General features: G+C 40.8%; 2 protein-coding genes and 9 non-coding genes across 11 annotated transcripts; 7 read left to right on the top strand and 4 right to left on the bottom strand.

The window, feature by feature from the left end:
- The first annotated feature begins 11,250 nt into the window (after positions 1-11,250).
- trnaw-cca (transfer RNA tryptophan (anticodon CCA)) lies at positions 11,251-11,322 on the top strand. The gene has a single exon. It is a non-coding gene; the product is annotated as a tRNA-Trp (tRNA).
- A 15,276-nt stretch (positions 11,323-26,598) lies between these two features.
- On the bottom strand, positions 26,599-40,915 carry LOC148805602 (uncharacterized). The gene is made up of 2 exons (XM_088909729.1): positions 40,320-40,915; positions 26,599-31,762 (listed from the first exon to the last, which is right to left on the bottom strand). The coding sequence occupies exons 1-2, from the start codon at positions 40,612-40,614 to the stop codon at positions 29,652-29,654; spliced, it is 2,406 nt and encodes an 801-aa protein (XP_088765855.1). The 5' UTR covers positions 40,615-40,915; the 3' UTR covers positions 26,599-29,651.
- A 13,939-nt stretch (positions 40,916-54,854) lies between these two features.
- Positions 54,855-54,948, bottom strand: trnai-uau (transfer RNA isoleucine (anticodon UAU)). The gene is made up of 2 exons: positions 54,911-54,948; positions 54,855-54,890 (listed from the first exon to the last, which is right to left on the bottom strand). It is a non-coding gene; the product is annotated as a tRNA-Ile (tRNA).
- A 7,661-nt stretch (positions 54,949-62,609) lies between these two features.
- On the bottom strand, positions 62,610-62,667 carry LOC148805600 (U7 small nuclear RNA). Its single transcript, XR_016090168.1, has one exon. It is a non-coding gene; the product is annotated as a U7 small nuclear RNA (small nuclear RNA).
- A 9,166-nt stretch (positions 62,668-71,833) lies between these two features.
- Positions 71,834-72,511, top strand: LOC148805599 (uncharacterized). Its single transcript, XM_088909728.1, has one exon. It carries the CDS (start codon positions 71,834-71,836, stop codon positions 72,509-72,511), a length of 678 nt encoding a protein of 225 aa, XP_088765854.1.
- Positions 72,512-75,710: 3,199 nt separating this feature from the next.
- Positions 75,711-75,804, bottom strand: trnai-uau (transfer RNA isoleucine (anticodon UAU)). Its single transcript has 2 exons — positions 75,767-75,804; positions 75,711-75,746 (listed from the first exon to the last, which is right to left on the bottom strand). It is a non-coding gene; the product is annotated as a tRNA-Ile (tRNA).
- Positions 75,805-76,598: 794 nt separating this feature from the next.
- Positions 76,599-76,670, top strand: trnat-cgu (transfer RNA threonine (anticodon CGU)). Its single transcript has one exon. It is a non-coding gene; the product is annotated as a tRNA-Thr (tRNA).
- A 20,267-nt stretch (positions 76,671-96,937) lies between these two features.
- On the top strand, positions 96,938-97,009 carry trnag-acc (transfer RNA glycine (anticodon ACC)). Its single transcript has one exon. It is a non-coding gene; the product is annotated as a tRNA-Gly (tRNA).
- A 20,635-nt stretch (positions 97,010-117,644) lies between these two features.
- trnay-gua (transfer RNA tyrosine (anticodon GUA)) lies at positions 117,645-117,732 on the top strand. Its single transcript is given in 2 exon segments — positions 117,645-117,681; positions 117,697-117,732. It is a non-coding gene; the product is annotated as a tRNA-Tyr (tRNA).
- Positions 117,733-121,077: 3,345 nt separating this feature from the next.
- On the top strand, positions 121,078-121,159 carry trnal-uag (transfer RNA leucine (anticodon UAG)). Its single transcript has one exon. It is a non-coding gene; the product is annotated as a tRNA-Leu (tRNA).
- Positions 121,160-124,744: 3,585 nt separating this feature from the next.
- Positions 124,745-124,816, top strand: trnaw-cca (transfer RNA tryptophan (anticodon CCA)). Its single transcript has one exon. It is a non-coding gene; the product is annotated as a tRNA-Trp (tRNA).
- Positions 124,817-144,179: the final 19,363 nt, after the last annotated feature.

Here is a 144,179-nt window from a genome sequence, read left to right as displayed (position 1 = left end):
CATGAAGTGAAATCTGTGAGCTGATTGACACAAAACAATGTCACTTCACATTATCTGCAAAGTTGTTTTGCTTGTCTGACCACCTCTTCCTACTTTACAGTGAGCACATATATTTCAGTTTCTTTCCCCCATGTGGAGATGTGTCCACTGCCAAAACTGGTGTCTGATTATTTAAATAATCTGTAAAACTGTTACATGACTTCATCTAATTGTAAATGTATAAGACGGTCTATGAGACATTTGTGAGAGTAGCTGAATCCCAGAGCTGGTATGGAATCACACACAGACAGGTCTTCTGTGTGATCTGAGTCCCACTGCTCAGAGCTACAGACTGGTCAAATGGTCACTATTGTAGACACGACCATCGGACCATCGGCTACAAATAATCAATATACTGATCATAGAGTCACTATTGGTGTTTATTACATAAATACTATATATAAATAATAAGATAATTCCACACTCATATGTGTTATAAAACATTTATAAACATTTTGGGTGGCTGACATACAGTAAAGAAAGTAATACTGAAGGGCTGGAAGTCCTGAAAAGCGTTAATAGAACCTTCTTGCTTTCGACCTGGATCAGAGCCCACAACTGCCAGATCAGTGACCCCTGAGCCCAGTTCACAGAGAGGAGAACCAGGAGCTCTTTTATGTCTCTAAGAGGGCTGGGAGGAAGGATAAAAGGGGGAAAAGTGACATGAGTCCAGGCTGTTCTGTCTGATATTGTTCATGTAGCAGCACTGATTGTCTGAATATCTTCTGGTTCTGGATTGTGAGGATAGAGAGCAGTACAGAGTTGAGATCCTGTCTGAGTGTGAGTCTGAGCTGTGAATCTGACTGAGAAGAGAATAATGATTTTTTATTCTGCCTGAGAATTTTCCTGAGAATTTTTCCTGAGAATTTTTCTTCTTTTCCAAGTGGTGTTACACCTCCTTCAGAAACTCTGCACAGACTGCCAGAGTGACAGAAGAGGAGAGAGAGATGGACAGATAAGAGCACATACAGCAAGAGACACATACATCTTGATTTACTTTGAAGCAAGTGTTCATTTCTTTTCTGGAACAAGTTGTTTCTGAACTTCAAGAAATTCATACAACTTCTGAAAGATAAAATACAAATCTTGCTTCTCAGGACAGAAGAAATGCTGCAAAAAAATGCCAGTGATTTGTGAAAAGCAACCGGAATGTGTCCTTGTGCAGCTGTTAAACAAAGGGCTGGTGGGTCAAACGCACTCAGGGATGCGCTTCAGATTGTGATGATTTAAACAAAATCTCCACTTAAAATTGAAGGGATTTCTTCGCAAACCCTCTTGAATGTTGCAGGAAATCTTTGTGTTTTACTCGTGTGCAACTACAACAAGTAAACAATTAAGTACCTAAGTCAATGTCCAAGAAAACCATCTTCACGTGTGGAATTTTTCTTTAACTGGCTGTTGGGAGAATTCATCTATACACCCGTTGTATCCTTAGCAAAAATATTTTAAAATTAGTACACAGATTTGTTGGAGAACTTGACAATCCTTGACAATCATTATTAAATGAGCATTGTACAAATGTGCGTTGATATTTTTAATATGTACCTTAATTGTAATATATATATACATAATTGCTTTGATATGGATGTTCATTTGAAGGAATTGAGGAAACTATGAAGGATCGCAGAACAACCAAAGATACACTTGGGCATCTGCTATTGGTAAAGATGAAAGAGTACCTTAAGTGTAAAGCTTGCATACACACGAGAGAAAAAAAAACAGTGTTAATGCACTTCATTAAATTGATGGTGTGCTTATCAATCGTGCATAAAGTGTACATAGCAGAGGATGGTTTCGATCCATCGACCTCTGGGTTATGGGCCCAGCACGCTTCCGCTGCGCCACTCTGCTGACACCTGTCATGTGGCGATTCAACACAACTGCTCTATCTTTGCTTTCTAAAAGTGCGCCCGAGATGAAAAGTCTAAACGGTAAACGCAGACGTCATTTTGAGGACTTGGTCTTTTATAGTACAAAACATCACCCGCTGCTCTACATGGGCGTGTCTTCAATATCGTTGAGAACCAAACCTTCTGCTTTCCGAGGCAACTGATTCTTTCGTCGTTAATTCCCAAATCTTCAATGAGAATCAGTGAAACGAAAATCAAACACATGTACACACTCGCGTCCTAACTTGAAAGAAAAATCTACACCCAGTTTATAATACTGAAAATGATTCAGGAAGTACAGCAAAGTTCTAAAACCAGCGAATGCATCTGCATACATAAAATGTCAATTTTTCAAAAGTAACATCTTCAGCTTTGAAAGATTGTCATCCATATATTTTCGTTTTTCTCTTTTTTTACATAACACGCTTTCGAGAAACAAACTGTCTTTTAATTAACGCTTCATTAGAAAATGTGTATCTTGGTTTGCTAAGTTAAAATCGGCACATCCCAGTGGGCAAAAGATGTAGAATATACGACTATTAAACGCATACCTTAGACGTGTAAATGTGCTCCGTAACTGGTCTTGAATGAAATTCTAATATACGTATATCGTTATACGTCAATTAGACATCTATGATTATATGTTTATTATACATAAATGGTTGGAGTTCTATTATACGGATAAATTTGGAAGACTATAATACATATATAGTTAAAGGTCTATTATACATCAAAGAAAGATTTTTATAGGTGTAGAAACTAGTAAATAAAGCCAATGATTTGTTTTAGAAATGTATTCTTAAAATATACAATTATTCACACCTGAAAAATATGTAGTTCAAATTATAGATTATATACAATATTGTAATCAACAAATGTCTAATCATCATAAAAAACACAACTAGTAAACTTCAGTTACAAATTCTAGTAACATGGCAATATATATATAGTAATGACAAACACAAACTAATTACATGAACACGCTAATATTTAACTCAAAACCACATTTCGATTCAAATATAAATTTTAAAATTTACAACTTCTTTATTTCCACGAAAATATTATTAATGTAGCACAAACGCTACTTTCTAATAGACAGAAAGAAACTGTTTGTTTTGTGTCTCATGGTGATCCTCCTCTCGATACTAATGAAATGTTTAATATGATCTCTCGAGAATAAAAAAGGAGTCAATTTCCGACTGGAATGATTGATGCCCCATCAAACATTTTGTAATATCCCTGGAAGTTTATACAGTAGAATCCTGGTTCATGGCTTAAATTCAAGGTAAACAAGACTAAGGAAACGAGTTGGAAACTTGATGTTGAAGTGGGATTTAAATCACCCGGAACATTTCACTACATTGGGCAGTATGTGCCAGAAAGTAATAGTCGACATTACTTCGATAGCTCAGTTGGTAGAGCGGAGGACTGTAGAAAAATCAGCGGCGTATTCTTGGGTCGCTGGTTCGTTTCCGGCTCGCAGGAAGGTGCTTTCTGTGTACTTTGATCAAAGAGTTAAAAAAGCGAATCTGTTTCAATCAGACATTGATCAAAAGCTCTATAAACGACGAAGTAGAGGTTCCTGTTCCGAATTCAGCCCACGTCTTATTGTCTTGTTTTGGCCAAGATCTGATCTTTGAATTAAGGGACTACACTGTCTGCTTTGTAATCCAAAAATGCATACCAATGTCAAGTTTTTTTTGTAGATATAAAGGTGTTCTCTGTTTTCAAAGGATAGGTACTTAATTGGCATAATGATTTGGTATTGATTTTGTATCGTTGTATTATAAAGTTTGTGCTTTCTGTGTTTTTATCGTATTGTGAACTTATTTTTTAAACAAATGCTAACAAAGGCAAACACGGCACACATCTGTTTATACCAGTGGTGAATTGTACATTTTTATTAAGTATAAGCTACTGTGCCCTTCTGGGAGTATATCAGGTTCGATATAAAGTGGCAAAAATATAAAAGGGGAAAATACCCCACACTGCGTGTAAAGCCCATTTTAGATTAAAATGGCGTACTGTGCACGAAATGTTGCAGAAACACAGTCTGATATTTTGATAATTATTATTTTAATAATTTGATCAAATTGAGGCCCAGGATCCAAATCTTCAGTTCTGATTTTTTTAAGTGATACTTTTCCTTCCTTTCGTGGAAGTCACACGATGTGAGCAGTTGTTTTTTTTTTACGTTACGATCCAAAGAGCCTCAGACGCACTGTAACCAAACCAGGATGGATTGTGCTGGGAGCCGGACTGAGCTCATTCTCACTCCCTGTGCTAAAAACAGAATTAGCTCTTCCCTGAACATCGTCTACAGCTGCTGGATGGTGCTTTGCGTCTTACTGCTCCGGCAATTACTTTGACGAAAGACAGCTCAATTGTGCGCTTTTAACCTTCTCGCAGCTACGGGCGAGACTGACGCTCGCGATATGAAGGCACCCGCTGGTACACCTTCTCTAACTTTCACAATCGCGACAGACTTCGCTTTTTTAAAAAAAAGTAGATATAGCCCTGAAAAAAACATAAGCTTTATCAGTTTTTACATTAATCTATTTTGAATCAAAGTTTGATATTTTTTTCATTTTTTATTGCATTTTACATCATAATAATAATATTAATCATCATCATCATTTACACTTATATAGCGCTGTTCTGGATACTCCACTCAATGCGCTTTACAGGTAATGGGGACTCCCCTCCACCACCACCATTCTCTTGAATGATCACAGAGAGTCAAGACCTCGGTTTTACGTCTCAGCCGAAGGACGGCACCTGTTTACAGTTTAGTGTTCCCGTCATTGTACTGGCGTATCAGGACCCGCATGGACCACAGGGTGTACGCCCAGCGACAGGAACCAGACGTGTGTTGGGCTCGGCTGCGAGCAGAACAATGACGTCACGGGGACAAAGTAGAGGAAATCAAAACGGTTCTGTAAAAGACCAGTGTCAGCTGTTGGTTTGCAGTCTGGACTCTAAAAAGTATAGTATGTAGGATGTGACAAATTTATGATTTCTTGGAATAAAACGGTTTTTATTTGCATTCAAAATGAAGCGGAATTTTAGCGCGACACACAAACCCTTTGTCTTTTTTAGAGAGTGATTTTTAAACAGACATAAATGTAGAAAACGTGTTTTTTTTTAGCACTACAATAGCAGGGTCAGCGGCGTAATGAATAACGCGTCAGGCCTCGCATCAGAAAATTATAGGTTCGACTGCCGTCTGACTCCTTGCGTTTATACCACTTACATTCTTTAATATAAATGAACTGCACCTGAAAGCTATAGAAAACACCTTGGGTAAGTTGTCTGCACCCTCATGCGAATTTCGACAAATTACCCAAAACACTGTATTGTCTGGAGATCAGCTCCAGCTCTGAACTCATTTGCAATGAAAAACCATGTGTAACAAAACTGGAGAACAGCTGAACTTGTGCTCAGTTCGGTGATGAGGGTTAAGAACTGTCGTTGTTGTAATTAGCACGAACTGCACAGGCTCTGAATCAGACCATGTCAATTAGTCTGATCAGTGTAGGACACGTTAATGTAGAATTATTAATAGGTTTGTTAGTTCAGGTGTACCCACCTGAACTAATGTAGAATTATTACTTGGTCTGTCTCTTGTTTGTATATAAATGAATGTCTCTGACAACTTAATGTTAGTTTTACGATGTAGTTCAGGCGTTGACATATGCACGAGTATACAAAATGTCTCACTCCTGATTCATCTCACGTTCTACAGGAGACTGGCGATTCCTCCTGTTTCTTGTACAACCATATCAGAACAGAAGCCCGTGTCACCGAGCTCAGATTCAAGATTGACTTGCATCTTTATCCCTTTTTTGTTCGTGATCATTATTTTCTTTAGTTATGATCAATATTGAACTTTTTTTAAATGAAGTGACAATAATCAAATATGCAGGCAGATTTTTGAAAAGTATTCAGAATTGTCAGGGTTCCCCTTTGGAACAGTCGTCAGAAAATGTGAGAAAATGAAAGTTATGTAAGCTCTCACACAAAGCATTGAAGATTGGAATCTGAGTGTAAAAAAGCTACCCGTCTCCCAATGATAGGCAGGGATACACACCATGACTCAAATAGACTCAGCGAACTTTAACGCCTATGATATTACGAGTGCTTTGCACGTGTCGAACTTCAAGAAGGAACTACTACAATAGTTGTGGACATAATTCAATACCACCGGCAAAGTCCAATGCCGGCAACGTCTGAGAAAATAATATTCACTCATGGAATTTGGTCTTTGAATGGCTGGCGAGAAAATTCATTTATACTCCTGTTGCACCCTCAGCTGAAACATGTTAAAATAACAATGCAGATTTGTTGGAGAACTTATCATCAATATCCTTCAAAATCTACGTTCAAATGAAGGATTTGAAGAAACTATGAAAAAAGCAATAGTAGTAGCAGAGGATTTTGAATTTTGCTTTTCAAGTCAGTAGATCACCATAGAGTTGCGCCCCTACAAACAGCACAAAGGATGAATCCCACCTCCTTCGTTATTGCTGTTTGTGCAGGTGAAAGTAGCGTTTGTGCTATTGAAAGTATCTCGGAAGATGAAGGTGCAGTCACTTCCACATATCATGATATCATTAGATCCGACGACAAGAGCTGAAGCCCCCGACATTTTCCAAGCCAGCAATGTGAGGAAGATGGGTGTGGAGGAAGGTAGTGTGGCCGAGCAGTCTAAGTTGCTGGATTTTAGGCTTCAGTTTCTCTGGGGGTGTGGGTTCGAATCCCACGGCTGCAAAATGTTAATGTTTGAAGACCTGCAATACGATCAGTAAAAGCACCTTTTGTTAGGCTGCGGGAGGTGTTTATACATAGACTTTCTAAAATACAGGCTTAACATCAAGGCAGAAAAAATATTTTGTTTTCTTAACATAAATTCTCTTTGGCATGTTCAGCTTTATGTAGGGAACAACATCTGCCGAGATCACTTTTGAGGCAGTGCACATGATAGTGTACTGGCAAGTACATTTAATATTGGCTGTGGTGGTGAGCTTCTTTTGTCTGTGAAACTTTTAATTCTTCACGCCGAATCATTGGCAGGGGTAAAGCTTATTAAATCTTTGAACATAGCGCTCCATCGGAAATACTTTGTTCATGGTCAAAAGATTTCAGAGGATTAACTTCATGAATTCACATAGCATAACTTACAGGAAAGATTTAAAAGGGGAATTGATTGTGCTTCCTGATGTTGTTCCTGTGGTTTCTTTGGATACAAAGGTGAATGTTCTTTGACGTTCTACTAGAGTATCCACTGGGTGGGCTTTATCAATCAGCTCGGATAGGTCATCAGTGCTCCGTCTCTGGAAAATAATCAGCACTGTCGTTTTCTCCTGTACTGTCTTTTAAAACATATAAGATCACGAGTTTACAGATTTCTCCAAATAACAACTATACATTTTAACCCAGCGCTTAGCATTCCTTCAATCTAATAGTTTTACTCTGGGTAAAAAGCAGCGCAATATACAAAGAGATGATATTCAAATATTTCAACGTTCTTATTGGATTACCTGTATGGAGATATCGCTCAGAATTCCTAATATGATTTTGAGTTCAGTTTTGCTTTACTACTTTCAGAGTCTTTTATTGACCTTGCTGAAGCAGAGAAGTGACATAATCACAAATGCGACCTACCTGTGCTGCTACCTGTTTCTGGTTAATAATGATTATTGCGAGGAAAAAAAAAACAGCTCCTTGCATTAAGAGCAAGAGCAACAAACGCGCTCGCTTGTTGAGTTGGTTTTTTTCCGTGGTGCTCTTCCTCAGATGCAAAGTTATTTGGCGAGCAAGGACCTCTGAGAAGGAGCCTGAATCCGTCAAAAACTCAGAAATTCTAATATCGCACTACCGTCTTGTGTACAGAGACCTGCTTCTTCCTTTTTGAGTGTTTTGGTGTTTAAGAGCATGCTTCTTACCTCGAATGTTAGTTTCAGGAGATGTGTTACCGGATCACAGATCATCTTAAAAAGAATGGGGGATGCACTGGCTCAGTTATTTGAAGGAACCTATACCACCAACACACTTCTGAGAAGCACCTGCACATTTTCGCAATCCTCTCTCTCACCTACAAAGTTATGAAGACACAGACGACCAACAAAAACTGATTTGATTCACTCAAGGCTTCACTCTTCTGTTGTGATGTCGTTTTAATTAGTGTTAGCTGTGATGAGGTGTTGTTTCTGTCTCTTAAAGTTTAAGAGTCTGCTCCTTTCTTCCTGGTATAGAAATAACATGTTCCATCTTTGTTTACAAACACCACTGTAAATTATTTGTCCATCTCTAAAGCCTGCGTGTATTGACAAGGCAATTCAAAAGCACATATTAAATAAGAACACGATCCTTCTTGTTACCATTCACGTGGTTGGAGCGTTGTTTCGCCCTTTAACGTTCTTCTACAATATTTACAGACAGGGCTTTATCACTGGAGTTGTGTGCATCGGTCCATGAACATCAATTGTACTGCTGTTTTTCTATGCGTAATTTAATCGCAAGCACTTAAAAGATGAAAAAAGGTTTCAAAGAAAACATAATTGAAAGACAGTGAGGAGGTAGAAAAACGCACTCCCCCGTTGAAGAATCAACCACCGTCGCCCATGTGACTGGATATAAAAATAAATTATTCATTTTGCCCAGTCTCTGGAAGCTTCAATGCGATTATTTTCCCTTCCTTATTTCTTCATTCCCATTGATTTACTTTGTAGTAGAAGAAACTCGAAAGTGGGAAACTGCAGGCATTCTTCATGAAGGGTGGATTGTGGTCAGTGAACATATGCACATCTTTAAGTCAGTTTCACTATCTGTGCCATAGGGGATGTAGCTCGGTGCTAGAGTGCATGCTTTTCGTGTATGAAGTCCCGAGATCAATCGCTGGCATCACCAGGTGCTTTATATTATTGTGCTCACATCGCAATCTTCTGTTGAGTGAGAACTCTTTGCTCGTGTTCATAGAGAGCCAGGTTTACACAATTAAATTCAGTCACACACGAAGTGCTACAGTGCTGCTCTGCTGTTTTAAATGTACCTTCAAAGCATTTCGTTCTGTTAACTACCAAATGATTTGAACTAATTTGACGTCATATTCAGGAAATCCAGAGAAGGTCATCAGACTTTTAGTGGCTGTTGAAGAAAACACCTGTTGAATCTCACCGGGGATTTCTTGAGAGATCATTCAGCGAGCGAGTCCTCCCTCTGGACTCCAAACATTTTGGGTTAAACTGTTATTCACATACTCCAACGAAGAGAAACGTTAGTGTCTTCCGGTGTGTGAGCCCATTTCTCAAAAAAAAGTTATATAAATTGAATTGTTCTACTTTTTAGGCTTGCATAGTCTTATTAATATTTCAGTTAAATCTTTTTTTTCTGTAGTAACACCAGTTGATATTAATATTAGTCCTGATTTATAATTTTTTGTCATGGTTGATCTTAAGTAATTTTGTAATTAGTTTCAGTTTTAAAAAATCGCGCAGAGAAGCTACCAAAACAGGTAATGTTCATATAATGTGTAATGCAATAGCAGCATTTTGGGTTGAAAACAAAAAGTATATCTTGGTATGAATCCTAACACTTCATAAGCGGCGTTCTAGGACTTCTCGCTTCAGATAAAGTTGTCAATACATCATCGATTTCTACTCAATCAATATCAGCAGTGTTATCGCTACCGAGCGGTAATATAGATCCTGGCAATACTTCGTGAGATCTTCGTAAGAAAATCCAAAATACTATGGAAGCAATCAAATTTATACGTTTCTTATACAAATTGTGGTTTTCTGTTAATTGCCAATTTGACTGTAATTACATCTTAGTTTACAGATGTCTTGCATGTATCACAAGGTATAATAGTCGTGTGCGTCATCAGTTAAAATGTTTTAAAAAGTACGAGAAAAGTACAACATGCTTAAGAATATTTATGGTTACATCCATATTACAATGAAGGTAAATATACCAAGATATTAAAATACAATTGTACAGTCCTAACTTAATAATGCCTGTGAAGTTTTCCAACAAATCCGAACTGTAATTTTGAAATATTATTGCTGAGACTGATAAGAGAGTACAAAGATCAAATTCAATGAGTGAAAATGCACCCGTAGTTCTCTAAACTGAGTTTCTTCCCTGAAATGACTTGCTTGCGAAGCACCAAGCAGCCTTGAACGGATCGCGGAAATCAAATATACAGTACAGATGGATTCAGAGTGTGCTTTCCAACTTTTGTGCAACATTTTCCTTTGATAGGGCAGAGTTGTCTTCACAATCTGGGTTAAATAAAAAGGAGTGACGTCAGTGTTAAACAGCTTTCCTTTTTGGGGAACAACGGTTGTGTTCCATATTTCTAATTATTTTGGTTTCAAGATCGCAATTTAGTGTGAAACATAAAAGCCAGCTGGATAAGCTTTATTAATTTCCCTCACGGGATCAATAAAGTATCTATCTATAAATCTCTTACACGTCATTTACAATGGCCTTTCAACTAATAGCCCGTGCAGGGACCAAACTCTAGCTGTTGGTACAGTACGAGTTGCGTAAGGCTCTGTAACGCGCAGATGAGAAACCAACCTCTGCTTTTTCATTATATACACAGTGAGCTATATATGCGAGCTTACTGCCTCCTACGGGCTCTGTATTTGATTGCGGTACAAGACCGGCCGTGGAGATAAAGTGAGACTGCTTTGTACCTTAAAAGGCTCATAGCGTCCCTGGGAGGGCTCAAACCACCACCCTTTCGGTTAACAACCGAGCCACAAAGACTCATGTACAGCTTAACACTTCTCGGTCTCGGTGAAAGTGATACACTCCGTAAAATTTCCAGAGATTCATTTATTTTTAAAGGAAAATCACCAACAGCGGCCGAGAGCTACTGGAGTTTTTTCATTCTATACTGCGATTTCTGAAGGGTACCCTGTGAAAATACGAGTTTTGACGAGAAGGGATGGACATATAAGGTCAGAAGGCTTGGGGAACTGAACTTTAAGGTGAAGACTGCGGGTTCAGTAGCAGCAGAACCTGATCAGTATCAGTTGACTCCGATATACCTTGAAAATGAACTTGGGGATTTAGAGTCAGACGTGCTACCGTTGCACTATGGGGTACTTAATTTAAAAAAAAAATAGGAAAACAAATCAGTGTTCCTGGATCTGTAATTGAGAACAACACCTGCACAAGAGCTGCGCAGGAAGAATAAAATGTTGTCTGGGAAGAAGAGACTCTCTTCGGAAGAGCAGCGCTCTTCACAGGAGATTTTTTTTTGTGAGGCTGATTTGTCTCCTTTGAGGAATTCAAAGACGCTGATGACCGCGACCTCGTGGCGCAACGGTAGCGCGTCTGACTCCAGTTCAGAAGGCTGCGTGTTCAAATCACATCGAAGTCAGCTGTTAGTTTTTCAGGTTCTGCTAGTCCTGAACACCATGCAGTTGAGTTCTATCTGAACACCACATAGATGATCTAAACAAAATAGAGCAGTACAGGACACGCAGTGTGGAGCTCACACAGCGAACAGCCTTGAACACGAGAAAAGGCACCGTTCACATCTGCTAAACATCACGTCCAACTTTAGAGACAGCTACATCATAGAATGGAATCCCGGAAGTTTCAGGTAACTTTCTTTTTAAAAAATACAGGTTCAAGCAAACCTGAAAGTTAGGGAGTTTCGGACACTTTTCTTTTATTAAATAGTGTCTGAAGCCTGAAAATGTAATTTGAAAAAAAAAACGCTATTGGACATTAGCAGGTGCTTTTTGTAACGATTTGCTATTTCATGCTGGAAAACAAAGGAAACAGACCCAACGTTTGCTTTCAGGTGCGGTTCATTACATAATAGACATCTATTACTGAGGAGCTTGAATAAAATGTACACGAGCCAGGTAGAAGTCGAACCTATAATCTTATGATCCGAAATCAGCTGCGTTATTTATTAAACCGCTGGTATTTCACATAACCTGAATTCCCCCATAGTGTGCTCAGCGCCGCTGCTAGTAATACACCGCCACGTCTAAAATTTCAAAGTGAGAAACGTGTTTTCTGATTTTTTATGTTTTAAAATATCATCTCATTAAATCAGACAAAGGGTTTATGTTTCGCACTGAAATTCCGATTGATTGAGAATTCAAAGAAAGACTTTCTTCCACAACACCGTATAATTATCACATCCACCAGACTCTCCAACCTCTCCAGACCTTGCTGGGTGAGCATTTGCTCCGATAAATTAGGTCACGTATCATGTTAAATCACTTCTTCTCAACACAACATTTCCTGGTGCACGTTTTCTCTATGAAAAAAAAAATACATTTTTCCCTTGCACGATTTCTCGTTTTTATCAAAGCGTACAGAAAGAAAAAAGAGGAAGAAATAGTGTTGCAAAAGAACTCTGTCGCCCTTGGGAGATGTCAAACCCATTGGACATGAAAAATGCCAGATAAAAGCCAGTTCTCTTCGTTTCTCAGTGTCGGGGCTGCTACTGTATGTAAAAGAGGCAATTTGCTCTGAGAGCAGGTTCAGCGCTTACTGAACGCAGATGTCTCAGAGCGGTGTGTCCAAGTGGCTGTAAAAGGAAACAGCTGTCCTGTCACCATAGCTTAGTTGGTTAAAGCGCCTTTTTATTAAACAAAAGAACCTAGGTTCAAATCCCAGCTGTGTATTTTTTCCTATCTTGTAGTACAGAACGTACCATTTTGGTCACTCACAAAGGGCTTGATTTCGTTAAATGCATGTGTTCATTTCCTTTCTGGAAAACTTGTTTTTGATGAAATTCACACAGCTTGCGAAAAATGAAATTCAATTCTTGGTTATCAGTGCAGAAGAAATATTACCGGCTGGCAAAAAGAATGGTAAGAGATTTTTTTTAACCGGAAACTTGTGATTCGAGAAAAAATATCCAGCAGTTAGTCTCTGTGGCGCAATCGGTTAGCGCGTTCGGCTATTAATCAAAAGGTTGGTGGTTCGACGCCACCCGGGGAAGGGCTTCTTTGGCGATGTAAATATTGTCTTCGCATAGGTCAATTGGATTTCTCAGCGAAACCATAGCCATTTTAATATTTGCAGGAAATGCGAGTGTTCAACACGTGTCAAAAATGTCCAATAATGCCCAACATCGCAACTCCCCAGAAAACCATATTCTCACAAGAAAAATGATCGTCGAATCATTTATACTCCCGTCACATCCTCTGCTGAAATATTTTAAAAATACAATGCAGATTTGTTTGAGAACTTGACTAGCATTGTTACGTTAGCACTGTGCAGTTGGATTTTGATATTTTGACATATTTACCTTAATTTTAAACATAAATACAATCTATTGTAATTGTGTTGTAATATTAAAATATGTTAGCTGAGGATGCAAAGGGGTGAAAGGGAAAGGTCAGAGGGTATAGTAACAACAAGGTTAGGATTGGTGGAGGTGGCAGGGGTGTTGATGGTTTTTCTCTGTAGAGGATGATTGAGTTTTTTATCCTTCTCTGAAGTGAGAAACTGGAAGAGTTGGGAGTTGAGAGATCTGATGAGGTTAGATATAAAAGGAAGATGATGTTGAGCTGTTAGCGGTAAAAAATACTTAATGTCTTTGATGTTGTCATCAAAGATAAACTGCAGTAAGCAAAGATAAAAAGAAAATTATCTTTGCTTACTGCCCTGTCTTTCTCACACCTGAAGAAGGCTCCACGGCCAACAAGTTGTGTTTCCTTTCTTCTCTTTTCAGCATGGAATAACCCTTTACTTGTTCCTTTGCAGCATACGCATGCTGACGCAGCTACTCACCTGATATTTAAATTTCCTATAATCACAAATATGAATGTCCACTGTGGGTATTTTTTCCATGATTATTTATTCTGTCATTGAAGCATATTTTATGTCATACCGAAGTGTCATAATCACTGAATTTTTTTTTTTTCATTTAGAAAGTAAGAAAGTGATAAATCACTATGAATTGCATTTAGCCTGTTCTGATCTAGATTGTCTATATACTTTAACATGCCATGTTCACAATGTCACAACTCAGAAATGCAACAGTGAAGTGTTGTAATTACCAATGTACATAGTGTCGGAACATTGAGATGTTTTGGTAATGAGGAAGGAGGGACATGCCAGGTTCACAGGGTCATATTTAAAAAAATAGCACAGTAAAATTTCCTAAAGTTCAGGATTTTGATAGTCTGTTCCATTGTCTCTCACACCTCAGTGTCAGAATTTTTAGATGTTTTTATAACCAGGGGGTAGGTTTATAGCAAGAAGCAGAAAGTGCCATCACCCGTTGCTCATCCTCGGTTAACCATATATTCTCATATGCCATGTTCTAGACGTCCCATTTATATTAAAAAGTTCTTGTAAAATGCAAGATTTTAAGACTTTTTATGGTCAGAAGGCAAGGTCGTGGTAAATATGCAGAAAGTGCCTGTGAACTTCTGTTTTGTCTTATTTACTTATTGTGTTTGTGTTACTGTGAGTTTTGAAAATTGGTTTACAATTTTCTGAAATGTGTTTCACACAAAAATGTTATTTGGATAGTCACTACTTACATATTCCCATTTACTGAGGATAAATACAGTAATCCATCCCGATTAGTACTTTTAAAAATTACTGTAAAGAGCCATCTACAGGCGAAAGGCGGCATAACATCACAGCAGCAGCATTTAAGGCAGAAGAAGAAGCTGGCGAATAAGAAGCCAGCTTCAGCCTCGTTAATGCAATACCATTGGGTGAAGTGGAAAAATATTTCTTGCTCTGAATCCTAACATTTTTATAGGAGGTGTTCTAGTACTTCTTGCCTCAGATAAAATTGCCAATACACTTATTTCTACTCCATCAATAGTAGCAGCGTTATCGGTACTGAGTCCTAAATGTACGTCCTGTCATCATATAAAATGTCAAAAGTTTCAACTGCATTCAACTGATCAAAGTTCTCTTCGATGACAGTTATAATTTTATCCAAAATACATCCGAAACAAATTCGCACTGTTTTTTTTTATCCAGAAGAGCATCATCATGAGACTCAAAACATACCTGTTTTTTCTTCTTTCCAGGAGGAAGGATTGTTCAGATGCAAACACTGGTCCAAAATCAATGTACTCTCCTATCGCTGTTGCTTCTTTAAATCCTTCATTTGAACGTCGATATTGAGGGATGATATCGTACAAATTGTGGTTTTCTTTTAAAGCAAATTATATTAAAGTATGAGCCTCTGTTATACTGTAGTTGTCTTGGAAGTTTCGAAAGGTATAATATACCCCCTTGTGCCCTCAGCTAAAATATGATAAAATACAACAAAATTTATTTACATAGAACAGCACTTATGGTTACATGTATATTAAAATTAAGATAAATATACAAAAGTATTGAAATACAAATGTACAGTCCTAACATAATCATGCTGTCCAACTATCTTTTTTGCTTGTCAAGTTCTCCAACAAATCTGTGTTGTAATTTAATTTTAAATATTCTAACTAAGGATGCATCAAGAGCATAAATGAATTCTTCTGCCAGCCGTTCAGTCCTTGGCTGAATATGATGTCCTTGAATGTTGGTCATTATTGGCCATTCCCAGTGATATTGACTTACGTACTTAATTGTTTAACAAAAACATTCACATGTCTTGCAAATATCAAGTGGGTTAAGGTTTTGCTAAGAAATCCGAATAAGTAGAGATGAGGTTTACATTGCAATAATGAGAAGTGCATTTCTGGGTGGGCTCAAACCACTAACCTTTCAATTAACAGAGACTCACATGTGTCCCTTTTCTCCATTTGCAAGCTTAAAAAAAGAAAATAATGCTTTTTTCTTACCAGCCTGCGATATACAAGGCAAGATTTGTATTTCATCTTTCACAAGCTGTATGAATTTCATGAAAAGCAAGTTGTTCCAGAAAGAAAATGAAAACTTGCGTTAAACAAAATCAAGCTGTACGTAATCATCCATAGTGATTCATTTTGTAAGACAAGCACTGCTGGGATTTGAACTCAGCATCTCCTGTTTTAAGAGGAAAGCATGTTAACCAAATCAGCCAAAGTGCCATCAATGGATCAACACCATGTCTGAGTCAGTGATTGCAGCTGACAGTCACTGGAGGACAGTTCATCGTTCAACAAGTCAGCCTGCATAATGAGGGGGAAGAGACTGACTTCTGTGATGCAGTATCGACAAATACTAACCTTCTGTCCAACTGTTCTCTGCTGCATTCTGGATTAGCAGGTAAATATTGGTTTCCATGAATGTGTAGGGGTTTTGTGTATTTACTGGGACAATTATTAATTGTAGCAGTAAGTCACAAAATGATTCTTTGATGGCTATTAGAAAACCGACCTTGTGAGTTAACTCATTAACGCACACACACAGATACTAATACACTTATTAATACATAAAATGTGCATATAAACATAACAGATCTTAAGAGTGTGGGTTAGCAGAATACAAAAGGTATATATTAAATCATGAAGAGTTCCAAACCAAGAGGGACATACATTCCGTATACCATTCATTTAGACTGTTTCGTAAATGAACTGGGATTACAACTTCTACACTAGATACTCAAAAGCAAGTACATCACTCATAGGTATTAGATTGATATCAATTGTGGTTGAGGTAACAATTGAATTCTCGAGCTGTAATGCAGAATGTTGAATACTCATCCGATCTGTGTGGATTCAGATCTCCCGCGGACAAAAGAAGTAGTGGCAGGCTGTTGCTGTGTGCAATCGGCACTCTCTGGCTCGGTGCCAGGCAGTGGCCGGTGCGGCTGGCGAGAAGGAGAGGAGGGAGAGATTCCTGTTGCGATGCGCTGCTGATGCTCTTTGAAGACCGGCTAGTTAGTGTTGGCTGAAACTAGCAGAGCTTGTGCACATGGAAAGTGACTGCGGGTCCAAGCCAGTCACACTCTTTAGATGGGAAGAAGACCAGTTCGTTCCCGATGTAGCGCTAGCCCTGAATCCTGAGATTCAGCTGTCGACAGTTCCGACCGTAGTTCACTCGTTGATCAGGCAAGCTTTGGCGGTGGAGTACCGGTGGTTCACGAGGCTGTCAGCTGGGCTAACCTACGGTAGTTCAGTGGCTAAAAGTTCCGCGGGCATTCGAGACCCATGTGGGGTTACCCTGCCCTACCAGTTCCTGATTGGCTGATTGAGGTGGAGGATGAGTAACAATGACCTCTGTCCTTAGGGTTGTAAACCTTGGGATGAGACTCTCCCATGGAATCTCCCAGACAGTAAGGTGCCAGAGATGACCATTTATTAGGGTGGCTGGTGAATCTCAGCCCTGGGAGCTGTTCCTTATCAGGAAACTCTATCAGCTAGAAAAACACCTTAAATGTGAACCAGATGGAATGGCCTCTCTGTATCCAGCTGCACTGAGATGAGGGAGAGAGGGACTGGCAAGGGAGCAGCAAACTTAATTCCTGTATTTTAAATACGCCTTGCTGCTACAGAAGTGTCCATAGACAGAGAGATCGCTGAACCTCACTGTTCTGGCATGTCCGTTAGCCTCCATCCTGCTTCAGCAATGAATGCAGCGGGGCACATTCTGAGAGAGATGCGGTCAATCAGGTTGCAGGAAAACCACGCTATGCTTTTTTTTGAGATCCTGAAAAGGCCAGAGAGGCCATGTATATGTGTGCAGCTGGATGTGTATTTGCAGGTGGCGTAGCAAATTCTGCTGAAGCCCCACTGCCTGGTGTGGACGGTAGCTGTGCATGTTGCAGCAGAATTGTGCATGTGAGATCAAGGGGGCATGTCATGTGTTTCAGCACTTCACTCCCTTCAGTAGCACGTGATTCCCTGAGTCCAAAACAATTGTGAGTTCTTTAGATGACCTGTGGACCAATCTTTCACGATGAAGAATTCCTTAAGAAGAATAGATCTCGGCCCACCATCCCAATGCCCCCGTCTCAAAACAGCAACCTCCCACTGCCCTTAGTCTGCAAGGCAGTCCTTTCAAGTGCGATGACAACGCCGGGACCTTCATTGCCTATTGTACAAGCTGAACTTTTGTGCTCATCAATACAATGCTCTTTCCATCAACTCATCTTGTCTTTTGACGCTTCGTGTTTTGCGCTCCTTTGACCATCGGCATATCGGGTGACTGCAAACACTGAAGTTCTTGCTTACGGAGTGTGGAACATTGTTTTGAAAGGATCGCTGTTCTGTCATGTTGACGCCGAGTGAATCTTTCTTTGGGCAACATGGGCAGCCTGACAGCAGCGCGAAAGAAAGTAATGGCAAATTTCTTGACTTATTTCTGAATGTGAATGTTCTTCAGGAAAGGGATGCGGCGTTGCTTCTCCCCCATGTAAAGGTCACACGTTCCAGACGTGGTTATGAGAGAACAGTTGCCGCAAGTGTCTGAAAAGAGCAAGAGAGGAAGTGGCCCTGCCCCGAAACTCACAACTTTCTGATGATGAGGTTATGAGGATGCGAGAGGTCCCTCATTTGTAAGGAATCCACTGTAACAGCTGCTGCCCTGTAGTCGTTGGTGCAGTAGGTGACTAAGCAGAACACCAGATGATATTAGAACGTTCCTGAATATAGTGGAAATAATATCCTCAGTCAGAAATGAACTTGCATCAGTCGCTTGAATTTTATTGTAATATTTCCCTAAAATTGCTATAAAGACACACCAGAAATATACACAGTGAAGTTTAATTAATTCTTGTTTATTAATCAGTGCAATTTAACAATGTATTTTAATGTCTATAAGATTCGATATTTCAGCTAATAGATGTAGAGCCTTAATATGCAATAGTGAATTTTCAGAATTCCTGGGGAGCAACAAGAACAAAAATTAAATACATATTTAAATTCAGTGTATGTCTTAAATGCGATCTGGCCCCTCTGGCTGTTAATTTAATAGATTTGTTGAAATTTTCATTAGGATGGTACTCTACACTTTTGAGAGTGAAAAGGGATAGGATTTGGGGATTCCGAGTATAACGTTTGTAGGCCAGTGTAAGGACATGTCCTCTTTTTAAAAGTCATTATTTAAGACAGTTCTGAACACTCTCACTTCTCTCACTCACTCACAAAGTCAGAGGAGCAGATTGTTTCAGGTCATTTTAGTTCACTGTAGTTACAGAGGTCTCTCCTCTGTAGCATTTTTGACTTATAAGTAAAACAGAAATTATATTTGCAAATTAATTGTATTTGCAGCTCTAAAAAGATAAACTTCAGAGACTTCTGTAACAGATCTTTTCAGGTCATTTCAGCTCAGTGCTGCTCCTCTGACCTTGGGAATGAGTCTTAGGAAATTCAGAACAGCGTGTTGCTCGCCTCTGACTTGCTCTGCGGACCAGTCCAGTAGGAGCTGCACAGTCACTATGACGTGTGCAGTCCTACACCGCCTTGATATCAACAGGATGAACCTCCTCTTCCATCTGCAAGACTATCAGCACTCTGGCTGTATATTACTGGACCACAGCCACAGGACAGAGAAGGGGCAGTGTTCCTACGAACTATCATGAATAATCACTTTTAAAAAGACGTAGAAGGTTCTTTCCTTGAACGTACCCTTACATTTGCCACCACAACTTAATTCTCTGTACCCCCAAATCCCCAATATCCCTGCTTTCCCCAGAGAGTCCTGGGACCCTCTCAAACTGCTAGGCGGTGCGGTCAGTTACAAAATAAAAGAAATTCCTTTATTTAGGCATCGTCATTCCCCGACATTTCCTTGGCCCAGTGTACAACATTGGACACACACCTTCGGAAATGTCTAAGAGGACACATTTTGTGGATATCAGAGATGAACCGCTGTTAATAAAGACCCTGCCCTTCACAAGCACTTGAATATTCATTCAACCTCTGGGTGAAGCCATTTCCAATTGGGGCTCCTTCTCACCAGTTACTTCCCACAAGTAACTCCAGTCGTTGGGATGTTGGAATGACAGATGACCCAACTGGTGATGTGCTTGTGTGAGCCTCAGTTAACTGGTGTCATGGGATACCAGATTACAGCGAACAACAGTCCCTCGGTAACAACAACATAGTGAGAGCTATTACAGCAATCTACAGCTAGTCCATATTAGGAGAGCAGGACGAATGACCGGAGACAGTTCATCACATCCTTTTACAGAATACATTTGGTTACAAAACAGATCATGACCCTTTTGCCCTTTCTATTTCCACATAAGATACAAGAACAGTGTTAGATTGCAAGGCTTAAGGAGTTGTTTCAGACCTTGCACAGGGAAATGTAAATATAATTAATATGAATATATTTAGAGGTCTCAGGTTTTGCAGTCTTATTTTCCAATAATAGAAAAACACAGTGACAGCAGTTAATTAGTACAAGTACACATCTCATTTCATTTCAAGTACACCTGTACTTCACCGGGTGCCAACAGCGTCCGAAAGCGATGGTCGAACGGGGATTGATTTCTGTTGTTTAAGTTGTGGTACGTGTTGCCAACTAAAGTTCAAACGCTTTCTACAATCTTTGGCTGAACGTGGATCTTGTAGGTCAAACAAATGTGTCGTGACTGAGGATGCCTCTTCTTCGTGTCTTCGAACAGCTTCCAGTCCATTTCGTCCAGCAATTTCCCTCACGGGATCAATAAAGTATCTATCTATCTAGCCAGCCCGGCAGAAGAACATGCTGGATTCTAGGGAGATGCGCGATGGCCCTTACACAGGCGACGACCAGGCAGGAAGAAGGTTTCAGCAGATGAGACACGGGTCTGGAGATGTCCACCTTCACCAGGTTACTCAGGCGCCCCAGACAGTGGAATAATTCCTGCCAACCTCTTTCTGTGGTGTTGATGCTGTGATCTATAATGAGTTTATGAAGTCCAAGGAAATGGCCATTTTGAGTTGCCTTTGCTAAAAAAAATATTTATATTTATTTATTACATGGAATAAGATAACATAAGATCACTTTATTAGCCATATACAATTTCTTGCATTAGGAATTTGTCTTTTCGCATACCACAGCTTGCCTTCCATGAGACAGACAGACAGAGAGAATCTTGGGGTCAGAGCCCAGGGTCAGCCATTGTACAGCGCCTCTGGAGCAGTTGGGGTCAAGGGCCTTGCTCAGGGCCCCAACAGAGTAGGATTCCTCTGCCGGCCGCGGGATTTGGACCAGCAACCTTCCAGCCAGAGGCAAAGTCCCTTAGCCACAGAGCCACCGCTCCTCCCATAGGCTGAATACAGTTGTGGTATCACAGCTGTAGGTAAGGACAGCTAATCAAGCATTTTAATTCATTTGGATGTCATTTCCAGGAACGTTTCAAAACAGTAGTATCAACCAAGATAATGTTTTCCTGATAGATAGGTTTAAACAATATTATTTTTTGAGAATACTAATGCTACTAAGTTTATATATATATCTAATAAAAAAAACTTCAATTGCATTGAAAAATGAAATGCACTATTGTTAGAAATAGAACTACTGTTTTCTTACAACACAGTCCTAACTTAATAGGATAACAATTCTGGCATGCAGCTTATCAAAAATTAGAAAAAGCTCTATTTTATTTTAACCAGGATATCCCACACGGGGTCGGAGGGGAGCTGGAGCCTATCCCAGCAAGTAACAGGCATAGGGCAGGATACACCCTGGATGGCACACCAGTCCATTACAGGGCAGACGAACACACACTCACAAACAGCAGGGTTAATTAACCTACCAGCATGTGGGTGGAAGCCCACATCAACACAGAGAGAACATACAAACGCCACACAGATAGCATCTTAGGAACTGAACCCAGGGCCCCAGCACTGACAGGTTTGATTTAGTTCTTATTTTTACACCATTTGAAAATCATACAGTAGACTTGTCATAACAAGCACTTATTCTGTTCTAGATCTATTCTAAACATAAAGGATCTCTGTACAACTTACCAAATGTGACAAGACTGTCATCTTTCAAACAGGAGTGCATTCGAAGGGACCTCAAGCACGGCAGTTTGACAAACTTTAATAATCATCTCAGCTGCCTTTTTAATGCCTTTTCCAAACGGCAGATGCAAGACTTCAAGGTTTTTAAGTTTCTGCAGTGCACAAGGTGAGAACACAGATAATTAGCAGCACTTATTTACTCAGCTCTATCCTATCCTCCTCAGCCTATCCCTTCAGGACATTCAGTCTCTTTACTATACATACTGTACAAATATGTGCAAGAGGGGAGTGAGTCAAGACAAACTTGAGGTTCTTGTCTGGACCGCATTTCCCAGAATGCTGTGGGGTGTGAGCTGCTGCCCGCTGTCACAAGACCTGCTGGTGGAAGATTATTGGTCAGGTGTCAGATCACAAAGAAGGAAGCTCAAGCTACCAAAAGTCACATGTTTTTTGTGAAGAGTCACAGAGAGAGAGAGACTGGAGTTAAGAGTTGTTCAGTTAAGGCTGGCAATTAGCTTAGCTGCCCACTCCTGATAGTGAGAGACTGAAAAGGAGCTAGATTATTCCTTTGGAGTTTGTTTTTTATTTCCCTGCACTATAAATAAACAGTCCTGTTTCTGAGCCTTATGCCTGTATTTGTGCATGTCTGTTTCTCTGCATTAGCCTGTGTTTAAAGACTGTTACAGCAAGTCCAATGGACAGTCAAATGTTTTCATCATTTGGTTTTCCATCACAGGGCACATATAGATGCCAGCTGTAGATATTTTAATGTTTTATAGACACACATACAATACAATATCTATGCAATGTATTTGAAAAAACTGATAATTCTGTCAACCAAATTCATCCATCCATTTTCTAGCCATGTTATCCAGTACAGAGCTGCATGGCAGCTGGCGTCTATCCCAGCAAGAAACACGTGCCTGGCAGATACATCCTGGATGTATCTAGATGTGCACATACCTATATAACCTACCACTGTGGGAGGACTGTGGGAGGAGACCAGAGCATCTGAAAGAAACCCACACTAAATCGGAGAGAACATGCAAACTCCCCACAGACAGAACCCAGGACCGGAATTAAACCCAGGGCTCCAGAACTGCTAATGCAATGACAGGCAATGCCAATGTCCCAGCAATACACCCCAGGGAGCCACCGTGCCACCCATGGACAGAGCAAGCTAATTGGTTTTAGGTCAACACAATCATGCCCAACATCCCAAAGAAATTGGAGCTGAATTGCAGAGCAAACAATCATTTCGCCTATATTAAAAAACTCAAAGAACTTTTGATCAAATCATAAATATGTTACAGTCACATTGTCAATAAGACGAGTCGTTCACATGAAAGCTTCAATAACTCAGTGAGAAGTGCCTGGCTTTTTAGAAGTTAGTTTCCACCTACCGAAAGCTGGCGTTACTTCCACAGTTTCAAACACTTCATTACACAGCTTCAGCACTTTCAGATTTGTGAATCTTCCAAGCTGTGCAACTGAGAAAAAAAACAAAACATTACAATTAGCAGAGATCACAACTACAACTGTTAGAGTGATTGTTTACTTGATAAAAGACCTCTTACATTTTCTCTTCTATTATGTCCAGAAATAGAATACCTTCTGTACAGTTTGATCTGTGAAAAGGTTGTGCAAGGGAAATAAACCTAGAATCACAATTTATTTTACTTTTATTCACACACTGTAAAATACGTCCTCCAAGTGAAAAACAAATGGTCAGACACTCTAAACAGTAATTTCAAATGAAAATGAGATAGAAACACTGGCTGGACATCTTCAGAATGAACAGTGAAATGTGAACCAAAGAGGACAGAAGGAAACTATGAGAGTGCAGAACAAGATACCCAGGCATGTTGTTGAGGGTAATGCCCTGGATTCAAGTGTTTCATAGCAAAAGCAGTGAACTACTCATGCAAGTTACATTCTGTCTTAGATTTCTAATTGATTTGGGATGAGCTGTAGACTTTTGTTATTTTGACATTATTTTGTCAGTAATATGTGAAAAAGTCTAGGCCAGGGTTACTAGTTTTGATAAACTCTTTAAAACCTGTTGGTGTGGATAAGAACTGCTAGAACAACAATCTGGAATATGATCCATCAGAACATGGCACAGACTCATTGGCAGAAGGAAACGGCTCACCAAAAGAGCTCAGCTGAGAACCGGTGAACGCTATGCAGCCCAGTCTGAGCTCCTGCAGGCTAGCGCAAGGCAGGGGGCTGATGATGCCTTCCAATGCAGGACAGGAGTCACTTTCCAATACAAAGCTGGACAAGAGTGGGAAATGTGTGAAAAGCCACGCTGAAACAGAAACAAAAAAACAAAAACCACCCATCAGCAGCTTCATACTGTTACTGGTGCAGACGATGACTGGTCACTCCTCCTGAAAACCACAGCCTCTGGTTCTTTCACCAAGAAGGGCAGTGCAATCACATTGCAATAATACAGTAGGAGTTTTCCCAATAATAATTACTGTATATTGATTTGACCTCAGCATTGTCCTTACCTTGATTCATTTTGGTATTGGTATTCTTAATTTATCTGCTTGTGCCTTTTCAAACAATGCTGTGACAACTCCCAAAGTGCGCTCTATTCCTTCGTCCTTTAACTTTCCATCAGTACTTTTGTAAGACTTACATTTTGGTTATTTGTAAGCATTAATGTAGCTTCTACTTGTCACACACTATCGCATTTATAAAGGGAAATTTGTAGTTGATTACATAAATAAGTTTGGAAATTTAAGATGGAATGCAGTTAAGGCAGATATTTAGATTCATGCAGCAATATTTTTTGCATTCGTATTGCTCCAAGGAACACATCTGTTCGGTCATGTTAAGTGTTTTTAAAGATAAAATGGTTTGATGTTTTAGAAGAAAATGCAGTCCAAACACCCATATTTGTTTGCTCTGGCACAATATTTCTGGAATCATGTTTTGATCACCTAAAAACTGCTTCCCAGTCTTGGTCAGGAGTAGCCATTCATTCCAATAGATCTTTGTTAGTCTGACTCATCCATCCACCCTTTTTCTAACCACTTATTCCAGTTCAGGGTTAGGGTTAGCCTTGTAGCGCAGTGGCCCTGGGTTCAATTTCAGTGCTGTCTGCATGGAGTTTGCATGTTTTCCCTGTGCTCATGTGGGTTTCCTCCCACATTCCACTGGCAGTGCTGGTAGGTGAACAGACCCTGATCTGAGTGTGCATGTATGTTTGTATCTGTCTGCTCTGCAGTGGGCTGGCATCCCATCCAGGGTGTATCCTGACTTACCCCTGTTACTTGCTAGATAGGCTCTGGCTTCCTCATGACCCTGTACTGTATAAAGCACTTTAGAAAATGGATGGATGGATTAATCTGATATTACCTAATATAGCGTCTTCCTCTTGTATGGTAATATTCAAGTACAGTTTCCTTAGAGTAACCACCTTACTGAATCCAACTGGTAGGGCACACACAATTCCTGGAGATGGACCCAGTACTAATTTCAGTTCCTGGCAGAAAATTAAAATTCAGAAAATTAGAAAAGGCGGTTTATTCATTAAACTCTAAGCTACTAACAGCCAACTTTCTGTAGTAAAACCGTGTTCAATATTCATGATTTCGCTTCTTTGCACAAAAGTGTTATAAGGTTTTACAATGTTATAAGGCACAACTGCATTAACATGACTTAACATGATTCTGGAGCAGTGCATCCTGGGTAATGCTTCAGTTGTTCAGTTTCCTTCAGGAAAGCGTAAGAAGTGGCTTGTATGTGGACCTGTTACCAGAGCAGTGCCTGTGCGCGACTCAGTGTTGTGTTGCCAGATAAAAGAAATATTATTAAAACAAATATCTTCCATGAATCCCTAAACTATCAATTTCAATTTACTTTCCTGTCAGTTATTCCTGTGAGGTAATAAACGTCATTACAAGACGATAGTGCTGCATTTTTTAACAATAATAAAAATAAGATCTAAAAGGAAAGAAAATGCACACAACAATGAAAAGAAAAACTTAGTCCAGTACATGGTAATCTGTTATATAGCAGTGATCTTATTAGTTTGCACATACAATAATTAGAATTATAGGGAGGACGGAATGCTTTTCTGAAGTTTTCAGTACTAATTTTCTTTAAAAATACTAATAACTAATATCACTTATTTCTGATATAGTTATAACAAAAATAATTATGGTTTTGTGAACTGTGGAACCACACATATTTTCCCGCAAGGCATTAAGTTCCATGTTTGAAAATTCACCATCTGAGGAGACCTCAAGGCACCTAACCCTCATAAATACCAAAGTGTTACTGTACACTGTACTAGTACACTAGAGGGCACAAGTGAATTTCAAATTGGCTTCTTTACGAAAGCAGCTGTAGGTGTGTGGAACATGCTGCCCAGTGATAGTGTTGAAGCCGATACCCTGACTTCATTCAAGACAGCTAGATGAGGTCCTCCAGTCAGGAAGGGAGGCACTCCTTTACACAAAGGGATGTGGGAGCATGGAACAAGCTAAATATCCAAGTTGTTTCACAAATGGAAACCACAGGGAAGTACATTTAAAAATGAGCATGGGAGACAGTAGCTCACACAAAGGGTGGTGGGATAGTTTTCTTTCAGGAAACAAATGGATGACATCCTGGGATCAATTCAGTACTAGCTACCAAATAAAAAAAAGGTCAGAATGCTGTTGTAGTGTGCTCTCATGAGGCACCAGTTCTGTAGGGGTTTGGGCATTTACTGGGACAATAATTAATTGTGGCAGTAAATCGCAAAATGATTCTTTTAATGGCCTTAGAATCCAACCATGCGGTATAACTCAAACAACGCACACACACAGGTACTAATACACTAAAATACATTTATTAATACATAGAAGGTGCATGTAAATCTAACAGATCTTATCGTGAGGGTAAGCAGAAAACAAAAGGTATATATTCATTCAGTTACAAAGAGTTACACATATCAAGAGGACATACATTCAGTATATCATTCATTTAGACCGTTTCTTGAATGAACTTGGTTACAACTTCTACATTAGATACTCAAAACAAGTACATAACTCTTAGGAATTAAATTGATATCAACTGGTTGGGATAACAATTGAATTCTCGAGCAGTAATGCAGTGAAGTTGAATACTCATCCAATCTCTGGGGATTCAGATCTCCCCCGGACAAAGAAACAGTTGCAGGCTTGTTGCTGTCCAATCCGTGCTCTCTGGCTAGGTGCCAAGCGGTGCTCGGTGCGGCTGGAGAGATTCCTGCTGCGCTGCTCTCTGAAGACCGGCTAGTTAGTGTTGGCTTTAACTAGCAAAGTTTGTGCACAGGAGAAAACTGACTGTGGGTCCCAGCTGGTCAGGAAGAAGAACGGTTCGTTCCTGATGAAACGCTAGTTCTGAATACTGATTCAGCTGTCCACAGTTCCGACCTGTTCACGAGGCCTGCTGCTGGTGCTAACCTCGGGTGGATCCTCTGGTTACGCGCTGGCAACCTCCGCTCTAGACTCTTAGAACAAGGAAAGTTCTGGCACTCGGACACACTGGCCGTTACATGGTGGTCCTGGCTGAGTCTCAGGATGGTCAGGAGGCGTGCTGCGAGAATGTCCTGCACTTCCCAACTGTTCTGGCCTGCGGGCCGTCCTGTCCTGGAATCATTCACACCCCTGGAATTGTTCTTTTTGGAATTCTTCTTCAGGCCCTCTGTGTTGCCTGTTTTTACCTGGAGGAACTTCAGGTCGTTCATTGGCTGAAAGTTTAATGGGCATCAGAGACCCACGTGGGTTACTCGGCCCTACCAGTTCCTGATTGGTTGATCAAGGTGAGATGTGAGTAACTCACCCCTGACACTTAGGAATGCAGTCCAGATGTCCATCTGGCACTCCCTAGACAGATAGGCGCCAATGGATGACCATTGATCATGATAGCCAGGCTTAGCTAAGTGCATCCCCATTTGGGAGCTGTCCCTTATCAAAGAAACCTTAAATCAGCCTGCATGAATAGCTTATCTGTGGCTGCACCACAGAGATGAAGAGAGAGATGGGGCCTCACTGGCAAGAGAGCGCAAAACTTAATTCCTGTATTTTAATAAGCCTTGCCGCTACAGGTGTAACAGTAATAGTATCATGAAATCTTTATTCCTCCCTGCAGTCTCACTCTCTAACAATGTAAAATAAATGCATTATGACATTATCCATAAACAAATATTTCTGGTAGTAGCTGATACATTAATGCTGCACACTGGTATCTTTCCGGGAGTGAATAGGATGTGCATATAAACTGTGCATCATGTGATACCTGTCAGTTACACCTTCAACAGGCTGACAGGGTTAGCTTGAGAATACCAGCAGAGTTAGAAGATGAGTGTTAGTTGTTGTGAAGCAGGGTTATGGAGTGGTGTAGCTTCTTCTACACTCTGTTGTGTTAAATCCTGCTTGACCTTAAAATGCCTTTTGTCTTGTGTTTTTGTGTGTGTGAATTACCTGAGTCAGGGTAGTGTCAGCAGGGTCTTGTCACAGTAGATGAGTGTATATACAGTGCCTTCAGAAAGTATTCACCCAGTGGAATTTTGTTGCATTTTGTTCCCATTACACCTCCACATTTTAACATTTTTTCCTCGTTTTAAGAACACTAAATTCAACACATTTATGAATCAAAAATATTTTTTATTCAAGAACATTTGTTTTTCAAAATGAAAGATTTACATTTCTCATTTACAAAAGTATTGTATTACAAGAGATTGTTTGTGTCTGCAGTTTCTCCCATTTCAGCCAAAAAGCTCTGCAACTCTGTCAGTGTTGGAGCTGGCCACTTTTGGTCACTTTTCTGACAATCACCATTCTTGTCCGGTTGCTCAATTTGGTAGGAGGGCCTGATCTTAGTAGTGTCTGGGTTTTGCCATGTTTTTTCTATTTAGTTACAATGGGATTTAACGGTGCTCCTAGGAAGGTTCAAAACTTTGCCAATCTTTTTATAACCTTCTCCAGTTTTTTTTCCTCCTAACAACTTCATCTCAAAGTTCCAAAGGTAGCTCCTTGGTCTTCATGACAGCAGGACTGATCTGATCTGCTGTTTCAGTGAGACCTCACAGTCAGTGATATCTATTGTGCAATCAAGCAATTGAACACCGGTGAATTTGAAATGAACACAGGTGTACCTTGTTAATGTATTTAGTGTGATCTCTCAAGATAATTGACCCAAATTAGGTTGTTGAAACAAAGGGAGTGAATACTTATCAATTAAGTAATTTTCCATTTTTATTTTTAATAGATGTCTTCAGAATTATAAATACTTAATTTCATTTGAACATTATAAAGAATTGCTTCTACAGGAGTGGAGAAAAACATTTAAATATGATTTAATTTGACTTTGCAACACAGCAGAATGAGAAATAAACAATGGGGTGTGAGTACTTTCTGAAGGCACTGTATATATAGCTTGTCCTGTCTGCAGTTGCATTGAAAAAAAAATTGAAGTATTACTAACGGTGCCAAAATAGATTTTCTTATTAAAAGAGATTCATACAGTATCTTATTCTTTATTATTTACCCTTTATTGCATAAATATTTCTTGTATTTGATATATATGCTCTCTTATCCACATAAATTAAACTCTGTGACAAGAACTATTTCTGTTTTAGTCAACTGTAAATAAGAGTATAGTCAAAATTTAACTGACCAGACGAACTCAAAATTGGGTGACTACAAAGTGACTATGACTAATAGACATTTTGGGAACAAGTAAAGGTTTGTTCCATGCTGAAAAGAGAAGAAAATAAATGTCTCGGCTGTGGAGCCTTCTTCGGATGTCACATGCTGACGCACCTACCCACTTGAACTAAAGACATTTTAGTTGACTTGACTTAGACTATGATTAAATAAAAAACCTGGTGACTAAATTGGTTTTTTTAAGTCACCTGACTGGAACTCTTCCCACACTGACTGTAGCTGAATGGTCTGTCTCCTGTGTGAATGCGCTGGTGCTTTTTTAAGTCATGCGATTGAATAAAACTCTTCCCACACTGACTGCAGATAAACGGTCTCTCTCCTGTGTGAATGCGCTGGTGGGCTTTTAAGCTACGTGACTGACTAAAACTCTTCCCACACTGACTGCAGCTGAATGGTCTCTCTCCTGTGTGAATGCGCTGGTGCTTTTTTAAGTCATGCGATTGAATAAAACTCTTCCCACACTGACTGCAGCTGAACAGTCTCTCTTCTGTGTGAATGCGCTGGTGGGCTATTAAGCTACTTGACTGACTAAAACTCTTCCCACACTGACCACAGCTGAATGGTCTCTCTCCTGTGTGAATGCGCTGGTGGGTTATTAAGCTACTTGACCGACTAAAACTCTTTCCACACTGACTGCAGCTGAACGGTCTCTCTCCTGTGTGAATGCGCTGGTGTGATTGTAAGTGGCTTTTCTGACTAAAACTCTTCCCACACTGACTGCAACTGAATGCTCTCTCTCCTGTGTGAATGCGCCGGTGGGCTATTAAGCTACTTGACTGACTAAAACTCTTCCCACACTGACTGCAGCTGAATGGTCTCTCTCCTGTGTGAATGCGCTGGTGGGTTATTAAATTACTTGACTGACTAAAAGTCTTCCCACACTGACTACAGGTGAACAGTCTCTCTCCTGTGTGAATGCGCTGGTGGGTTATTAAGTTACATGACCAACTAAAACTCTTCCCACACTGACTGCAGCAGAATGGTCTCTCTCCTGTGTGAATGTGCTGGTGGGATTTTAAGGCATGTGACTGACTAAAACTCTTCCCACACTGACTGCAGCTGAATGGTGCCTCTCCTGTGTGAATGCGCTGGTGGGTTATTAAATTACTTGACTGTCTAAAAGTCTTCCCACACTGACTGCAGCTGAACGGTCTCTCTCCTGTGTGAATGTGCTGATGTTGTTTTAAGAGCTGCAAGTGACTAAAACTCTTCCCACAATGACTACATCTGAAAGGTCTCTCTCCCGTGTGAATACGCTGGTGTCTTTTAAAGTCACTTGACTGAATAAAACTCTTCCCACACTGACTGCAGCTGAATGGTCTCTCTCCCGTTTGAAGGTGCTGGTCGGGTTTTGATTTGCTAGACTGACAGAAACGCTGCTCCTCTCTGTGCCATAATGGCAGTTTGTCCACTCCATCTGAGCAAGGCCTTGAGTGATTCTTCCTCATTCTCTGATTGTACTGGGGTCTCTTATTCTGCCAATGCTCCATGGAATGGTCTTGCTCCGTGTGCTGAGATTTGTTTTCTCCACCATGTCCTTCAGTGTGCTGCTCAGCAGTGTGAATCATCCGGGGCTCCTTCTCCAGCTCTCTGAGACTAAAACTGTCTAGTTCATTCAGTTGTTCTCCTCTTTGCCCAAGAACAGACCTACTCTCCAGTTCATTAAAACTTTTAACAATTTTCTCAGTAACCAGATTAGTAAACCTGTGTGTAAAGCCATCAGATACTAAGGGATCATATGATTGTTTGAGTCTCTGCAATGACAGTCTCTCCACTTGAACAGAACAAGGCCTAATTATCAAGCCCTGTAGGAGCTGCTGTTGCTCCTCCCTGTACTGACTCCTCTCTGTGTGCTGTGACTCAGTACTGTTCTCTTCACCAGGTACATCAGTCTGCTGCTCTGCAGCGTCAATCAACTTGGACTTCATGTCCTGTTCTGTAAGATTTAAAACATCCAGTTCTTCACTGTGCTCTCGTACAGAGACACAGCCCAGTTCATTACAACCTTGTGTAATATTGTTCGAGTCCAGATTATTAATCTTATCTATAAAATCATCACATACTAAGAGCCCAGGTGTCTCACTCTCAGGCTCTGTCTTCATCATGGTCACAGAGTCCAGATCCTCGACACTCTGTCTGCTCTCTGTGTGCTGCTCACTGAGTGTCTCTTTCCCTTCTGCGACAGTGAGCTCTCTCTCCTGCACCAAACTGGAGCCCCACTCCTCCTCACTGTGCTGCTGTTCAAGAGGAGCCATGTCCCCAGCATCAGAGAGAGCACTGGTCTCTGTGCCTGTAAATACAGGAAAAGAAAACAATAACTTTATAATAATAATAAACTTTATTTTATATAGCACCTTTAAAGGTGGCTTCTCAAAGCACTTTACAGAAGGCCAACAACAAAAAAGACACAATATAAGCATGATGAGAATATAGTTAGACGAGTCAGTAGATGGTGGTACTAAGTCCAGTAGGAGCAGAGGGGTAAAGAACAGATAAATAAAGGCTCTTCTGAAGAAGAAGGTTTTGAGTCTGGATTTGAAGAAGCTTAGAGAAAGTGACTCTGATATCCTTGGGGAGAAAGTTCTAGAGCTTGGGGCAAAACAGGAGAAGGCCATGTCACCCATAGAGTGTAGAAGGACTGGGGGACAAATAGTTGAACACAATTAGAAGAGTGAAGGTTGTGAGGTGGGGAGTAGGGCGATAACTCAGACAGGTACTGAGGTGCCAAGCCATAGAGAGCCTTATAGGTAAGCAGGAGGATTGTTAAGCATCACAAAACTTGACAGGAAGCCAGTGCAAGGACTCCAGGATAGGAGTAATGTGAATACTTGCACTAGACAAACTGGAAATTACAGCATATTAACACTGCACTGACAGAGATGGGTAAATACAGACACACTGACTGGACACTGCAGCATATTAGCACTGCACTGAAAGGGGTTAATATAGACATGCTGACTGGACACTACAGTACATTAACACTGCACTAAGAGAGGGGTTCATACAGACACACTGACTGGACACTACAGTACTTTAACACTGCACTGAGACGGAGGCATTTATACAGCCATGGACTGCTCAGAGAAGGGGGGTAAATACAGACAGACTGACAGACAGGACACTACAGTACATTAGCACTGCACTGAGAGAGAGCGGTTAATACAGACACACTGACTGGACACTACAGAACATTAACACTGCACTGAGTGACAGGTTAATACAGACATGCTGACTGGACACTACAGTACATTAACACTGCATTGAGAAAGAGAGGGATTAATACAGACACACTGACTGCATATTATAGTACTTTAAAACTGCACGGAGAGAGGTAGGTTAATACATAGACACTGACTGGACACTACAGTACATTAACACTACACTGAGACAGAGAGGGGTTAATACAAACACACTGACTGGACACTCCAGTATATTAACACTGCACTGAGAGAGAGAGGGGTTGATTCACACACACTGACTGCACACTACAATATATTAACACTGCACTGAGAGAGAGGGGTTAATACAGACACACTGACTGGACACTACAGTACATTAACACTGCACTGAGAGAGAGGGGTTAATACAGACACACTGACTGGACACTACAGTACATTAACACTGCACTGAGAGAGAGGGGGGTTAATACATACATACTGACTGGACACTACAGCACATTAACACTACACTGAGAGACAGTGTTCAATCAATCTTTATTGACAGAAAAAATAAAGAAAGTATGAATCTTGATTCTTAGGACCCCACCTTAAAAATTATTAAAATAAAATCATAATTGGAATATTAATTTTTTATTCACAATCCTGCACGTTTCCAAAACACCAATGCTTTTCAAATGTTCCACAGTCATTATGAGATAATATAAAACATATATTTTAACGACATCCTGCTCTTCACCAACCCTTCAAACATCCTCACCAAGTCTACAGACCCGGAACCAGAGATCTTATTTTTCAGAGTCTTGTAGATGGTGAGTTTGGCCTGGCCCAGTAGAAAGTTGGCGAGGAGGGTCTGAGTTTTTTGTTTTTTCGTATGACCCACCCCGAACATGAAAATAATGTAATTGAAGGCCAGGCCAAGGTTGATGAAGAGCCAAATCAACACGGCAAACATGGGCGACAGGTGGGGGCAGGCACTGTAGTAGTGGAACACCGTCTCCCTCTGAGCGCAGAAGGGACAGGCCCCTTTTGTTGAGGGGAAATCTGTAGAGGCTACCCCAGGCAGGCCGGACACCATCTGGCACCCCCAGACGAGCCCTCCAGGGAGTGTCAGGGAGTGCAGACAGCTGGGCTTGGTGTCTAGATGTTACAACTAGTCTATATAGACACTTCCCCCCAACACCAGCCAGAGACCTCTCCTCTGAAGCAAGGGACTCAAGGAGAGATCCTGTCGGCCCGGGACTGAGTGCAGGAGACACTAGCAGACCAGGGAAAGGAGGCTGTGTGGTTGGAAGGTGGCGTTCCTCAAACAGATCCTGGACTAGCAGCATCTCCTCAAGAGGCAGAGCAGAGCAGAGCAAAGCTGAGTAAGAAACCCGTCCACACACCGCCGCGAGTGTAGTCCCAGAGCGTCACATGCCCACTCCATGCTGCGCCAGCAGTCCTGATCCACGTCAAGCAGGTGGTGGAGTTGTGTGACATTGGCGCGGACCAGTCTGCTGGTAAAGTCCAAGGAGCGGCCCAGTTCTGTGTCCATTCACGGATTGTGTACTAGTGGCTCTCAGAGTGTCCAGTATAGACTGGGCCGCTCCTCCTCTCTCCGCACGTGCAGATGCCGCCAGGCTTTCAGGAGACTACGCTGGAAAGGCTGCAGTGGAGACAGGTCAACCCTGCTGGTGTCCATCAGGAAGAGAACAGAGTCGATCCCGAAGTGTCCTGCTAGACGCAACAGGGTGAAGGTCAGCTCCTTCCAGGACAGCGAGGCCGGGCCATACAGCAGCTTCTGTACTGCCTGCATACGAAAGGCGTCCACCCGGCTCCGGATGTCAACGAGTCCTTGTCCTCCGTCCTCTCTGGGCAAATAGAGGACACCCCTCCACAGCCAGTGCAGTCCATCCCAGAAGAAGTCGAGAAGCGTGGCCTGCAGCTCCTCGATCAGTCCAGCTGCTGGCTCCAGGCACAGCAGGCAATGCCACAACATTGAAGCCACCAGGGTGTTGACAATCAGAACCCGGCCTTTGTAGGAGATCTGGGAGAGCAGCCAGCGCCAGCGGTCCAGCCGACCTTTCACTTTTTCGAGGAGCCCCTCCCAGTTCTTCCTCACACTGGCCTTGTCCCCCAGGTACAACCCCAGGTATTTGAGTCCTCCTCTGGTCCAGCTGAACCTCTCTGGCAAGACTGGGGGACCCGTCTCGCTCCACTCTCCCAGGAGTAGGGCGCTACTCTTGGCCCAGTTTACTTTGGCTGATGATAGCCACTGGAAATCATTCAAAGTTGTCTGTAGCGCCCTGACATCCTGTTCTCCTCCGACCACGACCATGATGTCATCAGCGTATGCCAACATCTTGACAGTAGAATTGGGGCAGCCCGGGATGGACAGCCCCTTGATGACCCGGCGCAGCTGATGTAGCAGAGGTTCAATGGCAAGGGAGTAGAGCATTCCTGAGAGTGCACAGCCCTGCCTGACTCCCCTCTGCACTGGAAACGGAGCACTCAGCCCTCTGTTGACCTTTAGCACACTGAAGATGTCACTGTACAGCACCTGAATCATGGCAACAAAGACAGAGCTGAATCCGAAAAACCTCATGGTTCTCCACAAATACTGATGTTCAACCCTATCAAAGGCCTTTTCCTGGTCTAACGAAATGAGACCAGTATCTAAACCCAATAGTCTGGAGGTGGCCACAACATCTCAAATCAGAAATATATTATCAAAGATTGTCCTTCTGGGTACACAGTACGATTGTTCGGACTGCACCACTGATCCCAGCACCACCCTCAGCCTGTTGGCCAGAGCTTTGGACAGGATTTTATAATCCACACACAGCAGGGCAACAGGTCTCCAGTTCTTAATGTCACACAGGTCCCCTTTCTTAGGCAGCAGGGTGACAACAGCTCTCCTGCAGCTCAGTGGCAGGTCCCCGTGCTCCAGACTTTCCGAGAACACATCCAGCAGGTCAGGTCCCAGCACGGCCCAGAAGGCACAGTAGAATTTGGCCGGCAAGCCATCAAGGCCAGGGGTCATACCATTACTCAAGACACTGAGTGCAGTGGAGAGCTCCTCCAGGGATAGAGGCCTCTCCGGCCATGCCCCCTCCTCTTCGGGGACCTGTGGAAGGTCTTCAAGGAACCTGCGTGTGCAGACCAAGTCCTCACTTGCCTCGCTGGAGAAGAGTGTCTTGTAGAACTGCATGGTCCTCTCCTGGATCTGCCCAGCCTCGTGCAGCTCCTGCCCTGTCTCCGAGCGCAGGCAGAGGTTCTGCCTGCTCTGGCCCGGTTTCTTCTCTAGGCCAAAGAAGTAGCGAGTCGGGGCGTCTACCTGTGATGCACTCTGAACCCTAGATTTTATTAGAGCTCCCTGTACTTTTGTGTCCAGAAGGCCAATGAGTGATTCTTTTTGAGTGTGGAGGTTATCAATTAGCCTCCTGTCTGCACAACACTCCAGAGCCTGGTGGAGCTCCAGAATGTCTCTCTCCAGAGCCTTCATGGACTCACGGATACCTCTCGTGACAATTCCAGTGTACTGCTGGTGGAACTGGCGAATCTGCACCTTCCCAGTATCCCACTACTGCCTCAGGGAGACAAAGTGGGCTTTCTGACTCCTCCACTGCTACCAGAAGAACACGAGGCAGTCACAGAAGTGAGCATCGTCAAGCAGTTGGGTATTAAAGTGCCAGTAGGCACTGCGGGACCTCACTGATGGGACGACGACTGTGCAGATGGTGAGACAGTTGTCCGACAGGCCCACTGGACAGATGGGAGTACTGCTTGACGATGCTGTAATGATGTTTACGGCAGTAGATGCGGTCAAGCCTGGCCAGAGAGAGGGTGTTCCCTCAGACCTGGGCCCAGGTGTACTGCCTCGTGTCCCCATGACATCTCCTCCAGATGTCAGTGAGGTCAGATTTGACAAGGATCCTGCGCAGCTCCCTGGCCGACAGGCCATGTGGCTCTCCGTGATTCCTGCATAATTCCTGTCCAGTGTGCTGCTCTCTGTGCAGTTAAAATCATCCCCCAGGAAGACCAGCTCTTCAGGCTGGCAGGTCACCAGCGCATTTTCAAGCTCCCTGAAGAAGGTGACCCTCTCTCCGCCGTCTGTGGATGCGTAAATGTTAATAAAAACAAAGGTTTTCTTCCTGTAAACTACTCGCATGAGTCAAAGGCGACCTTTCACAACCTCATGGACGGCGATAGAGAGGGGCTTGAACCCCACAGAGAACAGCACCGTGATCCCCGCGCTCACAGGGGACCCATGATTGTACACAATGTCCCCCTGCCACTCCCGCTGCCAGGCAATGATGTTGGAGCTGTCGGTGTGGGTCTCCTGCAGGAACGTCACCTGCAGGCTGTTTTCTTTGATGACCTCCAACACCGCAGCTCGCTTCAAAGCCCTCCGGCACCCATTGGTGTTCAAACTCCCTATTCTAATGCCGCCCATGTTTGCGGAAAAGAAAAAAAGAAACAACATAAAACACAAACAGACACATAGCACGCAGACGGATAGTGATGTGATGTAAGAGACGGGACTCATTCGTGCTGAGGTGCATTCCGCGGTCCTGCCCTGATCTTACCCAATAAGCTCTTCAGGCACCATCTCTCTTGATCGCTGAAGTCATTCGCACCTGAGCCTTTTCAGATGGTGGGTCGCGGAGAGGACAAAGAGCTCAGTGTCGGGAAAAAAGTCCTCGACCACAGTTCCCCTCTTACCTTTAGTCTTCTCTAAGAACTCCCTGATGCTCTGGAAACTGTAGCCTACTCTGCAGCTCTGCCGGGCCGAGGAGCCCGAGGCGAGAGAGGAGTCTGGGAAGCCGCCCTCGTCATCGTTGCTCCCGGACTCCGAGGAGCTCCGGGCGGCGGCGGCGAGGACACTCCAGCGCGTCCTTACTCTCCCAGTGTCGGAGTCACTCGCGGCCCCTGGGCCGGCGACAGAGCCGCCCTCCACCGAGCTCTCTGTGCTGTGCTTTTTCTGCACCGCACTCTGCATAGATTTTTTCGTGCGCTTTCTCCACGGTGTCTTAAAACCATTGTCTATTTTTCTGGATGTTAATTAATTTCCTCCCCACACTGTGTCTACAGTTTTCGCTGCCACTTGTGACGAGTTTTCCTCCGTCGGTGTCACTGCCTGCTCTCTCTCCCTGACTCTCCTGAGCAGCGGGGCTCTGCAGCTCCCCTGCTCCGCCAGCGCTCGTATCTTGCTCCCCGGTGTGGGGAGCTCCCATCTGAGGGCTGAGGTGGTCCACTCTTTGCTATCTGTTCTCCTGCATGGGACACCACCAGCTCGGGCTCACCTGCCCCCTCCAGCGATCTCCTCTCCTGCACCCCGGCCGTGGGCTCTGCCTCCCTGCTGCCTCCCTGCACTGCTCCACTCCCCGCTGCCTGACACTGTCTCCTGGCCTCCTGGCAATTCTTCACCACATGCCCCTCGCTCCCGCACCTGAAGCACTTCGTCAATTCCAAAGTCACGAATACAACATAATCACAGGTGTCAATCCGAAATTTAAGATCCACATTGATCTCTTCCATGGGGTTTTTTTAAGATCACGTAGACTTGTCTTCGGAAAGAGATGACATGCTTCAGTTGAAGTCCCCTGCAGCCCAGAGGGACCCTCCTGATCGGAGAGACCACCTGTCCGTAACAGGACAGCTCCCTCTACAGCAGCTCGTTTCTCATGAACGGAGGCACATTGGAGAGGGTGATCTTCCGAGCTGGGGCTGTGAACGGCAGCACCGGGGTGAAGGTGCCGTCCAGGACAACCCACTTTACCACCAGGGCATTTGCCAGATCAATAGATTGCAGGAAAATAACTATCCCTCCACTCATGCGGGAAGCGGACTTGATGTTCCTGCAGCCCACAACCTTCCCAACCGCAAGAACGCACCTCTCCAGCGGTTCATACAGACACACTGACTGGACGCTACAGTACATTAACACTGCACTGAGAGAGGTTCATACAGGCACACTGACTGGAAACTCCAGTACATTAACACTACACTGCAATCAGAGAAAGGGGTTAATACAGACACACTGACTGACTGGACACTACAGTGCATTAACACTGCACTGAGAGAGAGGGGGGTTAATACAGACACACTGACTGGACACTACAGTACATTAACACTGCACTGAGAGAGAGGGGTGAATACAGACACACTGACTGGACACTACAGTACTTTAACACTGCACTGAAAAAGGGGTTAATACAGACATGCTGACTGGACACTACAGTACATCAACACTGCACTGAGGGGGGGGGGGTTAATACAGACACACTGACTGGACACTACAGTACATCAACACTGCACTGAGAGGGGGGGGGTTAATACAGACACAGTGACTGGACACTACAGTACATTAACAATGCACTGAGAGGGGAGGGGGGGTTAATACAGACACACTGACTGGACACTACAGTACATTAACACTACACTGAGACAGAGAGGGTTTAATATAGACACACTGACTGGACACTACAGTACATTAACACTGCACTGAGAGAGAGAGGGGTTGATTCACACACACTGACTGGACACTACAGTACATTAACACTACACTGAGACAGAGAGGGTTTAATATAGACACACTGACTGGATACTACAGTACATTAACACTGTACTGAGAGAGAGAGGGGTTGATTCACACACACTGACTGGACACTACAGTACATGAACACTGCACTGAGAGAGAGAGGGCTTGATACAGACACACTGACTAGACACTACAGTACATTAACACTGCACAGAGAGAGAGGGGGGTTAATACAGACACACTGACTGGACACTCCAGTACATTAACACTGCACTGAGAGAGAGAGGGGTTAATACAGACACACTGACTGGACACTACAGTACATTAACACTACACTGAGACAGAGAGGGTTTAATAAAGACACACTGACTGGACACTACAGTACATTAACACTGCACTGAGAGAGAGAGGGGGGTTAATACAGACACACTGACTGGACACTACAGTACATGAACACTGCACTGAGGGGGGGGGGGGGTTAATACAGACACACTGTCTGGACACTACAGTACATGAACACTGCACTGAGAGAGAGGGGGCTTGATACAGACACACTGACTAGACACTACAGTACATTACCACTGCACTGAGGGGGGGGGGGGGGGGTTAATACAGACACACTGACTGGACACTACAGTACATTAACACTGCAGAGAGAGAGGGGGGTTAATACAGACACACTGACTGGACACTCCAGTACATTAACACTGCACTGAGAGAGAGAGGGGTGAATACAGACACACTGACTGGACACTACAGTACATTAACACTACACTGAGACAGAGAGGGTTTAATAAAGACATACTGACTAGACACTACAGTACATTAACACTTTATACAAACAAGGACAAACTGGAAATTACAGCATATTAACACTGCACTGACAGAGAGGGGTAAATACAGCCATACTGACTGGACACTCCAGTACATTAACACTGCACTGAGAGAGGGGTTAATACAGACATACTTACTTCACAGTACGGTACATAAACAATGCACTAAGAGAGAGAGGGATTAATACAGATATAGTGGATTAATATTCCAGAGGAGTTAATACAGACACAGACCTCACCAGTGAGGAAGTTATAGACACTGGTTTTAAACACACACACATACTCTGACTTCATACACGTCACCACACTGACCTGACAACAGTTTCATGTCCATTTCTTCTTTTATTTCTGCAGTGACTTCACAGGGAAGCGTCTGGGTACCCTGATCTCCTCTTGCTCCCGAATCCTCCTCCCACAGCTGCAATCTCCACTTCAAGCTCTCGTTTTCCTTCTTCAGCTGCGCCATTTCACTCCCGACAATGTCCTGCACACACTGTGTGATTTTAAACACGGCCCGTCTCACCAGGACCTGGGAGACGCTGCGGAGTTTGTTTTCAAACTCGTTCTGAGTCAGACATCCTGTTTCCAAAAACTTCTGACACTTCATACACGATCGATTTGAGCAAAACGTGCATGAACGAGTCAAGCTGGATTTCCAGATTTAACAAGTACTCCGCCATCCTTCTTCAGAGTCGATCAGAAACAAAGGCTGACTTGCGATGTTTAAACAGAACAGCTTCTTTATTTTTATTCTTCACAGATTCTGTTGTCAGGGCTGTGCTCTGTTCAAGCATAAACACAGCTGACAAGATGCTACGTTTTCAGAAACTGAAGTTATTAAAAAAAACAACTTTCTTCTTTATAGAAAGAAAATCATTCAAGCACCCACAGCTATGTTGTGTAGCGCCGTGTGATGACGTCATTCGTTAGCGCGGCCGCGACTTCAAAACAATCGAGAAGCGGAGCTGAGAAAGAGGAGTTTCTGCAGCCTGATATAAACTTAACTGCACCTCCTAGCGCCACCTAGTCAAGAGGAGTGAATCACCTGCGACTTGCGCCGTTCGTAAGTGTGAATTTTGTGAAACGGAACATATTTACTGTTTTGCCCTTCCACAACGAAAACGTCTCCCTTTGCAGGTTTTTGGTTAAAGAAAAAAAATGCTGTCATATTCTTCCCAGCTGGCAGTATTTATTCTGCAACATAAGCAAGATTTGTATTTCATATTTCGCAAATTGTATGAATTTCTCGAAAAACACGTTGTTCCAAGAAAGGAAATAAATACTTCTAGTAACAAAATCAAGCCATATGTGATTGTCCTTAATGATACATTCTGTATGACAAGACAGGAAGAAAGGCACCTCAGGATTTCAGACACAGGATCTCCTGTATATTGAGAGAAGTTTATACCATCTGTCAGTTTTCATGTCCAAGGAGCTCAATTTGCATTCCATGTACAACAGCGTGTCCTCTACACCCGCCACTGAAGCACAGCACAGGCTCAGCATCTTGACATCTTCCTAACAGAGACACGTAGAGACCTTTTGGTGGGCAGTGGCTCAAAAGGGGAGAAGAGACCATTTCTGGAGCAGGATTTGTTACGTTGGAGTATTCTGGACACAAATCAGTGCCCGCTTTTATTTCTGTTTTTTTTTTAATTTTACAGAAAGTTTAAATGTGACTTTGAAGGCATTATAATTCACAACCATGGCAAAAAATGGTTGTCCATAATTGTTGATTATGTTTGATTAACAGACAAAATATGACAACCCCTCTACTGAGCATATACTTTATTTTCCTGATGTAACACATCTTAACAAGAGGGCAAAGTAAATAAAATAATTAGCATCTAATTGCATGCAATACCAAATGCAATCTCTTTCCATCTTAAGAGCAAGGGTTCACATGATACATCAATTCAATTTTTTTTTCCCAAAAAAGTGTCTATTGTGGGACGAATACTGCTTGAGCAGCCTCTGTTCCTCAACCACCTGGCTCAGGTCTCGATGGAGTACATGTTTCTATGAGGCTGAATTGTCTTAGTTCAGGGATCTTCTTTACGAAATAAAGGATGGCTTTCTACCTGCTCAAGCTATTGTCGACACTGTGCGGGAGGTTGACGATGAGCTGTCTGGCAGTTAGATCCTGCAGGACTTTGAGCAACTCAAACTCAGCCTCCTGGACAGCTGGCTGGAGAAGCTGTGACAGGTGCATGGCTCAGGGAGATGACAGTGAAGACGGGGGACCATGGGGTGAGCCTTCTGGGGTGCACCACCATCGTGTTCCACAGGCTGGTTGTGGCAAAGCAGTTCAGGGCACCGGTCTTGGATGTGGTTTGGGGAAAAATCTTTCCCCACTTCGAGCCGGCATGGCTGTGGGTATGTCTGAGGCTGCCTTTCCTGCCCCAGAGGTTGAAGCAGCTCGACAATTTCATCCAACATAATTGCATTTTATGAAAATGGTGCTGCAGCAAATTCTGTATGTCTGTTGTGTCCCACAGCTTGTGAGAAGAAGAGAGAGACCCCTATCTCTTTTGCCTTCCGTTACTCCCACTCAGGGGTCTTTCCACTGACTCTGTGAGGGGCAGGTGTGTCCAGTAGATTATCGAGTGGAAGTTAGGGATGTTGGAGATGCAGCTCCTTGCATTCACAACAAGAGTCACCAGCAGCAGCAGCAGTAGTGCCTGCAGCTTTCCATTCTGTAGTGGTTTCGCCTAAACGAAAGGTTTCCCAAGCGGAAACAAACCACCTTTATTCGCATGCTTCTCAACTGCATAAAGGTCCCTAGCGACAGGCCATCTTTTCTCAATGTATTTCTGGTGTTTCATGGCATCTCGTACCAAATGCACTTTCCTTCTGTACACGGAGCTGATCACTTGAAATTTGGCTGTGCAGAGAGACCAAGATGAGCTTTGTCGACTCCAAAGCAGCTCCTTTGTAAAATGCTGTTTGTTCACATCACTTATGTGGGGCTTATACACGGCGGTCTCTAAAGGTCTTTGCTACCTGATAGTGGGGCATTGCAGTAGTCTAACCTGCTGTATGCAAGAGCATGCATTAATTTCTCTGTGTCTTGAGTGGAGAGAAACTGCCTTAGTTTTGCAATTTTTCTCAACTGTAGGAAGTATGTTTTGATACTCTTTTAACATGAGAGTTAAACGAGAGCCTTGCGTCTAATATGGTTATGTGCTGAGTCTTTGAGGCAAATTTTTGAATGCTCTGAGTAAAGTGCTGAAGTTATAGTAGTCCTATCAGTATTGTAGCCACCAAACAACAGAACCTGTTTTATCAGAGTTGAGGAACAAAATGTTTTCACACATCCAAGTCTTTACTTCATTAATGCAATTAGATACTTTATTGATCCCTCACGGGATCAATAAAGTATCTATTAAATAAAGTGATAATAGACGAGTTGTTGTTAGGTGTAAACAAAATGTTTATTTGAGTGTCATCAGCATATGAATGAAAGTTAATATTATGTTTTCGTATTATCCTACCTAGCAGCAGCATGTACAGAGAGAACAATATTGGCCCCAGCACTGATCCCTGTGGTACCCCAAATTGACATTGAGGAACCAGTTCAATTATTAGATATTGGAACATTTAAAAAGCATCAGATATTTTTTTCTTGATATTGCATTTATACTTTATGTTACTCTTTTCTATATATTAACTGTAGAAGTCCTTCCCAATTTTTTTCAAATATCACAATTTGTAGGCATGGAACTAAGGCATGTTATATCAGAATTTATTTTACCTTCATTTACACATTATAACACTCAACCTCTAAGTAAATAACAAATGCTCAAACATTTCGAACAGTAATTATAAATCCTCTCAGTCAATAACTTTGGAAAATCAAGTTAGAAACATTTAATCTCTGTCTGTAATAGATTCTTGTAAATCTTGGATTTTAAATAAGTCTACTGTAGCTGAATATATTTCATGTAAAAGCAGAAATGTTGCACATCCTTAATCGCTTTAATTACCTCTCTGCTACATAAAGCATCTCAGAGAAAAGTATTAAGGGGGTGGTATAAAGAATCTCCACTTAATCTCAATCTCATCTCTACTTAATTGGATTTCTTAGCAAAATCTTAACCCACTTGATATTTGCAAGAAATGTGATTGTTTTTGTTAAACAATTGAGTACGTACTGTACAGCCTTTAATATGCAATAGTGAATTTTCCCGTATTCTGGGGAGGGAAGAGAACTGAAATTAAGGAAATACATATTTAAAGGGGGTGAAAGTCTTAAATGTGTTCTTTCATATCTGGGCGTTTGAATAGATTTGTTGTATAATTTATTGTGATTCCACTCCATACTTGTGTTTCTCAGGAGAAAGTAGTAACATTGGGGATTTGAGGGTACAGAAAATACATTGTACTGTACGGGAAAATGTAAGGTTATGTTAAAAAAGAAACTTTTCAGCACCCTTTTGAACGTGATTATTAGACACCTGTTGAATCTCAACCGGGGTTTCTTGAGACATCATTCAGCGAGCGAAGCCTCCCTCTGGACTCCGCACTGAGTTGAAAGCTATGCGAGCTGCTCACTGCTTGTTCTGTACTGTTACCAGAAATCAAGATAAATCATGTCAGACATTTTTCCATCTTTAATGTGACCTTGCAACCAACAAAATTCAAGAGAAAACAGATAATTATTAGGAAAAATAATTGAAATTAAAAAACCTACTGTCATGGACATCCAAAAGGACTAACCGTGGAGAGCAGGAGAGCGGAAAAAGACCCATATGCGTAGCGGCGGAATGGGGAGCTAGCCCGGGCTCGTTCGTGCAAAGAGTTCAGGAGTGCCGTATAGAAACCAATGCCCTCAGGTAGCGGACGTGGGGCGACCTGGTGCTAGGCGGGTCTCAGGACATCTGAACGTCAATGCTGAGCCAGGGCAGAGTGCAAGACCCGGAAATATATAGCCCCAGAGAGAGAGAAATACCGGAAGGACAGCAAATAACCGGAAATGAGAGACAGAACAGAGAAGGAGCACCCTCTGGCTGCAGAGGGCATGACACCTACAACACTCTGGTTGCATAAGTGTGCACACCCTTTTATTATGGGGGCTGTAGCTGTGTTCAGAGTTAACCAATCACATTCAAAATCATGTCTAAAGTTAAGTAGCATACACCTGCCATTAATGAAAGTGATTCTACTGGGATAGCCATGGTCCTCAAGGAGGTGATTAAAAATATAAGGGATCTTATTGTTGAAAGGTACTGATCAGGAGAGGGGTATAAAAGAATATCAAAGGCATTGGATGTACCATGGAGCCCTCTGAAGATTATCATCAAATGTGGCACCACAGGGACATTGACAAGATCAGGACAACCTTCCAAAGTTAATGACGGGACAAGGAGAAAACTTATGAGGGAAGCTACCAAGAGGCCTACAGAAAGCTACAGAGGCCTACAGAGCTGCAGCAATTTTTGGTGGGTATTGGTCACTCCTTGCATGTGACAACAATCTCCCGTATTCTGCACGTCTGGGCTATAGGGTAGGAGGCAAGACAGAAGCCATTTTTCACAAAAAAATAAATCTAAATTTTGCAATAAAATGCATTCAGTCACCCTAAAAAATGTCTTATGGTCTTATAAGACAAAGGGTAAGCCTTTTGGCCTTAAGTTTAAAAGATATGTTTGGTGCAACACAGCCCATCATCACACACCACTTGGTGGTGGAAGCATCATGCTTTGGGGATGCTTTTCTTCAGCTGAGACAGGGGCTCTAGTTAAAATAGATAGGATAATGACTAGCTCCAAATATCAAGATATTTTGGCACAAAACCTGCTGGCCTCTGTCAGAAACCTGTCATCTAGACACTATTCCCAGAGCTGGATAAGTGACTCCAGATTCTACAGATCTCTAGCAATAGAGAAAGTCAGGCTACAGAAGTGGAGAAATGGAGAAAATCTGCTCTTCACAATGTGGAAAAATATTACCGAGACGAGTAAATTTCTTGAAGTTCAATACTCTATACAAGTTACCCCTACCCACCTGGCAAAATTTAAGGGCTTCAGTACAAAAGCTGGCTGAAACAAGCGATCGCTATTATTACACATTTTTGCAGACCTCACGGTGCTCTACACTGCTCTTTTCTAAACTGAGCTGCTCATTTGGAAACCAAAAGGCAACAGAGAGGCGTTCTTATACTGGGAGCCGAACCCAGGCCACCTGGGTGAAAACCAGGAATCCTAACTGCTAGACCAACATAGTCATTCTGTGCATAATGCAGGCAAATTGTAGTTCCTGTCTCTATGCCGTGCTTCCTTGAGAGCTAGCTGACAACCAGAGCGCTGCAGAGTCTAAACAGAAGGCCACACCTGCATTCAACATATTCACACCAGGACTTGAACACAGATACACCTGATGAAAATCTTCCCACATTATAAACTTGCAGCCCTGGGTCTCAGTTCGTTTTTGGTAGCCTTAGCCAATCAAAGCCTGTATGGCTCCCAATTATTTACAAAGAATTGTCCAATCACAGTCTCAGCTCTCATTCTTGGTAGTTTTCACCGAATCACAGCCCTCCCTGCTTTCAATCAACTGGGGAGTTTATCCATTTGTGTGCTGGTTAATCAATCCGGTTTTTCAAACTAGAAGTACGAGAAACTGTGGGCTCCTTTGTTTCTTTGTCCTTTTTAAAATATGTTTCTGGTTTGTAAAATAACTGTTTTTGACATTATTGACTCAGCTTTCTCCGGTGCTGTTAGAAATAAATATAAATAGGTATGTGGTATTTTAACTAATCTGGTGTTTGAATCAATTAAGGGGTGGCTCCATCTGCTTTGTAGTTATAAAAAAATAATAAAAAATGTAAGTGAAGCTTGATATGAGGGTATTCTGTGTTTTTACAAGTTCGGTACTTAATAGACTTTTGGGTTTGGATTTTGAATCATTATTGTCATGCTCAGGGTGGGACCAGCTTCTTTCTTCACAGTAATGTTCACACACAAGTAAACCATGTACACTCAGGAAAAAATCTCAATTTCAATTTCTTATCTAGTCTATTTTGATCTTACAGATTGATATTATTGATATATTATCTTATCTGTATTATTGATAGAGCTCATGTATTTGTTGTAGAGTATTTATATTATTGAGAGAACAACTGTATAACTGTAGTATTAACAGGGACTCTGCATTAAATACTATCTCCATTGTTGTAACTGCTTCAATCAATTCAGAGTAGCGGGGTAGGCAGAGCCTATCCCAGCATTAAATGGGCACAAGACAGGATACACCCTGAATGGGACACTACAGACACACACTTACACCAGGGCTGGTTTTCCCAGAAGCTAATTAACTAAACCCAAGCGAACAAGGGTACATGCACATACCCAGGGAGCAGATTGAATGCACGAAATGAACCCAGCAATGCTAACCACTGCACTGCCTCGTCACCCTGACAGAGATTTAATATAGAATAATCCACAACATAAGTCATTGATCTCCCTTCTTCCTTTATTTCTTATCTACACTCTGGTTTATCGATTCTCTCTTCCTAGTGTAGTGACTCCTTTCCGCTTGATTCTCAACTTTATTTCAGAATTTTTTTCAGATCCCTTCTTCTCTTCATTCTAGTCTGGTGAGAAGTCAGGCTCCAAACAATACCTTGAGCAGTTTCTGCAATTTTAAAATAATAATAATAATTAATTCTGCTTCTTCTACTAATGCTAACTGCTGCTGCTTACAACAGTAAATTCCCCCCTTATGTTTATAGTACTGATGACACTACTAGTGCTCTGAATAATATCACAGCTGTATCTACTGCTGTTCCTGCTAAACCTACAGTCTGGACATACCTAGAGGCTGCTCTTCTCTTCCTTCACTCTCTTCTTCTGAGCTTTCATTTCTCTCTTCTTTTTCTCCACTTCCCATCTCCTCTTCTCGACCTCCTGCTTCATCTGTTCCATCTCCTTCTTTTTCAAGATTTCCCCCCTCTTCTCCTCCTCTTTTTCAAAAAACTCTCCTCCTCTTCATCTCCTCCTTTTCCATGATTTTACCCCTCTTCTCCTCCTGCTTCATCTGTTTCTTTTCCTCCTTTTTCCTCCTAGAGTCTCTACAGTTTGTACAGATGAGACTATACAGTGTGTCCAATAAGAGTCTGTCCAGGTGAGACTATACAGTGTATCTAGTAAGAGTCTGTCCAGATGAGTTTATACAGTGTGTCCAATAAGAGCCTGTACAGGTGACTCCACACAAGGACAGAGGTTCTGTTCACTTCTCACCTGTCTCTGAATCTCAGGAACTCTGAAGTTCCTAAAAGGAGGGGGCTCCTCCAGGGGTTGATGGGGGCGGCATGGCACAGTCACCAGGGGTTTCTCTGAGCTCAGATGATTGAGGAGGGAGGGCCCAGGGGCTCCGAGGTCCAGGAGAGGGAGGGATGAACATCTTGTTTTCTTTAGCAGCCTCGCCCATCTGGATCGTGCGTCTCCTTGGCTGTGGAGACTGAAGACACACAGAAGACCTTTCTGTTCCTGCTGAGTCCCACAACAAGTCAGACTGTCCTAAGACTACTACAAAGAGAAAAAATTAACCTGCTATTCACAGACCTCAGCTACAGGGACTCCCAGGTAGTTCTGCAGGATGAGGTAGAGCTATGCTGCACACTGGCGGAAGCACTTGTCCACCTCAGAGAAGTCACACCTGACCTTCATGTTTTCTAAGTAGGACTTCAGTGTCTCCTTCGCCTCCTCCTAGTCATCCTGCTTCATGATTCCTGTGCCCTGGAAGGGAAAATCCTAGGAAAAAGGGGAGAGAGAATCAGGCAAGATGTCCTGACCATGTCTGCTGCTGTCAAACCAAACCTCCATTATCAGAGCTCCCGTTGTGTTGCCCGTTGTCTTCACTGTTTTAATTTTGGGATTTGGTAAAATTTCTTATCATATCCTCTGTGAAACTTCACTAACTCAGTACCAACTCCTGTACCAGAGAGAGAGAACAAAGACAGTGAATCATCATCATACCTCCACAGCGCCAGACAGGAGATGCAACCTAGGGGTGGAACTGTGGTATCTCTAAAGCCAAAAGAGAGAGGGAGGGGGGTCACCCCCCTGTTAATAGAGCCAATAGAGAGACAGAGACACCCCACTGTTAATAGAGCCATTAGAGAGAGGGGGAGTAACCCCACTGTTGCCATCAATGACCAAGAGTCTCACCACCCACTCTATGATGCCTGCTAGTGGTGATCTATAAGCAGTGTGTCTTTCAGCCAACCACTTGAAATAACAGCAGGCTGGTGTCCCAGCCCAGCTCCTGTCTCTCTCCCCTTGGATCTGGGAGATTTCCAGGTTGAGTGGGGTGACGCAGGTATCTTGGAAAGCTGAGGGGGTCAGGAGAGTCGCCCCAGCCCCTGTACCGCCCTGATACCACAGTGTAAGCTGGACAAGGGGAGGGGTTTCAGGGACTCACCAATCCCACATATGCTGCCTCTGATCCAAACTTGGCCAGGACCTCATCGTACAACTCCAGGCAGTCCAGCTGGATGGAAGACATCGCATTCTGAGCCCAGGTCCGCACCCGGCTCTCCTCAACCTAGAGAAGCCCCTCCAGTTTGACCCGCAGGCCCTCCCCGAGCCACCACAGGGCAGCCGGGGCCTTACCTACACTCTTACCTACAGTTACACTATAACTAACACTTACACAAATACTGCCAATATTACAACAGTAACACTGCAATTAAGGCTTACAGTATCATTATTACTAACAATAACACAAACTTAGTAGTACACTAATAATACCAATAATAACAGTAATACTATCAAAACAACTAACATGACAATGAATATTAATATTCTGACACTAACACTATGATTATCACTAATATTAACATGAATACTAGCATTAAAACTAAAATTCAAAGTAGCTCTATCATCACTAATTCTCACATGAATATTAGTTTTCAGTAGTGCTATCATCATTAATACTCACATAGACAGACAGACACTACACATACTCATGGACACACACCCACACACATCAAACACTCACAAACACCCACACACCCACAGACACCACATACGCTAATAGTGATAAAAACACAGCACTCACAGATTTCTGTTCGTTGGTCTGGACTCTAGAAAGTTCTAAAGTGCTCTAGAAATTTGCAAGCGACTCTGGACCTCGACACCTGTTGATGGGTCACTTCTGTCAGACACAGCATTGGAGCCCAAGCCCACCTACACACACATTCACACACACTGACAGATATACACCCACACAATCACACACATTATGACATACTGACAGCCACACACTCACAAACACACACACAGATAGAAACTCACAGACACACATTCACAGACACACACATAGACACAACACACACTCACAAGCACCACACACATTTATACACACAATCAGACACTCACACACATACTTGCACACATTCACAGACACACACATAGACACTACTAATACTTACAGACACACACCCACACACTGATACACACCACACACTTGCAGACACACACCCACACAGTAACAGAAACACACCTGCACAATAACAGACATATCACACTGACAGACACACATTCAAACACACACACACCACACACTCACAAACACCACAAACTCACAGACACACTCTACAAACACTTATACTTATAATAACAGTAATGCTATCACTAAAACTAACACTACTGCTACTGTTAATACTGTAACAGTAACTCTATAATTAAATGTAATATTAACATTAATATGACCATTAAAACTAAAATTATCAGTAGTGCTATCATCATTAATACTCACATGAACACTAGCATTAGTATTAAAACTACCAGTTGTACTCTCACTAATATTAACATAAATACACTAGCATTCGTATTAGTTGCTGTCCGTGACGTCACACCACTCTTTGTGACGAAGGCGAGACACCTAGCCAGGCATAGTGACGTGCCGCGTGTCGCCATGGTTACCATACTTATGATTTGTAAACAAATGGAAAATGCATTTAAACTGTTACTTACACAAATTTATTAACTTTGAATGTAATTTTCTAGCTCTAGGATACAAGTCCTAAATAATAATTTGAATAAATCATTCTTTAATTTCAGATTGAACATTATTAACACTAAACGCATGTTAATTAATCGATATTGACTCTTTTCTAGATTTTAAAATGGGTCAAGAACGGGAAAAGAATCAGTGCTCACCAATCGGTGAAGTTAATCGATTATTCTACGTTTTTTTAGTTGAATTAATTGCTTGTCGATAGATAAGTGATCAATAACTCTCCTCCGTGCGCTCTGCGCGTCTCCCGCGGTCTCACTCTCTGATCCCGGCCCTCTGCCTGGTGTCTGTGACATCACAGCGCTCTTTCTGACAGAGCAGAGCACATCTCCGCTGGAGGAGACTCCTGTCCGGAGCCTGGGGGGCTTTTCTTACAGATATAACATCTCCAGAAACAAAACACACTGGGCTGTTAAGAGAAGCGATTCATAACAGCAGGAGGAGGAGAATGACAAACCGAGAAATGAAATACATTAAACACCAACAGAAAAAATTGTTTACTTCACAGAATAGTGCGTTATAAAGCATACTCCTGTGGAGCAGAAGAGAAAGAGAAAGAGCACACGTCTCTATAATAAGCGCTTTTAAGCGTTTTACACGAATCTCCATAGAATAGAAGCCAGGAGGATCAGACTCCTGATCCTGGAGGTTGAAGAGCAGCTCTTGGTTTTATTTCTACCCGAGCTCTCAGTTCCTCAGCCAGTTTGATTATTTAATTAACTGTATAACTGTTATCAGACTCTGTTTAACTGTATATTTATAAGACTCCCCATGAGAGACGTGTGGGAGACGCTGAATCCCAGGGCTGGTGTGGAATCACACACAGACAGGTCTTCTGTCTGATCTGAGTCCCACTGCTCAGAGCTACAAACTTGTCAACTAGTCACTATTGTAGACACGACCATCAGTCTGCTGCTGCTGATAATCATATTACACTTATAAGAGTGGCAATACTGCTGTTCATTAAATAAGTAAAAATAATAATAAGAGATAATCACATTTTGCTCAATTGTCAGTCAAACACTTCTGACAGATAGGTTTATTCCATGCTGAAAAAAAGAAGAAAGAGAACACAATGTTTCGGCCGTGGAGCCTTCTTCAGGTGTGAGAGAGACAGGGCAGTAGGCAAAGGTAAAGTAGTGGGAGAACAAAGGCTGGGAGGGAGGAGGAGTGAGAGGTGGGAGCAGGGGACAGAAAGAGAGGCCAATCAAGAGGTGTGAAGTCAGAATAGATGTAGAGAGGTGTGACAGAAAGAGGGTCTTGGAACAGCTGTGAAGAGACGGAATGGTGGTTTAGTGAGAGAAGCGGGCAAGTGGCCCAGGGAGGAAGAGATTTAATCTGTTTCTCTACTGTGCATGTTTAAATCCACTTAATGTTGAATATTAATATGGAATTTTACAACTAAGGCTAAATTTTGGTAGCTGAAACAGAAGTACTGTATAGTACAATTTTGTTTTGATTTGAACCGATGTTTGCACCTCAATAATCCATTCGTCGTCGAAAGAAGCAAAGGCAGATGTGTATTGAATCTCACGACGATCCTGTTCTCAATCCAAAAGAAAGGTTTAATGTGATCCCACTAGAAAAAGAGTCAATTTCTATATCTAATGATGTCCCTCAAACATTTTGTAATATCTCTGGGAGTGTATACTGTAGAAGCCTGGTTATCTGCTTAAATTCAAACTAAACAGGACTATGGGAATGAGATTTGATTTTGAACTGGGATTTAAATAAATAGGAACGCTGCACTACATTGTGCTTTATGTAAGACAAAAGGTGGGCTTCCTGTGTTTTCGATTACTCAGTTGTAAGAGCGGAGGAATATAGTGGAAACAGCTGGGAACTCTTTGTTCTCTGGTTTGAATCTGGCTGGAAGAAAGGTGTTTTTTATGTTCTTTAATCAGAAAGTGAAAATTTGTCATTCACTTAGTTGTCCAACGAAAGCTGAGTAAACGGTGAAGCAGAGCCTCTTGTTCTGAATTCTTCTAACATTTTCTAGGCTTGTAGACTCCTCACTCTTCCTAAAACAAAGTGCCGCAGATAAAGATACAGTAGTTGTCGGGAGTTTAGTTCAGTGGTAGAGCACATACAGTACAGTACCTCGCATGTATATGGCTGTTTTCAATCGCCGGCGTCTCCACTCTGGATTTCTTCCTAAACGCGATATCTTTCCTTACTTGTGTGTGAATTTCACAGCCTTTGTCTGTTTTATAAAGATTCTATTTTAAATCAATTAAAACAAAAGAAATACTAATTAAATACACATAGAAAACACATGTATCTAATTAGAACATTTGGGCAATGTATTACTAGCAGTGGAGCTGAGCTCAAAGTAGAGCAGTTGATATTGTTAAACCACGTATTGTTTTTGAATGACGCTACTAAGCACTGGCACGGTGTTTGTGCAGTCCTTCCCAACCTTTCTATCGACTGGATGAGTCTCCTGTTCCATCTCCAATTCTTTCCGCACATTTCGCCTGTTTCACCATTATCATTAGACTATAGCCACTAATACGAGAATACTGTTCTGAAAGACTGTCTTAAATAATAATGTTGAAAAGGGTAATGATAAGAGTTTTTTTTCATTAAGGTAACCGTACATTTGCCTGTATAGTACAACTTATTATCTGTATCTGCAAATCCCCAATATTAATGCTGTCTCCTGAGAAACACAAGTGTAGAGTCAAATCATATTAAATCATACAACAAATCTATTCAATTAACACTCCTATGTGACAGAACACATTTAAGACTTACACCCCTTTAAATATGTATTTCCTTCATTTCAGTTCTCTCCCCGGGATACCTGAAAATTCATTATAGCATAATAAACTCTGTGCATGCATTACCTGTAATACAGCTACTAATAAAGATAACATTAAACTTCATTATTAAGATATCACGCTTTTATTAATAAGATATGTATTGATAAAATTCCTTGTGAATAATTGTAGTGTCTGGAAAGCAATTGTTCATTACTTAATGACGATATTATTTCCACTACATTCAGGACAGTTCCAATGTGATCTATTGTTCCGCTTAGTCTGCTTAGTTTCCTACTTTAGTAACGTCTAATGGGCAGCAGCTGTTATTTTAGGTTTGTTGCAATTGAGAACAGGTTTGGTACAGAGCTGCTGACAAATTTCAGCAGCCAGTTTGTTTCAACTGACCCGTTGTAGCTACCAATCAGAAGCAAGGAGAAACAAACATTAGTTTTGCCTTTTTTTAAAAAAAAAGGAAAACAGAGTAGTAGTTTATGTGGTAATTTCAGGTACAATTTATGAACTAAAGTTAACTAGTCCCACAGTAATGCGTGGGGTCCTATCAAGAAAAAAAATAGTTGTAACCCGAAAACACAACAAACACAAAACGAGAAGTCTTCCGGGAACCTAGGTAAATCCCTGTAGTAGTCTAGCAACTATAAAAAAACAACCAAACGCAACAACTTCAAAAGAAAAAGAACATTAAAAACAAATCTGGGGAACAACATAAACACAGAGTCTAATGCGAGAGCTTTATCAAATCTTCAGTGCTCCTCTCGTCTCAGTAGACCTCTCTCATATATTTGTGTACAGGTCAACTGGAGGTACACAGCTGATAGTAATTTAAGTAGGGAGCTGCATAAGCATGTGTGGGCTGCAAAGGTTTATTCTATGCTGGTTTATTCCATGCTGAAAAGAGAAGGAAACACAATGTTTCAGCTGTGGAGCCTTCTTTGATTGTGACTAGAAATAAACCTTTACTTGTTCGTTTGATGTTAATTTATCTCCATCAAATACCTAAGAGTATCTAAACTCGACAGTTGCTTTCAGTAGCTGAAAACACTGCTCCAGGTGAGGCTTGAACTCACAACCTCGGCATGACTCCGCTGTGTACTGCTGTATAAGTACCACGCGCTGACCGATTGCGCCACTGGAGCTGAGCAAGTTGTGCTCCTCATACAGACTGACGCTGCAGAAACACAGGGTGAAAACGGTTTCGGTTGTGGATCCATCTCCAGATGAGGAAAAGGAACAGTAAAATAGCAAGGAAAATACAAGAAAAGAAACTGAAAGAATTGTGCTAACAGGAAAGGGGGACGGAGGGAGGTGGTCGGACAAGAAAATCAACCCGGCGGATTATTTGTAGCGACATTTTTGAGTCAATCAGCACACGGATTTCTCTTCATGTGCCTTAAGCTGTGCAGTTTGTATTTTCTATGTCGACAGGTTTCTTCAGAAGTCCAGTAAATTGACAATAATGGAGAACTAGCTGACGCACCCCGTCGTGAAGACCCTCTGTAAGGTGATTACACGTTTCATTTTCATGTCGCCTCCTTTACACGCAATTGCAGCCCCGACACTGAGAGAAAGCATGAGAAACGGCTTCAATTTCAATGTGAATCGCAGTACAGGCTCGATGGCTTCACATCTCCCATCAATCAAATAAAATTGCATTAAAGCGATCTAAATATGACTCTGAAGTACTGGGAAAGATGATTATTTTGAGCGTGCCTCTCAGGGCCTGCTACGAGGCTGAAGTTGGCTTCTTATTCGCCAGCTTCTTATTCGCGTTTATCGTTCCACCTTAAATGCTGCTGCTGTGATGTTATGTCGCCTTTCGCCTGTAGATGGCTCTCTTCGATCAGTACTAATTTGGCTGGAATACTGTAGACATCCTCAGTGAAAGGGAATATCCAAATAAATAGCGACTGTCCAAATTATATTTTTGTATGGAGTATATTTTAGAAAATCGCAAACCAATTTTAAAAACTCACCATAACATGGACTTGCACTGGGAAAAAGGTGATTGTGCTTTCTGCTTATTGCTACGGCCCTCCCCCCTGATTATAAAAACGTCTCACAATTCTGACACCGAGGTGTGAGAGACAATGTAATAGACTATCAAAATCCTGAAGTACAAGACATTTTAATGCACCATTTTCCAAATATGACCCTCTGATCTTGGCTTGTCAGAATACATTGCGAAAAAGTATGGCACGAATTGCACTGGCACAAATTGTTGAGAATATCGTTGACCTTGCCGATATTTGCAGGGGATATGAGTGTTTTGCGCACGTTGAACTACAGCACGTAAGAATTGAGCTTCTTAGTCAATATCACCGGGGAATGTCCAATAATGACGAACATCTGTAGCTTCAAGGAAACTTCGACTCACACATGGAGTTTTATCTTCGAATGGAGGGTGGGAGAATTCATTTATACTCTCGTTGCTCATTAGCTAAACTATTTTAAAAATATGACGCAGATTTGTTCGAGAAACTTGTAATCGCCTTAAAGAGAGTCTTCTTGAAGACGTGCACCAGGTAGCTCTCCACTGTTAATTGACAGGACTTTAGAATAAACTGTTCTCATACAACCAACATACAAATTACACATCTTAAGGAACATGAAGAGAAATCTGTGTACTAAATAACATAAAACTGTCGCTGCAAATTATTGCCAAGCTGTTTTACGTGTCCTAACACCTCTTTCTTTCCTACTTTGCAGCGAGCACAATTCTTTCTGTTTCTTCGTCGCTTTTTTACTGTCTCTTCCCCCATGTGCAGATGGATCCACAGCCGAAACTTTAGGTCGGTTCCTATTACTCTGTCCGATTGAAAGAGCTGTATTAAAGGCACTCCCATCTCTGCAGGAAAGTTGTTGCTGCTCCCAAAACAATATACTGCAGACAAATGTGATAGCGATACTGTCACTGCGTGTGGGCCACGTGTTCCTGCTGTCAGCCTATTATGTCATGTTCATCCACACCCAGAAACATTACTGCTGTAGCACAAGAGTTATATAGGCGCAGTCGAGAGCGCATGAATCTCTTAATCTCAGAACTGTGGGTTCAGCCCCCACGTTGGGTCCCTCTGTGTCAATTTGATCCCTCCAATCCTCCTAGCATGACCCGATGGCGTAACAGTGATACCCAGTGCCTTGTGACCTTTGCGTAATTCAGCTTTCTTTCCACTTGATTCAGATTTTGATCTGAAATCATCGGCCTAACAAGAGTTTGTCTAAATCGAGGGAGATTCGCTCACAAGCAAGTATTAAACACTTCAGCATTTACTGTTCGAATACCACACTTTGTCAAAACACTGCCGCTTCTTAAGCTACCAAGTAACGGTTTTTGAGCACGCGTTGTATTGTAAATACTTATATTAAAAAAGCATAAATTCACATAATGGAATTTGGACGGAACAAAGTAGTCCAGCCCCTATACAACATTACATACCCACTGATTAAGTTTAAAACTACAGCAACAGGAGTAACAATAATGGCAACAACATGTTTGGAGTTCGGCATTTCATTTATTCTGCAGAAACATCGTATCGGAATGAACTGCCCGGATAAAAGAGTAATTGCGGCTTCAGATCGTTTTTACAGAGCATTGCGTTGTTCTGTTCATGCTGACTACACGCTTTAAATTTATGTCATTTATTGCAAGCATTGCTTTTCCAGGTTTTTCTGAAATTCCTCGCATTTGAGCCAGCACTAAAATATTTCATTCGCGTCGCTGAATACATCGTGGAAACGGTATTTGCCATTTTGTTATTCGGTTCTGAAGTTTGAAAATGAAAATGAAACGGGAGTCACTTCGTAGGCTTGAAAGAAGTCCAAGCAGCATAAAAACCCGCGAATTCTCACAAATTGCACCTTTCTTCTGCTGTTTTTATAATTCGGACTTCAACATTTGAATGCATACGTTACTGCTGCTAATCACATTCACGTGTTCACGAAGCTTTTTTCTGTCCATTATGTTGTTGCTAAGCAGTTTCTCCGTTTTCCTCGTATTGTGATTGTCAGCGAGCACAAGACTGAAACAGTGTAAAGACAGGGTAAAACGCCTGACTGTCGGGAGTGGGATTTGAACCCTCGCCTCTATCTGGAGAGCGGAACACAAAGCTTAAAAGACACGAATCTATGAATCCGCTGTTCTAAACCACGCGACTATCCTGAAGAAATGTACACCGAATGCACCAGTTGCATCCGATTTTCCGTAACTTTAGGACGATTGACACGACTGGACGAACACAATTTGTGGCGTTTAGCATGACATAGTCTTGCAGGCAGACAATGTTTTGTCCCACTAATTATATAATTTTATCGTTTACTCGTTTTAAAAAAACACGGTCTTCTCGTTCCTAATCAGATTTTTAGTGCTTTCGGACGTTACTTCCAACCTAGACTGACAGCTCACTCGATCTGTTTGTGATCAGACCATGGAGTGGGGGGGCTGTACCAAATGCCCGTTCCTTCCCAATGCTGAGACGATCATTCGGAAGATGGGTGTGAAGAGAGACAGGCTTTGTCGACTAAAGAACAAGGCAGGATATGCAAGAACACTCATCACTGGCGACAGTTACATTCTTTTACTATAGAGACTCCTACTTTGCGTGTTTTTTAAAGACACTGAAACTCAAGGAAAGTGGTGACAAACGAAACAGGTGGGGTTTGAACCCATGATCCTCAGTTGACGAAACCGACACCTTACCACTTAGCCGCCGCGCCTTCAAACAAGCAGGCGACTAATGTTGTTCAAATTATTTGTTTCTGAATCTTTTTTACATCGCCTGGAGGCAGCAACAACAACAAAAAAGGGATTCTTAACAAGGAGATACGCGGCAGCGGTGTGATTCCAACAGATGCCCCCGAAGAGACTGGAGCTTTAATCCAGCTCCTTAGAGCGCTCGGCCGCGTTACTCTCGACAGCGGCTCTTCAGCTCTTGTGGTCTGACCTAGTGGTGTTATGACACGTGGAAGCGACTGCAACTTCATTTTCTGAGATGCTTTCTCTCACGTGGTGAAATCTCGACTTTGGCACCTCTGGATATAGTTCTTCTGTGGAGCGGGCTTTCAAACCTGTGCTTATAGCGCCCTTGAAGTCATTTTATTTTTACAGGAAGACGTATTCCAAAAGATGCATTCGTACTGGATTTGACTGGGATTCTGAAATACTTCTTGCAAATGTATTCAGACGTTCTTGAACCTATAATAAAAAACAGACCTGAAACTCCATAGCTTCCAATCTCTGATGTTACTGTCCTTAAACTCGGACGTGATGTTCTGCAGACGTGCAGTGTCCCTTTACTCTCGTGTTTTCAAAACGAGCGCAGAAGAAGTGGAACTGGCCTGACTGCACAGGAAAGTACGGAATAATAAAATGTTTCTACGGCTCAAAAATGTCCCTTTAGACCCTCGTCACGTCTCTGTGAAGAACGGGCAGGTAGAGAGATTTTACAGATGCTCATGATGTTTCGCACGGGGTGTTACCTGTTGAAGTGTCTCCCCAGTGGGCAAAAGATGTAGAATATAAGTCTATTAAATGCATACCTTAGAATTATAAATGTGGTCGTAATTTGTCTAGAATGAAATTCTAATATACGTATGTTGTTATACGTCAATTATACATCTATGATTATATGTTCATTATACATAAATGGTTGGAGTTCTTATGTACGGATCAATTAAGCAGACTATTATACATATATGGTTGGAGTTCTATTATACAATATATAGTTCTATTATACAATTAACTGTAGAGGACTATTATACACATATGGATAGAGATCTATTATACATCAAAGATTTTAGTTTTAGTTTTAGTTTTAAAAGTTTTATAGGCAGAGAAACAAGTAAATCAAGCCAATGATTTGGTTTAGAAATTTATTCTGTAAATATACAATCATTCACACCTGAAAAATATCTAGTTCAAATTATAGTACATTATATACAATATTGTAATCAACATATGGCTAATCATCAACTGCTACTAGATCTTCACTAATCAACCAATCAGACATACCCATTACACATTTTCAAACATTAACTGCACTTTTCTGCAGTCTTTGCTCAGTCCTAGAATACAAAGTGACCATATTTCAAAGTTCAAAAGTTGTAGTAACTTTTTAGAACATGGAGCTTTTTGTAAAACACTTTATTTTGGCATTAAAAGATCAGCAAGATTATACATTATAAACTAAAAATAAGAAAGTATGCCAGAGACGGATCCTATTAATCAGATGTAAGCTGTCATATAATGACCTATCTGTAAACTGGAATACTAGTAGTGGATATTTTCCACACCACAGAGAGAATATAATATCATACAAGTAGGTTTTGATTGTCCATATTGTCAAGGACTCGCTTGTGTGTACAGAACTCTTCCATTGTGCTCAGCCTCTTGATGTGGAATTGGGAGTCCACCTGTTCTGTACACTTTCCCACACAACTCAGTTCATCCTCTGATCTCTATCAGGAGACCCAATACCCAAAACTCTGAAATCATTCACATTTTGTATCAGCATTTGAAAGGAATTAGGTCAGGATTTTCTTACACTATTGTTACATTAGCATAACTGTAGTGTTGCTAATGTGCTACATGGAATTTATAATCCTAAAAATGTTAAATTTCCACATTTGTAGTTGATTTTGTATGCTCTGCACCTTCACACTATTTTTATGTGCCATTTATTGCTTATTAACATACTATTTTTAATCAAAATAATATTAAGTAAGACCTGTATGTATTCAAATAGTATTATTATTATTTATACTTACTCATCAAAAGAGGATTGCTCAGAAAAACGTATTTAACCAAAATGGCAAACAACGAATATCAGCAATGCATTGTGGTATATAACCAGAAAAGATGCTGTGTTAGATATGTTTTCAATTTCAATTATATATGCATTTATTAATGTTTTTGATATTACGGTTGCAATTTAACCATGGTGAGAATCCCTCCCTATCATACAGGAGAGTGGGGTTTGATTCCTGACAGGGAGCTAAGGAGCTTTTTCTACAACCTGTTTACAATTTAAACTGTAGTGTGAGACACCTTTCTTCCTACTGAAATCATTTTTTTTAAATGAGATGAATTTGTTATAACAACACAAAACATCAAAGTGAAGCTGCTTTTCAGCAACCCCTTGGCTACATGGGAATTTTGTTTTTTTGACAACAGGGTCATTTGCAAAATTAAACAAGGAATTGATTCACTCCTGTGAAATACTGTATAAAATGGAAGATGGGTTTGACATGGAAACAACTACACACATTTTAGTTTTTTTTTTTTCCAATTGTACTCCCATCAAAGTGACATAAGAAAAGTCATTGTCAGAAGTGGGATATGAAAACAGGCCACCAGGGGAGACTGATGTAATAAGTGCACCAGAAATATATTGAAAACAAATGGGCTGTCACTAAGAGAAATACAGGTCCCACCATAAAACACCATAAGGAGTGCAAAACATGTTAAGTTATTTCTGTACTTCATCAGCGTCGGTAAAAGAGGGACTCAAGGACACAAAGACTCTAGTTTGGGATTCAGGCTGAGAAAGGGAAGTGTGACTTTGGATACAGGGCATGGTAGAGAGGAACAAATGGCGCAATGAAATAAAATGCCAAAACCCCAGATTGAACCAGGGACCTTTAGAGCGTCAGTCTAAGGCTTTCTCAGCCGAGCTATTTCAACCTCCGTGTATGATCCAACCTCTGCTGTCTACAGTAGCCTCCTAAAGTTCCAGCATGAATGCATGAAGAGGAGTGGTAGAGTGTTACTGCAACGTCATTCAGAAGGGAAGTGATCCGGCTCAGCTCTCTGAGGTCTGGTAGATACATCTTCCTCATGAGTAATGTAGGATCAACTTCTTCAGGCTGGAGGAAGAGCTTGCATTTCGGCAGCAGTGACTGACTGAGTAGTGACTTCTAGGACCTGGTCTTATCAAGTTGCTTTGCCAAGTTTGTCAGTTCTGCTGAAATGACCTGTCTCTTGGAAATTTAGGAAGCAGAAGAATGACTATCTGAAAGGTGACATGATCTGCTGGCTGTTTGACGTGATCATGAATGACACAGGAAATGCGAGTTCTTGCAATAAGACAAAACAAGATCCATAAAACACTGGCAGAAGTGCAAAATGTGAGAGGATAAAAGACACCTGTTTCTGCCCGATTTCAAACAGGGGATCTTGCGCATGTGTGATGAACATGATAATCACAATATTACAGAAATGACAGCAGCATTGAACGTGTCAAGACGTAAAAGATTGTTAATTCTCTTCAAATACTCACAGTGTCTTTATTCTGCTGTATTAATTTACTGTGCTCATCAGGCAGTAACAAACCTGTTACCTACACTGTTCCCAGAACTGGATAGGTGACTCCACATTCTATAGCTCTCTAGCATAGAGGAAGTCAGACTACAGAAATGGAGAAAATCTCCTCTTCAGAAAGTGGAAATATATTCCTTAGAAAAGTCCTTTTCTCAAAGTTCAACACTCTCTGCAAGTCACTCATTCCCACCTTGCGCAGTGTAGTGGTTATCACCTTCTCTTAACACATCAAAGGGTTTCTTTTTGAAAGCAAGCTAAAACAAGTGATCACTTTTCTCACATTTTTCATTGCTGACGTTGCTTTATGGGTCTATTTTCTATACTGTGCTGATCAATTGAAAACGAGAAGGCGAAAAAGACATGTTCCCACACCTAAGGTTGAACCCAGGGAATCACAGTCAAATACCAGGAACCATAACTACTAGATTGTATGGAATACAGCTTTATCATGATATCAAAGTGCAATATCTTTTTTCACCAAAAATGGGCTTCCTGACTTCAGAAAGCCTTCGAGACAAATACTAAAAGAGCAAAAATTCCACTTGGTAAAGGAAATGAAAACACATGTACCTTACCAAACTTTGAGTACAGGCAGTCAGGGTGATAATACAAGACGATTTAAAATTCAACAAATAAAACCTGTCAACCGGTAATCCCAACTACTCATAAAAAACTGAAGTGGCAATACACAGTAGGTGACTCTTGGGTGTACATTAAATCCATGTAAGAAGAGGGTTTAGTGTTATATTTCCAAATCCAATATGCAAATGAGAGACCTGGCCCAGCCAATCACAAGTCTCCCGTGGTCTGGAATGGAGCTGATCTCCTCTTCTAGTTATTCATGCTGGAGTTAGGTTACATATTAGCATAATTAATATGACAGCTACTCCAGAAACAAAAAATGTAAACAAATACACTGGATTGTGACTGCAACTGTTAGATTGTAGCTCTGGAGATGACCTTGTAATTCTCCTTCTAAGGTAAGGAAGAGGAGGAGCTTCACCAATCTGTTTTTCCACCAAATAAATTGGCTTTCTGACTTCAGAAAACCTTCCATTTTTTTATTTTTTTTATTTTTAAGAACTTTATTTTAATTTCACAAACAAATACAAATATTCACAAAATAGGAAACTGTAATAAATACAGTGGTGTGAAAAAGTATTTGCCCCCTTCCTGATTTCTTATTTTTTTGCATGTTTGTCACACTGAAATGTTTCAGATCATCAAACAAATTGAAATATTAGACAAAGATAACACAAGTAAACACAAAATGCAGTTTTTAAATGAAGGTTTTTATTATTAAGGGAAAACAAAAATCCAAACGTACATGGCCCTGTGTGAAAAAGTGATTGCCCCCTAAACCTAATAACTGGTTGGGCCACCCTTAGCAGCAACAACTGCAATCAAGCGTTTGTGATAACTGGCAATGAGTCTTTTACAGCACTGTGGAGGAATTTTGGCCCACTCATCTTTGCAGAATTGTTGTAATTCAGCACCATTGGAGGGTTTTCGAGCCTTAACTCCTTTTTTAAGGTCATGCCACAACATCTCAATCGGATTCAGGTCAGGACTTTGACTAGATAGATAGATAATACTTTATTAATCCCATAGGGAAATTGATGTGTTACAGCAGTCCAGCCCAAGACAAGCAAAACAGACATCAGAATAGTTATAAAACAAAAGACAAACAAAATAAATAAAAATAAATAAATACATAGGTGTGTGCAAAATGTGCTGATCATAGTCGCTGTAAAAACAATAAAATATGTGCAAAATGTGCATAGGTTTATACAGACTGATTGTCCAAAAAGTACAATGGAGTAAACATGCTGTCCATAGAGGAGCAAATGAAGGGCTAACAGTCCTAGCCTAGGGCAGCGTTATACACCCTGACAGCCGCCGGGAGGAAAGACCTGCGTAAACGTTCCCTTGAACACCGTAGCTGGAGCAGTCTATTGCTAAATGTGCTCCGCTGCCCAGTAACAGTCCCATGAAGCGGATGAGAGGTGTTGTTCATGATGGCTGTGCGCTTGTTCAGCATTCTCCTCTCAGCCACCACCTCCATGGGGTCAAGGCTCATCCCCAGCACAGTGCCAGCCTTCTTGATGAGTTTATTGAGCCTATTTGCATCTTTTGTCATGATGCTGCTGCCCCAGCACACCACAGCGTAGAAGATGGCCGCCGCCACCACTGATTCATAAAAAATGTGTAGCAATGTTCCACACACACCAAAGGACCTGAGTCTCCTAAGAAAATAGAGTTGGTTCTGACCTTTCTTGTACAGGGCATCAGTGTTACCAGACCACTCCAGCTTATCATCCAGGTGTACCCCTAAGTACTTGTAGGAATGTACGCCCTCTATGTCCTCACCCTGGATGGAAACAGGGTTCAGTGGAGACTTATTCCTTCGAAAGTTTAAAAAATCATTTCTTTGGTCTTGCTGGTGTTAAGCTGGAGATGGTTAAGATGACGCCACTCCACAAAATTGGTAATCAAGCTCCTATATTCCTCCTCCCTCCCCTCTCTAATACACCCCACAATTGCAGAGTCATCCGAAAACTTCTGCAGATGACATGTCTCAGAGTTGTACCTGAAGTCAGAGGTGTAAAAGGTGAACAGGAATGGAGCAAGGACAGTCCCCTGTGGAGCCCCAGTACTGCTAAAAATCTGTTCGGACACACAGCTCTGTAGCCGTACATACTGTGGCCTGCAGGTCAGATAGTCTATAATCCAGGACAGCAGGGGAGTGTCCACCTGCGCCGCCCTTAGCTTATCTCTCAGTAAAGGTGGATGGATGGTGTTAAAGGCACTGGAGAAGTCAAAGAACATAACTCTCACAATGCTCCCCGTCTTCTCCAGGTGAGAGTTAGCTCTGTGTAGCAGATAGATGACTGCATCCTCCACTCCCAGGTGTGACCGATAGGCGAACTGCAGGGGGTCCAGTGCTGTACTCACCAGGGTTCTGAGGTGGTCCAGTACAAGCCTTTCCAAAGTTTTCATTAGGTGTGATGTAAGTGCCACTGGTCTGTAGTCATTCAAGACTTTAGGGTGCCCCTTTTTGGGTACTGGCACCAGGCAAGATGTCTTCCAGAGCATCGGAACCTTTTCTAATCTCAGGCTGAGGTTGAAGATGTACTGCAGCACTGAACCCAGTTGGTCCGCACAGATCTTTAGCACCCTGGAGCTGACACCGTCAGGACCCGCTGCCTTCCCTGCATGGAGTCTCCTCAACTCCCTTCTGACCTGGTCAGCTGTGATGGATAGGCCGAGGAGGGCAGGGGAAGATGGAGTAGGAGTAGGAGGGATCACATGATGGGGTGACTGAGGACATGAAGAGGGTGTCTGGGGTGAAGGCCTGTGAGGTGAATGGACAGTGGACCCTGTATCGAATCTGTTGAAGAAAAGATTCAGCTCATTGGCCCTCTCCAGGCCTCCCTCACTCTGTTGGCCGCCGGACAACTTGTATCCGGAGATCTTCCTCATGCCATTCCACATTTCTCTCACATTGCTCTCCCTCAGCCTGTCCTCCATTATACAGCAGTGTACCGCAGAGTCATGCTGAGGTTGTGAGTTTGAGCCTCAGCTGGAGCAGTGTGGCCTGTGTATTTAGCTACTGAAAGCAACTGACGATTTTCTGGAGATCAGGTCTCAGTTAACATGAAAAGAAACAAGTAAATGTTTATTCTGTATTACACCCAAAGAAGGCTCCAGAGCCATGATTCTGAGTCTGGTAAGAGTAACACAGTTAAATAAATCATCAGTCCAGCTGTGGAACTGAGTGCCGGGTGGAAATAAAACCAATAACAAATAAAACAAATCAGACAGGGCCCTTTCAGTCTTCTCCATATATATCAGAGCCACATCACTGTTTCTTCCACTGTGGCAGTGAGGTCACTCAGGTCAGCCCAGGAATACAGAAACAAGGTGGACTGAATAAGAACTGGGTGTCCTGTGGATGTGAACAGAGCCAAATAATTTAAATGAAAAAGAAAGAAAAGCCCAGCAGTGACTGTCCCCTCTGTACTGAGCCTGGTGGACAGCAGCTCTTCCAGTTGAGTCCCTCAGACTCTGAGTCTGTCCCTGTGCAGCTCCAGTCCACACAGATGTTCCAGCCCCTTCAGCTGTGGCCCCAGTCTCTCTGAGTGGAGCTGACTGTGAGGAAGAGACTGAGACTCTCTAACAGCACAGTGGAGCTGAACTAATACTTATACACTGATACACCCCCAGTCTGAACAGAGTGAGGACACAGCTCAGCTCATCCTCCTTATTCTTATCGGTAGTAGTAGCAGTAGCAGTAGGAGGAGCAGTAAAATATTAGTAGTAGGTATAAATAGTAATAGTAGGTAGCAGTAGTATCAGTGGCAGGAGTAGTTGTAGTAATAGCTGTAGTAGTATTAGTAGTTATGCTGTATTTAAACTTTCCTGTTCAATATAGCAGAGCTCCTGTGTTACAGCCTCACCATAATAACTGCAGCAGCAGGAGCATAAGTGCAAGAGTCAGTCTGAAAAAGCAATGATATGATGATTTCTTTTAAAAATCTTTCCTTGTTTACACAGCCTAAAAGCGGTGATATTAGACAGAGCTTCACTGGAGCTGCAGGTCAGACTCTGCAGTGAGTCTGTGGTTTGTGCTCTTCTGAGCTCCTCCAGCACAGGAAGCCAGGCTGTACTGTGAGGCTGTGGCTGGTTCCCCTCTCTGTGAACTGGGCTCAGGGGTCACTGATCTGGCAGCTGTGGGCTCTGTTCCAGGTCAGAAGCAAGAAGCTTCTATTAACCCTTTCCAGGACCTCCAGCCCTTCAGTATTACTGTAGTGATTCATTATTTTTACTGTAAGTCAGCCTCCAAGCATCTGTCAGAAGTGTTTGACTGACAATTGAGCAATATGTGATTATCTCTTATTATTATTTTTACTTATTTAATGAACAGCAGTATTGCCACTCTTATGAGTATAATATGATTATCAGCAGCAGCAGACTGATGGTCGTGTCTACAATAGTGACTAGTTGACCAGTCTGTAGCTCTGAGCAGTGGGACTCAGATCACACAGAAGACCTGTCTGTGTGTGATTCCACACCAGCCCTGGAATTCAGCATCTCCCACACGTCTCTCATGGGGAGTCTTATAAATATAAAGTTAAAGAGAGTCTGATAACAGTTATACAGCTAGTTAAATAATCAAGCTGAGGAACTGAGAGCTCGAGTGGAAATAAAACCAAGAGATGCTCTTCAACCTCCAGGATCAGGAGTCTGATCCTCCTGGCTTCTATTCTGTGGAGATTCGTGTAAAACGCTTAAAAGCGCTTATTATAGAGACCTGTGCTCTTTCTCTTCTGCTCCACAGGAGTATGCTTTATAACGCATTAGTCTGTGAAGTAAACATTTTTTTTCTGTTTAATGAATTTCATTCCTCAGTATGTCATTCTTCTCCTCCTGCTGTTATGAATCGCTTCTCTTAACAGCCTGTGTTTTTTGGGGGGAGATGTTATATCTATAAGAAAAGCCCCCCAGGCTCCGGACAGGAGTCTCCTCCAGCCGAGACGCGCTCTGCTCTGTCAGAAAGAGCGCTGTGACGTCACAGACACCAGCCATAGCGCCGGGATCAGAGAGCGAGACCGCGGAAGAAGCGAAGAGCGCACGGAGGAGAGTTATTGATCACTTATCTATCGACAAGCAATTAATTCAACTAAAGAACAGTAGAAAAATCGATTAACTTCACTGATTAGTGAGCACTGATTCTTTTCCCGTTCTTGACCCATTTTAAAATCTAGAATAGAGTCAATATCGATTAATTAACATAGTGCATTTTGTGTTAATAATGTTCAATCCGAAATTAAAGAATTATTCATTCAAATTATTATTTAGGAATTGTATCTGAGAGCTAGAAAAATATATTCAAAGTTAATAAATTTGTGTAAGTAACAGTTTAAATGCATTTTCCATTTGTTTACAAATCATAAGTATGGTAACCATGGCGACACGCGGCACGTCACTGTGCCTGGCTAGGTCATAAAGAGTGGTGTGATGTCACAGACAGCAACTAATACTAATGCTAGTGTATTTATGTTAATATTAGTGAGAGTACAACTGGTAGTATTAATATTAATGCTAGTATTCATGTGAGAATGATGATAGCACTACTGATAGTTTTAGTTTTAATGGTCATATTAATGTTAATATTAAATTTAATTATAGTGTTACTGTTACAGTATTAACAGTAGCAGTAGTGTTAGTTTTAGTGATAGCATTACTGTTATTATAAGTAGTTTGTGTCAGTGTTAGTCATAATGATAGTGTAAGTCTTTTAATTTTAGTTTTAATGCTAGTATTCATGTTAATATTAGTGCAAATTATAGATTTACTGTTAGATTATTTACACTAGTGGTCATGTTAGTTTTAGTGATAACATTACTGTTATTATTAGTATTAGTAGTGTAGTAGTAGTTTGTATCACTGTTAGGGATATTGATAGTGTTAGTCGTAGTGATAGTGTTAGTGTTGTAATATTAGTGGTATTTGTGTTAGTGTTAGTTATAGTGTATTTGTGGTTATTAGTGTATGTAGAGTGTGTCTGTGAGTTTGTGGTGTTTGTGAGTGTGTGGTGTTTGTCAGTGTGTGAATGTGTGTCTGTCAGTGTGATATATCTGTCATTGTGTACGTGTGTGTCTGTTAGTGTGTGGGTGTGTGTCTGCAAGTATGTGGTGTCTATCAGTGTGTGGGTGTGTGTCTGTAAGTATTAGTAGTGTCTATTGTGTGTATCTGTGAATGTGTGCGAGTATGTGTGTGAGTGTCTGATTGTGTGTATAAATGTGTGTGGTGCCTGTGAGTGTGTGTTGTGTCTATGTGTGTGTCTGTGAATGTGTGTCTGTGAGTGTGTATCTGTGAGTGTGTGTAGTGTCTGTATGAATGTGTGTGAGTGTGTGGTTGTCAGTGTGTGAATGTGTGTGAGTGTGTGGTTGTGTCTCTGTCAGTGTGTCATAATATGTGTGAGTTTGTGGGTGTATATCTGTCAGTGTGTGTGTAAATGTGTGTGTAGGTGGGCTTGGGCTCCAATGCTGTGTCTGACAGAAGTGACCCATCAACAGGTGTTGAGGTCCAGAGTCGCTTGCGAATTTCTAGAGCACTTTAGAACTTTCTAGAGTCCAGACCAATGAACAGAAATCTGTGAGTGCTGTGTTTTTATCACTATTAGCGTATGTGGTGTCTGTGAGTGTGTGGATATGTGTGAGTGTGTGGGTGTTTGTGAGTGTGTGATGTGTGTGGGTGTGTGTCTGTATGTGTAGTGTCTGTGTGTCTATGTGAGTATTAATGATGATAGCACTACTGAATACTAGTATTCATGTGAGAATAAGTGATGATAGAGCTACTTTTAATTTTAGTTTTAATGCTAGTATTCATGTTAATATTAGTGATAATCATAGTGTTAGTGTCAGAATATTAACACTCATTGTCATGTTAGTTCTTTTGATAGCATTACTGTTATTATTGGTATTATTAGTGTACTACTAAGTTTGTGTTATTGTTAGTAATAATGAAACTATAAGCCTTAATTGCAGTGTTACTGTTGTAATATTAGCAGTATTTGTGTAAGTGTTAGTTATAGTGTAACTGTAGGTTAGAGTGTAGGTAAGACCCTGGCTGCCCTGTGGTGGCTCAGGGAGGGCCTGCGGGTCGAACTGGAGGGGCTGCTCTAGGTTGAGGAGAGCTGGATACAGACCTGGGATCAGAATGCGATGTCTTCCATCCAGCTGGACTGCCTGGAGTTGTACGATGTGGTCCTGGCCAAGTTTGGATCGGAGGCAGCATATGTGGGATTGGTGAGTCCCTGAAACCCCTCCCCCTTGTCCAGCTCACACTGTGGTATCAGGGCGGTACAGGGGCTGGGGCGATTCTCCTGACCCCCTCAGCTTTCCAAGATACCTGCGTCACCCCACTCAACCTGGAAATCTCCCAGCGGAGAGAGACAGGAGCTGGGCTGGGACTCTATTTCAAGTGGGTGGCTGAAAGACAGACCGCTTACAGATCAACACTAGGGGGCATCACAGAGTGAGCGGTGAGACTCTTGGTCATCGATGGCAACGTGGGGTTACTCCCCCTCTCTCTATTGGCTCTATTAACAGTGGGGAGACTTCCCCTCTCTCTATTGGCTCTATTAACAGTGGGGTGTATCTCTCTCTCTCTCTATTGGCTCTATCAACATTGTGGTGACCCCCCCCCTTCTCTTTTGGCTTTAGAAATACCACAGTTCCACCCCTAAGTTGCATCTCCTGTCTGGCACTGTGGAGGTATGATGATGATGATTCACTGTCTTTGTTCTCTCTCTCTGGTACAGGAGTTGGTACTGAGTTAGTAAAGTTTCACGGAGGATATTATAAGATATTATACCAAATCCCAAAATTAAAACAGTGAAGACAACAGGCTACACAATGGGAGCTCTGATAATGGAGGTTTGGTTTGACGGCAGCAGACATTGTCAGGACATCTTGCCTGAATCTCTCTTCATATTTTCCTGGGATTTTCCCTTCCAGGGCACAAGAATCAAGAAGCAGGATGACTACGAGGAGGCGAAGGAGACACTGAAGTCCTACTTTGAAAACACGAAAGTCAGGTGTGACTTCTCTGAGGTGGACAAGTGCTTCGCCAGTCTGCAGCCGACGTCAACGTCAACCTCATCCTGCAGAAGTACCTGGGAATCCCTGTAGCTGAGGTCTGTGAATAGCAGGTTTATTTTTTCTCTTTGTAGTTGTCTTAGACAGTCTGACCTGTTGCAGGCCTCAGCAGGAACAGAAAAGTCTTCTGTGTGTCTTCAGTCTCCACAGCCCAGGAGACGCATGATCCAGGTTGGTGAGGCTGTTGAAGAAACCAAGCTGTCCATCCCTCTCTCTCCTGGATCTTGGCGCCCCTGGGCCCTCCCACTTCGATCACCTGTGACCCCGCTGAACTCAGAGAAACCCCTAGTGACTGCGCCATGCTGCCCCCATCAACTCCCAGATGAGTTCCCTCCTCTAAGGAGCGTCAGAGCTCCTGAGCTTCTGAGACAGGTGAGAAGCGAACAGAACCTCTGTCCTTGAGTAGAGTCAACTGTACAGATTCTTATTGGACACACTGTACAGACTCACCTGTACAGGATCTTATTACAGTCACAATGCATATATTGAGGGTATATTAAGAATAAGAAGTCAAGAACTGACCCCAGCAGCAAAGACCTGTGTCTGCCTTCAGTGTCCAGGTGCAAAGAGGCGTGCTTTCCAAGTCAGCCCTGAAAAAGATGAAGAGGACAACATGTCCACCTCTTCCAATCCTGACACTGACCCGCCCCAGGTCACTACCCAGCCAGCTACCTGTCCCCAGACCCCTCCCTCACCTCCCTCCCATCACCTCCCAGGAGAAGACTGAGGTGTAGGAGACTAAGAAAAAGAGGAAGAAGAGGCAGAGGAATCAGGAGAGTCAGGAAGGTCCAAGTCCTGAAGACAGGCCTCCAGAGTTGCTGAAAGTCAGAGCACAGGTGCTGAGACACCTAGAGGACCCTGTAGCTCCTGTGATTCTAGGAGAGGTGAGGAGTGAACCTTTACTGTAGTGTCCAGTCAGTGTGTCTGTATTAACTCCTCTCTCTCTTGGTGCAGTGTTAATGTACTGGAGTGTCCAGTCAGTGTGTCTATATTAACTCCTCTCTCTCAAAGCAGGTCAGCTCCTCCCATTCCATCACCAAGATGCTGTGCTGTTCCGGGGTCGATGAGGATAAGAGCAACACTACAGAGCTGAAGAGATGGAAAGAGCCGCAAGGGGGCAAGAGGACAACGGCACCAGTGGAGAAAGTCAGGAGTGTCCGGGTCGGGAGGCACCGGTCCCTGAACACCCAGGAGCGGGATGAGGAGAGGAGGCAGAAGCAGGAAGGGTGGTTGATGGATCGGAGACAGGAGGTGCAGGAGGAGAAGGAGAGGAGGAAGCTGGAGGAGGAGAGGATGAAGGTGGAGGAGAAGAGGAGGAAGGTGTTTGAGAAACAGGAGAGAAGATGGGAGAAGGAGGGAGAGGACAGGAGGCAGATGCTGGAGAAGGAGAAGAGGAGACGGAAGAAGGAGGAGGAGCAGAGGAGGAAGACTGAGGAGAAGCAGGAGAGGAGATGCACCAAGGCAGCAGATGCAATTAGGAGGACCGTGAACAAGGAGGAGCGGAGACGTGCCCAGGAGGCGGAGGAGAACAGGAGGGAGCAGCAGAAGCAGGAGGTGAGATGGGAGAAGAAGGAGCAGAAGAGGTGGAAGGCCTACGTTCGGGGGCTGGAGAAACCCCTGCAGCAGGAGGAGGAGAGGAGGCAGAAGGAGAAGGAGGAATGGAGGCGAGCTCAGGAGGAGGAGAGGAGGAATCAGCTCATGGAGGAGAATAAGAAATGAGCAAAGGAGGAAAAGGAGAGAAGGAGATTTTGGGAAGAGGAGGAGAGGCAACAAGCAAAGAGGAAGAAGGAGAGGAGGAAACTGTTGGAGAAGCAGGAGAAGAAACAAGCAAAAGAGGAGAAGGAGAGGAGGAGAGTTTGTGAAAAGGAGGTAAAGAAACAGATGAAGAAGGAAGAGGAAAGGAGGAGAGTTTTGGAGAAGCAACAATTGAAGGAGAAGATGGAGAGGAGGAGAGTTTTGGAAAAAGAGTGTGCCCCAGAGTCCAGACTCTGTCAGGTGAGTTATTATAAATAAGATGCAGGAGTACACCCTGTACCAACTATCCTGTAAAACTATCAATTAAAAATGAAGGAGCTCTTGGCAACTCACAATGAAAATATCAACCCCAATGGAAAGGGAAACTTAAATGTTTGTTATCAATATGTATACATTGGACCACACAAAGGAGAAAAGCCACTGTGGACAAATCCAGACACAACATGAGACATTCTGACTGTTATTTACATTTCCCTACAAATCAAGAGAAATTAAGGGTCCTCGTCCTGCAAGAAGGGACGGCTTGTCGAAATATACAGCATCGCTACCTCACTTAAAACTGCAGAAATATTAACTACAGATTGTTACAAAGGCATCTGGGTTCACATGACAGGAAAGATGAAAGTTCAAACAATTCACACTTTGACAGGTGTGACAAAATGACATTAGAAAACTTATGATCATGAAATTCACTTCCTAAAATGATATCACAATGTTTTTGGACTGTGGGAGGAAACTGCAGCACCTGGCGGAAACTCCAAACAAACATGGGGAGAACATACAAACTCCACTCAGATAGAACAACAGGTCAGGAAATAAACACAGAGCTCCAGCACTGCATGGCAGCAATGTTAACCACAGTTGCACCTGTAAAATAAGTATACTTCCAAAACAGCAGCATATAGTGTAAAACAATATTTTGTAAACTTTCAGTCTGGATCTTTAAAAATTCATCTAATTTTTTGTCAGCTGAAAATGTTAGGCTGCCTGCTTTTAGGGGGGGAAATAATTTTTCAAATGTACATGTCGATATTAAAATAACATATTTCCACATATAAATACAATTATAATAAAATATACAAAAAAAGCCTTATTTTCTTTAATGATATGAGTTCTACAATACTGATACAGTATTGTACAAAATGGTATGATCTGAAGAATCGCCAGAGCACAATGTATCAATTTGGGTGATACTAACAGAAGAGGGACACAACATGTAAATCCACAAGGTTTATTTTCAACAACAAAAATGTGCTTGAAAATAATTTGACAAGGAGGAAACCTTACATGCATGGATACCAGTATTTCCCCAATAGGTTAAAATGCAGCAGGGAACGGTATAACAGAAGATCAGTGTCACTTGATATTGCATCACAGAGGCTGATCTCTTTTTCATCATATCCACCACTTCCAGAAAGCCAGTACACATAATTGTGAGGGTTTAAATTCAGAGGGAAAAATAATTCTCTAAATTAAATTTTATGCTGCACAGAGAGCCTCACATGTACGTGGTCAGGTAGCTCAGTTGGATCGATTGTCGTTCTAATAACTCCAGAGTTGTGGGTTTGATCCCTTACAGGCCAGGAGATCTCCTTATCTTTTGCCAAAACCATTTGATCTTTCAGTCCATGGTGAAATATATTGTGTTGAAAAGATGCCACAAACTGTAGACAAATGCTAGTGCTGCAGGTGAAGAGGAAAGCATTCAAAGATTTATGAGTTTCTTATGTGGAGCGAAGATAAAGTGTCACCATTTGCATATGTGAGGCTTCCAAATCAGCTCTCTGTAAAGACGCTCAAATCCAGCCTGATAAGTAAAAAATATTTTAGCTGGGGATCCTCAAATCAGGCGTGTAGAAAAGAGCACCGTTAAACACCATCGGGAGTGCAGAATATGTGATAAAAGTGTTCTTTAAACAAAAAGTGAAAATAGTAAATTTGTCTTTCACTTAGACGTTCATCGAAAGCTCAGTAAACGATAAAGCGTGTTTACTGAGCGAGAGACTCGTGTTCTGAATTCTCATCAGATTAACCGGTAATACAGCTACTAATAAAGGTTTACATTAATCTTAGTTATTAATAAATTACACTTTTATTAATAAAGACATGTACTGATCAAATTCATTGTGAATAGTTGTGGTGTCTAGAAAACAATTTTAGCTAAATATTTCAAGCGAGTGGTGAATACTGTATGTTCGTTACTTTGTGACCATATTATTTCCACTACATTCAGAACAGTTCAAAAGCGATCGACTGTTCCACTACTGAGTTACTTAAACCCTGTGAAGAGGTGGTTTAAGTTAGTCTCCTACATCAGTAAGATCTAATGGGCAGCAGATGTTATTTTAGGTTTGTTGCAGTTGAGAACAGGTTTAGTACAGAGCTGCTGACAAATTTCAGCAGCCAGGTTCGTAGCAATGACCCGTTGTAGGGACATTGCCAATCAGCCACAAGAAAAAAAAAAACATCATTTGTGCCTTTATTAAAAAAAAAAGGAAAAACAGAGTAGTAGTTTATGTGGTAATTTCAGGTACAATGTAAGAACTTAAGTTAACTAGTCCCACAGTAATGCGTGGGGTCCTATCAATAGAAAAAAAAATACTTGTAACCCAAAAACACAACAACCACAATGCAAGAAGCCTTCCGGGAACCTCGGTAAATCACTGTAGTAGTCTAACGACTACAGAAAATAAAATAAAAAAATACTTAACGGAACAACTTCAAAACAAAAATAACATTAAAAACAAATCTGGGAAACAACAAAAACAGAATCTAATGCGAGAGCTTTTTCAAGTCTTCGGTACCCCATCGTGCTCCCTTAGTCCCAGTAGACCTCTCGGCTAAGAAGATATCTCTCATCTATCTGTGTAGAGACCAGCAGGGGGTCCACAGCTGATGGGAAATTAAGTAGTGACCTGCATCAGCTGCAAAGGAAAAAGTATAGGTTTATTCCACGCTGAAAAGAGAAGGAAACACAACGTGGACCCTTCTTCGGGTGTGACGTGGAATAAACCTTTACCTGTTCCTTTGATGTTAATTTAGACCGGGTCTCCAGCAAATACCTAACAGGCTACAATCCCGTTAGATAAGGTGTTAAGGACGACCTATAAGTAGCAGTAACTAAAGTGGACAGTTGCTTTCAGTAGCTAAAGGCAGGCTACACTGCTCCAGGTGAGGCTCGAACTCACAACCTCGGCATGACTCCGCTGTGCACTGCTGTATAAGTACCGCGCGCTGACCGATTGCGCCACTGGAGCTGCGTACATTGCTTTCCCTTCACACACTGACGTTGCACAAACACAGTGAAAACGATTTCGGCATGTTTTCCGTCTCTCCGTGGGAGAAAGGGACAGTAAAAGAGCGAGGAAACTACAAGGGAAGAAAATGAAAAAATAGTGCTCACTGCAAAAGAGGGAGGAGAGAGATGGTCAGACAGGTAAATCAGCCCGGCGGATTTACACTACAAATTTGTCATTTGTAGTGACATTTATGAGTCTTCATCTGTCTGAAACTGTCCAGTTTGTATTTTCGTTTCAAAAATCCAGTAAACTTGAATAAGACAAGAAGGCACACTGCACATCTGCGGAACATCACGTCCGAGTTTACAGTGACATCAGAGATTGAAAGCGAAGTCGTTTTTTATTAAAAGTTCAAGGAAACCTGAATCTTTTCTCGAAGTATTTCAGAATCACAGTGAAATGTAGTACGATTGCTGCACAGATCTGCAGTCTGCAATTAGAATACGGTTTGTGCGTTGTATAAAATATGCCATTCAAAACTTTTCTAAAACTGCAGAGATACATTTCGGAATGCGTCTTCCTGTAAAAATAAAATATCTATTTTATTTGACGGGCGCTATAAGCAGAGTCTGAAGCCAGCTCCACAGAAGAACTATATTCAGTGGGCCAAAAAAAGTATTTCACTAAGTGAACAATTACTGTACATCATAATCATATTTGTTTTACTCCTGCCATTGCAATTTGTGCACAAAGATTTTTTTTATTTATTTTCAAAATATATTAGTCTTGATGGGAAAGAAAATTAAACTGTGGGCGCGGTGGCCAAGTGGTAAGGCGTCGGTCTCGTAAACCGAAGAGCGCGGGTTCAAGCCCCGTCCGTGCCTGGTTTACTTACCTTTATCTAAATCGTCAATTGTCTTGCAATGTAGAAATTTCTGTAATAATAAGAAAAGAACTGTCAGTAGTAGTTAATAATCCTTTGACAAAGCAACGGGCATCCTCCACTGCTTGTCAGGATGGCTGAGTGGTCTTAGGTGCCAGCCTCAAGAACTCAATCGTGTGTAGTGACAGTTGTTATTCACAACCCGGATTTCTATGGAAGCCCGTTTCCGCCAGGGAGTAAAAAAAAAACACGCTATGGTATCTCAGAATTCCGACTTAGTAAGTCAGAATTCCGACTTAGCAACTCAGAATTCCGACTTTATATCTCACATTTGCGACTTCGAAATAGCCCATATTTCATTGTCTGTCCTTTTGTTATTGTAACGGATTCGGGTTCTAGGGCTTGTGCCTTCGCCGCTCCCACCCTAGTTCGTGCCTCACTGCATTGGCTCGAACCCAGGTCTTATTAGCTGAGCTAAAGAAGACCTTTTTTAAGTAAAAAAGGACAGACAATGAGATACCATAGCGCGTTTTTTTTTTACTCCCTGGCGGAAACGGGCTTCCATAGATTTCCCTTCATGTTCATTAAGATGTGTAATTTGTATGTTGCTTATATAAGAACAGTTTCTTCAAAAGTTCTGTCAATTAACAGTGGAGAGCTAGCCGATGTACGTTTTCATGAAAACTCTCTTTAAGGGGATTACAAGTATCTTGAGCAAATCTGCGTCATATTTTAAAAAAAAGTTTAGCTCAAGATGCAACAGGAGTATAAATGAATTCTCCCGCCCTACATTCCAAGATATGGAATCTTATTTTTCTTGAAGTTTCTGATGTTGGTCGTTATTGGAAATTGCCCGGTGATATCGACTCAGGTAGTCAGTTGTTACGTGCTGTAATTCGATACATGCAAAGCATTTGTATTCCCTCAAATTATTAATAAGGTCAATAATGTATTAAACATTACATGCCACTTTTTCTCTAGATGATGTTCACGATGGAATAGTGAGAAAGGCGTGCCTAGATGTGCTTGAAACAGCACCTTACTATCATTTTAGTCCCGACCTGACCGCACTGAGCAATGGTACGACAGAGACTCCAACGGGTCGGTTTTCTCCTTTTACAGTTTTTGGGAAAAAAATAATCTGCACTTTTAAGCAAGTATTTTATTTCAAATTTTGCGTAAGTGTAAGTTTTTCTTGAAAAACGTTGTTTCAGAAAGAAACTGAGTTGACGGGAATAGCCCTCTCAGTAGAATATTGAACTTTTCATCTCAGCTAGTTCTTCTGTGGAGCAGGCTTCAGAACTCTACGTACAACGCCTTTGATGTCATTTTATTTTTACAGCAGCCGCATCCGGAAAGTTTTTTTTTTTACTTTTTATTTGAACAACAAAATAGATTCAATATAAACAAGAGCACTTATAACATCAGTAGAATCGTCAGGGGTACATAAAATAATACAATTACACTTTCTGAAAACGATTAAACTAGGTAAATCAAGATAAGGTCCGCACAGCTTTAATGTTCTTACATTTCGAAAGAGTCTGTAATTACCCCTTTTCGTCTATTTTGAACTATTCAAACTTAGGACTCGTACCAGACCATTTCACTCTACGTACAGTATATCTCATTTCGTAACGAAAATGTTTTTCCTGTCTTAGAAATGCTCTGGGCGGTATGTCTTACACAACGCACCTAAAGTATTCTAATCGTGGACTGCAGATCTGTGATATAGCCGAATTAGAGGGATCCAGCAATCGTACTGGATTTAACTGAGATTCTGAAATGTCTCTTGCAAAGGTATTCGGGTTTGCTTGAACCTTTAATAAAAACAGTGATCTGAGACTTCCTAGCTTTCAGTCTATAATCTGTAACTTAACTAGGATGTGATATTTCGCAGATGTGCAGTGTGCCTTTACGCTTGGCATGTTCAAGACTATTCGTTGCGTGAGCTCCTCACTGCGTGTCCTGTACTGTATTGTGATTTCGTTGAGATTATCTACGAGGAGTACAGCGACTAGAACGCCTTGAACTTTTTTTTCGGTATATAAAAGAAAACGCTAAAGCACATACAAAGTAACTAACATTTCCTATATGTAGGTTTTCTGATTATGTCTCTACTTCACTTAAATTCCTTAGTTACAGGCGATTTCTTTCCGATATTTGTTCTGGCGCGGTTATTGATCCCATACTAAAGATTATTTTTATAAAGAACATGTCACCTGCAAACTGGTATCGGGAAAGTTTTATAATATTACTTTTTAAATTTATCATAACCTATATGATTTCTTACCAGCGTGGAGCTCGAATTCACAACCCCGAGATTAAGTGTTTGGTACTAGTTGCGCCACAGAAAATTATTTTCTTATTTATATTAAATACTGCGGCTCCTGTCATTTTCTTCTCGTCAGAGAAGAGGTCGGTCTGGTCTCCAGATTATCAACTATAAGATCAGACCGTGCTCCTTTGTAAAGCAGTGTTGGTTCACATTACTTATATGGGGCAACACATCAACTCGATGATCGTTCGCTGTACACGCATGCCCCCCTTCACTGAAATAACATAGACGAAGGAAACTCTCTTGTCTTGGGCTGCTGTCACCCGGATTCAAAGCGCGGGTATTGCGGTCACAGCACAAAGTACTGACCACTATACCATCGCGGCAAGCTGGGACAGACTATCGTTAATTTTATTCAAATGCTCACAGTCTCTTTAATCTGATGGATTCATATACCGTGCTCATGAGAAAGTCACAAACCTGTCATCTACACACTGTTCCCAGAGCTGGATAGGTGATTCCAGATTCTACAGCTCTCTAGCAATAGTGGAAATCAGGCTACAGAAATGGAGAAAATCTCTTCAAAATGTGGAAATATATTCCCGAGACGAGTCCTTTCTCAAAGGTCAACTCTGCTTGCAAGTCACCCCTCCCCACATCGCGCAGTGTAGCGGTTATAACCTTCTATTAACACACCAAAGGGCTTCAGTGAGAAAGCGGGCAGAAACAAAGCGATCTCTTTTATTTATACGTTTCGCACGCCTGACGGGGTTTTACGTTGCTCTTTTCTACACTGAACTGATCATTTGGACATCGTAAGGCAAGAGAGACACATTTCTATGTAATCAGGAAACCAGGAATCCTAACCGTTAGCCCGTTAGTGCCACAGAGAAAAAAAAAAACGTTTCAACGAGATAAAATTGCAGGATTAACACATTTTTTCTTTTTCGTAGCGCTTGTGTTTTGTTTGATTTAGCAAATTTTATACACTTTATTTCTGACACATGACTAGAGTATATTTAATACAAGAGCGTGAACAACAATTTTCATCTACCGTATTGTAATGTTTTTTAAAAAAGCAAGTTAAATGCATATATAGTAAATGTTTTTTTTTCATATAATAGTGTTTATGGTCTGAAAAACGTCATTCATTATTTAACGGACATTTGGTACAATAAAAAAAATTCTCATTCACGAATGTTAACATTTTTTACAATAACGTGTTCTATTGTGATCTTGCGCCCCATGCAGCAATATCACCAGACAGTTTAATGGTCTGTCGTCCTTTTCTGGGTTTTATTCTGTCTTCAGATGCACCACATGTATTTTTAAAATACGTATTCTGACAATTCTGGTGCAGCGAGGCATTCTGATTAATTCAGATTCACTCTTCACGTGTGTTATAGATATCATATAATGTTTTTGTATCCACGCAAAACCTCGCATGAAAGTGAAGTTGATAAACTTTGCTTGTGACATATTTAACAAGGCACAGTGCCAAACTATTAAAATACATCAGAAAAGTACCCGAACTCATCTAATTCATGTATTTGAAACGAACGGATGGGAGACTTTAATATGGCGTTCTGGAAATTCACTTTACCGGGGTAAAGTTAGCTTGAAGTTCGAAAACGATTTTGGCACGCCTGTAGCGTTTACACGAAACCTCTTAGAGTTGCGAGAATACTACCTTTGTGTATAAAATACATTGTGAATGCTTTCTCAGCCTTTATTTTTTCGTTTTTATGACATTTTTTTGACCAAGCACGAATATTCTTTTGTCGATATCTTCGCAATGGAAGCACAGAACGCCTTCAAACCAAATGCATTTTAAAGACCACGACTTGTGGATATTTCCACAGCCTTTACACCAAACTATCAGTGAGCTAATTATCTTTTTTTAAACCTCCGGCTTTTCATCGATGCGTAATTACGCACTAACTGGAACCCGGGGTACCGCTGTGTGCACACGTTCACAACGCGAGAAATACTGTTCAATACGGCTTCGTGCGAAAAACCCGTATATGACCATACGAAACAGAACAGCGCAGTCTCCAATTACCCAGACTGTAAGCACGGGAATAAAGTTTTGTTTGATTTCTGAAACCCTTCCTTTACGTCCTGTTTTCATTCAGGTAAGGGTCAACTATATTCACAATACTACTGACAGCAGGAAGATTAAAATATTCTTTACTCAGCAGCTTATTAAAAACAGCTCCCATGATGTTCAAACCGACACTGACACAGCTAGGTGTTCTGAAACTCTTTTTCTCGTGCTTTTATTTAATGTGGCACAATGCACTGGGATAGCGGTATTCTGTTCACCAAAACCAGAATCACTTGGGACTCCGGGGGGATCGGTGTATGCAAAATATGAATTCCTTATGCAAGAATTTGTATATGGTCAATATAGTGATCATATCTTATCAGCAGATTGTCTCCAAGGAACAAGTAATAGGTTTATTCCATGCTGAAAAATTATCAAATGATTGATGAACCCAAGTGATTCTGGTTTTGGTAAGCTAAAGGACAATGAGCTTCACGATACCAGGGGGACAGTGGGTGGTCAAGTCTCCCCTAAACAATGTCTCTTGTCAGATTATGATGTCAGTGCATTTAATAATGTTGTTGAACTCTCTTTAGCCCAAATACAGAGGAGCCCAGACCCAGAATATTACACATACTGACAGAGAGTGATCTCATTATGTGTGTTTGGATTTTAACAACTATTATTATTGTTTGCTAGAACCAAAACAATCTATGTTAGACATTTTCATCTTCAGCCAAAAAATACAAACTTGTGTACGTAGTGTGGTTCAGGTTCTTGTCCCATCCTGCTCTTGGTCCAGGTTGAAGGGTTGCACCGATTCTGAGTCTTGTTAGCTGGTATGGATGGGTTTGGGGGTGTTGATACCAGAGTGGTCCAGGAGGGGGGTGCAGGTGTTTCGGGGGCATTCTTGTTTTTCTATGAGTTCAGGTTGATTCTGTTGGTTCTGTCACGAATCTCCCTCACGCAGGCAAGCGCTCCCGCATTCCCACGAGCTCTCCCCATACCAAACGTGCACACATCAATCAGTCGTCTACTTAAACCCTCATCTGTCCCCCGGTCATTGCTCACGATTGAGATTCTCTCCCGGAGCTTACCTACTAACTACGCCTTTGCCTTACTACGACTTCTCCCCTGGACCTCGACTCCGCTTTTCCGACTACCGCTTTAGCCACTCGATTTTGTACCTTCGCCTGTTTTAAGCTTTCTCTGATCCTGACCCCAGCCTGTCTCTTCGTTTACGCCTCTGCCTTCTGAATCCACACCGATGCAACTTCTACGCCTTCCCGGACTCCGACCCCTGCCAGTCCCTCAACTACGCCTTCGCCTGTCGATTCTGTGCCTACGCCTGTACTACGCCTTCCCGGACTCGGACCCCTGCCTGTTTACTCCAACTACGCCTGCGTCTCGCGCCAACCCTACCAAGGGCACCGCATTGGATCCCTATCCTCAGCAGTCAACCTTCAGAAAATCATAAAAACGGTTTGGGGGCCTGTCTGGTGTGTAAAACACTTGGTTTCAGCAGTGTGGCTGTTGTATTTGAAATGCTATTGAGCCATGAAGACGACCCACCTGTCCCAGTGTATTACCTGTAGTGTTCTCTTCAAAAAATCATAAAAAAATAAAGGTTCCACAACCCAAAACAAAGCTGGGAAAAGTCAGAGGACCTGCTTAGTGTGCAAAACACTTACTTGCAGCATTGTGGGTGCTGTGGTTTAAAAGCTATTAGTTTGTGAACAGAATACCTCTATCCCAGTGCATTGTGCCACATTAAATAAAAGCACGAGAAAAAGAGTTTCAGAACACAAAGCTGTGTCAGTGTCGGTTTGAACATCATGGGAGCTGTTTTTAATAAGCTGCTGAGTAAAGAATATTTTATATAAAGTGCTAGCTTAAGGCTCCAGTCTCTTTGGGGGTGTGGGTTTGAATCCCACCGCTGCCAGATGCTTCTGTGACCCTTTTTCTTCTGACTTGGAAAGCAATCAGTGGAATTTTGTTTTGACAGTCTCTTGAGAACCTAAGCAAAGTTTTTAGAGATACTTTGTCAGCTTGACATCAAGGCAGGAAACAAAAGCTGTATTGCGTCCTCTCAACCCAAATGCGCTTTGCCACCTTTAGCGTTATGCAGGGAACAACGTCTGCTGAGATCACTTTCCAGTCAGTGCAAATCGTACTGTGTTTTAATGTCGGTTGTGCTGGCGTACTGCTTCTGTCTGTGAAGCTTTAATGTTCTGCTAAGAGTTAAGAGGAGTGCTTAATGTTAAGAGGAGTGTATGAAGGTCATAATGGAGGGAGGACACGCGCGTTTTAATAAATCTTCTTCTGGATTTATATTTCGGTCTTTCACCTTTTAATGCATAGCTTGGCCGTAAATCTTTACTCGATTACAGGCACCCCAAACAGTTTTTAAGGCAGAAATCGAAGCCTATTTGACTTTCTGCTAATAACGTGTAAGTGTTCACGAAACATTTCCCTGCCCATCATGTGCCCTCAAACTGGTTTCTCCATTTTCCTCTTCCTGTCATTGTCAGTGGGCACAACAAGACGGGAAAAATGCAAGAGAGGGAAGAGAGAGCAGCTGTCAGGAGTGGGATTTGAACCCACACTGCTACTCAGAGACCAGAACACCCAAGCATTGGAAAGACAGGAGTCTTTGAGTGTGACACCTTAGACCACTCGGCTATCCTGACAAGCTCCTTACATCACTTTGTTAAAAGCACCAGTAGTTCACAAAACTGAGAAATGCTTTGCTGGAGAAGCGCCACGTTGTCTGTTGTTGCCTAAACAGATCGCGGAAATCAAATATTCGGATCGATTCAGAGTGTGCTTTACAGCCTTTGTGTAATACTTTAAATTGTTTAAAAAAAGTGTGCACTGTGTGCTACATTTAGGACTAGTTAGTGTGGTAGAATATGGAGATCATCTCCAGCTCTGAGCTCAACCGCAACAGGAAGTCATGCTGAACAAGTGAGAGCCTAGCTGATCGTGTGCTCAGTGTGGTGCTCAGGGCTCAGGAGTATTGTTGTGGTTCTTATTTGCATAAACTGCAGGGGCTCTAAATCAGCACATTTCAATTTATCTGTTCAGTAAGTTAAAATGCAGGACACGTTAAAATAGGATTATTACTTTGTCTCTGTCCCGTTAACTGAATGTCCCTTACATTTTTAAGGACACATACCTACTAATGCGATACTCATTGCAAATAGTCCCAAAACAAGCACGTCCGGCAGCTGTGGGGTTGAAGGTGAACATGTATCGTATTGTAATGGCTTCTATTTCCATTGGTGAATGAGACAGATTCACAAGGAGATCCTTCACGCGATTAAGCAAACACATTGCCTTTTCTGTCTGATGTAGAGGCTACATTTGTGTCAGCAGTACTATACAGGTAAGTCGAATACACTTTCAGGGGCTGCATCTGTAGCGCTTCATCTAAGAGGATTGTTAGAGCACAGTTACATTCACCCACCCAACTTATTCTTTGATCATTTAAGACGATTTTTTTACTTTCTCACACGGTTACATTCGCCCACACAACATATACTATTTGAATGTCCAATGGCTCAATAACCCCGTTTTCCCCTGGGAACCACCAGTGTACAGTCCCATCCCATTCAAAAATATAACAGATATACTCAATTGATATATTCAATTAACAAATATAAAAAGATATTATGAACAAGAGAACTCTTGTTCATATAGATCCAGGTTTACACAATTAATTTCATGCATACTCGAAGTGCCTGAAGTCTTGCTCTGCTGTTTTAAATATACCTCCAAAGCGTTTAGTTGTGTTAACTACCAAATTATTCGAACTAATTTAACGTCATATTCAGGAAATTCAGAGGAAGTCCTCAGACTTGTCGTGGCTGTTGAAGAAGCCACCGGTTGAATCTCACCCGGGATTTCTTGAGAGATCGTTCAGCGAGCGAGTCCTCCTTCTGCACTCCACACTGAGCTGAAAGCTGCATCGTATAAAATATCCATGGTACAACTCGAGAAAAAACTGAAGGACTAAACAACGACTTTTGATGATTACAAGAGATTCAAGAAACACAACCGTCCACACACGGGCTTGGATCCTGAACGCTTAAGTTAAAAGACAAAATGAAGGATACGAATTGTAAACTCTCTTCACGTCTTACAGTTTATGAAATAAAACAATTTCTTACTTTCTTAATAATTTCTTACTGCTGATAGACGATTTATTGCATTTGAACAAAATCACAATTACAAACATTTTGGGTTAAACTGTTATTCACATACTCTAACGGAGAGAAACGTTAGTGTCTTCAGGTGTGTGAGCCCATTTAAAAAAAAAATAAATAAAAGTTATATGAATTTAATTGTTCTACTTTTAGGCTTGCATAGCCTTATGAATATTTCGGTTAAATCTTTTTTTCTGTAGTAATTTCAGTTGATATTAATATTAGTCATGATTTACAATTTTCGGACATGGTTCATCTTAAATAATTTTGTAGTTTCAGTTTTGGAAAATCGCACCCAGAATCTACCAAAACTGGTAATATTCATATAATGTGTAATGCAATAGCAGCATTTTGGGTGGGAAAACAAAAAGTATTTCTTGGTATGAATCCCAACACTTCATAAGCGGCGTTCGAGGACTTCTCGCTTCAGATAAAGCTGTCAATACATCATAGATTTTTACTCAATCAATATCAGCAGTGTTATCGCTACCGAAAGCTAAATATAGATCCTGGTAATACTTTGTGAGATCTTTGTAAGAAAATCCAAAATACTACAGAAGCAATCAAATGTATACGTTTCTTTTGGATCAAGAAGAGGATAATTATGAGACTCAAAATATGCCTGTCTTTTCTTTTTTCGAGGACAAATGGATTATTGAGGTGTAAAGATGGGTTCAAAACCAAAATCATCTGCTGTTTCTTTGATAGTTTCTTCAAATCCTTCAACTGATCATCGATATCAATGAAAAATATTATACAAATTGTGGTTTTCTGTTAATTGCCAATTTTATTGTAATTATATCTTCGTTTACAGATGTCTTGCATGTAGTCCTCAGCTTAAATGTTTTAAAAAGTACGACAAAAGTACAATATGCTTAACAACATTTATGGTTATATCTATAATAAAATGAAGGTAAATAAACCAAGATATTAAAATACAATTTTACAATACTAACCTAATAATGCTTGTGAAGTTTTCCAATACATCCGAACTGTAATTTTGAAATATTATTGCTGAGAATGCAAAGAGAGTACAACGATCAAATTCAATGAGTGAAAATACAACAGTAGTTCACTAAACTGAGTTTCTTCCCTGAAATGATTTGCTTGCGAAGCACTAAGCAGCCTTGAACGGATCGTGGAAATCAAATATACAGATGGATTGAGAGTGTGCTTTCCAACTTTTGTGTAACATTTTCTTTTGACAGGGCGGAGTTGTTTTCACAATCTGGGTTATATTAAAAGGAGTAACGTCAGTGTAAAAAAGCTTTCCTTCTAATAATTTTGGTTTCAAGATCGCAATATAGTGTGAAACATACAGATGCAGCCATTCAAAATGCGTGCGTTATTTTGCGGCATACCCCGGTGGGCGTGTCGCGGCATCACGCAGTGTCACGCAGTGTGACGTGGTTAATCGCGCGTCATTTGACGCTCTGCCGGAAACTATCCGGCGTCACCTTGTAAAACCGCCAGGGGGAGCTTAACCTCTCATGTACAGCATTTGAGCCTTTAATTTTGAACAGTGTATTACAGCATGTTAATCTTCAGTCATTAAAATGTTGGTATATTTTATGAAAGCAAGATTGCTCAGTTGGACAAAAGTACACAACCTACCTTTATCAGAAATATTTATGCATCAAAGCCTTTACCGAAGATATTACTAATAGTATTAATAATGGATGACTTTGGACAAGCTGTATACTCAAAGTATAATTTCTTTAGCACATTTGTACAAGCACTTGGAATCTGTCCAAACCATACTTTGTCAGGCATTTTGTTTTACTTCAACGGGCATAAAAACTTCCTTGCTTTTAACAGGGCGTTTCATAATTTCTAACTACGAAAATGATTTAAAATGCGACACCTATCATTCAACTAGAGCTTAAAATATCACAAGGAAAAATACACACCGGTATTCCATTTCTCCCTAAACATTGTAAGCTTCGAAGTCTTTAACTAACGTGATACCGGAGTCAACAAGCATACTTTTAGAATTTGATTAAAAGGGAATATAATATGGAATCGCGTATCTCAAGAATTTAATAACGGTATGATTATATCCGTGTACTGCGGCAGGGCTGTGTAGGGCTGTTTCGCCTGCCTGCTCATGCGAGCTGACTGTAGCCGACTGGTCTAGGTGCGTGCCTGCCAACGGGCAGGTTGTGTGCTCGAATCCAGCTGGTGCTGAACCTTCCAGTTTTATTTATTTATTTTTTAATCGCGTAACATATTACCGTATGCAAACTGTACTGTATACAGTATGTATATGTATATTTAATGTCTTAACTGTGCCCGTTTAATTGAATTTTAAAAAATTATTTAACACGAACATTAAGCTGTTTACATCTTCCGCCTGAGAACAGTCACCCGTTGCTACCCAACGCAGAATGGTGATTGGCTGACACCATCTGACACCCCTCTGATTGGAGAAAAAAGACGTGCTAGTTTGCTATACATACTGTAACAGGAAGAGGATTTCTTTCTATTCAAAACGTGTATTTTAAAAGTTTAAGAAGTAAAAACCTTACAGCGTACACAGATTTCTAAACTGATCAGGATCGTTATCTTTGTCTTATGCATAATAATATTCACCGCTCTGTGCAGCAAATTAATAATAAACTTTATTTTATATAGCGTTTTAAACGAATAAGTAATTAGATTGCTCATAAACCTAATCACTTGCTTTTTCTTTTTATTTAGGCTCAGATTTCAACTATAGATCGTATTATTAATAACCATAATAACAACCAACCAACAAAAACAACCATATAAACATAATACCAACCAAAAACATAGATAACAACCACAATACAAAATCAAATATATCAAACCATTTTACTCTCGCAAAGTCCTCCAATTATCATAATCCCGCCCCTTATGCAAAACCAAACCTTCCTCCCATCCCAGTTTATCCTGTTTATCATAAACAAAATCCACCTCAATTTTCAACATAAAGCATTACACAAAATCAATACCTCAACACTCCATACTCAACAATGATAATTCACAAACAGCCAGAACATGTAACTACACATTCCCAAACAGACCTAATTTCCATAGCCCCGCCCCTTATGCAAAACCAACATCCCTCCCCTGTTCTCTCTCTCCCCTGGCGGTTGTAATTGTTTTTATTTTCAAATAAATTTTAGCAAAGTCATGCATTTTAAAAATCTTAAGATTTTTATATTTATGTCTTTATTTAGTGGTTTCATTAGTGACAAAGGCTAAACTTTCTTGGAAAAATGTCTTTTATGTAAACCATGTTTGCTATTTATTCATTCAGGGCTAAAATATGTTCATTGTATTCTAATGAAAGAAGGGTTCCTTTCGCCGTAGTCGGGAGCCTAGCCTTTAACTAGTAAGTACTGTACTTACTGGGTTTTTGAGGGGGGGGGGAGAAAAATCGTTTTCCCAGCCTAACAGTATTGTTTTTAACCTGTAAATTTGCTGGACAGAGAGGTGAACATTATCACACAGAAGACAAAGATAGCGATTTACGTTGCATTGTGTATCGTGCTGCTTTAATACAGTTTTAAATAATTGGAAGTCTAAACAGTATCAGCTTTATTTATGGGTTTTAAATAAAGGTGATTTAAACGCGATTTAAATCAATATAAATGTTTATATTGTAACGCATAGGTGACTATTCATTGTTATTAAAATGACTTAAATTCGATCATGTTGTGATATTTAGAAATATACATTTGTTTGGTGCGAGTGAAGTTTTATTTAATCTCTGAGCCATACTGATTCTTCTGGAAGCCAGTTTCCGCCAGGGAGTAAAAAAAAACACACTATGGTATTCTCTCCAATGCAGTGCAGTTAAAAACATACCTCTGATGCTGCTCCTAAATGAATATCGTTTATGACCATCAGAAGCTTTATGCTCCTTTTCTTTTTTCCAGTGGATTGAACAGGGAGAGGCATTTCATGATGTACTTTTCACTGATGAAACAACAGTGGCTCTGGAACAGTTTTCAACCATGTCGTTTTATAAAAAGGGGAGATATGTACACGTTACTGAAGCTAAACGTTTAGCCTTTGTCACTAATGTAAACACTAAATAAAGACGTATAGAAATCCCTACGTTACAGACTGTATATGGCTGGTATTGGTAGTTTAAAGAAAAAATACACACCAGTATTCCACTTTCTCCCTAAACATTTTAAGCATCAGAGTCTTACATGTGGTTATTTATTGCATAATTTAATTTTGAAAGCCACTGAGACATCAGGTACTACTGTTGTATGGTACAAGTGTGGTACTTTTAGGGGTACCACGGTACAGAACACTAGTTATTTAAATATGATTGATAGATAAATAGGCCCACTTTATTCATCCTGAAGAAGATAGAAGACATCCTGATGTCTTAACACAGATACTACAGTGCTTAAGTACTACTCACGTATATGTTTCTAGGTTTATATTATGCATTTCATACGGTCAAATTACTTTTGAGCAACTAATAAGAAGCGCGAAACGGTATGCGTTTTAGTTTCGTTTCGTGCTGGGACCCGTGGATTGATTAGAGATATCAAGTACATACAAGTCATTTTTTAAATGTTGTAGTTCGTCTTGAAAAAATGTTACGAGTACATCATCTATCAACAATTACACAGGTTCTGTTTCCATATTGCGGATTTTGGTTACGTAATATTATGTTCTAGATTTCACGTTGTGAATATATGATTTGGGCAAACAGAGCCGCAAAGAAGTACATTATGGGTGGTTGTTTTTTTTTTGCAGTTTTATCTAGAACAAGCGATGCTTAAACCTTTGTCTGATTCTTGTGAAACTATCCACACGACAGTTACAGTACCTAGGAGTTGACTTCAGTGATGTCACTGATGGGATGTTTCTAAAAATCCATCCTCTGTAAAACGTCTTCTCTAGTTGTCCTGCATATGTATTCGCTAATGAAGCTGTGTGTTCTGAGCCTGGATCTCTACATTTGTGTATGAACCAGCTTAGAGGGCTAAAGACAGCTTGTGTTTAAATTGAGTGTAAGGCAATTTATGCTTCTAAAGTCATGGTCAGCATTTTTGTACTGTGCTGTAAACTTGTTCTGTGCCAAGTCACATTATTTTATAGCGTTTTTATAGCGTTATCAAATCCGGTGGCGCGGTGTTAGTTTCCTGACTCCCATGTCACATGGTCTGTGATTGAAACCTGTAATACCGGTTTAATTCGTCACAGCCAGCACTCCGGTTGTAAAGTAGAAGCAGGCGAGATTTCCAGCGAAAAACACCTCCCCCTTCTTCAGGTGTGAGGGTCTTCTGCTCAGAATGAAACGCTAAAATGTAATGTAAGCTCTGAATGGGTTCAATTGTGATTTGGGCTTGATTAAGGTCGCTGCCTTTCATCTAAAACCCTACTTGAATCCTTCTAAACTAAAAATCAGTGTTAGTGAGTTCTAAATAAAGAGGTATCCAGGTAACAGTGAAACGGGCGGACAGTCTGGGGAGATCGCCCGTTTTCCATGTAAATAGTTCCCTGGTTCCGCACCCCTTGGTGTTTCTCTCGCTCTCTCTCGGGTCACCTGATCATTAGCTCGAAAGATTTGAGTGCTTTGTGTATATTCTAATGGTAGTGGGGGCAGGGTGTGTGGGAACAGGTTTGGTTGAAATTGCATTGGAGATCTATGTTCTTCACACCTGAAACATTTTCTCTGAAAGCATTTTCTTCGCTGTTTAACCGATCTTGTTACAGCATGTTACAGTTTACTATTATTAACCATATTAATTTTAAGTGCTTAATGTAAAATCTTGTAAAAATATATTTTCATTGTTCAAATATACATTAAGTCTGACTATCATATAATAAGTTAAATACAAAACTAAAGAAAAAATAGGGTTAAATATAATTCAAAATATTTTGCTAACAATGTTAACTGTTTATGAATAATAAAATGTATTAGCTAAGGAGTAGGATGGCACAGTTGTTAGTATGTTTTTTGTTTTGTTTCTTTTTCATAAATACAACAGTAGTACCTGATGTCTCAGTGGCTTTCAAAATTAAATTATGCATGCAAACCTGTGAACTAGAAAGATAACTAAGATATTCATCCATTTATAATGGTGGCAAAGTGGTTAGCATTGCTATCTTGCAGCACTGGGGTCCTAGGTTCAATTCCTGCCATCCTGTGTGTGTGGGGTTTACATGTTCTCTCTGGGTTACATGGTTTTTCTCCATATGTGTGATATGACTCCCTCTCGCACTCCAAAACATACTGGTAAGTTAATTAGTTTATGGGAAACCTGGCCCTGGTCTGTGTGTGTTTGTGTCTGTCTGTCCTGTGATGGACTGGCACTATGTCCAGGGTGTATTCTGCCTTGTGTCCGTTGCTTACTGGGATAGGCTCCAAATCCTCTGTACTGGATAAAGAGATTAGAAATGGAAGTAAAGGCACTGTGTGGATGGAACTATACACAGTGTTAGAAACCCACTATGAAATGGCAGCATCTCACTGAGAATAAAATATTTTATACTGCTGGCTTAAGGAAACAGCCTTTCCACCTCTCTTGCACATCAGTATCCATACCTAGTTATTTAAACAAATTGCCTCTAATTATAAACATCTTAATATGCTGGCTCTGTGGATCCGCATCAGCTATGTTTGCCCATTCCTTCAGTTCATGTGCATCCAACACACAGTTCAATGCCAGCAACTACACATAATCTAAAATACAATCCTTATTTCAGTATCTATGTAAACATATAGTCTGTTAACTTCATCATCTTCATCAAAAGTATGCCTAACCCCATTAGGAAGTGTTCTTGTTATAAGTGTATTCCTCAGCTTTCCCCAAACTATCTTCTTCTTGCCAACATCTCTAGTCTTTTATCCTGCAATAACTCAGCCAACACTTAAATCTCCAAAAGCTGCTTGTGTTAATTTCTTTAAATCACAAATATCATGTGTAAATACTGGCCATGTAATACTCTGCATTGTGGAATAATAGTTTATTTTAAAGGGAACTAGAGAAACTAAGAACTAGAGAAATCAAGAAAGGCTTTTTTTCTAGAATTAATAAATGCACATCCTGTTCACTGGGGAAATTAAATCCACACTGAGCAATCTTCAATATGTTCAGAATATGACAGCAAGAATCCTATCAGGGATGCATTACACCTGTTTTCAAGTCCTTGCACTGGTTACCTATCAGATTTCGAGTCAACTTCAAAATCCTTATCCTCCTTATATACTGTCCTACAACTGGTATTATTGATCTCCGAATTATTGTACTTGACATGACTTCATTCAGCCTTTCCTGAACGTCTATGACAGGCAGAGAGAGTGCTGTTTCTGGTGCGATCTTTTACAGCTGACATTTCACTGTTTTAAACGAACAAGAAATTAGATTGCTCATAAATCACCTATTCTATATAAACACAGCGTAATTGCCCTCCGAAAATCTTCTTTTTCTTGTTCGTTTTAGAGACCTTGATCGAAACTGATTTTAGATGTCAGAAAGGATTTATTTTCTCTGTATTTCCTACATTGCTTTGTCGAGATTTTAACTTTATATCTAACTTTATATCTAGGCTCAGATTTCAACTATAAATCGTACAGTAATTAATAGCAGTAAATACTGATGTTTATACATAAAAAAGTCATGCCTTGGAGTATAGACCCCCAAAGGAATGCCATAGACTCAAACTGCAAAATAAACACATACAGAAAGAAAGTATTTGTATTGTAATTGCAAATCCTGGTACTGTATGAGTGATTGGTATGACTTTCCTCATTACAAATCTCTTATTAGAATTTAAATTTCTCTGTAACTCCAGGTCAGAACAGAGAAAATGTAACTGCCTTAAGGAGTTTACGATTATGAAAAATAGAAGGATAAGCATGATACGTATGTCTTCTGTCATTTTCTAAGTCATGTTACTGAGCACCAAATCTTATTGAGAATATGAATCCATTTAAGGTTTATACCATTAAAGTAACGGTTTATTCCATGCTGAAAATGTTTGTACCAGACTTTTTTGAGGCCTGTTTAATTGTGTCTGAAGTCTGATGTTGTAAATTTTATTGTTAAAAAGATCCATGAAAATGTCACTACTAAAGTTAGCTGGTACTGTTGGTACTGTAAGTGGCAAGTAGAGCTCATATTTTAGATTTTGTGTAGTTGCTAGCGTTGAACTGTGTGTTGGATGCACATGAATGAAGCGACGGACACAAGGCAGAATACACCCTGGACATAGCGCCAGTCCATCACAGGACAGACACAAACACACACACACACACACCAGGGCCAGTTTAAATCTAACCTCAGAACCTTTCTTTTCAGAAGACTTAGTGTCTGTATCTGCTTCATTTTCTAATTTTGGTAGCACCTCTACCTGCTTGTCTTTCTTATATGCATTTACTTTGTAATCTGTGGTCCTTTTATCTGTTTTTACATCTACTGTATTGCTTTGAGATGCCACCTTTAATGGTGATATATCAAATAAAGTTTTTTATGATTGTTATAGGGAAACATGATCAGATTGTCCCTGGTTCAGAAAAAAAAGATCTAAAGTATACTAGTTTGTCACTCTTCTAATTCCCTTTGCTAAATGACTTTTCATACTAATCTGATCAATCTAACTGCCAGTTTTCTGTGCTTTCTCTATCCTGCTAGATTTGCAATTATTCTGAAAATTTTCATCTTGAAATAACTCATTTCTAAATACCTTTTTCACTGTTAACATCTTGCAGCAACTCTGCGACAAAATATACACTCTGACAGTTCATCCTGCTACCAACATTAAATAAAACAAATCTTAAGATTTCTATATTTATGTCTTTATTTAGTGATTTCATTAGTGACAAAGGCTAAACTTTCTTGGAAAAATGTCTTTTATGTGTTGCGGAAAAAACTGACTTGCTTTAACAAAATATGTTTACAAATCCTTTCACCTGCCATTTTCGTAGTTAGAAATTATGGAACGCTCTATTAAAAGCAAGGGAGTTTTTATGTCCGTTGCAGTTCTTTTGCAACATGAATATAATTATATCGTTATTAATTTCTTGAGATACGCGATTCCATATTATATTCCCTTTTAATCAAATTCTAAAAGTATGCTTGTTGACTCCGGTATCGCGGTAGTTAAAGACTTCGATGCTTAAAATGTTTAGGGAGAAATGGAATACTGGTGTGTATGTTTTCTTTAAAGTACCGATACCAGCCATATACTGTATGTTTAAGTTCCAAAATTAATATCGTTTATGGACTTCACACGCGTTGCAGTATGCTCCTATTCTTTTTATGCTCAGGCACAAAGTAAAAGGGGATGCTTCATATTGCTTGACTAATTTTAAAAACTAAGTTAGAAATGCAGACGCTCCCTCGGTGCGCTGCTCTGGTGCGCCGGCTCTTACACAGTGCCTGTCTGCCGTAAGCGTTACAATATACATACCCAACACTGCTTGTACCCATCTGTCATGCAAATAAAACACCTTGAATTGAATTGAATTGAGGGGAGAGGGGGGGAATACTAAAGCCAATACTGGCTCAATACCCTCGATGGGCTTTGACGTGCTAATGCGTTGGTTTAAGAGTCCGGGTGTGGCAGGCTTCCAATGTCAACTCGACTCGATTGGAAGACAATGAACGTATTTTGTGATATTTAGAAATATAAATTTGTTTGGTGCGAGTGAGGTTTTATTTAATCTCTGACCAAGGGAAACGTTTCATTTTTTTCAAAGAAATGTTTGTTAAAAAATAAAGTCATAGTTCTATGGGATTCAATCACAGACCATGTGACATGGGAGTCACGAAACTACTGTAACACACAGCGCCACCAGATTTAATAACGCAATAAAAACGCTATAAAATAATGTGACTAGGCACAGAAAAAGTTTACAGCACAGTACGATAATAAATGCTGACCATGACTTTAGAAGCATAAATTACCTTACACTCAATTTAAACACAAGCTGTCTTTCTGTATGAACCTCTAAGCTGGTTCATACAGAAAATGTAGAAATGCATTAGCCTGATTATGATTAAAAAACACATAATTAAACACGCGTTTGCGATTTAAATCAGAACACGATTTAAATCAATATAAATGTTTATATTGTAACGCATACTGTCCAGCCTCCATTTCTCTATAAAAATTTACTCTGTTGCACACACACACACAATAGAAGGAGGAACCGCTGTCAGAAGGGAAGATATGTTCAAAATATCGCAAATATCGATCATGTTGCGATATTTTGAAATATAAAAGTCAATTGATTGTCCATAATATCGCTATTCTATTTTTTCGAAGAAATGTTTGTTAAAAGAAAAGTCCGGTACCAGCTGGATTTGAACACACAACCTACCAGTTGCTAGGCACGCACCTAGACCAGTCGGCTACAACACAGCTCGCATGAACAGGCAGGCGAAACAGCCCTACACAGCCCTGTCGCAGCACACGAATACCATTATTAAATTCCTTAGATACGCGATTCCATATTATATTCCCTTTTAATCAAATTCTAAAAGTATGCTTGTTGACTCCGGTATCACGTTAGTTAAAGACTTCAAAGCTTAAAATGTTTAGGGAGAAATGGAATACTGGTGTGTATTTTTTTCTTTAAAGTACCAAGACCAGCTATATACTGTATGTTTATGTTCCAAAATTAATATCGTTTATGGCCTTCACACGCGTTACAGTATGCTCCTATTCTTTTTATGCTCAGCTACTAAGATTTCCCTTCATTGGTAAATTCAATATCTACAACGGGCACAGCAAAGACGTTTTTACTGTAAGTCTTTCTACGACAGACCAACGGACCACGAGTGCCCCTGTCGGTCAACCAATCACTTACTGCGGTGCCACGCGTCATCTTGCGTCATACTGAGCGACGTCACCTGCGGTACGTGTCTGTGACGCACACTTTGAATGGCTGCATCTGTAAAAGCCAGCTTAATAAATCTGTTGCACGTCGTACACAATGGTCTTTCAACTAATAGCCCGTGCAGAGATCAAACCCCAGCTGTTGGTACGAGGTGCGTAAGGCTCTGCAACATGCGGATAAGAAACTAACCTTCGCTTTTTCATTATATACACAGTGAGCTATGTTTACGAGCCTGCTGCCTTCTACGGGCAGTATTTGAATGCGGTACAAGACCGGCCATGGAGAAATGAAGTGAGGAGGGTGTGTACATTAAAAGGCTCATAGCGTCCCTGGGAAGGCTCAAACCACCACCCTTTTGGTTAACAGCCGAGCCACAAAGACTCATAAACAGCTTAACACTCCTCGGTCTCAGTGAAAGTGATACACTCCGTAAAATTTTTACTACTGGAGTTTTTTACATTCTATACTGCGTTTTCTGAAGGGTACCCTGTGAAAATACGAGTTTTTACGAGAAGGGATGGGACATAAAAGGTCAGCAGGCTTAGGGAATCTGACTTTAAGGTGAAGACTGTGGGTTCAGCAGCAACAGAAGAACCTGATCAATATCAGTTGACTCCCATGTACTTTGAAAACTTAATTTCGGGATTTAGAGTCAGACGTGCTACCATTGCACCATGGGGTACTTAATTCAAAAACAAATAGAATAACAATCAGTGTTCCTGGATCTGTTATCGAGAACAACACCTGCACAAGGGCTGCGCAGGAAGAATGAAATGTGGTCTGGGAAGAAGATACTCTCTTCAGAAGAGCGGTGCTCCTCACAGGAGAGAATGAAAAAAAAAATTTTCGCGACGCTGATTTTTCTCCTCTGGGGGTTTAAAAGGGGGAGGATCGGTGTGACCTCGTGGCGCAGCGGTAGCGCGTCTGACTACCGATCTGAAGGCTGAGTGTTCAAATCACGTCGGGATCAGCTCTTAGTTTTTCAGGTTCTGCTGGTGCTGAATCCGGAATTCTCACCATGCGGTTGGGTTCTGTCTGTACACCACATAGATAATCTAAATGAAAGAGCAGTACAGGACACGCAGTGAGGAGCTCACACAGCGAATACCCTTGAACACATCTGCGAAACATCACGTCCGACTTGAAAGACAGCTACATCAGAGAATGAAATCCTGGAAGTTTCAGATCCCTTTTTATTACAGGTTTAAACAAACCTGAAAGTTAGGGAGTTTCAGGATACTTTTGTTTTATTAAAAAGTGTCTGATGCCTGTAAATGTCACTTGAAAAAAAACCGCTATTGGACTTGAGCTGGAAAGGAAACAGACCCAGCGTTTGCTTTCAGGTGCATTTCATTACATAATAGACATCTATTACTGAGGAGCTTGAATAACATTTACACGAGCCAGGTAGAAGCCTACAATCTGAGAAACTTACAATCTCAGTGTCGGGGCTGCTATGTAAAAGAGGCAATTTGCTCTGAGAGCAGGCTCAGCGCTTACTGAACGCAGATGTCTCAGAGCGGTCTGTCCAAGTGGCTGTAAAAGGACAGCAGCAAGAATACGTAAAACAGGTGTAAAATAAAAAAAAATAAAACAATTTAAAAATAAATACTAAATGGGTTTAAAATTCAGGAATGTGATTGGTCAGATGCTTACGATGAGTGTTGTTGGTGTTTCTTGTGACTTAGCGAATTGAAAAAAAATATTCAATTTAAAAACGGCAAGAGCTCGTAAGGAAAAAAAAATAGTTTGTAAGTATCTTTGTTGTAACTGCTGCGCCAGAACTATTCAGATAAATCAGAAAAGTACCTGAACTTGACTGGTTTATATTCAGTAATGTGCATTGGGAACGAAAGGAAGACTTACATGGATTTTATTAGGTTTTAGGAATCAGAAAATTTATTTTTACACGTTATTGCCTACGAGCAGAAATAACTTCCTGCTTTCAACGCTTTTATTGTTTCTGCTTGTAACCTCAAACAGAAAAACCCAGTACTGACTCACAAAAACGCCTCGGAGTTTCTGTGTTTCTGGGATTTAAGAGGGATGTATGAAGACAGTAAAGGGGAGTTTTTTTTTTCCCCGCTGTAGAGTATGAAGGCGGTGTGACGAGTCAGGAGGGAAGAGACGCGCATTCCGCACGGGGAGCGCAGAGCAATGAGCCGCACCTGTTGCGCGCCGAGTCCTGTCCTATATAACCGCTGAGCCCGGACACAGAGAGTCTCCAGCCAGTGTTGGATAATTAAAGGGTTAAAGCCCAGAAGTAGAGAGTAGAGAGTAGAGTTTTTGTACGAGTATAAGATTAAGGGAATAGGGTTTGGTGCACAGAAGAGGTTTAGGTTTGGTTTGGTTTGCTTTGCTTTTGCCACATTTGTAACGGCCATGGCGGCCTGTAGGGTCGGCATGCGCCGTTACTTTTGCGCGCGTTTGGTGTACAAGTGTGGTGAGGGCTCGGCTCACTCGGGTGATATTTCACGGTTGGACTTTTCAAGGAAGGTGTTACAGAAAGAGTTAAAGGTTAAGGCATTAGATGTCAATTGCTTAATTACTTTGCCGAAGGGAATTGGTTTTGACATTAGTTTCAAATCAGCAAAGTTACTGGAAGAATTTTGGAGAAAAATAGAAGAGAAAAAAGATGTGGGCCTGATTTGAATGGCAGAAGCTGACGGATCTTTCTAATAGGACTGTGATTGTTCGCATGTTTAATGAGATGGTGATGAAGGAAGATATTGTGACATGGTTGTCTAAGTATTGTTTAGTGAAAGGTGAGCCTCAGAAAGTCTTGGATGATGATGATGGGATCTGGAACTGTGCAGGGAGAGTACCTATTTCGTTGCATGAAGACAAAAATGGTTATGGTGGATTTAAACACATTCCTTCTTTGATTGGATTAGGTGAAAATAGAGGCCTTGTGTTCTACCAAGGGCAGCCAAAACTGTGCGGGAGGTGTGGGGAGCTGGGTCACTTTGTGGATGCCTGTACAAAGGTGGTGTGTGGTAAGTGCAAGGAAATTGGACATGCATATACTGAATGTACAAGCGTGAGGAAATGCAATCTATGTGAGTGTGAAGGTCATGTGTTTAAAGACTGTCCAAATTCCTTTGCAAATAGAACAAAACTGGGAAGACCGATGCAAAAACAGGAAGAGTTTGAAGAGGTATTTAGGCTGGAGCAGTGGTTCTGGATCAGGAACTGGATGTGGTTGACGTTGAAGAAAGTAGTGGAAAAGAGAGCAAGGGTTCAGAATGGAGTGAAGGAGATGAGGCTGAGGTAGAAGAGAATGATAATAATGTGGAAAGTGAGGTGGACTCTGAATTGAGTAGTAGCATCTCTCCTGATCGTCTGCCACCCGTGGAGACGGAAAGCGCTCAAATGGAATGTATAGAACAGAGGGTGCAGTCTAAAAGGTCTGCTGAGACATCTGATTTAGAAAGTGATCTAACTCAGAGTGGAAAAGTGAGGGAAGATCATTTTCAGAGTCCTCAGATGGCAGGTTCTCCCATGGGATTAGTTCTCTCCAATCCTACTGATCCAGCTTTAGAACTAGAGACTCAAGGAGGGCAGGTGGAGAACCATCCTATTGATGGCGGGGGTGGTGGAGGAGGAGGCAAGGAGAGCAGATTACCTTTTAAAAACAGCTATAAGGATATGGAAGAACTGTGGACATTGGGCCCATCAATTTGGAGTGGGTCCAATGAGAATAAATCTGATGGTATAGCTGTTTTAATTAAAAATAAGATGGTAGAGGTACGTCAGTACCTTGTAGTGAAACCAGGGAGAGCACTGGTGGTGTATCTGGGTTTCACGAATGTCAAATTTAAACTTTTAAATGTGTATTGTCTGAGTTGCCCACACGACAGATATGTCCTAATTCAGGAATTGAGAGAATATTTATTGGGATGGGAACCACTGGTTTTAGCTGGGGATTTTAATTGCCTTTTAGAAAGAGAAGGCAGAATGAGGGATGAGAGACGGTCCAATTTGATAAATCATCAATATTATTGCAAACGGTATGTAAAGATTTTAAACTGAAAGATGCCCTCAAACTTCATAGTCAGGGGAGGGCAGGTTTCACATGGCACAAGTCTAATGGGACCCAAGCCTCACGCATAGATTTTGTTTTGATACGTGATTTTACTTGCACAACTGCAGGCTTAACCCCTGTTTTTTTCTCTGACCATTGTTTACTGTCATGTACACTTGCTATTCCAACGGTTGTTACTGTGGGGAAGGGTGTGTGGAAGCTGAATATTTCACTTCTGGAGGATGAGGAAGTGAGGAGCAGGTTCAGGGAAAGATATAAGGAATGGCAGTCTTTGTACGTCCTGTTTGGCACAAGAGCACAGTGGTGGGAGGAGGTGAAGGAGCGTACAAAAGCATTCTTCATAGAGATGGGGAGGAGAAAACAGGCTCGGATACGAAGGGTTGAAAACGGATTACAAAAGAGATTGCAGAGGTATGTTAAGTTATTAGAAGAGGGGTGGGACTTCAGTGAGGAAATCAAAGAATTAAAGAATGAGCTTTTAAATCTCTCTAGAGAAAAGATGAAAAAAATCATGTTTCAAAGCAAAGTGAAAGAGCTTGAAGACGGTGAAAAATGTACAAGATTCTTTTTCAAGAAAAGGGTTGCAGGGAGGGGACTAATGTCTGCATTGAAGGGACGAGAGGGGGTTTTGCAAACTAGTATGGAAGACATGTTGACTGTAGCTGAGGATTTCTATGGGGAGTTGTTTGGAAAGAAACAAGTGTCTAAGGATTTGTTAGAAAAATTTGTTCAAGTCATTCCAAAGAGTGTAAAAGATGATACTGTGTTATCAAAAGGCCTTTCTGTAGAAGAGTTAATGGAAAGTTTGAAGACCTTCAAAACGGGTAAGACTCCAGGGTTGGATGGTCTACCCATTGAGTTTTACAGGGCCTTTTGGGATATTTTAGCATTGGATCTTTTAACCATTTTTAAAGAATTTGAGTTTTTAGAAGAACTGCTGGACAGCTTTAAGACAGGAGTTGTGATCTTACTATTCAAAAAGAATGATCGCACGGACCTGGTAAATTGGCGACCGATAACTTTATTGAATTGTGATCTTAAACTGCTTTCCAAGTGTTTAACGCTTTGATTAAAATCTGTCCTGAGTGAAGTCATTCATCCAGATCAAGCTTGTGGTGTGGCAGGGAGGAGGATCACGGACAGCCTGATACTGATTAGAGATACCATAGGTTATGTGAGAGAGAGGAATATTGGATTAGCAGTCTTAAACTTGGATTTTGAGAAAGCTTACGATCGTATCTCTTATGAGTATATGTTTAGAGTACTACAAAAGATGGGGGCTTTCAACCAGGTTCCTCACTTGGGTAAGGTTATTATATAAGGATATAGGAAGTAGAATAATGATTAATGGCAGCATGTCAAATGTGGTTAATGTGAATTGCGGTGTTTGCCAAGGCTGTCCGTTATCCCCACTCCTTTTTGTTTGCTGCATAGAACCACTGGCACAAGCCTTGAGAATGGAGAATGGGATTGAAGGCATTAAAATCCCTGGGAGTGGGGCCCAAGAGGTGAGAACTGTACTATACATGGACGATGTAAATGTTTTTTGTACAGATTATAAGGGAGTCAGAAATAGCTTGGAGGTGACAACCCAGTTTTGCGGAGCATCAGGGGCCAAGCTGAATAAAAACAAATGTGTGCTGATGCAATATGGAAACTGGAGTGAAGAGGAAAATGTGGGAATCACAATTCGTAGAGATGAAATAAAGATCTTGGGAATAAACTTTGACAGAAATGACAGGGATGGGGAGTAGGAATTGGGATAGGGGGGTAGGGAAAGTCAAAAGCAAGATCGGTCTGTGGAGTTTACGGGAATTAACAATGGAAGGCAAGGTTTTAGTTGTCAAGACTGTAATTTTACCATTACTGTTGTTTGTCAGTGCTGTTTTTATGCCATCAAGGTCTGTTTTATTGGTTTTAAAGAGGGCTATTTTTTATTTTTTCTGGAGGTCAAAATGGGAGAGAGTAAAGAGGGTGGTTGTAGGAAAAAAAGGTGGAAATGGGTGGAAAAGGCATGCCTGAACTGTTCACTTTCCTAATGTACAAATATGTATCATTACACTTGTCTTTAGCGGTAGGGAACAGGGGGAAAGTATCCTTTATGTCTCGCTTTTTGTGTGGTTTTTATTTAAGGACATTGAAAGTTTTAGAGATCCCTTTAACAGCACCTGTTGCTTTTGACCTCCCATATTCATATTTTATCATAAAGAAATTTTTAAGGGAACAGAATTTGGAAAATGAGGCACTGGATGTGTTGACAAGTGCAAGAAGGTTGGAACTTGTTGTGCAGGGTAGAGGTGCAGTATGTCAAATTCGTGGCCTCGTGGCTGGGGATCCCAGCCATGTTTGGAAAAGGGTTGGCCACACGGTTTTGTTGAATAGACACAGAGACATGTGCTGGATGATTGCACATGAAGTTTTACCAACAAGGGCTGTGATGCATTCGAGAGGCATGGGGAAGACATCAAGGTGTCCAGTGGAAGGATGCGGACAAGAAGAATCCATCCGACACGTCCTGTGGGACTGTGGCATCGCAAAAGAGGTGTGGACATTGGCTAACAGCTGGATAAGGTGCTTTCTGGCTTGCGGTATAAGTGACCCCCAGGTAGTGCTCTATGGACATGGACTTGAGAAGCTATTGAAATCGGAAGAAAGCAAAGCCTGGCAGGTCATCTGTTGCCTAAGGGAAGCTTTATGGAAGACTAGAACTACATTGGTATATAGAATGGAAAAAACTCTGCCTCTGTCAGTAATACAGAAGGCTGTGTCTTATTTGAGAGACTACATTTTGATCCACCAGAGAAGATTTGGGGAGAAAGAAACTGAGAGGGTCTGGAAGTTGACATTATGGCCCAAGCATGTTGCAATCAAATGGTGATGGATCACAAGTCATGTTTCAGCAGGTCATGTTGGAAACTTTTTTTTGTGATGCCTCTTGCCTTGCACAACATCTGTCTAGTGTTTTTATTCTTTGCTTTTGTATCTTATTTAATTTTATGTAAGAACTTAATAGTGTAAATTGTTATTGCTTGTGTATCAATAAAAACTTTAAAATTTCAAAATTTCTTTTGAGCTGAAGCTGGGATTCTTTCTGTAGTTAAAGTTATTGGAGTTGGTGGTTACTGTGCTAGACCTTCGAGAATAGCGCTATTATTTCTTTTTTCTGCTCAAACAGGGCCGGGCAAAACTTAAACTATAACCCTGTTTCAGAAAGATTGAGTCTGAGGGGTAATAGGTGGAGGTTAAAACCCAAAATAAAGGGCTGTTGTTGGTGAAAGCAGTAGATTGGGTCTGATTTTGCTCGTTATTGACCTCACTCACGCAAACTCTGTACTCATTAATGTAGGCGGGCTACGTGCGATAAAGATAGGAGTGTCCCCTTTTGGGGAGTCCCTTCCCCTGCCCGCTCTCCCAGTAGGGTCTGTTGTAATCCAGTGTGGAATTCAGCATATTGTCGTTCAGCTTTTGATCACTCAGCTGAGAAGCCCTGGGAATATGGGGCAAATACAGGAGACACCCACCAGCCTCAAAGGAGAGTTTTTATCCCCAAGGGATGACTTGTTTTACAACAGCAGACACTATTAAGAAACAAAAACCTCTGTTCTGCTGCTCCAGGCTGGTTCCACTGGGAACAAGTGGGGCTGTTTGTAGAGGGGGACTTGGAGGAAGTTAGATGTACAGATGCAGCCATTCAAAATGGGTGGGGTATTTCGCGGCCTAGCCCGGTGGGCGTGTCGCGGTATCACGCAGTATCACGCGGTTAATCGCGTCTTCTGACGTCACGCCGGAAACTATCTGGCGTCACCTTGTAAAACCGCCAGGGGGAGCTTAACCTCTCATGTACAGCATTTGAGCTTTTAATTTTGAACTGTGTATTACAGCATGTTAATCATCAGTCATTAAAATGTTGGTATATTTTATGAAAGCAAGATTGCTCAGTTGGACAAAAGTACACAACCTACCTTTATCGGAAATATTTATGCATCAAAGCCTTTACCGAAGATATTACTAATAGTATTAATAATGAATGACTTTGGACAAGCTGTATACTCAAAGTATAATTTCTTTAGCACATTTGTACAAGCACTTGGAATCTGTCCAAGCCATACTTTGTCAGGCATTTTGTTTTACTTCAACGGGCATTAAAAACTCCCTTGCTTTTAACAGGGCGTTTCATAATTTCTTACTACGGAAATGATTTAAAATGCGACACTTATCATTCAACTAGAGCTCAAAATATCACAAGGATCCTCAAGAGCACAGCAAAGACTGTATTAAAAGATACTTGTATCAGATACATGAGAATCCAGGCTTTTTTATCAACGCTTTCTTTTCCGTATACCAGATTTTATGGAACCACTTCAGAAGGGTGTCAGCCAGTCAGATTCCAGGAATCGGTACTTTAAAGGAAAAATACACACCGGTATTCCATTTCTCCCTAATGATTTTAAGCATCGAAGTATTTAACTAGCATGTGAAATAGCGTGTGAAAAAGTGGTAGTTTTAAGGTTTTCTGCTAATATAATATGGAATCACGTATCTAAAGAATTTAATAACGATATGATTATATTCGTGTACTGCGACAGGGCTGTGTAGGGCTGTTTCGCCTCTCTCTTCATGCGACTTTTCTTTTAACAAACATTTCTTCGAAAAAATAGAATAGCGATATTATGGACAATCAATTGACTTTTATATTTCAAAATATCACAACATGATCGATTCTAAGTCATTTTTGACTTGTGAATAGTCACCTTCTTCCCTTCTGACAACGGTCCCTGCTTCTGCTTCCTGCTTCTATTGTGTCTGTGTGTAATAGAGTAAATTTTTATAGAGAAATGGAGGCTGGACAGTATGCGATACAATATAAACATTTATATTGATTTAAATCGCAAACGCGTGTTTAATTATATGTGTTTTTTTAATCATAATCAGGCTAATGCAACATAAATTGATACAGTATCTTTGTCTTCTAAGTATCTTAATAAACTTTCAGCATAGCTTTCTACCCGTTTAGATTTATATTTCTTGGGATTTTGGGATCAAACGTGGAACGATTAGATTGTAATCGTTTTTATTTTTCAAATACGTTTTAGAAAAGTGTAATCTATACCTGCCCAGACTGTACGCCTTCCTAAACCCCGCCTTTCACTAGTGTCCTGCTCTTCTCCGCGCACCCCAGCCGGCACTCTTCGGCCTGTGCCCAGGATGAATGTATATTTTGATATTTACACCCGGCGCGGCACCGAGGGAGCGTCTGCATTTATAACTTAGTTTTTAAAATAAGTCAAGCAATATGAAGCTTGAATATCTCCTCTTACTTTTAAGTCCCTTAAATACATTGAGCACAGCTTTCTCACCACTTAAGATTACTTTTTGATACCATCCTTACACAAAGCAGAAACTTTCCGATGACATACAATACAAGTGGAAAGATTACAGATTTTAATCGTCTTTAATTTTGTTACGTTATAAGTTTTAGGAACGTTTCATCTAAACAAACACCACAAAACTATTCTCGATTGTATTTCTGAATGTTATGTTACACCTACAGTAGTTCACTGCTTTAAATACATCGAATTAAGAAAGTAAGGTGTATCACTTTAGATCTTTTTTTCTGAACCAGGGAAAATCTGATCATGTTTCTCTATAACAATAATAAAAAACTTTATTTTACATATCACCTTTAAAAGTGGCATCTCAAAGCAATACAGTAGATCGAAAAACAGTTAAAAGGGACCAAAGTAAATACCAGACAAACGCAAACGCGTTTTTAATAAAATGTTTTTATTCATTCAGCAGAGAGTGAGAGGGACATCCAGCAGAGAGAGACACACACACCGGTTTCCATTGACAAAAGTAATTGTTTTTTTTTCAATTCCTCTTGTCTAACAGGAATGTTTTGTTTGTGGACAGACTGTTAGACTAGAGGAAAAGAGCGCCTCCTTCTATGAAGCATTTCGTTGATCCGATCACGAATTCTTTTCCAGTCGCACGAAGTAAGGGTTGAGAATCTCCGATTCACCATGCTACTAATGGTTTCCCGGAGATTGCAAGGCAAGGCACTTTTGCCTCTGGACCCATCGAAATTTACAGACGTCGTCCACCCCCAGTAAATTTCAAAAGTCACAAGATTTCGAAACACGAGGGTGGCGTGGCGGTCGGCTCTTGCTTTCCCGTCTATGCCGATGCACTGCAAGTACAACCCCCCCTCCATCTCTTGAGTGATGGGTAACAGTTGGATATATGGGAGAATTTCTCGTCCCACTGGCGTCTGTGAATTCTGCTCTGTAAACAGTGCTTCCTGGGGGGAGATAGACGGCGGGGACAGCATCAACAAATTCCTGCGCGGTGGTGAGTGGAGAGGCTGGGATGGAGTGTCCTGAGGCGGTGTGTGCTCTGTAGGGGGCAGAGCTTCCGCCAGGCATTGCAACCTGCGCGGCGGGGAGAGGCACTTTTCGGGAGACAGCTGCTCAACTGTTTGACTGCTGGAACATACTGTCTCCTTCCTCTGCATTTTCAGGAGTGTCTCTAGCCTCCCAATCCTCCCCAGTAATGCGTTGTACTGCTCCCGCTGCTGCCGAAAAGTCTCCACACAGGTGCTGCTTCTACAGGTTGGCACCCTGGCCAGTGGCCGAGAACAGAGACCCACGGCCTTTGGCAAAATAACATAATTCATGTAAGAAATAGTCACACAGTAGTATTCATCAGTCGCGGAACAGACAACAAAATAAACTTTTCTTTTTTTCCGTCTTACCGCTTTCTTTTTTACTGTCCTGGTGGTAGATTTCGAAGATCGTTTCGCCCGTGCGGTGTTTTCTTGAAGAACAGGCTACGAAGAAATAATTATAATTGAATTTAAAATTCAAAACGGCAATAATACCTTGTAATATGCACTGTAATCGCGTATTTCAGATGAAGTCTGCTGTATTTGCTTACCCTTCATTCTTTGGAAGCAGGGGCGGCAGAAGCACCCTGTCTCTTCCCGTAAAAGGTCTTGGTCTCCATACTGTACTGTGGTCGCTGTAGTGCAGGTTCGCAGTTTTTTTTGTAATGGGAGCTCACCCAATCCCTTGGTGTATTTATGCTATATTCACATGTACGGCTAGAATGTTCATTGTCTTCCAATGAAAGGCGGGTGCCTTTTGCCGAAGTCGGGAGACATTAGAGGCTTGCCACACCCGGACTGTTAAACCAACGCATTAGCACGTCAAAGCCCATTGAGGAACCGGAGGCAATAGTTGTTTTGTCCCTTGATTTACTGATCTGCATTAATTATGGAAATCGAGTTCCTGCTCTGTGCGGACGACCTGGTCCCGCTGTCGCCCACAGAACAGAGGCTGCGCCAGAACCTGGCACTGCTGGAGCAGCACTGTCAGACCTGGGCGCCGACAGTCAAACTGAACAAAACCAGAGTTATGGTTTTCCAGAAAAAAAGCCAGACCTCAGGGACACAGGTACAAATTCACACTTAACAACACATTAACACCTAACAACGGGAGCAGGGACGAATTAGGCCAGTACCCACTATTGTTAAACATACAGAAAAGGATATTAAAGTATTGAATATTAGTATTGGCTTTAGTATTAGCCATACAGAACATTAAAGTGCCCCTTTTCCATTCAGCGGGTGCCTGAGCCGCTGTGTCCTATCTTCTGACAGTCGCCGTTGTGAATGTCTGTAGAGTGTATCTTATTTTTAGTACTATATTTTTGTATTATATTCCCTGTTAATCAAACTCTAAGAGTATGTATCGGCTTGTCAGTCGGGTCTTTTTTCTCTATTTGTATTGTCGTTTACACCTCGCACGACTTTAAAAGCTAGCAAGACAGGTTTCGATTCACATTAGCTGGCGAGCCTTGTTAACAAAAAAACTAATAATAGTGTAACATGCCACTGTTTGTTCATGAACAACATTATACTGAGATTTCCTTAGATACGCGATTAAAAAATAAATAAATAAAACTTTGAATCCCCGGCGGAACACATTCCATAAGAATCAGCGCTTTTACAGTATATATCGCCTTTAAAGGTGGCTTCTCGAAACGCTTTACAGGATAAAGACAACAAGAACAGCAACAACAACAATATTGTATTTCATTGCACTTTGAAAACCAAGTAATAACTTAACTATATGTGCAAACGTTTCATATGTTGCTGTTGTGAATGCCTGTGGAGTGTACAGTATCTTATTTGCCTTGTGTCCTGGTTATCTCGCGCGCCCCCCCTCAATTCAATTCAATTCAATTCAAGGTGTTTTATTAGCATGACAGATGGGTTCGATCAGTGTCGGGTATTTACTTTGCTTTGAGATTCCACCTTTAGAGGTGATATATAAATTTTTGACTAAAATAAATTGATATCTTTGTCTTCTAAGCTCTCTGTGTACAGTAGAGCCTCCTGTCCAGCCAGCACATGTCCACAGACATTCACAACAGCGACATATCATAAAACGTTTGCACATATAGTTAAATTATTAGTTGTTTTTCAGGAAGTTAAAAAAAACACTTGAACAACTTATCCAGTCTCTCGAAATAAAAAAACTAATAATAATGTAACATGCCACTGTTTGTTCATGAACAAAGTTATACTGAGATTTCCTTAGATACGCGATTAAAAAATAAATAAATAAAAATTTGAATCCCCGGCGGAACACATTCCATAAGAATCAGCGCTTTTACAGTATATATCGACTTTAAAGGTGGCTTCTCAAAACGCTTTACAGGATAAAGACAACAAGAACAGCAACAACAACAATATTGTATTTCATTGCACTTTGAAAACCAAGTAATAATTAACTATATGTGCAAACGTTTCATATGTTGCTGTTCACAACTCTCCCCTCTCTCCCTCAATTCAATTCAATTCAAGGTGTTTTATTTGCATGACAGATGGGCACAATTAGTGTTGGGAATGTATATTTCGATATTTACACCCGGCGCGGCACTGAGGGAGCGTCTGCATTTATAACTTAGTTTTTAAAATTAGTCAAGCAATATGAAGCATCTCCTTTTACTTTTAAGTCCCTTAAATACATTGAGCACAGCTTTCTCACCACTTAAGATTACTTTTTTGGTATCATCCTTACACAAAGCAGAAACTTTCCGATGACATACGGTACAAGTGGAAAGATTACAGATTTTAATCGTCTTTAATTTTGTTACGTTATACGTTTTAGGAACGTTTCATCTAAACAAACACCACAAAACTATTCTCTATTGTATTTCTGAATGTTATGTTACACCTGCAGTAGTTCACTGTTTTAAATACATCGAATTAAGAAAGTTATGTGTAGCACTTTAGATCTTTTTTTCTGAACCAGGGAAAATCTGATCATGTTTCTCTATAACAATAATAAAAACCTTTATTTTACATATCACCTTTAAAAGTGGTAGTACCTTTTTTAGTACTATATTTTTGTATTATATTCCCTATTAATCAAACTCTAAGAGTATGTATCGGCTTGTCAGTCAGGTCTTTTTTCTCTATTTGAAATACTGAGATTTCCTTAGATACGCGATTAAAAAATAAACGTTTCATATGTTGCTGTTGTGAATGCCTGTGGAGTGTCTCCTATTAAGCTCTAAATTGCATTTTGAGCGCGGTTTTTGACTTTTTTTAAATTGCATTTTGGGCGCGGACAGCACATACAAGGGTTAATGAACTGCGCCAAGAAATTTAAAATAGTATTCTTTAGGTGTGAGGGTAGGAGTGGACCGCAGCAGGCATAATCAGCAAACCAGGAAAACAAAGAACAGGACAGGTGAGATGTGTATCCAGAAAGCGAGTGATCAGAAAAAGGAAATGGTGTTACGCCCAGGTTTTCGACCCAATTGTTTTAACTTGCTAATGCATCAGACACATTTCCTGGCGTATTGTGTTTTAAATAAAATAGGAGTGTCTTTCCCTGGCATTAGCTCATCGGTATGGTGTAAGGTTTATCTGTACCATACCATACAGTATATAGGTACAGAATTCAAGCTGCACCACTGTATCGCTTTGGTAAGGAGACGGACAATGGCCAAAATCACGAAGACTCTCTCACACCAAATAATGAAGATGAAAAGAAACGGGAAGTCAACACGGGACATTGTACAGCAGTTGGCTTCGATGGACATCTTCGTTTCTGAAAGCACAGTGAGACAGCATTATAAAGGGGAGAGGAGGCAAAGAGAATCTAAACCGAGGACGATTCAAAGGTAAATAAATTTCTAAAAATACCTTTCTTGCATGTAAATACAACTACGCACATTATTTTTAAAACTAACTGTTGATCTCTTTTTTTCAAGTCCTATTGTGCGAGCTATCGACAAACTGACTGATGAAAATGATGAGCTACCGGCGATGCAAGTCCAAAGACGGCTATGGGCTGACCTCGGTGCGAATATTAGCCCGACATCGATAAGAAGAGTACACAGGAGGCTTGGATGGAGATACAGAAAAACCAACACATGCCCCATGATAAGGCTAAAAAACAAAGAGGAAAGACTCAAGCAAGCTCTCCAATGGATTGAACAGGGGGAGGCATTTCAGGATGTACTTTTTACCGACGAAACAACAGTGGCTCTGGAACAGTTTTCAACAATGGCATTTTGTAAAAAGGGGAGATATGTGGACAAGCCAAAGCCCAAACATCCACTGAAGGTTCACGTCTGGGGGGGTATATCTAGAAGAGGCCCGGGACCACTTCTTATTTTTGAAGGAATTATGGACCGTGTATTCTTCGAGGACGTCGTGGTCACACAGCATGCTGCCCCATATATCAGGGAGCAGTTTGGATCTAGGCACCGTCTCTTTCAAGACAACGATCCGAAACACACAGCAGCAAGGGCGAGGCTTATAGCAGAAGGAGTGAACTGGGTGAAAACTCCAGCCGAATCCCCAGATCTAAATCCGATAGAGATGGTTTGGCATTCGTTGAAAGACTACGTTCGGAAAACCGCTAAGCCCACCACAAAGCAGGAACTGATCGATGCGATCTATAAATTCTGGGAGGAAGAACTGACCGAACAAAATTGTAACAATTTTATTAACAGGCTGTTTCGTGTTCTTCCTGGGATTGTTGACCGGGGCGGGGGACATTCGGGAATGTAAGTCTGAGAAAGACAGTCTAACATTTGTGGACAGTCTGTCCACAAACAAAACATGTAAAAAAAACAATTACTTTTTGTCAATGGAAACCAGTGTGTGTGTCTCTCTCTGCTGGATGTCCCTCTCACTCTCTGCTGAATGAATAAAAGCATTTTATTAAAAACGCGTTTGCGTTTGTCTGGTATTTACTTTGGTCCCTTTTAACTGTTTTTCGATCTACTGTATTGCTTTGAGATGCCACTTTTAAAGGTGATATGTAAAATAAAGTTTTTTATTATTGTTATAGAGGAACATGATCAGATTTTCACTGGTTCAGAAAAAAAGATCTAAAGTGCTACACCTAACATTCTTAATTCGATGTATTTAAAGCAGTGAACTACTGTAGGTGTAACATAACATTCAGAAATACAATCGAGAATAGTTTTGTGGTGTTTGTTTAGATGAAACGTTCCTAAAACGTATAACGTAACAAAATTAAAGACGATTAAAATCTGTAATCTTTCCACTTGTACCGTATGTCATCGGAAAGTTTCTGCTTTGTGTAAGGATGATACCAAAAAAGTAATCTTAAGTGGTGAGAAAGCTGTGCTCAATGTATTTAAGGGACTTAAAAGTAAAAGGAGATGCTTCATATTGCTTGACTAATTTTAAAAACTAAGTTATAAATGCAGACGCTCCCTCGGTGCCGCGCCGGGTGTAAATATCAAAATATACATTCGTCCCGGGCACAGGCCGAAGAGCGCCCGGCTGGGGTGCGCGGGGAAGGGCAGGACACTAGTTTAGGAAGGCGTACATTCTGGGCAGGTATAGATTACACTTTTCTAAAACGTATTACAATCTAATCCTTCCACGTTTGATCCCAAAATCCCAAGAAATATAAATCTAAACGGGTAGAAAGCTATGCTGAAAGTTTATTAAGATACCTAGAAGACAAAGATACTGTATCAACTTATGTTGCATTAGCCTGATTATGATTAAAAAACACATATAATTAAACACGCGTTTGCGATTTAAATCAGAACACGATTTAAATCAATATAAATGTTTATATTGTAACGCATACTGTCCAGCCTCCATTTCTCCTATAAAAATTTACTCTGTTGCACACACACACACACAATAGAAGCAGGAAACAGAAGCAGGGACCGTTGTAAGAAGGGAAGAAGGTGACTATTCATTGTTATCAAAAATGACTTAGAATCGATCATGTTGCGATATTTTGAAATATAAAAGTCAGATGATTGTCCATGATATCGCTATTCTATTTTTTCGAAGAAATGTTTGTTAAAAGAAAAGTCTAGCACCAGCTGGATTTGAACACACAACCTGCGAGTTGTTAGTCAGGCACGTAGACCAGTAGGCTACAGGACAACTTGCATGAACAGGGAGGCGAAACAGCCCTACACAGCCCTGTCGCAGTACACGAATATAATCATATCGTTATTAAATTCTTTAGATACGCGATTCCATATTATATTAGCAGAAAAGCTTAAAACTACCACTTTTTCACACGCTATTTTACATGCTAGTTAAATTAAATTTATTTATATATTATATATTTATATCTCTGACCAAGGGAAACGTCTCATTTTTTCAAAGAAATGTTTGTTTGTTTGTTGACTGTTATCAAAAATGACTTAGAATCGATCATGTTGCGATATTTTGAAATATAAAAGTCAGTTGATTGTCCATGATATCGCTATTCTATTTTTTCGAAGAAATGTTTGTTAAAAGAAAAGTCCAGCACCAGCTGGATTTGAACACACAATCTACGAGTTGTTAGCCAGGTACGTAGACCAGTAGGCTACAAGACAACTCGCATGAATAGGGAGGCAAAACAGCCCTACACAGCCCTGTCGCAGTACACGAATATAATCATACCGTTATTAAATTCTTTAGATACGCGATTCCATATTCTATTCCCTATTAATCAAATTCTAAAAGTATGCTTGTTGACTCCGGTATCACGTTAGTTAAAGACTTCGAAGCTTAAAATGTTTAGGGAGAAATGGAATACTGGTGTGTATTTTTTTCTTTAAAGTACCAAGACCAGCTACTGTATATACTGTATGTTTATGTTCCAAAATTAATATCGTTTATGGCCTTCACACACGTTACAGTATGCTCCTATTCTTTTTATGCTCAGCTACTAAGATTTCCCTTCAGTGGTAAAATTCAATATCTACAACGGGCACAGCAAAGACGTTTACTGTAAGTCTTTCTACGACAGACCAACGGACCACGAGTGCCCCTGTCGGTCAACCAATCACGTACTGCGGTGCCACGCGTCATCTTGCGTCACGCTGCGCGATGCCACCTGCGGTACGTGTCTGTAACGCGCACTTTGAATAGCTGCATCTGTATACACTCACAGACTCACAGATACACAAATAGACACTATATACGGACATAGGCACCGCATACACTCTTAGGTACAGATACACTATAACTAACACTAATGCAGGTACTGCTAATATTACAACAGTAACACTATCACCAAAACTTACACTATCATTGTTACTAACACTGACAAAAACTACTACTAGACTAATAATACTTATAATAACAGTAATACTCTCATGAAAACTAACATGATGATGAGTGTTAATACTCTGACCCTAACACTGTAAGTATCACTAATATTACATAAATACTAGCATTATGGTAATTGGTCGATACAGTCTTTATTAACTGTTTTCTAGATACTTAAACAGGGTCAAGAAATGAATCAGTACTCACCAATCGGTGAAGTTAATCGATTTTTCTACGGTTCTTCAGTTTAAATAATTGGTTGTCGATAGATAGCTCTTCTCTGTGCGCTCCGTGCGCCTCCCGCGGTCTCTCTCTCTGATCCCGGCGCTCTGGCTGGTGTCTGTGACGTCACAGCGCTTATTCTGACAGAGCAGAGCGCGTCTCTGCCGCTTTTGAGTGTCTTTTTCATGAATGCCAGAGGTACTCGAAATGTTGCAAAAAGAAAAGCGTTTACTTCACAGATTAATGTGTTACAAAGTGTACCCGTGTGGAGCAATAGAGAACGAGCACGAGTCCCTGAAATAAGCGTTTTCAAGGGTTTTACACGAATCATCAGAGTATAGAAGCCAGGAGGATTAGACTCATGTTCCTGGAGGTTAAAACGTGTATCCTGGTTTTATTTCAACCCAGCTCTCAGCTCTATAGGTAGTCTGATGATTTAAATTAACTGTATAACTGTTACAAGACTTCATCTAATTGTACATTTATAAGACTGTCTGTGAGACACTTGTGAGAGCAGCTGAATCCCAGGGCTGGTGTAGAATCACACACAGACAGGTCTTCTTCTGTGTGATCTGAGTCCCACTGCTCAGAGCTACAGACTGGTCAACTGGTCACTATTTTAGTCACGACCATCGGCCTTTGGCTACTAATAATCAATATACTGATCAGAGTGTCCATACTGGTGTTTATTACATAAATACAAAGATAATTCCACACTCACTTGTGTTATAAAACACTTAAAAAACATGTTTGGAGCCTGATATACAGTAAAGAAAGTAATACTGAAGGGCTGGAAGACCTGGAAAGGGTTAATAGAACCTTCTTGCTTCCGACCTGGAACAGAGCCCACAACTGCCAGATCAGTGACCCCTGAGCCCAGTTCACAGAGAGGAGAACCAGGAGCTCTTTTATGTCTCTAAGCAGCTGTGAGGAAGGAGAAAAGGGGGAGATGTGACCTGAGTCCAGGCTGTTCTGTCTGATATTATTTATGTAGCAGCACTGATTGCCTGAATGCCCTCTGGTTTAGGTTTTTCAGGATATAGATCACTATGGAGTTGAGCTTCAGTCTGAGTGTGAGTCTAAGCTGTGAATCTGACTGAGAAGAGAATAATGATTTTTTATTCTGCCTCTGAGAATTTTTCTTCTTTGCCAAGTGGTGTTACATCCCCTTCAGATACTCTGCACAGACTGCCAGAGTGAGAGAAGAGGAGAGAGAGATGGACAGATAAGAGCACACACAGCGAGAGAGACATACGTCTTGATTTACTTTGAAGCAAGTGTTCATTTCTTTTCTGTAACAAGTTGTTTCTGAACTTCAAGAAATTCATACAACTTCTGAAAGATAAAATACAAATCTTGCTTATCAGGACAGAAGAAATGCTGCAAAAAAATGCCAGTGATTTTTTCTCCTTTTAACGAAAAGTGGAGAAAAACAACAGCAGTGCATCTCCGTCGGCTTGATTTAGCTTAATACTGTACATGTATTCACTCCCTTTTCTGTAGATTACAGCCTGCGAAAGATTAAATGAAGTTCTTGGTTACTCTTGGTCAGTGCAGAAGAAATACTGCCAGCTGGCAGGAAAATGACAGTATTTTATTTTCTTTAACTACAAACATGTGAGTTGTGAAAAGCAACAGGAATGTGTCCCTGTGCAGCTGTTATACAAAGGGCTGGTGGGTCAAACGCACTCAGGGACGCGCTTCAGATTGTGATGATGTAAACATAATCTCTGGTAAAAATTGAAGGGATTTCTTTGCAAACCCTCTTGAATGTTGCAGGAAATCTTCGTGTTTTACTCGTGTGGAACTACAACAAGTAAACAATTAAGTACCTAAGTCAATGTCCAAGAAAACCATCTTCACGTGTGGAATTTTTCTTTAACTGCTGTTGGGAGAATTCATTTATACACCCGTTGTATCCTTAGCAAAAATCAAGGGCCCCAATGGAGGGATCATCCTGTAGGATGGAAAAGTTGTGGTTAATGGTCCTGGGGATAGGAAGTGTGTTAGGGTGGTAAGGAAGCACCAGAGGAATGCGGTTGTTACGGCGGGAGTTCCTGATCGGGTTGATGGTCCGGGGGGTGTTTTTGGCTCGGGCAAGGGCCCTGTCAATCACACTGCTGGGGTATCCTCCATTGGGGCCCTCTTTTCTGATCGCCCTATCATCTCATATCGCCGACCACCTAATCTGCGTAACCTCCTTGTTCACAGCTCCCTTGACCGCCCTCAACAACCATCCACACCAGGCACTTTCCCTTGCAACAGAGCTCGCTGTATCACCTGCAAATACACAGCCACCACCACACTCATTCAAGGCCCCTCAGGACAATTCCGGATCACCCAGACAGCATCTTGTACCTCCAGCAACCTTGTTTACTGTATCTCTTGCAGTAAATGCCCAGCCATCTACATTGGAGAAACAGGAAGGAGACTCGGAGACCGTTTCAGAGAACACGTCAGGGCTGTAAAGATTAAAGATCTCTCCAAGCCCATTGTTTCTCATTTCACCTCTGACGGCCACGACCACTCTAATCTCTCCGTCTGTGTTCTCAAAGACGGTTTTCCAAACTCATACATCAGAAAGACCACCGAAACTAAAATTATTCTGCAGCTAGGATCACACCTTCTCCCTTCCCTTAACGACAGACTACTGTTCTTTTAAATTTTCTCCATTCATTGGAAGTTTCATTTCACACCTCTCTGCACCCATTCTGACTTCACACCTCTTGATTGGCCTCTCTTTCTGTCCCCTGCTCCCGCCTCTCACTCCTCCTCCCTCCCAACCTTTGTTCTCCCGCTACTTTACCTTTGCCTACTGCCCTGTCTCTCTCACACCTGAAGAAGGCTCCACGGCCGAAACGTTGTGTTCTCTTTCTTCTTTTTTTCAGCATGGAATAAACCTATTACTTGTTCCTTTGCAGCCTACGCATGCTGACGCAGCTACCCACCTGATCTATGATTATATGTTTATTATACATAAATGGTTGGAGTTCTATTATACGGCTGAATTTAGAGGACTATTATACATATATAGTTAAAGGTCTATTATACATCAAAGAAAGATTTTTATAGGTGTAGAAACTAGTAAATAAAGCCAATGATTTGTTTTAGAAATTTATTCTTAAAATATACAATTATTCACACCTGAAAAATATGTAGTTTAAATTATAGATTATATACAATATTGTAATCAACAAATGTCTAATCATCATAAAAAACACAACTAGTAAACTTCAGTTACAAATTCTAGTAACATGGCAATATATATATAGTAATGACAAACACGAACTAATTACATGAACACGCTAATATTTAACTCAAAACCACATTTCGATTCAAATATAAATTTTAAAATTTACAACTTCTTTATTTCCACGAAAATATTATTAATGTAGCACAAACGGTACTTTCTAATAAAGACAGAAAGAAACTGTTTTGTGTCTCATGGTGATCCTCCTCTCGATACTAATGAAATGTTTAATATGATCCCTCGAGAAAAAAAAAGGAGTCAATTTCCGCCTGGAATGATTGATGCCCCATCAAACATTTTGTAATATCCCTGGAAGTTTATACAGTAGAATCCTGGTTCGTGGCTTAAATTCAAGGTAAACAATACTAAGGAAACAAGTTGGAAACTTGATGTCGAAGTGGGATTTAAATCACCCGGAACATTTCACAACATTGGGCAGTATGTGCCAGAAAGCAATGTTTGACATTCCTTCGATAGCTCAGTTGGTAGAGCGGAGGACTGTAGAGAAATCAACGGGGAATCCTTAGGTCGCTGGTTCGATTCCGGCTCGAAGGAAGGTGCTTTTTGTGTACTTTAATCAAAGAGTTAAAAAAGCGAATCTGTTTCAATCAGACATTGATCAAAAGCTCAATAAACGACGAAGTAGAGGTTCCTGTTCCGAATTCAGCCCACGTCTGATTGTCTTGTTTTGGCCAAGATCTGATCTTTGAATTAAGGGACTACACTGTCTGCTTTGTAAGTCAAAAATACATACAAATGTCAAGTTTTTTTGTAGATATAAAGGTGTTCTCTGTTTTCAAAGGATAGGTACTTAATTGGCATAATGATTTGGTATTGATTTTGTATCGTTGTATTATAAAGTTTGCGCTTTCTGTGTTTTTATCGTATTGTGAACTTATTTTTTAAACAAATGCTTACAAAGGCAAACACGGCACACATCTGTTTATACCAGTGGTGAATTGTACATTTTTATTAAGTACAAGCTACTGTGCACTTCTGGGAGTATAACAGGTTCGATATAAAGTGGCAAAAATATAAAAGGGGAAAATACCCCACACTGCGTGTAAAGCCCTCGTTGTGACTGTTTTAGATTAAAATGGCGTACTGTGCACGAAATGTTGCAGAAACACAGTCTGATATTTTGATAATTATCATTTTAATAATTTGATCAAATTGAGGCCCAGGATCCAAATCTTCAGTTCTGATTTTTTTAAGTGATACCTTTCCTTCCTGTCGTGGAAGTCACACGATGTGAGCAATTGTTTTTTTTTACGTTACGATCCAAAGAGCCTCAGACGCACTTTAACCAAACCAGGATGGATTGTGCTGGGAGCTGGACTGAGCTCATTCTCACTCCCTGTGCTAAAAACAGAATTAGCTCTTCCCCGAACATCGTCTACAGCTGCTGGATGGTGCTCTGCGTCTTACTGCTCCGGCAAGTACTCTGATGAAAGACAGATCACTTGGGCGCTTTTAACCTTCTCGCAGCTACGGGCGAGACTGACGCTCGCGATATGAAGGCACCCGCTGGGACACCTTCTCTAACTTTCACAATCGCGACAGACTTCGCTTTTTAAAACAAAAGTGGATATAGCCCTGAAAAAAGCATTAGCTTTATCAGTTTTTACATTGATCTATTTTGAATCAAAGTTTGATATATTTTTTTTATTTTTTATTGCATTTTACATTATAATAATAATAATCATTATTGCTTACACTTATATAGCGCTGTTCTGGATATTCCACTCAATGCGCTTTACAGGTAATGGGGACTCCCCTCCACCACCACCATTCTCCTGAATGATCACAGAGAGTCAGGACCTCGGTTTTACGTCTCAGCCGAAGGACGGCACCTGTTTACAGTTTAGTGTTCCGTCATTGTACTGGGGTATTAGGACCCACATGGACCGCAGGGTGTGCGCCTAGCGACAAAAACCAGACGTGTGTCGGGCTCGGCTGCGAGCAGGACAATGACGTCACGGGGACAAAGTAGAGGAAATCAAAACGGTTCTATAAAAGACCTGTGTCAGCTGTTGGTTTGCAGTCTGGACTCTAAATCCTCCGATCCAATTTTAAATCTCTCTAATACCTGAGCTGCGGCTTCTTCCGAGTATTTATTCGTATACTTAGTATGTGTAAGTGTATAGATGAAACCTTTCATATATTGTTCAGTTTAAACCAAAATGCTTTACTAATACAAGAGAGAAGTATAGTATGAAGGATGTGACAAATTTATGATTTCTTGGAACAAAACGGTTTTTATTTGCATTCGAAATGAAGCGGAATTTTAGCGCGACACACAAACCCTTTGTCTTTTTTAGAGAGTGATTTTTAAACAGACATAAATGTAGAAAACGTGTTTTTTTAGCACTACAATAGCAGGGTCAGTGGCGTAATGAATAACGCGTCAGGCCTCGCGTCAGAAAATTATCAGAACTGTCCTTGTTGTAATTAGCACGAACTGCACAGGCTCTGAATCAGACCATTTCAATTAGTCTGATCATTGTAGAACACGTTAATGTAGAATTATTAATAGGTTTATTAGTTAGTTAGTTCAGGTTTACCCACCTGAACTAATGTAAAATTATTACTTGGTCTGTCTCGTTTGTATATAAATGAATGTCTCTGACAACTTAATGTTAGTTTTATGATGTAGGTCAGGCGTTGACATATGCACGAGTATACAAAATGTCTCACTCCTGATTCAACTCATGTTCTATAGGAGATTGGCGATTCCTCCTGTTTCTCATACAACCATATCAGAACAGAAGCCTGTGTCACCTAGCTGTGATTCAAGATCGACTCGCATCTTTATCCCTTTTTTGTTCGTGATCATTATTTTCTTTAGTTATGATCAATATTGAACTTTTTCTAAATGAAATGACAATAATCAAACATGCAGGCAGATTTTTGAAAAGTATTCGGAATTGACAGGGTGCCCCTTTGGAACAGTCGTCAGAAAATGTGAGAAAATGAAAGTTATGTAAGCTCTCACACAAAGCATTGAAGATTGGAATCTGAGTGTAAAAAAGCTACCCGTCTCCCAATGATAGGCAAGGATACACACCATGACTCGAATAGACTCAGCGAACATTAACACCTATGATATTAAGAGTGCTTTGCACGTGTCGAACTTCAAGAAGGAACTACTACAACAGTTGTGGACATAATTCAATACCACCGGCAAAGTCCAATGCCGGCAACGTCTGAGAAAATAATGTTCACTCATGGAATTTGGTCTTTGAATGGCTGGCGAGAAAATTCATTTATACTCCTGTTGCACCCTCAGCTGAAACATGTTAAAATAACAACGCAGATTTGTTGGAGAACCTGACAAGAATTATTGGGTTAGCACTGTATGTTATTTGGTATCTTTACTTTATTTTATTTATATATTTTTAATATAAATGTTAACATGCATGCTGTATAATCTATTGTCATTTTAAAATATGTTAGCTGTGGATGCGAGGGGGGCTATTATACCTTGTGAAACACGCAAGGAACTGTAAAAAAGGCTGGTATTTGAATAAGATTGGCGATCACAAGAAAACCACAATTTATGTGGTATTATCATCAATATCCTTCAAAATCGACGTTCAAATGAAGGATTTGAAGAAACTATGAAAAAAGCAACAGTAGTAGCAGAGGATTTTGATCTTTGCTCTTCAAGTCAGTAGATCGCCATAGAGTTGCACCCCTACAAATAGCACAAAGGATGAATCCCACCATCTTCATTATTGCTATGTTTGTGCCGGTGAAAGTAGCGTTTGTGCTATTGAAAGCATCTCGGAAGATGAAGGTGCAGTCACTTCCACATGTCATGATATCATTAGATCCAACGACAAGAGCTGAAGCCCCCCAGTCCAAGCCAGCAATGTGAGGAAGAGGGGTATGGAGGAAGGTAGTGTGGCCGAGCAGTCTAAGGTGCTGGATTTAGGCTCCAGTTTCTCTGGGGGTGTGGGTTCAAGTCCCACTGCTGCCAAATGTTAGTATTTTAAGACCTGCAATACGATCAGTAAAAGCGCTTTTTGTTAGGCTGCGGGAAGTGTTTAGAGATAGACTTTCTAAAAGACAGGCTGTCAGCTTAACATCAAGGCAGAAAAAATATTTTGTTTTCTCAACAGAAATTCTCTTTGGCACGTTCAGCTTTATGTAGGGAACAACATCTGCCGAGATCACTTTTGAGGCAGTGCACATGATAGTGTTCCGGCAAGTACATTTAATATTGGCTGTGGTGGTGAGCTGCTTTTGTCTGTGAAACTTTTAATTCTTCACGCCGAATCGTTGGCAGGGGTAAAGCTTATTAAATCTTTGAACATAGCGCTCCATCAGAAATACTTTGTTCGTGATCAAAAGAGATCAGAGGATTAACTTCATGAATTCACATAGCATACCTTACAGGAAAGATTTAAAAGGGGAATTGATTGTGCTTCCTGATGTTGTTCCTGTGGTTTCTTTGGATACAAAGGTGAATGTTCTTTGACGTTCTGCTAGAGTATCCACTGGGTGGGCTTTATCAATTAGCTCGGATAGGTCATCAGTGCTCCGTCTCCGGAAAATAATCAGCACTGTCGTTTTTTCCTGTGCTGTCTTTTAAAACATATAAGATCACGAGTTTACAGATTTCTCAAAATAACAACTATACATTTTAACCCAGCGGTTAGCATTCCTTCAATCCAATAGTTTTACTCTGGGTAAAAAGCAGCGCAATATACAGAGAGATGATATTCAAATATTTCAACGTTCTTATTGGATTACCTGTATGGAGATATCGCTCAGAATTCCTAATATGATTTTGAGTTCAGTTTTGCTTTACTACTTTCAGAGTCTTTCATTGACCTTGCTGAAGCAGAGAAGTGACATAATCACAAATGCGACCTACCTGTGCTGCTGTTTCTGGTTAATAATGATTATTGCGAGGAAAAAAAAAACAGCTCCTTGCATTAAGAGCAAGAGCAACCAACGCGCTCTCTTGTTGAGTTGGTTTTTTTCCGTGGTACTCTTCCTCAGATGCAAAGTTATTTGGCGAGCAAGGACCTCTGAGAAGGAGCCTGAATCCGTCAAGAACTCTGAAATTCTAATATCACATTACCGTCTTGTGTAGCTCAGTGGTAGAGTGCATGCTTTTCATGTATGAAATCCCTGGCATCTTGAGATATCTTATATTGTTGTGCTCACATCGCAATCTTCTGTTGAGTGAGAACTCTTTGCTCGTGTTCATAGAGAGCCAGGTTTACACAATTAAATTCAGTCACACACAAAGTGCTACAGTGTTGCTCTGCTGTTTTAAATGTACCTCCAAAGCATTTCGTTCTGTTAACTACCAAATGATTTGAACTAATTTTACGTCATATTCAGGAAATCCAGAGAAGGTCATCAGACTTTTAGTGGCTGTTGAAGAAAACACCTGTTGAATCTCACCAGGGATTTCTTGAGAGATCATTCAGCGAGCGAGTCCTCCCTCTGGACTCCAAACATTTTGGGTTAAACTGTTATCCACATACTCTAACGAAGAGAAATGTTAGTGTCTTCCGGTGTGTGAGCCCATTTCTAAAAAAAAAGTTATATAAATTGAATTGTTCTACTTTTTAGGCTTGCATAGTCTTATTAATATTTCAGTTAAATCTTTTTTTCTGTAGTAACATCAGTTGATATTAATATTAGTCCTGATTTATAATTTTTTGTCATGGTTGATCTTAAGTAATTTTGTAATTAGTTTCAGTTTTGAAAAATGGTGCAGAGAAGCTACCAAAACTGGTAATGTTCATATAATGTGTAATGCAATAGCAGCATTTTGGGTTGAAAACAAAAAGTATATCTTGGTATGAATCCTAACACTTCATAGGCAGCGTTCTAGGACTTCTCGCTTCAGATAAAGTTGTCAATACATCATCGATTTCTACTCAATATCAGCAGTGTTATCGCTACCGAGCGGTAATATAGATCCTGGCAATACTTCGTGAGATCTTCGTAAGAAAATCCAAAATACTATGGAAGCAATCAAATTTATACGTTTCTTATACAAATTGTGGTTTTCTGTTAATTGCCAATTTGACTGTAATTACATCTTAGTTTACAGATGTCTTGCATGTATCACAAGGTATAATAGTCGTGTGCGTCATCAGTTAAAATGTTTTAAAAAGTACGAGAAAAGTACAACATGCTTAAGAATATTTATGGTTACATCCATATTACAATGAAGGTAAATATACCAAGATATTAAAATACAATTGTACAGTCCTAACTTAATAATGCCTGTGAAGTTTTCCAACAAATCCGAACTGTAATTTTGAAATATTATTGCTGAGACTGATAAGAGAGTACAAAGATCAAATTCAATGAGTGAAAATGCACCCGTAGTTCTCTAAACTGAGTTTCTTCCCTGAAATGACTTGCTTGCGAAGCACCAAGCAGCCTTGAACGGATCGCGGAAATCAAATATACAGTACAGATGGATTCAGAGTGTGCTTTCCAACTTTTGTGCAACATTTTCCTTTGATAGGGCAGAGTTGTCTTCACAATCTGGGTTAAATAAAAAGGAGTGACGTCAGTGTTAAACAGCTTTCCTTTTTGGGGAACAACGGTTGTGTTCCATATTTCTAATTATTTTGGTTTCAAGATCGCAATTTAGTGTGAAACATAAAAGCCAGCTGGATAAGCTTTATTAATTTCCCTCACGGGATCAATAAAGTATCTATCTATAAATCTCTTACACGTCATTTACAATGGCCTTTCAACTAATAGCCCGTGCAGGGACCAAACTCTAGCTGTTGGTACAGTACGAGTTGCGTAAGGCTCTGTAACGCGCAGATGAGAAACTAACCTCTGCTTCTTCATTATATACACAGTGAGCTATACAGTATATGCGAGCTTACTGCCTCCTACGGGCTCTGTATTTGATTGCGGTACAAGACCGGCCGTGGAGATAAAGTGAGACTGCTTTGTACCTTAAAAGGCTCATAGCGTCCCTGGGAGGGCTCAACCCACCACCCTTTCGGTTAACAACCGAGCCACAAAGACTCATGTACAGCTTAACACTTCTCGGTCTCGGTGAAAGTGATACACTCCGTAAAATTTCCAGAGATTCATTTATTTTTAAAGGAAAATCACCAACAGCGGCCGAGAGCTACTGGAGTTTTTTCATTCTATACTGCGATTTCTGAAGGGTACCCTGTGAAAATACGAGTTTTGACGAGAAGGGATGGACATATAAGGTCAGAAGGCTTGAGGAACTGAACTTTAAGGTGAAGACTGCGGGTTCAGTAGCAGCAGAACCTGATCAGTATCAGTTGACTCCGATATACCTTGAAAATGAACTTGGGGATTTAGAGTCAGACGTGCTACCGTTGCACTATGGGGTACTTAATTTAAAAAAAAAATAGGAAAACAAATCAGTGTTCCTGGATCTGTAATTGAGAACAACACCTGCACAAGAGCTGCGCAGGAAGAATAAAATGTTGTCTGGGAAGAAGAGACTCTCTTCGGAAGAGCAGCGCTCTTCACAGGAGATTTTTTTTTGTGAGGCTGATTTGTCTCCTTTGAGGAATTCAAAGACGCTGATGACCGCGACCTCGTGGCGCAACGGTAGCGCGTCTGACTCCAGTTCAGAAGGCTGCGTGTTCAAATCACGTCGAAGTCAGCTGTTAGTTTTTCAGGTTCTGCTAGTCCTGAACACCATGCAGTTGAGTTCTATCTGAACACCACATAGATGATCTAAACAAAATAGAGCAGTACAGGACACGCAGTGTGGAGCTCACACAGCGAACAGCCTTGAACACGAGAAAAGGCACCGTTCACATCTGCTAAACATCACGTCCAACTTTAGAGACAGCTACATCATAGAATGGAATCCCGGAAGTTTCAGGTAACTTTCTTTTTAAAAAATACAGGTTCAAGCAAACCTGAAAGTTAGGGAGTTTCGGACACTTTTCTTTTATTAAATAGTGTCTGAAGCCTGAAAATGTAATTTGAAAAAAAAAACGCTATTGGACATTAGCAGGTGCTTTTTGTAACGATTTGCTATTTCATGCTGGAAAACAAAGGAAACAGACCCAACGTTTGCTTTCAGGTGCGGTTCATTACATAATAGACATCTATTACTGAGGAGCTTGAATAAAATGTACACGAGTCAGGTAGAAGTCGAACCTATAATCTTATGATCCGAAATCAGCTGCGTTATTTATTAAACCGCTGGTATTTCACATAACCTGAATTCCCCCATAGTGTGCTCAGCGCCGCTGCTAGTAATACACCGCCACGTCTAAAATTTCAAAGTGAGAAACGTGTTTTCTGATTTTTTATGTTTTAAAATATCATCTCATTAAATCAGACAAAGGGTTTATGTTTCGCACTGAAATTCCGATTGATTGAGAATTCAAAGAAAGACTTTCTTCCACAACACCGTATAATTATCACATCCACCAGACTCTCCAACCTCTCCAGACCTTGCTGGGTGAGCATTTGCTCCGATAAATTAGGTCACGTATCATGTTAAATCACTTCTTCTCAACACAACATTTCCTGGTGCACGTTTTCTCTATGAAAAAAAAAATACATTTTTCCCTTGCACGATTTCTCGTTTTTATCAAAGCGTACAGAAAGAAAAAAGAGGAAGAAATAGTGTTGCAAAAGAACTCTGTCGCCCTTGGGAGATGTCAAACCCATTGGACATGAAAAATGCCAGATAAAAGCCAGTTCTCTTCGTTTCTCAGTGTCGGGGCTGCTACTGTATGTAAAAGAGGCAATTTGCTCTGAGAGCAGGTTCAGCGCTTACTGAACGCAGATGTCTCAGAGCGGTGTGTCCAAGTGGCTGTAAAAGGAAACAGCTGTCCTGTCACCATAGCTTAGTTGGTTAAAGCGCCTTTTTATTAAACAAAAGAACCTAGGTTCAAATCCCAGCTGTGTATTTTTTCCTATCTTGTAGTACAGAACGTACCATTTTGGTCACTCACAAAGGGCTTGATTTCGTTAAATGCATGTGTTCATTTCCTTTCTGGAAAACTTGTTTTTGATGAAATTCACACAGCTTGCGAAAAATGAAATTCAATTCTTGGTTATCAGTGCAGAAGAAATATTACCGGCTGGCAAAAAGAATGGTAAGAGATTTTTTTTAACCGGAAACTTGTGATTCGAGAAAAAATGTCCAGCAGTTAGTCTCTGTGGCGCAATCGGTTAGCGCGTTCGGCTATTAATCAAAAGGTTGGTGGTTCGACGCCACCCGGGGAAGGGCTTCTTTGGCGATGTAAATATTGTCTTCGCATAGGTCAATTGGATTTCTCAGCGAAACCATAGCCATTTTAATATTTGTAGGAAATGCGAGTGTTCAACACGTGTCAAAAATGTCCAATAATGCCCAACATCGCAACTCCCCAGAAAACCATATTCTCACAAGAAAAATGATCGTCGAATCATTTATACTCCCGTCACATCCTCTGCTGAAATATTTTAAAAATACAATGCAGATTTGTTTGAGAACTTGACTAGCATTGTTACGTTAGCACTGTGCAGTTGGATTTTGATATTTTGACATATTTACCTTAATTTTAAACATAAATACAATCTATTGTAATTGTGTTGTAATATTAAAATATGTTAGCTGAGGATGCAAAGGGGTGAAAGGGAAAGGTCAGAGGGTATAGTAACAACAAGGTTAGGATTGGTGGAGGTGGCAGGGGTGTTGATGGTTTTTCTCTGTAGAGGATGATTGAGTTTTTTATCCTTCTCTGAAGTGAGAAACTGGAAGAGTTGGGAGTTGAGAGATCTGATGAGGTTAGATATAAAAGGAAGATGATGTTGAGCTGTTAGCGGTAAAAAATACTTAATGTCTTTGATGTTGTCATCAAAGATAAACTGCAGTAAGCAAAGATAAAAAGAAAATTATCTTTGCTTACTGCCCTGTCTTTCTCACACCTGAAGAAGGCTCCACGGCCAACAAGTTGTGTTTCCTTTCTTCTCTTTTCAGCATGGAATAACCCTTTACTTGTTCCTTTGCAGCATACGCATGCTGACGCAGCTACTCACCTGATATTTAAATTTCCTATAATCACAAATATGAATGTCCACTGTGGGTATTTTTTCCATGATTATTTATTCTGTCATTGAAGCATATTTTATGTCATACCGAAGTGTCATAATCACTGAATTTTTTTTTTTTCATTTAGAAAGTAAGAAAGTGATAAATCACTATGAATTGCATTTAGCCTGTTCTGATCTAGATTGTCTATATACTTTAACATGCCATGTTCACAATGTCACAACTCAGAAATGCAACAGTGAAGTGTTGTAATTACCAATGTACATAGTGTCGGAACATTGAGATGTTTTGGTAATGAGGAAGGAGGGACATGCCAGGTTCACAGGGTCATATTTAAAAAAATAGCACAGTAAAATTTCCTAAAGTTCAGGATTTTGATAGTCTGTTCCATTGTCTCTCACACCTCAGTGTCAGAATTTTTAGATGTTTTTATACAGATGCAGCCATTCAAAGTGCGCGTCACAGACACGTACCGCAGGTGACGTCGCTCAGTATGACGCAAGATGACGCGTGGCACCGCAGTAAGTGATTGGTTGACCGACAGGGGCACTCGTGGTCCGTTGGTCTGTCGTAGAAAGACTTACAGTAAAAACGTCTTTGCTGTGCCCGTTGTAGATATTGAATTTTACCACTGAAGGGAAATCTTAGTAGCTGAGCATAAAAAGAATAGGAGCATACTGTAACGCGTGTGAAAGCCATAAACGATATTAATTTTGGAACATAAACATACAGTATATAGCTGGTCTTGGTACTTTAAAGAAAAAAATACACACCGGTATTCCATTTCTCCCTAAACATTGTAAGCTTCGAAGTCTTTAACTAACGTGATACCGGAGTCAACAAGCATACTTTTAGAATTTGATTAAAAGGGAATATAATATGGAATCGCGTATCTCAAGAATTTAATAACGGTATGATTATATCCGTGTACTGCGGCAGGGCTGTGTAGGGCTGTTTCGCCTGCCTGCTCCAGCGAGCTGACTGTAGCCGACTGGTCTAGGTGCGTGCCTGCCAACGGGCAGGCTGTGTGCTCGAATCCAGCTGGACCTTCTAGTTTTATTTATTTATTTTTTAATCGCGTAACATAAACATATTACCGTATGCAAACTGTACTGTATACAGTATGTATATGTATATTTAATGTCTTAACTGTGCCCGTTTAATTGAATTTAAAAAAATTATTTAACACGAACATTAAGCTGTTTACATCTTCCGCCTGAGAACAGTCACCCGTTGCTACCCAACGCAGAATGGTGATTGGCTGACACCATCTGACACCCCTCTGATTGGAGAAAAAAGACGTGCTGGTTTGCTATACATACTGTAACAGGAAGAGGATTTCTTTCTATTCAAAACGTGTATTTTAAAAGTTTAAGTAAAAACCTTACAGCGTACACAGATTTCTAAACTGATCAGGATCGTTATCTTTGTCTTATGCATAATAATATTCACCGCTCTGTGCAGCAAATTAATAATAAACTTTATTTTATATAGCGTTTTAAACGAATAAGTAATTAGATTGCTCATAAACCTAATCACTTGCTTTTTCTTTTTATTTAGGCTCAGATTTCAACTATAGATCGTATTATTAATAACCATAATAACAACCAACCAACAAAAACAACCATATAAACATAATACCAACCAAAAACATAGATAACAACCACAATACAAAATCAAATATATCAAACCATTTTACTCTCGCAAAGTCCTCCAATTATCATAATCCCGCCCCTTATGCAAAACCAAACCTTCCTCCCATCCCAGTTTATCCTGTTTATCATAAACAAAATCCACCTCAATTTTCAACATAAAGCATTACACAAAATCAATACCTCAACACTCCATACTCAACAACGATAATTCACAAACAGCCAGAACATGTAACTACACATTCCCAAACAGACCTAATTTCCATAGCCCCGCCCCTTATGCAAAACCAACATCCCTCCCCTGTTCTCTCTCTCCCCTGGCGGTTGTAATTGTTTTTATTTTCAAATAAATTTTAGCAAAGTCATGCATTTTAAAAATCTTAAGATTTTTATATTTATGTCTTTCTTTAGTGGTTTCATTAGTGACAAAGGCTAAACTTTCTTGGAAAAATGTCTTTTATGTAAACCATGTTTGCTATTTATTCATTCAGGGCTAAAATATGTTCATTGTATTCTAATGAAAGAAGGGTTCCTTTCGCCGTAGTCGGGAGCCTAGCCTTTAACTAGTAAGTACTGTACTTACTGGGTTTTTGAGGGGGGGGGGGGGAGTGTCTTTCGCTGGAAATCTCGCCTCCTACTTTGAAAATACCCGTGAGACGGTTCAATTCGTCACAGCCAGCACTCCTGCAGAGAGGGGGGTTGTACTTGGAGTGTATACAGTACACGCGTTATGCTCTTCGTTAATGTCTAAGCCGGAACATATCATTATATCTCATTTTGTATTTCTTAAAAAAAATCGTTTTCCCAGCCTAACAGTATTGTTTTTAACCTGTAAATTTGCTGGACAGAGAGGTGAACATTATTACACAGAAGACAAAGATAGCGATTTACGTTGCATTGTGTATCGTGCTGCTTTAATACAGTTTTAAATAATTGGAAGTCTAAACAGTATCAGCTTTATTTATGGGTTTTAAATAAAGGTGATTTAAACGCGATTTAAATCAATATAAATGTTTATATTGTAACGCATAGGTGACTATTCATTGTTATTAAAATGACTTAAATTCGATCATGTTGTGATATTTAGAAATATACATTTGTTTGGTGCGAGTGAAGTTTTATTTAATCTCTGAGCCATACTGATTATTCTGGAAGCGAGTTTCCGCCAGGGAGTAAAAAAAAAACACACTATGGTATTCTCTCCAATGCAGTGCAGTTAAAAACATACCTCTGATGCTGCTCCTAAATGAATATCGTTTATGACCATCAGAGGCTTTATGCTCCTTTTCTTTTTTCCAGTGGATTGAACAGGGAGAGGCATTTCATGATGTACTTTTCACTGATGAAACAACAGTGGCTCTGGAACAGTTTTCAACCATGTTGTTTTATAAAAAGGGGAGATATGTACACGTTACTGAAGCTAAAAGTTTAGCCTTTGTCACTAATGTAAACACTAAATAAAGACGTATAGAAATCCCTACGTTACAGACTGTATATGGCTGGTATTGGTAGTTTAAAGAAAAAATACACACCAGTATTCCACTTTCTCCCTAAACATTTTAAGCATCAGAGTCTTACATGTGGTTATTTATTGCATAATTTAATTTTGAAAGCCACTGAGACATCAGGTACTACTGTTGTATTTATGAAAAAGAAACAAAACAAAAAACATACTAACAACTGTGCCATCCTACTCCTTAGTTAATACATTTTATTATTCATAAACAGTTAACATTGTTAGCAAAATATTTTGAATTATATTTATCCCTATTTTTTCTTTAGTTTTGTATTTAACTTATTATATGATAGTCAGACTTAATGTATATTTGAACAATGAAATGAAAATATATTTTTACAAGATTTTACATTAAGCACTTAAAATTAATATGGTTAATAAAAGTAAACTGTAACATGCTGTAACAAGATCGGTTAAACTGCGAAGAAAATGCTTTCAGAGAAAATGTTTCAGGTGTGAAGAACATAGATCTCTAATGCAATTTCAACCAAACCTGTTCCCACACACCCTGCCCCCACTACCATTAGAATATACACAAACATTCGCGTTTCATTCTGAGCAGAAGACCCTCACACCTGAAGAGTGCTGGCTGTGACGAATTAAACCGGTCTAACTGGCTTCAATCACAGACCATGTGACATGGGACTCAGTAAACTAACAGCGCCACTGGATTTGATAATACCTAACCAAAATCCGCAATATGGAAACAGAACCTGTGTGATTGTTGATAGATGATGTACTCGTAACATTTTTTCAAGACGAACTACAACATTTAAAAAATGACTTGTATGTACTTGATCTCTAATCAATCCACGGGTCCCAGCACAAAACGAAAGTAAAATGCATACCGTTTCGCGCTTCTTATTAGTTGCTCAAAAGTAATTTGACCGTATGAAATGCATAATATAAACCTAGAAACATATACGTGAGCAGTACTTAAGCACTGTAGTATCGGTGTTAAGACATACCTCTCAAATACTGTAAATCAAGTTAAAAATATCTCAAGACCGATTCTGGTCGTAATGAAACCATGTTTCGTGTATGTTTTCTTTTTCATCTTGAAATAACTCATTTCTAAATACCTTTTTCACTGTTAACATCTTGCAGCAACTTTGCGAGCAAAATATACACTCTGACAGTTCATCCTGCTACCAACATTAAATAAAACAAATCTTAAGATTTCTATATTTATGTCTTTATTTAGTGGTTTCATTAGTGACAAAGGCTAAACTTTCTTGGAAAAATGTATTTTATGTGTTGCAGAAAAAACTGACTTGCTTTAACAAAATATGTTTACAAATCCTTTCACCTGGCATTTTCGTAGTTAGAAATTATGGAACGCTCTGTTAAAAGCAAGGGAGTTTTTATGTCCGTTGCAGTTCTTTTGCAACATGAATATAATTATATCGTTATTAATTTCTTGAGATACGCGATTCCATATTATATTCCCTTTTAATCAAATTCTAAAAGTATGCTTGTTGACTCCGGTATCACGTTAGTTAAAGACTTCGAAGCTTACAATGTTTAGGGAGAAATGGAATACTGGTGTGTATGTTTTCTTTAAAGTACCGAGACCAGCCATATACTGTATGTTTATGTTAAGATTTCCCTTCAGTGGTAAAATTAGATATGAATATTCAATACTTAAACGGGCACAGTTAAGACATTAAATATACATATACATACTGTATACAGTACAGTTTGCATACGGTAATATGTTACGCGATTAAAAAATAAATAAAACTGGAAGGTCCAGCACCTTCCACCTGGATTCGAGCACACAACCTGCCCGTTGGCAGGCACGCACCTAGACCAGTCGGCTACAGTCAGCTCGCATGAGCAGGCAGGCGAAACAGCCCTACACAGCCCTGCCGCAGTACACGGATATAATCATACCGTTATTAAATTCTTGAGACACGCGATTCCATATTATATTCCCTTTTAATCAAATTCTAAAAGTATGCTTGTTGACTCCGGTATAACGTGAGAAATGGAATACCGGTGTGTATTTTTCCTTGTGATATTTTAAGCTCTAGTTGAATGATAGGTGTCGCATTTTAAATCATTTTCGTAGTTAGAAATTATGAAACGCCCTGTTAAAAGCAAGGAAGTTTTTATGCCCGTTGAAGTAAAACAAAATGCCTGACAAAGTATGGCTTGGACAGATTCCAAGTGCTTGTACAAATGTGCTAAAGAAATTATACTTTGAGTATACAGCTTGTCCAAAGTCATCCATTATTAATACTATTAGTAATATCTTCGGTAAAGGCTTTGATGCATAAATATTTCTGATAAAGGTAGGTTGTGTACTTTTGTCCAACTGAGCAATCTTGCTTTCATAAAATATACCAACATTTTAATGACTGAAGATTAACATGCTGTAATACACTGTTCAAAATTAAAGGCTCAAATGCTGTACATGAGAGGTTAAGCTCCCCCTGGCGGTTTTACAAGGTGACGCCGGATAGTTTCCGGCAGAGCGTCAAATGATGCGCGATTAACCACGTGACACTGCGTGATACCGCGACACGCCCACCGGGGTATGCCGCAAAATAACGCACCCATTTTGAATGGCTGCATCTGTAACCAGGGGGTAGGTTTATAGCAAGAAGCAGAAAGTGCCATCACCCGTTGCTCATCCTCGGTTAACCATATATTCTCATATGCCATGTTCTAGACGTCCCATTTATATTAAAAAGTTCTTGTAAAATGCAAGATTTTAAGACTTTTTATGGTCAGAAGGCAAGGTCGTGGTAAATATGCAGAAAGTGCCTGTGAACTTCTGTTTTGTCTTATTTACTTATTGTGTTTGTGTTACTGTGAGTTTTGAAAATTGGTTTACAATTTTCTGAAATGTGTTTCACACAAAAATGTTATTTGGATAGTCACTACTTACATATTCCCATTTACTGAGGATAAATACAGTAATCCATCCCGATTAGTACTTTTAAAAATTACTGTAAAGAGCCATCTACAGGCGAAAGGCGGCATAACATCACAGCAGCAGCATTTAAGGCAGAAGAAGAAGCTGGCGAATAAGAAGCCAGCTTCAGCCTCGTTAATGCAATACCATTGGGTGAAGTGGAAAAATATTTCTTGCTCTGAATCCTAACATTTTTATAGGAGGTGTTCTAGTACTTCTTGCCTCAGATAAAATTGCCAATACACTTATTTCTACTCCATCAATAGTAGCAGCGTTATCGGTACTGAGTCCTAAATGTACGTCCTGTCATCATATAAAATGTCAAAAGTTTCAACTGCATTCAACTGATCAAAGTTCTCTTCGATGACAGTTATAATTTTATCCAAAATACATCCGAAACAAATTCGCACTGTTTTTTTTTATCCAGAAGAGCATCATCATGAGACTCAAAACATACCTGTTTTTTCTTCTTTCCAGGAGGAAGGATTGTTCAGATGCAAACACTGGTCCAAAATCAATGTACTCTCCTATCGCTGTTGCTTCTTTAAATCCTTCATTTGAACGTCGATATTGAGGGATGATATCGTACAAATTGTGGTTTTCTTTTAAAGCAAATTATATTAAAGTATGAGCCTCTGTTATACTGTAGTTGTCTTGGAAGTTTCGAAAGGTATAATATACCCCCTTGTGCCCTCAGCTAAAATATGATAAAATACAACAAAATTTATTTACATAGAACAGCACTTATGGTTACATGTATATTAAAATTAAGATAAATATACAAAAGTATTGAAATACAAATGTACAGTCCTAACATAATCATGCTGTCCAACTATCTTTTTTGCTTGTCAAGTTCTCCAACAAATCTGTGTTGTAATTTAATTTTAAATATTCTAACTAAGGATGCATCAAGAGCATAAATGAATTCTTCTGCCAGCCGTTCAGTCCTTGGCTGAATATGATGTCCTTGAATGTTGGTCATTATTGGCCATTCCCAGTGATATTGACTTACGTACTTAATTGTTTAACAAAAACATTCACATGTCTTGCAAATATCAAGTGGGTTAAGGTTTTGCTAAGAAATCCGAATAAGTAGAGATGAGGTTTACATTGCAATAATGAGAAGTGCATTTCTGGGTGGGCTCAAACCACTAACCTTTCAATTAACAGAGACTCACATGTGTCCCTTTTCTCCATTTGCAAGCTTAAAAAAAGAAAATAATGCTTTTTTCTTACCAGCCTGCGATATACAAGGCAAGATTTGTATTTCATCTTTCACAAGCTGTATGAATTTCATGAAAAGCAAGTTGTTCCAGAAAGAAAATGAAAACTTGCGTTAAACAAAATCAAGCTGTACGTAATCATCCATAGTGATTCATTTTGTAAGACAAGCACTGCTGGGATTTGAACTCAGCATCTCCTGTTTTAAGAGGAAAGCATGTTAACCAAATCAGCCAAAGTGCCATCAATGGATCAACACCATGTCTGAGTCAGTGATTGCAGCTGACAGTCACTGGAGGACAGTTCATCGTTCAACAAGTCAGCCTGCATAATGAGGGGGAAGAGACTGACTTCTGTGATGCAGTATCGACAAATACTAACCTTCTGTCCAACTGTTCTCTGCTGCATTCTGGATTAGCAGGTAAATATTGGTTTCCATGAATGTGTAGGGGTTTTGTGTATTTACTGGGACAATTATTAATTGTAGCAGTAAGTCACAAAATGATTCTTTGATGGCTATTAGAAAACCGACCTTGTGAGTTAACTCATTAACGCACACACACAGATACTAATACACTTATTAATACATAAAATGTGCATATAAACATAACAGATCTTAAGAGTGTGGGTTAGCAGAATACAAAAGGTATATATTAAATCATGAAGAGTTCCAAACCAAGAGGGACATACATTCCGTATACCATTCATTTAGACTGTTTCGTAAATGAACTGGGATTACAACTTCTACACTAGATACTCAAAAGCAAGTACATCACTCATAGGTATTAGATTGATATCAATTGTGGTTGAGGTAACAATTGAATTCTCGAGCTGTAATGCAGAATGTTGAATACTCATCCGATCTGTGTGGATTCAGATCTCCCGCGGACAAAAGAAGTAGTGGCAGGCTGTTGCTGTGTGCAATCGGCACTCTCTGGCTCGGTGCCAGGCAGTGGCCGGTGCGGCTGGCGAGAAGGAGAGGAGGGAGAGATTCCTGTTGCGATGCGCTGCTGATGCTCTTTGAAGACCGGCTAGTTAGTGTTGGCTGAAACTAGCAGAGCTTGTGCACATGGAAAGTGACTGCGGGTCCAAGCCAGTCACACTCTTTAGATGGGAAGAAGACCAGTTCGTTCCCGATGTAGCGCTAGCCCTGAATCCTGAGATTCAGCTGTCGACAGTTCCGACCGTAGTTCACTCGTTGATCAGGCAAGCTTTGGCGGTGGAGTACCGGTGGTTCACGAGGCTGTCAGCTGGGCTAACCTACGGTAGTTCAGTGGCTAAAAGTTCCGCGGGCATTCGAGACCCATGTGGGGTTACCCTGCCCTACCAGTTCCTGATTGGCTGATTGAGGTGGAGGATGAGTAACAATGACCTCTGTCCTTAGGGTTGTAAACCTTGGGATGAGACTCTCCCATGGAATCTCCCAGACAGTAAGGTGCCAGAGATGACCATTTATTAGGGTGGCTGGTGAATCTCAGCCCTGGGAGCTGTTCCTTATCAGGAAACTCTATCAGCTAGAAAAACACCTTAAATGTGAACCAGATGGAATGGCCTCTCTGTATCCAGCTGCACTGAGATGAGGGAGAGAGGGACTGGCAAGGGAGCAGCAAACTTAATTCCTGTATTTTAAATACGCCTTGCTGCTACAGAAGTGTCCATAGACAGAGAGATCGCTGAACCTCACTGTTCTGGCATGTCCGTTAGCCTCCATCCTGCTTCAGCAATGAATGCAGCGGGGCACATTCTGAGAGAGATGCGGTCAATCAGGTTGCAGGAAAACCACGCTATGCTTTTTTTTGAGATCCTGAAAAGGCCAGAGAGGCCATGTATATGTGTGCAGCTGGATGTGTATTTGCAGGTGGCGTAGCAAATTCTGCTGAAGCCCCACTGCCTGGTGTGGACGGTAGCTGTGCATGTTGCAGCAGAATTGTGCATGTGAGATCAAGGGGGCATGTCATGTGTTTCAGCACTTCACTCCCTTCAGTAGCACGTGATTCCCTGAGTCCAAAACAATTGTGAGTTCTTTAGATGACCTGTGGACCAATCTTTCACGATGAAGAATTCCTTAAGAAGAATAGATCTCGGCCCACCATCCCAATGCCCCCGTCTCAAAACAGCAACCTCCCACTGCCCTTAGTCTGCAAGGCAGTCCTTTCAAGTGCGATGACAACGCCGGGACCTTCATTGCCTATTGTACAAGCTGAACTTTTGTGCTCATCAATACAATGCTCTTTCCATCAACTCATCTTGTCTTTTGACGCTTCGTGTTTTGCGCTCCTTTGACCATCGGCATATCGGGTGACTGCAAACACTGAAGTTCTTGCTTACGGAGTGTGGAACATTGTTTTGAAAGGATCGCTGTTCTGTCATGTTGACGCCGAGTGAATCTTTCTTTGGGCAACATGGGCAGCCTGACAGCAGCGCGAAAGAAAGTAATGGCAAATTTCTTGACTTATTTCTGAATGTGAATGTTCTTCAGGAAAGGGATGCGGCATTGCTTCTCCCCCATGTAAAGGTCACACGTTCCAGACGTGGTTATGAGAGAACAGTTGCCGCAAGTGTCTGAAAAGAGCAAGAGAGGAAGTGGCCCTGCCCCGAAACTCACAACTTTCTGATGATGAGGTTATGAGGATGCGAGAGGTCCCTCATTTGTAAGGAATCCACTGTAACAGCTGCTGCCCTGTAGTCGTTGGTGCAGTAGGTGACTAAGCAGAACACCAGATGATATTAGAACGTTCCTGAATATAGTGGAAATAATATCCTCAGTCAGAAATGAACTTGCATCAGTCGCTTGAATTTTATTGTAATATTTCCCTAAAATTGCTATAAAGACACACCAGAAATATACACAGTGAAGTTTAATTAATTCTTGTTTATTAATCAGTGCAATTTAACAATGTATTTTAATGTCTATAAGATTCGATATTTCAGCTAATAGATGTAGAGCCTTAATATGCAATAGTGAATTTTCAGAATTCCTGGGGAGCAACAAGAACAAAAATTAAATACATATTTAAATTCAGTGTATGTCTTAAATGCGATCTGGCCCCTCTGGCTGTTAATTTAATAGATTTGTTGAAATTTTCATTAGGATGGTACTCTACACTTTTGAGAGTGAAAAGGGATAGGATTTGGGGATTCCGAGTATAACGTTTGTAGGCCAGTGTAAGGACATGTCCTCTTTTTAAAAGTCATTATTTAAGACAGTTCTGAACACTCTCACTTCTCTCACTCACTCACTCACAAAGTCAGAGGAGCAGATTGTTTCAGGTCATTTTAGTTCACTGTAGTTACAGAGGTCTCTCCTCTGTAGCATTTTTGACTTATAAGTAAAACAGAAATTATATTTGCAAATTAATTGTATTTGCAGCTCTAAAAAGATAAACTTCAGAGACTTCTGTAACAGATCTTTTCAGGTCATTTCAGCTCAGTGCTGCTCCTCTGACCTTGGGAATGAGTCTTAGGAAATTCAGAACAGCGTGTTGCTCGCCTCTGACTTGCTCTGCGGACCAGTCCAGTAGGAGCTGCACAGTCACTATGACGTGTGCAGTCCTACACCGCCTTGATATCAACAGGATGAACCTCCTCTTCCATCTGCAAGACTATCAGCACTCTGGCTGTATATTACTGGACCACAGCCACAGGACAGAGAAGGGGCAGTGTTCCTACGAACTATCATGAATAATCACTTTTAAAAAGACGTAGAAGGTTCTTTCCTTGAACGTACCCTTACATTTGCCACCACAACTTAATTCTCTGTACCCCCAAATCCCCAATATCCCTGCTTTCCCCAGAGAGTCCTGGGACCCTCTCAAACTGCTAGGCGGTGCGGTCAGTTACAAAATAAAAGAAATTCCTTTATTTAGGCATCGTCATTCCCCGACATTTCCTTGGCCCAGTGTACAACATTGGACACACACCTTCGGAAATGTCTAAGAGGACACATTTTGTGGATATCAGAGATGAACCGCTGTTAATAAAGACCCTGCCCTTCACAAGCACTTGAATATTCATTCAACCTCTGGGTGAAGCCATTTCCAATTGGGGCTCCTTCTCACCAGTTACTTCCCACAAGTAACTCCAGTCGTTGGGATGTTGGAATGACAGATGACCCAACTGGTGATGTGCTTGTGTGAGCCTCAGTTAACTGGTGTCATGGGATACCAGATTACAGCGAACAACAGTCCCTCGGTAACAACAACATAGTGAGAGCTATTACAGCAATCTACAGCTAGTCCATATTAGGAGAGCAGGACGAATGACCGGAGACAGTTCATCACATCCTTTTACAGAATACATTTGGTTACAAAACAGATCATGACCCTTTTGCCCTTTCTATTTCCACATAAGATACAAGAACAGTGTTAGATTGCAAGGCTTAAGGAGTTGTTTCAGACCTTGCACAGGGAAATGTAAATATAATTAATATGAATATATTTAGAGGTCTCAGGTTTTGCAGTCTTATTTTCCAATAATAGAAAAACACAGTGACAGCAGTTAATTAGTACAAGTACACATCTCATTTCATTTCAAGTACACCTGTACTTCACCGGGTGCCAACAGCGTCCGAAAGCGATGGTCGAACGGGGATTGATTTCTGTTGTTTAAGTTGTGGTACGTGTTGCCAACTAAAGTTCAAACGCTTTCTACAATCTTTGGCTGAACGTGGATCTTGTAGGTCAAACAAATGTGTCGTGACTGAGGATGCCTCTTCTTCGTGTCTTCGAACAGCTTCCAGTCCATTTCGTCCAGCAATTTCCCTCACGGGATCAATAAAGTATCTATCTATCTAGCCAGCCCGGCAGAAGAACATGCTGGATTCTAGGGAGATGCGCGATGGCCCTTACACAGGCGACGACCAGGCAGGAAGAAGGTTTCAGCAGATGAGACACGGGTCTGGAGATGTCCACCTTCACCAGGTTACTCAGGCGCCCCAGACAGTGGAATAATTCCTGCCAACCTCTTTCTGTGGTGTTGATGCTGTGATCTATAATGAGTTTATGAAGTCCAAGGAAATGGCCATTTTGAGTTGCCTTTGCTAAAAAAAATATTTATATTTATTTATTACATGGAATAAGATAACATAAGATCACTTTATTAGCCATATACAATTTCTTGCATTAGGAATTTGTCTTTTCGCATACCACAGCTTGCCTTCCATGAGACAGACAGACAGAGAGAATCTTGGGGTCAGAGCCCAGGGTCAGCCATTGTACAGCGCCTCTGGAGCAGTTGGGGTCAAGGGCCTTGCTCAGGGCCCCAACAGAGTAGGATTCCTCTGCCGGCCGCGGGATTTGGACCAGCAACCTTCCAGCCAGAGGCAAAGTCCCTTAGCCACAGAGCCACCGCTCCTCCCATAGGCTGAATACAGTTGTGGTATCACAGCTGTAGGTAAGGACAGCTAATCAAGCATTTTAATTCATTTGGATGTCATTTCCAGGAACGTTTCAAAACAGTAGTATCAACCAAGATAATGTTTTCCTGATAGATAGGTTTAAACAATATTATTTTTTGAGAATACTAATGCTACTAAGTTTATATATATATCTAATAAAAAAAACTTCAATTGCATTGAAAAATGAAATGCACTATTGTTAGAAATAGAACTACTGTTTTCTTACAACACAGTCCTAACTTAATAGGATAACAATTCTGGCATGCAGCTTATAAAAAATTAGAAAAAGCTCTATTTTATTTTAACCAGGATATCCCACACGGGGTCGGAGGGGAGCTGGAGCCTATCCCAGCAAGTAACAGGCATAGGGCAGGATACACCCTGGATGGCACACCAGTCCATTACAGGGCAGACGAACACACACTCACAAACAGCAGGGTTAATTAACCTACCAGCATGTGGGTGGAAGCCCACATCAACACAGAGAGAACATACAAACGCCACACAGATAGCATCTTAGGAACTGAACCCAGGGCCCCAGCACTGACAGGTTTGATTTAGTTCTTATTTTTACACCATTTGAAAATCATACAGTAGACTTGTCATAACAAGCACTTATTCTGTTCTAGATCTATTCTAAACATAAAGGATCTCTGTACAACTTACCAAATGTGACAAGACTGTCATCTTTCAAACAGGAGTGCATTCGAAGGGACCTCAAGCACGGCAGTTTGACAAACTTTAATAATCATCTCAGCTGCCTTTTTAATGCCTTTTCCAAACGGCAGATGCAAGACTTCAAGGTTTTTAAGTTTCTGCAGTGCACAAGGTGAGAACACAGATAATTAGCAGCACTTATTTACTCAGCTCTATCCTATCCTCCTCAGCCTATCCCTTCAGGACATTCAGTCTCTTTACTATACATACTGTACAAATATGTGCAAGAGGGGAGTGAGTCAAGACAAACTTGAGGTTCTTGTCTGGACCGCATTTCCCAGAATGCTGTGGGGTGTGAGCTGCTGCCCGCTGTCACAAGACCTGCTGGTGGAAGATTATTGGTCAGGTGTCAGATCACAAAGAAGGAAGCTCAAGCTACCAAAAGTCACATGTTTTTTGTGAAGAGTCACAGAGAGAGAGAGACTGGAGTTAAGAGTTGTTCAGTTAAGGCTGGCAATTAGCTTAGCTGCCCACTCCTGATAGTGAGAGACTGAAAAGGAGCTAGATTATTCCTTTGGAGTTTGTTTTTTATTTCCCTGCACTATAAATAAACAGTCCTGTTTCTGAGCCTTATGCCTGTATTTGTGCATGTCTGTTTCTCTGCATTAGCCTGTGTTTAAAGACTGTTACAGCAAGTCCAATGGACAGTCAAATGTTTTCATCATTTGGTTTTCCATCACAGGGCACATATAGATGCCAGCTGTAGATATTTTAATGTTTTATAGACACACATACAATACAATATCTATGCAATGTATTTGAAAAAACTGATAATTCTGTCAACCAAATTCATCCATCCATTTTCTAGCCATGTTATCCAGTACAGAGCTGCATGGCAGCTGGCGTCTATCCCAGCAAGAAACACGTGCCTGGCAGATACATCCTGGATGTATCTAGATGTGCACATACCTATATAACCTACCACTGTGGGAGGACTGTGGGAGGAGACCAGAGCATCTGAAAGAAACCCACACTAAATCGGAGAGAACATGCAAACTCCCCACAGACAGAACCCAGGACCGGAATTAAACCCAGGGCTCCAGAACTGCTAATGCAATGACAGGCAATGCCAATGTCCCAGCAATACACCCCAGGGAGCCACCGTGCCACCCATGGACAGAGCAAGCTAATTGGTTTTAGGTCAACACAATCATGCCCAACATCCCAAAGAAATTGGAGCTGAATTGCAGAGCAAACAATCATTTCGCCTATATTAAAAAACTCAAAGAACTTTTGATCAAATCATAAATATGTTACAGTCACATTGTCAATAAGACGAGTCGTTCACATGAAAGCTTCAATAACTCAGTGAGAAGTGCCTGGCTTTTTAGAAGTTAGTTTCCACCTACCGAAAGCTGGCGTTACTTCCACAGTTTCAAACACTTCATTACACAGCTTCAGCACTTTCAGATTTGTGAATCTTCCAAGCTGTGCAACTGAGAAAAAAAACAAAACATTACAATTAGCAGAGATCACAACTACAACTGTTAGAGTGATTGTTTACTTGATAAAAGACCTCTTACATTTTCTCTTCTATTATGTCCAGAAATAGAATACCTTCTGTACAGTTTGATCTGTGAAAAGGTTGTGCAAGGGAAATAAACCTAGAATCACAATTTATTTTACTTTTATTCACACACTGTAAAATACGTCCTCCAAGTGAAAAACAAATGGTCAGACACTCTAAACAGTAATTTCAAATGAAAATGAGATAGAAACACTGGCTGGACATCTTCAGAATGAACAGTGAAATGTGAACCAAAGAGGACAGAAGGAAACTATGAGAGTGCAGAACAAGATACCCAGGCATGTTGTTGAGGGTAATGCCCTGGATTCAAGTGTTTCATAGCAAAAGCAGTGAACTACTCATGCAAGTTACATTCTGTCTTAGATTTCTAATTGATTTGGGATGAGCTGTAGACTTTTGTTATTTTGACATTATTTTGTCAGTAATATGTGAAAAAGTCTAGGCCAGGGTTACTAGTTTTGATAAACTCTTTAAAACCCGTTGGTGTGGATAAGAACTGCTAGAACAACAATCTGGAATATGATCCATCAGAACATGGCACAGACTCATTGGCAGAAGGAAACGGCTCACCAAAAGAGCTCAGCTGAGAACCGGTGAACGCTATGCAGCCCAGTCTGAGCTCCTGCAGGCTAGCGCAAGGCAGGGGGCTGATGATGCCTTCCAATGCAGGACAGGAGTCACTTTCCAATACAAAGCTGGACAAGAGTGGGAAATGTGTGAAAAGCCACGCTGAAACAGAAACAAAAAAACAAAAACCACCCATCAGCAGCTTCATACTGTTACTGGTGCAGACGATGACTGGTCACTCCTCCTGAAAACCACAGCCTCTGGTTCTTTCACCAAGAAGGGCAGTGCAATCACATTGCAATAATACAGTAGGAGTTTTCCCAATAATAATTACTGTATATTGATTTGACCTCAGCATTGTCCTTACCTTGATTCATTTTGGTATTGGTATTCTTAATTTATCTGCTTGTGCCTTTTCAAACAATGCTGTGACAACTCCCAAAGTGCGCTCTATTCCTTCGTCCTTTAACTTTCCATCAGTACTTTTGTAAGACTTACATTTTGGTTATTTGTAAGCATTAATGTAGCTTCTACTTGTCACACACTATCGCATTTATAAAGGGAAATTTGTAGTTGATTACATAAATAAGTTTGGAAATTTAAGATGGAATGCAGTTAAGGCAGATATTTAGATTCATGCAGCAATATTTTTTGCATTCGTATTGCTCCAAGGAACACATCTGTTCGGTCATGTTAAGTGTTTTTAAAGATAAAATGGTTTGATGTTTTAGAAGAAAATGCAGTCCAAACACCCATATTTGTTTGCTCTGGCACAATATTTCTGGAATCATGTTTTGATCACCTAAAAACTGCTTCCCAGTCTTGGTCAGGAGTAGCCATTCATTCCAATAGATCTTTGTTAGTCTGACTCATCCATCCACCCTTTTTCTAACCACTTATTCCAGTTCAGGGTTAGGGTTAGCCTTGTAGCGCAGTGGCCCTGGGTTCAATTTCAGTGCTGTCTGCATGGAGTTTGCATGTTTTCCCTGTGCTCATGTGGGTTTCCTCCCACATTCCACTGGCAGTGCTGGTAGGTGAACAGACCCTGATCTGAGTGTGCATGTATGTTTGTATCTGTCTGCTCTGCAGTGGGCTGGCATCCCATCCAGGGTGTATCCTGACTTACCCCTGTTACTTGCTAGATAGGCTCTGGCTTCCTCATGACCCTGTACTGTATAAAGCACTTTAGAAAATGGATGGATGGATTAATCTGATATTACCTAATATAGCGTCTTCCTCTTGTATGGTAATATTCAAGTACAGTTTCCTTAGAGTAACCACCTTACTGAATCCAACTGGTAGGGCACACACAATTCCTGGAGATGGACCCAGTACTAATTTCAGTTCCTGGCAGAAAATTAAAATTCAGAAAATTAGAAAAGGCGGTTTATTCATTAAACTCTAAGCTACTAACAGCCAACTTTCTGTAGTAAAACCGTGTTCAATATTC

Source organism: Atractosteus spatula, unplaced genomic scaffold, assembly GCF_055471065.1.
Source record: "Atractosteus spatula isolate fAtrSpa1 unplaced genomic scaffold, fAtrSpa1.hap1 Scaffold_69, whole genome shotgun sequence".
Taxonomy (NCBI): Eukaryota; Metazoa; Chordata; class Actinopteri; order Semionotiformes; family Lepisosteidae; genus Atractosteus; species Atractosteus spatula.
Note: the sequence above shows the minus strand (reverse complement) of the source record. Positions and strands in the feature narration are given on the sequence as shown.

Excerpts from the sequence above, each read along its gene's own strand:
- LOC148805599 (XM_088909728.1), top strand. The coding sequence starts at position 71,834 with ATGCTGTGCTGTTCCGGGGTCGATGAGGATAAGAGCAACACTACAGAG.
- LOC148805602 (XM_088909729.1), bottom strand. The coding sequence starts at position 40,614 with ATGAAGTGTCAGAAGTTTTTGGAAACAGGATGTCTGACTCAGAACGAG. Across the intron at positions 31,763-40,319 it reads GGACATGAAACTGTTGTCAG|GCACAGAGACCAGTGCTCTC; the intron begins GTCAGTGTGGTG and ends CTGTATTTACAG.